This window comes from Lithobates pipiens, unplaced genomic scaffold (genome assembly GCF_037356315.1).
Source record: "Lithobates pipiens isolate NorthernLeopardFrog02 unplaced genomic scaffold, aLitPip1_a1.2 Scaffold_25, whole genome shotgun sequence".
NCBI classification, from domain to species: domain Eukaryota; kingdom Metazoa; phylum Chordata; class Amphibia; order Anura; family Ranidae; genus Lithobates; species Lithobates pipiens.
In genome coordinates, this window is record NW_027507787.1 from 201994671 (window position 1) to 202115236 (window position 120566).

At 43.9% G+C, this 120566-nt stretch overlaps 1 protein-coding gene across 1 annotated transcript; it reads left to right on the top strand.

Annotated features, from left to right (window-relative positions):
* The first annotated feature begins 44676 nt into the window (after nucleotides 1–44676).
* Nucleotides 44677–114759, top strand: LOC143930820 (pancreatic lipase-related protein 2-like). Its single transcript, XM_077455432.1, has 13 exons — nucleotides 44677–45375; nucleotides 57437–57540; nucleotides 67329–67483; nucleotides 78741–78866; nucleotides 81598–81738; nucleotides 88938–89046; nucleotides 90417–90527; nucleotides 90615–90722; nucleotides 92217–92335; nucleotides 98329–98458; nucleotides 103290–103401; nucleotides 108451–108624; nucleotides 114419–114759. Exons 2-13 carry the CDS (start codon nucleotides 57477–57479, stop codon nucleotides 114537–114539), a joined length of 1470 nt encoding a protein of 489 aa, XP_077311558.1. The 5' UTR covers nucleotides 44677–45375; nucleotides 57437–57476; the 3' UTR covers nucleotides 114540–114759.
* The last annotated feature ends 5807 nt before the right edge of the window (nucleotides 114760–120566 follow it).

Consider the following 120566-nt stretch of genomic DNA (forward strand, 5'->3'; position numbering starts at 1 on the left):
GGTCTCACTACACTACACTGAAACTATATTTGCTGTCCCTACTCTAGACTAATGTATGTATGAATGACATGGACTCACTACACTACAGTGAATCTATCTGAGCTGTCCCTACTCTAGCTGCATTATGCAAAGCTGAATGAATTGAAACATAATAGCACAGTATAGCACACTAACTAACTAAGAGCACTGTTCTATCTCTCTCCACGCTGAAATCACACTGAAAATGGCTGCCATTGAAAGAATACTTTTATACTGTGGGGCAGGAATGAGCCATGATTGGATAAAGTCATGATGACAGTGTCCAATCATGACTCTGACAGTGCTTCAGCCAATCAGGGCTTGCAATGCACTGTTCAGCGCCGCAATGAATTGTGGTCGGTTTGGGGGCTGAACAAACACACTTGCTCGGATGTTTGCAGAACAATCAAACAACAAAAGTTCAGCCCGAACTTATACTCAGGCTGAACAGTTCGCCCATTCCTACTAAGGAGAGCAAATACAGAACTTTTTTCAGTCAGCACTTATCATTGTGGGAACACAATTTATATTTGCATCTGCTTAGTGGCCAATTTAAATAGGGTCACTTTATTTTACATATCATTTTGGCAGCGCGCATCAGCATTTTTCTTTATTTTGGAAAAAAATGAAACATGAGCGCAGGGATTATTTGCAATTTGGAAGGAAGACAAAGCATTGCTTAAAAAAGCTTTTGGATTGGATCAGGATTAGGTGTTGTTGCATTTGGTTTGGATCTGTGTGTTGTAGTAATACTTTCAGCGCTGGTAAGGTGAAGTCACCTAAGGGTTAGCTTAAAGTGTTACTAAACCCAGGACACTCCATTCACTATATGTGGTCTCACACAGAACATTGACATGCAATAGTTTTAGTAAATATAAACTTCTAAATATATTTTCTCATCAGCAGTTATAGCAGTCTTGTGGCTTCTATCAGTGTCTGGTTAAAGCTTGTAGGAGGATTTTTCATTCTCCTCTGATTGTCCTATCAGGCTGTAGGACCTCTGACCCTTGGTCTGGACAGTGCTGATTGGCCCTGTGCTGATCCCATGCACCCTCCCAAGAAAAAAAACCTCTCTAGCAATATACACCAAACTGAGCATGTGCAGCTTGCCCCAAGGCTCTGTTCTATCGGGAGATCATTTGGTGACTGTGGAATAATTGGAGGATCAGTGAACACAGGATCAAACAGCCTTTTTACACAATGCAGAGGATTAACCCCTTAGGTTCCACAGTGAGTATAACAAGCATGCTTTAATGCATATACAGACTCATATTACTGTTGTGGGTTTAGTAACACTTTAAGGTTTAAGGGCCAGGTCATGTAGGGTCATGCTTTTTTACCCTTTTTTCCACTGGGTTCCACCAAAGACCAATGTACCCTTGTGTTTCAAGGGTAGAATGCAAGGTTTGAGTTAAAAATACAGGAACTTGTAAGCACCAAAAAGTTTCAGCTGCTCACACTGACCCTCAAACACTTTTGACCAATAAGATGACAAATTGGGCTATACCGGTACTAGATAATTAACAAAAAACAGACTGAATAAAAGTAATACAATTTAATAGAGACATAAAAATAACAATTACAAACAATAGTACATTAAAATACACTCATATGTACACCACAATTCATGAATTCCTAACGGGTTAACCCCGAGAAAATTTCAAAGAAAAGGGGGTGCACGGGGTTTCCTCGACTAGTTTTGCGGGGGAGCCCGCTTCATCAGGAGACTGATCTATGGAATAAATATTACATTTAGTAAATTAGACAAAAAATGGAGCACAAAATCATCAGAAAAATTCATTTACAATATACATAGATTTTTATGAAAATAAGGAGATTAGCTCACCCCCATGATAGAAACAGGATGCAGACAGGAGGACCCGTTACTTCCCCCTGTGGCGGACACGGGGTATTGGTTAGACATGCTCTAATTGGAAAGAATCGCTCTTTATTTAGAGTAGTAATATGAGCATACTGTATCGGTAGAAGTTTACACAAAGGTGTAACTTTGTGGTCTAAACACCAATCAGTGAACGTGATAGCGAGGAGGGGGGAGGGGCAAGAACTGGAAAGAAAGGGAAAACCAAAGGAGTAGAGAAGAGAGAGGGATGGAAGGGGAGGAGGAAGGGGGAAGGGGGGAAAAAGGAGAAGGGAAAAAGCGGGGGATGAGGAGGGAGAAGAAAAGTATAAGTAAACAAGGGATAAAGGAGGAAAAGGAGAGAGATGGAGGAGAGTGTGAAAGGAAGCGGGAAAGGGAAGGCGGAGGGAAGGAAAAGGAAGGGAAATGAAAAACAGAGACAGGGTGGTAGACGAGGAAAGGGTTGAAGGGGAAAGAGGGGGAAAAGGGGGGAAAGGGAGGAAGGGGGGGGAAAGGAAGGGGGAAAAAATAAAAATATTTCAAATTTTTGTGAACCTGAGGATATACGCACCTGTTGCCAGTGGAGACATGGATTTTATTGGTTTATCTGGGATTATACAAGCTGTTTTTATTTGAGACACATTTATCTGTAAGGCCCATCTTGATTATTAATTTATAAATGGCAATACAGACAGTAAGTAGAATGCTAGGTCAAGTTACAAACAAAAAGCAGGATTGAAGAAGGGGGGAGCCCATTTGCACTTAAGTGTTCCATTGAACTGTGTTAATACATTTGTGTTAACTCCCATTATGACTCATGTTAATGTAAATTGCATTAAGGCAGCCCATTTATTATGAGTGGATGCACAAACGTACCAATGGGTGAACATTTTTTTACTACAATGCATTGTATATGCATTGTGTTGGGCTGCGGTGCATGGAGGTCTACTTTACAATGCATTGGGGTCACATTGTGGTAATGCATGTTTTAGCAGTAAGTATGAATGGGCTCTGAAAACAAAGAAGGATCAGTCCCAGGTATGGAGCACCTGTGGCACCAAGACTAAAGCAAGCCTTGATTTGTGTTTTATAAAAAATGGAATGTAACAAGGTCTTTATTGGTAACTATAGGTTAGTGTTTAGGTAATAAAAAATGAGAGAAAATTGTGGAAAAGAGTAAAAAAAAATTACATAGAAGATAAATAGAAGAAAAGACAAATTCGCTTTGTACATCCATTAACTACAGTTGAATAAACATATTAAAGCTGAATTCTTTGCAATGGTCCAGCTTTGCGCAATGTAAATATGCATATAATTTATCTGATGGGCCAATGGGGAAGCTGAAAATCACCAACCATTATACTGCAATCCTCTATGGCCTGCTGTTTTGTGCAAGAGGCTGCCCCACTGCACTCACTAAGAACATGGGGGTTGCTTGCTCAAACTGCCATCTTTCATAGGGCACTATAAGCATGTGCACAGGGTATGCTGGATGTGCCTGGGCACACCCTAATCATCCCATGTGCATTAGCATTATTGCTCTGCGAGCCAGTAGGGAGATGGGAAAGATCTCCCTCTTACCGGCTCTGCCATAAGAGAAGTGTTTAAACTCTTCTCTTTCACTGTGCCAGTAGGGAGATCAATGTGCCAGGGTCATACGTATGTAGACACACTCACGTGTGTGTTTGAGATTTAGGCTGTGAACACCTATATAGAGCAGTATTTTTTTCTGTGAATACAAAGCATTCCCTGATTGAATTAAAATAAGAGGAGGGATGATCTCCAATTCATCCAATCAAATACCTTGTATTCAATGAAAAAAAAAAATAAAAAAAAAAAAATTCTTTGAATAGTGACAGTAACAAATGTGTGACCCCTTGTGGTTAGTGTACAGAAGGGAAGCCGCTTGGCACAAGACCTAAAAAAAATTGCTGCTCTCATTGAACTAGCAGTAACTACTACTGCAATTTTGAGCTTTTCCATCAGATATGAGATATGACAAGCTGGACCAATGTAAGTATGCATTACATATTTAAAAGTCTGTTGTACTGGCAATTTACCAAATTCCTTTCTTTGATTTCTATCTGCCAGTCAATCAGTAGTTTTTATACTGGTTTTTCTTTTCTTTTTTTACCATTTAACAATAAATAGGGCCTCCTTTCAAGACTCTGGTGTGATATTTACAGAGATCAGGCTCTTCTTCATCTCTGGTGGCCTAAAAATATTTTAGCAATGTGTATCTTCACATTGTGGCTGAAACTGTCATACAGTAAAGGAAACCTGTCATGAAAGCTGTCCCGGCTGACCTTCTTCTGAAAATACCGTCTGCCTGGCTGTCACATTGATCCTCTGCCCTCAGAACAGTGTGGTTGCGTTAGCATGTAGCATGTTCTCTTTTCAAAATAAAGTTTACTTTGCAAGGGAATTTTCACTTTAGTAAACATAGTGAAATTTGCTTTGCAAAGAATAGCCAATTACATGCAAGAAAAATTGAAAAAATATATTTTGTTTTGTTTTTTTTGCTTGCGCATAATTAGATGATAGCAGCAGTACAAGTCTAGCTCATTCACTGATCTAATGCCACGTACACATGATCGGAATTCTCTTCGGAAAAAGCTCTGATGGTTTTTCTGACAGAATTCCGACGGAATTCCGCTCAAGCTGTCTTGCCTACATACGGTCACACCAAATTCCGATCGTTTAGAATGTGGTGATGTACAACACGTATGACGTGACTAGAAAAAAGGAAGTTCAATAGCCAGTAGACAATAGCTTCCGTCTCGTAGTGTCGGAATTGCATACACACGATCGGAAGTTTTTCCGTTGGGAAAATTAAGAAGATGCTATAAATTTTTGGCTGGCGGGAATTCGGACAGCTAAATTCCGATGGAGCATACACACGGTCGCATTTTCCGATGAAAGGCTTTCATCTGTCTTTTTCTGGCCGGAATTCCGATCATGTGTATGCGGCATAAGAAGTGAAAATTCTCTTGCAAAGTGAAAATTCTGTTTACAAATTGAACATGCTGTACACTTTTACTAAATCAGTCATATTAACCAGTTCAATACCCGGCCATAGTCATATGACGGCCACAGATGGGATCTCCCATCCTGGGTGGACGTCATATGACGGCCTCGGTATTTCGCCACTCCTGCGGGCCCCCGGGGGCCCGCAGCACGGTGATCGTGGATGAGGTGTGTCCCTCGGACACAGCCCATCCCCAATCTGTGTGGTTGCCAGCCCCATCCACCCCCCGATACCTGTGACCGGCCGTGTCCAATCACAGCCAGTCACATGTACTGTGCCATTACAGCGCTCGTGCATGCGTCTAGGGCTATCGGGGATGTGGCTTGTCACCCTGACACAGCCCAACCCCGATCGCAGTAAAGAGCCAATGAAATTGGCTCTTTACCACATGACCAGCTGTGTCCAATCACAGCCAGTCACAGAATGTAAACAAACCGCGATAACGAGATGTTACCGGGTTCTCCTCCTCATACACTGATCGTGTGTGAGGAGGAGATTGCGGTAACATCTCATTACCACCTAGTGTACACCAACACACACTGATTACCCCCCCCCCCCCAATAAAGAGGACCTGTCACCACCCATCAAAGGACCTGTCACCACCCATCAAAGTGCCTGTCATCACCCATCACAGCCCATCTGAGTACCCGAGTACCTGTCAGCCCATCTGAGTTACCCCCTCCCCAATAAAGAGGACCTGTCACCACCCATCAAAGTACCTGTCACCACCCATCAAAGTACCTGTCATCACCCATCACAGCCCATCTGAGTACCTGAGTACCTGTCCCAGCCCATCTGAGTACACGAGTACCTGTCCCAGCCCATCTGAGTACCCGAGTACCTGTCCCAGCCCATCTGATTACCCGAGTACCTGAGTACCTGTCAGCCCATCTGAGTACTCGAGTACCTGTCCCAGCCTATCTGAGTACCTGAGTACCTGTCAGCCCATCTGAGTACTCGAGTACCTGAGTACCTGTCAGCCCATCTGATTACCCAAATACCTGAGTACCTGTCAGCCCATCTGAGTACCCAAGTACCTGTCACAGCCCATGTGAGTACCTGAGTACCTGTCACAGTCCATTTGAGTATCTGAGTACCTGAGCACCTGTCAGCCCATCTGAGTACCCGAGTACCTGAGCACCTGTCAGCCCATCTGAGTACCTGAGTACCTGTCCCAGCCCATCTGAATACCCGAGTACCTGAGTACCTGTCCCAGCCTATCTGAATACCTGAATACCTGTCCCAGCCCATCTGAGTACCCGAGTACTTGTCACAGCCCATCTGAGTACCCGAGTACCTGACACAGCCCATCTGAGTACCCGAGTACCTGAGCACCTGTCACAACCCATCTGACTACCCGTCACAGCCCATCTAAGTACCTGTGTACCTGTCACAGTCCATCTGAGTACCTGTCACAGTCCATCTGAGTACCCGAGTACCTGAGTACCTGTACCAGCCCATCTGAGTACCCGAGTACCTGTCACAGCCCATCTGAGTACCCGAGTACCTGTCACAGCCCATCTGAGTACCCGAGTACCTGTCACAGTCCATCTGAGTACCCGAGTACCTGAGTACCTGTCACAGCCCATCTGAGTACCTGAGTACCTGTCACAGTTCATCTGAGTACCTGAGTACTTGTCACAGTCTATCCGAAAACCTGTCACAGTTCATCTGAGTACCCGAATGCCTGTCACCAGCCCGTCGGAGTACTCGAGTACCTGTCACCAGCCCGTCGGAGTACCCGAGTACCTGTCACCAGCCTGTCGGAGTACCCGAGTACCTGTCACCAGCCCGTCGGAGTACCCGAGTAACTGTCACCAGCCCGTCGGAGTAACGGAGTACCTGTCACCAGCCCATCGGAGTAACAGAGTACCTGTCACCAGCCTGTCAGAGTACCCGAGTACCTATTTGCAGCCCATGCCTCATAGAATACACATTAGGGTGTTTGCTTTCCAAAATGGGGTCATTTTGTGGGTAATTCAATTGTCCTGGTGCTCCAGGACCTTCAAAAGTGTGATAGGTAGGAACGAAATGAGATGTGTCATTTATGCTCCTAGAACGCCTGAAGGTACCACTTCCATGTTGGACCTCTGTATATGGCCAGGGTGAGTAAAATTCTCACACATGTGGTATCACAATACCCAGGAGGAGTAGCAGAGTGTGTTTTGGGGTGTAATTTTTGCTATATACATGTTATGTGTTAGAAATATCTCATAAATGGACAACTTTGTGTAAAAAAAAAGAAGATTTAAATTTTCTTTCCACGTTTTCTGAAGACTGTAAAAAAATGAACCGTTCAAAAGACTCATTATGCTTCATAGAATATACATTGGGGTGCTTGTTTTCCAAAATGGGGTCATTTTGTGGGTAATTCCATTGTCCTGGTGCTCCAGGGCCTTCACAAATGTAATAGGTCGTTAGGAAATTAGAGGTGTCATTTATGCTCCTAGAACACCTGACGGCGCTCCCTGCATGTTGGGCCTCTGTATGTGGACATGCTGTGTAAAAGTCACACACATGTGGTATCGCCATACTCAAGATGAGTAGCAGAATGTATTTTGTGGTGTAATTTTTGCTATGTACATGCTTTGAGTTTGAAATATATAAACTGACCACTTTGTGTTAACAAAAAATATGTTTTCATTTTCTTTCCACGTTTTCCGAAGACTTGTGGAAAAATATTAACTGTTCAAAAGACTCATTATGCCTCTTAGAATATACGTTGGAGTGTTGGCTTTCCAAAATGGGGTCATTTTGTGGGTAATTCTACTGTCCTGGTGCTCCAGGGCCTTCACAAATGTAATAGGTCGTTAGGAAATTAGAGGTGTCATTTATGTTCCTAGAACCCCTTGCGGTGCTCCCTGCATGTTGGACCTCTCTGTGTGGCCAGCCTGTGTAAAAGTCCCACACATGTGGTATCGCCATACTCAGGAAGAGTTGCAGAATGTATTTTGGGGTGTAATTGGTATGAATATGCTATGTATGAGAAATAACTTGTTATTATGACAGTTTTGTAAAAAAAAAAAAAAAATCTTCTTTTTCCCAAGAATTGTGGGAAAAAAATACAACTTCAAAAAACTCATCATGCCTCTTATTAAATACCTTGGACTGTCTACTTTTCAAAAAGGGGTCATTTGGGGGGTATTTGTACTTTCCTGACATTTCAAAGCCTCAAGAAATGAGATAGGCCGTCAGTGCATTAGGTGTGATCAGATGTGATCAATTTTCAATGATTTGCACCATAGCTTGTAGACTCTATAACTTTCAAAGAGACTAAATAATATCCACTAATTTGGTTTATTTTTACCAAAGAGATGTAGCCATATAAATTTTGGCCCAAATTTATGAACAAAAATTATTTATTTGCAAAATTTTATCATAGAAACTAAAAAAAAGTGTTTTTTACTTTTCAAAATTTTCGCTCTTTTTTCCCTTATGCCGCAAAAATAAAAAACCCAGTGGTGATTAAATATGACCAAAAGAAAGCACTATTTGTATGAAAAAATTGATAAAAATTTTGTTTGGGTACAGTGTTGTATGACTGAGTAACTGGTATTCAAACTGTGAGAGCGCCGAAAGCTAAAAATTGGTCTGGTAAGGAAGGTGTATAAATGCCCTGTATTGAAGTGGTTAAGTTACAGACTTTCAGAAAATATGCAGATCATCCATTCCGACTTCTCTAATTGAATGGTTGCTTCAGATCAGCAACTCAAAGTATCAAAGTCAGAGACAGCCAGGCAGCAAGCCGTTTCAAAAGGAAAGTAGCAATTGCAGCCTTTCTTTCAGGGTAGATTTTCTACAATCCCCAAGAGATGAAATAAAGTAACTGGAGCATGGTATACTGGGAGACCTCCACACTAATGCAGTAGACACTCATCAGGTGGAGTGGGGAGGGTTTCTCAAATCAAATCCTAAAAAAGTGAATAAATATAAGAAAAAGGCACAATTTCAGAATTCCAGTAATTTCCTGCAGCAAAGCTAAAAAAATAAAACAGGTTGCTTGATTTGTTTGAGTATTTCTAAATCTACAGGAAATAATAAGCACAAGTGTCATTTCAATTTTCTCTATAACCTAAAAAAAGTGAGTAGTATTCATAGAAAGCTATAAATGAGTGCCACCTAGTGGTCACACTGTGTTAAGTGACTAGTGAAAGTCCACATAGTTTTATTTTAAATATATGTGAAAGTGAGTTGAGGAAATCAGATTAATATTTTTGTACATCATATATTTTTTTTTGCCTAACATAAATAATGTACTGTGTGCACTAAATTCTTATGTTTTTTAATTCCCAGATATTTATTCAATATTTAATCTCCCCGGTAACAGGAGCGCAAAGTTCCAAAGTCGGTCAACTGGAGCTCAAACGCTCCGGTAGCTTTCCAAGTCCAGTACCGGCCAGCCTTCTGTGCCCTGGGTCCCAGCTTTGGACCATAAGTAGCATAGATAGTCCTCTACCATGGACCAAATTTGGGACCCCTATCATAAATGGGCCCCAAGATATTCACTCCCAAAATGGTCCTCTCCTCCCAATAGACTCCCATGTTAAGACCAAATTGGTTCAGGTAGGGTCATGGTTAGGACCCGGTGACTTTGGGGACCCAGTACTGGTCCCCTGCACCCCAAACTTGGCACCTGAGTCCCTCGACACTAGCCCTACAACCTCCTGGTGTCAGTGTAATTTTAGAACCCATGGCATCGTAGAAATTGACAGTTTTACTGGGGTGTCAAAGATCACATTTTTACGGTCTGGAGGTACCCCAGATGTCCTCTACAGAAGTCTTGGGAGTATGCATGGAAAGTTTGAAGGGGACCTAAGGCGGAGGAGCAATCGCGTCCCCAACCTGGCAAGTTTTCCTATAGGCGGCAATGTTAAAATTTGGTGTCCTGGGTGTACCGTTTTTGGGGAGTCGGTACCGGTCAGCCTTAGGTGTCCGGGGCTCCAAATTTGCCCCATAGGTGCTGAAGAGTCTCCCCTACAAGTGTGTGAACTTTGGAGATCCTAGACCCAAAGGCCGGAGCAACATCCCGCTCCAAGCTGGCCAACTGCTGGCCAAGTTTTCCCATAGGCAAGTGACCGGAAACTGGTTACTTTGTGAATTTCTGCATGCGAGTTTGGGCACTTCACCTGGGTCTCTGGCCTCCAAACTTTGGATGCTGTATTCCTCCAACCCAGTAGTTTGGCGAGTTCTCACCAAGTGGTTCCCCGGAAACAGGAGCTCAAAGTCGGTCACTTTGTTCTCATTTTTGCACAAAGCTGGCCAGAGATCTGTCCGGTGTTGCCTTATGAGTTTATGTGAAATCTTCATTAATATCTGTAAAATATTGTAATTAGAAATAGATCTCATTTGGCTGGCATCTATGAAAGCCAGGTAAAATGCCTCCCCCCAGGGGCTTGTTAAGAGCAGACAATGCGGGGCCGAGACTTGTATAAACCATATGGAGAGCCACTCCCATTGTTCTACACCTACTCACTTCAAAGGACCCCATGCTGGGGTATGCAATGAAGGGAGGCAACCATAATCAATTGCTAAGTTCCTGGGGAAATCCAATTAAATCTTCTTCCTAGTCACAAAGATTTGCATGAAAGGGGGCCAACTTTTGTAGTAAGCCCTCCAATCATGCTCGAGTTAAGGCAGCCAATGGGGCATCAGTATGAAGGAAAGATACTCCGGGCAGAGGGAGAAAACGGTCTCTTTTTGGGAAACCAGTGCTCAAGAGTGGAACTCTGTAAGGATGGGTAATTATGGTTAAGGTGTTGCTTGTAACTAAATATGCTTGTATGCTTGTGACTAAATATACTGTCTTAGAGAATATGCTTTGTATTCCTGCATGTAAATATTATATTTCAACCTAGTATTTTCTTCCTTGATGTAAGACCATAGATAGAGATTTGTGTGTTAGCTAGACTTTCAACTACTTTTAATAAATGGTGTTATGTTAAACCTTTCTTTCCCTTGTCAATAGAATTCTCTTTTAAACCCATATCATATCTTCTGATTAATAAATCAGAAATATAGATTTTAAAGGTTAACACTGGCATGCCCCCTTGGGGGGTCCACCCGCAACTCGACGGTACACCAATTTGGTGGGTTCCCCAATAATAGGAGCGCAAAGTTCCAAAGATGGTCAACCGGAGCTCAAGCACTCCAGCCTTCGGTGCCCTGGGTCCCAGCTTTGGACGATAAGTAGCATAGATGGTCCTCTACCATGGGCCAAAAGTTGGGACCCCTAGCATAAATGGGCCCTGAGATATTCACTCCCAAAATGGTCCTCTCCCCCCATAGACTCCCATGTTAAGCCTGAATTGGTTCGGGCAGGTGGTGGCTGTATAATTTTAGGACCCATGGCACCAGAGAAATTGTTGACAGTTTTTAACGGGGTGTCAAAGATCACATTTTAACAGTCTGGAGGAACCCCCATATGTCCTCTACAGAACCCTGAAGTTTGGTAATTTTGCAGTATATGGCCCAGGAGCACCGGTACTGTGAGGGAGGTCACCCCAGTGCTCCCAGTAACTCCCTGGTGGAATGTCCCCGAAACTACAAATTTTATCAGGGGTACCTGTGCTATTCAGGAAGCAGGGGCCACAATTTTGGGTGGCTAGCACATTCAGTTGGAAATGTATTAACCAAAAACCACCGGGAATCTGATTTCTCCATTGACTTGCATGGGGGACCCTTTGGTGACATAGGCCCAAAAACACCAAAATTTGTACTATCCTATTTCCCGATCCTACGATCCTATTTCTCACTTTCATTGGCTCCATATACTCGAGGTTTTTGGGAGCATGCATGCAAAGTTTGAGGTCCAGAGAGTCTAAGTCAGGGGAGTAATCGCGTACCCAACCTGGTCAGTTTTCCCATAGGCGCCAATGTTAAAATTCAGTGTCCTAGAGGTACCGTCTTTGGGCAGTCGGTATCGGTCGGCCTTATGTGTTCCAAATTTGCACCATAGGTGCTGAAGAGTCTTCCCTACAAGTGTGTGAAGTTTGGAGGTCCTAGACCCAAAGGCCGGAGCAACACCCCACCCCAAGCTGGCCAACTGCTGGCCAAGTTTGCCCATAGGTTAGTGACCGGAAACCAGTTACTTTGTGAATTTCTGCAAGCAAATTCGGGCACGTCCCCTGGGTCCCCGTCCCCCAATCTTTGGGTGCTAGTAATCCTCGATGCTCCAGTCATTTGGTGGGTTTTCACCAAGTGGTTCCCCGGAAACAGGAGCTCAAATTCGGTCACTGATCCCATTTTCGCACCAAGCTGGCCAGAGATCTGCCACCCAGCACCCTCCCTCGGGACCCCTAGCATAAATGGGCCCCGAGATATTCACTCCCAAAGTGGTCCTCTCCCCCCATAGACTCCCATGTTAAGCCTGAATTGGTTTGGGTAGAGTTGTGGTTAGGACCCAGTGACACTGGGGACCCGGTACCAGCCGGCCATAGGTCCCCTGGACCCTGAAATTGGCACTTGAGTCCCTCAACACTAGCCCTACAACCTCCTGGTGTCTGTGTAATATTAGGACCCATGGCACAGGAGGAATTGTTGACAGTTTTTACCGGGGTGTCAAAGATCAAATTTTTACAGTCTGGAGGTACCCCCAGATGTCCTCTACAGAACCCTGAAGTTTGATAATTTTTCAGTACATGGCCCAGGAGCACCGGTACTGTGAGGGAGGGCACCCTGGTGCTCCCGGTGATTCCCCGGTGGAAGGTCCCCGAAACTCCAAATGTTATCAAGGGTGCCTGTGCTATTCAGGAAGCAGGGGCCACAATTTTGGGTGGCTAGCACATTCGGTTAGAACGTTATTAACCGAAAACCACCGGGAACCGGGTTTCACCATTGACTTGCATGGGGGACCCTTTTGTGAGATAGGCCCAAAAACACCCAAACTTTCATGATCCTATTTCCCGAACTCTGCCCACAGTAATAGGTCTGACCAGTTGTTATGATGGTCAGTAGGGATGAGATTCGTGTTCGAGTCAAACCCATGTTCCACTCGGACATTGGCTGTTTGTGCGTTCGGTGAATTCGAGTGGCGAGTCACGGCCCATAATTCACTGCGGCATCGCAGTGCATTGCTGGCTGATGATTGGCCAAGCATGCACTATGACCCGTATGCTTTGGCCAATCACAGCGCGGAAAAAAACGGAGAGCCGTAACTGGCCAAAGCCAGGGTGGCTTTGGCCAATTATGGCTCAGGGGGTTTAGTACATGCGCCACACTATATAAGGCCGCCTGCGCGGTGGCCTTGTGTAGTGTGTTGCGGCGGCGGAGAGAGATAGACAGAGAGACAGTTTGATTTAATTTCATTTGAAGCTGTTGCAAATACAGTCGGTGTATTGTGCCATCTGCACAGTGTACACCTAAAGCTACCCAATTTCTGGTGTTCTGCTGATCCTATCCACAGGCAGATGTAGCAATTACAGTCAGTGTCTTGTGCCATCTGCACAGTGTACACCTAACGCTACCCCAATTACTGGTGTTCTGCTGATCCTATCTGCAGGCCACTGTAGCAATTACAGTTGGTGTATTGTGCCATCTGCACAGTGTACACCTAAAGCCACCCCAATTGCTGGGGTTCTGCTGATCCTATCCACAGGCAGCTATAGCAATTACAGTTGGTCTATTGTGCCATCTGCACAGTGTACACCTAAAGCTACCCCAATTGCTGGTGTTCTGCTGATCCTATCCACAGGCAGCTGTAGCAATTACAGTCTGTGTATTGTTTCATCTGCACAGTGTACACTTAAAGCCACCTCAATTGCTGATGTTCTGCTGATCCTATCCGCAGGCAGCTGTAGCAATTACAGTCAGTGTATTTTGCCATCTGCACGGTGTACACCTAAAGTTACCCCAATTACTGGTGTTCTGCTGATCCTATACCGCAGGCAGCTGCAGTAATTACAGTCGGTGTACTGTGTCATCTGCACAGTGTGCACTTAAAGCTACCCCAATTGCTGGTGTTCTGATCTTATAACACAGGCAGGCAGCTGCAGTAATTACAGTTGGTGTATTGTGTCATCTGCACAGTGTGCACATAAAGCTACCCCAATTGCTGGTGTTCTTCTGATCCTATACCACAGGCAGGCAGCTGCAGTAATTACAGTTGGTGTATTGTGTCATCTGCACAGTGTGCGCCTAAAGCTACCCCAATTGCTGGTGCTCTGTTGATCCTATACCGCAGGCAGCTGCAGTAATTATAGTTGGTTTACTGTGTCATCTGCACAGTGTGCACATAAAGCTACCCCAATTGCTGGTGTTCTCATACTAATACTACTACAGGCAGGCAGTTGATTCTGCTAGCTGCAGTATGTCAGTATATACGTCCCAGCTTTGTGCAGCTACATCTCCCTGCAGGTTATTAGTATGTCTGGAAGGCCAACAAGGAAAGGCAGACAGTCATGAGCCAATAAAAGAGGGCAAGCAGGCTCTGTGTCTAGAGGCAACAGTGCTGGTCGTGGACACGGTGCATCCTCATCAGCCATGGGACACGCTTGTCCTTATTTTCTGTAGCTGGACGTGTTGAGCCACAACATGTCAAAGACTTGGTAGAGTGGATGACCAAGCTGTCCGCATCACCCAGGCTAAGGGTACTGGCAAAGCGGCTGCCAATGCGGCCTCTTTCCTCGGCTCAATGGCATCAGTCACTCCTTCCACCATGTCCTCCTGAGGAGTCCCCCAAACTGTTTGAGCACAGTGTTGGGTACATGCACCATGAGGATGCCCAGCATTTTGAAGGCTCTGATGATGATACCCAGCTAGAGGAAGACAGTAACGTGAGCCCAGAGAGAGGGGATGCCCAAGAAGGACAGCAATCCTACAGTCATGTTCCCCCAGCTGCAGCATACTGCCTGGTTTGCTCTAGTGATGAGGAGGGGATAATGAGGTCACTGACTCCACACGGGTGCCTGATAGGAGAGAGGAGGAGGCACATCTTCAATGATGCAGGATGCCCTCCGGGGGCCAGCCTAAGGGCAGCACACCGACTGCATCACACCGCAGAGCTTCGCATTTGCAGGGCGCTACCTCCTCGCGTTATTCCAAAAGTTCTTTGGTGTGGGCCTTTTTTAAGACGAGTGCATCAGATTGCACCGCTGCTATTTGCAACATATGTCTCAAGCGTATCTCCGGTGGCCAAAACATCAGCCGCTTGGGCACCACATGCTTGACCAGACATATGTCGACCTGCCATGCAGTTCGTTGGCAAGCGTACCTAAAAGACCCACACCAAAGAACAAAGCGGACCTCTCCTTGTTCCTCATCAGCTGGGATCTGCAACCCCACTATGCCTTCGGTCCTCTCTGAAAGCTGCACTGAGAGGAATGAAGGTGTAGAATTAGGTGTGTCACAGCCAAGTACTTGCCGTCAATCTGCTATCAGTACACTGACATCTGATTGTACCAGGCAAATTTCCCTGCCCCAGCTGCTGGACCGTCAAAAGAAGTTCACCCTCAGCCATCCACATGCCCAGCAGTTGAATGCTAGCTTTGGCTAAATTGCTAGCACTTCAACTGCTGCCTTTTCAGTTGGTAGACTCTGCCCCCTTCTGTGAGTTTGTGGAATGTGCAGTTCCTCAGTGGCAGGTTCCCAAACGACACTTTTTCGCACGGAAGGCGATCTACCGGCATGTGTACCGGCCTCGCTGGACATGGTGGTCAGCGGTAAGATGCATATTACCGCTGACTCATGGTCCAGCAGGCACGGACAGGGACATTACCTATCTTTCATGGCGCACTGGGTGACTCTGCTCGCAGCTGGGAAGGATGCAGGACAAGGTGCAGTAGTGCTGGAGGTTGTTCCACCACCACGCCTCCAAAATGCTACTACTGGGGATTCTGACACACCTCTCTCCTCCACCCCTCCTCTTCTTCTTCCTCCACGGCTTTTGCCTGTGCTTTGTCCTCGGAACCAGTGCTCCGTAGGCGTTCAAGGGGCTACACAAGTACGCAGGCAAAAAGATGCGATGCGGTGCTTGCGCTGGTGTGCTTGGGGGGCAGGAGCCACACTGGGGCAGTAATTCTGTCAGCTCTGCAGGGGCAGGCTGAGAGGTGGTTGATGCCATGCCAGCTTAAGCCAGGAATGGTGGTTGGTGACAATGGCACCAACCTCCTCTCCACCCTCTGACAGGGACAACTGACCCATGTGCCCTGTGTGGCTCACGTCCTTAACTTGGTGGTGCAGCGGTTCTTGGGCGGGTACCTGGGCTTACAGGATGTCCTGAGGCAGGCCAGGAAAGTTTGTGTGCATTTCTGCCGGTCATATAATGCCAGTGCTCAGCTGGCTGACCTCCAAAAGGAATTAAACCTGCCCAAGAACTGCCTAATCTGTGACATGCCCACCAGGTGGAACTCAACTTTGGCCATGCTGCAGCGGCTGCACCCGCAAAAGAGGGCCATCAATGAGTACCTGTGCACCTATGGCACCAGGACAGGGTCAGGGGAGCTTGTTTTTTTTCCCACGCCAGTGGGCCATGATCAGGGATGCATGCACTGTCCTGTCACCATTTGAGGAGGCCACGAGGATGGTGAGCAGTGACTTTGCATGCATCAGTGACACTGTCCCTCTTGTCCACCTGTTGGAGCACATGCTGTGTGGAATAATGGACAGGGCACTTGAGGCAGAACAGAGGCAGGAAGAGGAGGACTTCCTTACTGCTCATGGCCCCCTTTATCTAGACAGTGTTCCTGCTGGATCGACGATCACACAGGAAGAGGACACGGAGGAGGAGGAGGATTGTGTCAGCATGGAGGTGGAGCCTGGCACTCAGCATCAGCAGCAGTCTTTTACGGATCATTTACATTCCCAAGAAACCCGTGGACTTGTACGTGGCTGGGAGGAGGTGGCTGCAGATCATGTTGTCCTTAGTGACCCAGAGGACTCCGGACCGAATGCCTCAGCTAACCTACACTGCATGGCCTCCCTGATCCTGCAAAGCCTGCGGAAGGATCCTCGTATTCATCGGATCAAGGAGATTACTGGCTGGCAACCCTCCTTGATCCACGTTACAAGGGTAAGGTTGCTGACCTTATCTTGCCGTCGCATCCAGAGCAGAGGATGAAACATCTTCGGGGGGCCTTACAGAAAGGTCTGTGCAACACGTTCCCAGAGACTGGGAGGTTACAAATTCCTGGTCCTGGACAACGTGTTTCTGAAGCTTCGGTCAGTCACAGAAGGAGCGGTGGAGAAGGTGGCCGTCTGACCGATGCGTTCAGACAATTTTTTAGTCTGCAGCCCCAAGGTATGATAGCTTCCAGCAGCCAGCGCCAGCGTCTGATTTACATGGTGCAGAAATAACTAGGGTCAAGGTCAGACTTGGTCACCTTTCCCACCGAAAATCCTCTGGGTTACTGGGTCTTGAGGATGGATTACTGGCCAGAGCTTGCACAGTATGCAATTGAGCTACTGGCCTGTCCTGCATCCAGCGTTCTTCTGCTGGAGGCTTTGTAACCGATCACAGGGTGCACCTGTCCACCAACTCGACTGACCTTCATAAAAATGAACACTTACAGTATTATGGCACCAGCACCACCACCACCGCCACCAAAGGCCCAATTTTTCTACCACTTTTCATCAATGGCATTTAATTACAATTCCTGATATAATAGTTCACAGCAGGGTGTTCCAGCGCCCACCAAGAGTCACTTTGAGGGCTTACAGTGTTGTGGCAACACCAACACCTTAGGCCTAAATTTCTGCAAAGCATATAGGGCAGGCCCTTACTTTCAAACATCCAACTTACAAATGTCTCCTACTTGCAAACGGAAGGAGACAACAGGAAGTGAGATGAAATCTACCCCTAGGAAGGGAAATTCTCTCCTGTAAAAGTTGATATGGGAAAAACTTGTCTCCTCTCCACTGATGCTTTATCCCAGTAATTTTACTAAAAACCCCAAATTTTCAAAAAACATTTGTCGTTGGGACAGAAAGTGAGGTGAAATCTTCTGAAGAGGTGCACAGACAGAAAAAAATGTTACAGGGGTGATAACCCTTCCCTATGTTTTCCAAAAAGCTTAAAAATAGATTTTTTGACTGGAGCTACACTTTAAAAATGTACCAGTACAAAATTACAAACAGATTCTACTTAACAACAAACCTACACAGTCCCTGTCTTGTTTGCACCGCTTGAATACTGCTGTTCTGACTATATAGGGCCTGGGGGCCCCATGCCTTTCCTTTTTTAAATTTGGGTACGGGGTTCCCCTTAATATCCACACAAGACCCAAAGGGACTGGTAATGGGCAGGGGGGTTACCCATGCCAATTTTTCTCACTGATTTTTATCCATATTGCTGGGACCAGACATTACATTAAAACCGCAAGCAGTTTTAAATTACTTTTTTCAGTTAGAAATGTAATTTTGTGCAGGGACTGTTCTAAACATGGGAAACACATGCCACTTCACAGGCATACTATAGACACCCCCCAGGCACAATATTTAAAGGAATATTTCACTTTTTTTTCTCACTTTAAGCGTTATTAAAATCAGTGCTCCCTAAAAAACTGCCCTTTTTAAAACTTTTTTTTTGCATTGATACATGTCCCCTGGGGCAGGAGCCGGGTCCCCAAATCCTTTTTAGGACAATAACTTGCATATTAGCCTTTAAAATTAGCACTTTTGATTTTGAACGTTCGAGTCCCATAGACTTTAACGGGGTTCTAAATTTTCAGTCTGTTTGCAGGTTCGGGTGCGAACCGAACCGGGGGTGTTTCGGCTCATCCCTAATGGTCAGAAATATAGCAATGTAGGAATAGCTCCAAGGACTGATAGGCTCATTCTGCGGCCCCATTAGACTGCGGGTGATACTCAGAAGAAAAGTCAAGCTGAATTCCCAACTGTGCAAAAAAAGGCTTGCCATAAACGGGACACAAACTGACTACCCCTGTCCAAGACAATTACCGAGCAAAGATGGAAACCAGTTCCTTAGAAGTGGGCAGCTTTTTAAGTGGTATACAATGATATATCTTTGAGAACCGGTCAACTATAATAACTGTGTTGCCCTGGGAGTCGGGTAACTTCACAATGAAATCCATACACAGGTGGGTCCAGGGCCTCTCTCCATTGTGTATGGGTTGTAGAAGGCCCACTGGAAGATGTTGTGGAGCCTTACTCTGAGCACACAGGGAACAGGCGGCTACAAAGGTGGTTACATCAGCACGTAGACTAGGCCACCAGAATTGTTGGGAAATGGCCCAAAGAGTTGATTCTTCCAAGGGTGGCCAGCAGCCTTGGGAGAATGGTAAGTCTGGAGCATGGCAGTACAGAGACTCTCTAGGACAAAGCAGCAGTCACAAGGTTTCTCAGGAGGAGCATGGACCTGAGCAGCAAGAATTTTGCCATCCAAATGAGAGCTGAGACTGGTGCGAACCTTAGCCAAAATACGATCAAGAGGAATCACAGGAACTGGAACCATCTTGGAAGTGGAGGAAAATTGTTGTGACAAATTGTCAGCCCTTGCATTCTTAGTACCGGGTAAGAATAACACAATGTAATTGAAACTTGCCAAGAATAGAGCCCATAACTCCTTTCTGGGAGAGAGGTGTTTAGCCTCAGACAACCCTATTTTATCTATATGAAGAGAAAGAACGGGTGGGACTTTATATGAGACCAGGACTATCCAGCACCTAGGTCTCCATCCCTAATAACGTTGAAAATAAAAGGAAAACGGGGGAAGGGGAAAAGGTTGGGACTTTATATGATAACACAACCCTGTTAGGATTGTAGTTGCTGCTCCCTCTCTTTCTGTGTGAATCAATGAATATTAATTATTTACTTATTATTTATTTTAGACATCCCTATTTAAACTGCTCCTGATGAGTGGATACAAATCCACAAAACGCGTAGAGCTTATATATTTATATTAACTTTATTTATTTGTTTTTTCCATCCATATAAAATAAACAGAGAAAAGAATAAACCACAATTCATTCCTCTCTTTTACAAACAATTCATACTAATATCTTATTTAATCTTTGTTTTATACAAAACTTTTCTCATATCCTTAAATACCCTTCTAACTTACCACCCCTCCCCCCCCCCCCCCCCCCCACCCATTCCTGGTTGATTTCCCTCGGGGTTCCAATTTAATTATTGTTTATTTATTTCTTCCGTGTTTACTTTCCCTTATTACTGTTGTGTTAATTCCTCCACATATCGCCAAGATTTTTTAAATTTTTCCCAGGGTTCCCATTTCCCATCCCTATCCTCCTTTGCGGGTGGTTCCTCTTCCCCTTCCTCAAAACCTTCCAGATGTTGAATTTCGGTTACTCGAAGGATCCATTCCTGAATTTTAGGGCTCTCCTTCTCTCGCCATTTTCTCGGAATTAAGCTTTTTGCGGTGTCAAGTAATATGGGAACTAACAAGGATTTATATTGTTTTATTGACTCATCTGTCCCATGAAATAACACCATCCATGGGTCTTCTCTAATTTCTTTTCCTGTGACCACCTTTATTATATCAATAATCCTCTTCCAGTATTCTTTAATTGTGGGACAATCCCACCATATGTGACCCATACTCCCAATTATCTTACATCCCCGCCAACATTCCGGGGATTATTCATTTCTAAACCTACTTAATTTATCGGGGGTGGCATACCATCTTGCTATGCATTTGTAGTTCGTTTCTATCAGTTTGTTCCCTCCCCCCGCATAGTGAATTAAATTAAATATTTTCTTTCTAATTTGGGTGCTACATTGTACCCCCAGAGCTTATATATTTGATGTCATGTCACAGCAACCATGTCCATACCATGGGTTCTATTTGGATGAGTCATCAATTTATTTAATACTAGATGTTTATACTGTTCCGTTGACTATTCTGGACGTACTGCTTATATTGATTTCATTATATGATACCTTGTCTACTATGTTATTTTATATGATGTTTCAACAATGTTTTACTAATTTGTATCATATTTAGTGTATCAATTAAATGCATATTCATCATTGTGTTATGTCCATGATCGTCATCTTTGATTAATTTAGATATTATATTGTATGTCCCATCCTACCCTGAGGGTTGTGTTATCATATAAAGTCCCAACCTTTTCCCCTTCCCCCCATTTTCCTTTTATTTCCTATTTTATCTATACTGTGATTCTGTACTTGCCAAATATGCTACAGAAATCTCCCTCCACTGAGTCTGGCTGCAACCATTATAACAGTGGGCATCTGAAGCTGCTGCCTGTTCATTTCCTGGATTTACACAGACACACAGAGGCACACCTCCAGCTTTGCAGCCCTGCAGCTCTCATTGGCCCACTAATGACTGAACCCCCCCCCCCCCCTGCAAACTCTCACAAGAGAGAGAGAGAGAGCTGTGCATCATGTCATATGCCTAGGCTTTTTACCAGACAAGAAACAGGAAGTGGGCTGTATAAGGTATTTGCTGGCAGAAAAAAAAATGTTTAACTATCAAAAGTTAAAACAACAAGAGCAGAAGATTTAATAGATGGAAAGATGAAAAAATTACTGAAGTTCCACCTTAAAGCTGGACTCCAGATGCAAAAACTCCCATTTACATTTATTCCTCAATAGCTACATATATAAATCTACTTTTTGCACACCAAATGCCTTTGCAAACTCAGATAATACCTTATAAAAGTAGCAGTGACATTATCACTGTGCAGTACATAGTCTGTGCAGAGAGCGGGGCTGTGGGGGGGGGGCAGCAGGCCCCACCCACTTCAGACTGCCTGTAGAAAACTACAGGAGGGGGCGGGGACCAGACCAGTCACCCTGCACAAGGAGAGAGAAAGCAGTGCTGTGGGAAGGGCCCAGCAGGCTTCATCCACTACAGGCTTCCTGCAGAAAACTATAGGAGGGGGCGGAGACAAGCCCAGTCACCTTGCAGAAGGAGCAGCAGTAACTGGTCTTTATTACAGTAAAAAGTATCACACTGGATTATTGCACAGATCTGGAAGAAATACTCAAAGCACACAAAGAATATACATGACTCCTTTATTAAAATACTATTTACTTATCCTGGAATTCAGCTTTAGTCCCAGTTCACACTATTGCGGTGCAGGAAACTGCATGTGATTTGGACAGGGATCACACCACATTCCTGTTCAAATCACATGCAATTCCTTGTAGTGCAATTTGAGCCATTCATTTTGTATGTCTCAAATCGCACAATCCGTGCGGGTAAGGTGCAGGCACATGGTGTCAATATCCCCTCCCCCGGCCCTGAGCAGGCTAGAGCGTTGATGCGGCTCTACCCCCTTAACCCGCCACACTGGATGGAATGCGATCAGGGTAATGGATGGAGCCAGAATGGGTTTGAGGTGATTGGTGGCCCCGGAATGGAGATAGGGGAATGGGTGGAGCCGGGATGGGATTGGTGTGGTAGATGGAGCCGGGATGGGATTTGGGGGAATGGATGGATGGAGCCAGGATGGGATCCGGTGAACGGATCGAGCCAGGATGGGATTGGGGAATGGATCGAGCCGGGATGGAATCAGAGGAATGAATGGAGCCAGGATCTGATTAGGGCTGTGGATGGAACTGGGATGGGATCAGGGGATGGACAGAGTGAGGAATTGTGCTGTGGGGGTTCAAACGTCAAATCTGCTCCCCTCGGACTAGCACAAGTCCTCTCTAACCCAAAACCAAGCACCCTCCTAGCACTTATACTTTAAATCTCACCCCCCTTCCTAAAATCACTCCTGGCAGCATAATTGTTACTTGCCTAGGCCATGCTGGAAGGGAAGAAGGGACCCGCTGCGCTGGTTTCAGTCTGGGTCTGGTGTCACCCGGGTGTGGACCTTACCCCCATATTGATGCCACAGGTTTTTGGGGTGTGGTTAACATTAACACCCATTGTAGTTCGCATGAACGCAGCACAATTGTGATGCGGAGTAGGAAATGGGGACCTAATCACCAATCCTCTGGGGGAGATTTACTAAAACAGGTGCACATGCAAGCTGGTGCTGTGGAAAGAGGGCAGAGACTTTGTTCCAAATCAGGGACAGTCCCTCAAACTCAGGGACAGTTGGAAGCTATGTATCTATCCGCGGATGTTCGCGGTCAATGACGGCCGGCCGCTGCTCGGTCCCAGGTCGGCCCCGGGCTCCCGCTTGATGCCGGTTGACCCCGGCCAGCCTGGCACGGGATGCGGAGGGTTCCTCGAGCCCGGGGCGGCCGCGGATGCTTGCGGTCAATGACGGCCGGCCGCCGCTTGGTCCCCGGTCGGCCCCGGGCTCCCGCTTGATGCCGGTTGACCCCGGCCAGCGTGGCACGGGACGTGGAGGGTTCCTCGAGCCGCGGCTGCTCGCGGCAGGTGACGGCCAGCCGCCGCTCGGCCCCTGGATGGCCCCTAGCTCCCGCTTGATGCCGGTCAGCTCCGGTCAGCCTTGGAAGGTACTTCCATGGTCCCCCGAGCCCTGGGTGGCCGCGGATGCTCGTGGTCAATGACGGCCGGCCGCCGCTTGGTCCCAGGTCGGCCCCGAGCTCCCACTTGATGCCGGTCAGCTCCGGTCAGCCTCGGAAGGTACTTCCAGGGTCCCCCCTTGCCCCCTGAAGCCTGGGGACGCCTGGGACTTTGCCGGCCGGCCACCTCTCGGTCTGTGGCTGGCCCCGAGCGCCGCCTTGGTCCCGGTCAGCTCCGGTCAGCTTGGTAAGGTTCTTCCAGAGATCCACCACCCGGCCGGTCGGCCCGAGGTCCATCTCTTCTCCCCCCCCCACCCCTGGTCCAGGGATTGGGTGCCGGGGACGGCACCAGCGAGCCAGGCCGCCCCAGTCAAACTCCCCACCTGCCACTGTCCTCGGAGCGGGTCGCGCCCGACGCGCGCCGGGCGCTTGGAGCCAGAAGCGAGAGCCCCTCGGGGCTCGCCCCCCCGCCTCACCGGGTAAATGAAAAAAATGATAAGAATAGTGGTATTTAAGATTAGTGGGAGGACTGCTGTGTCTGTGCCTCTCCCCCATGACTGACAGTTATGACTTGTTATGGCTACACACAGCTTTTTCATTTATTAAAATGTGTTCATTAATGTATGATTTTTAGTGACATGTGATACCCCGATAAAAATAACAAAGATCCTGGCTTGAATACTGTTTTATTTTTCTTTATTTGTTACTAACACTTTAAAAATAAAATCTGATTAAAAAAATAACAGAGTTAAAATAAATAGATATGTCCTCTGATTGCCACTTCTCTGTCCTCACAGGTGTTAACATTTTCTATGGCAGAACGAGCTGCTTCAACTCTAAGCCCTTGTACACACGGTCGGACATTCCGACGGAAAATGTCCGATCGGACTGTGTTGTCGGATAATCCGACTGTGTGTGGGCTCCATCGGACTGTTTCCGTCAGGAATGTCCGATTGTGTGTAGAGAATTCCGATCAGACAAAGTGCCACGCATTCCCAGATCAAATTCCTAGACCAAAGCTATTGGCTACTAGCCTGAACGTAGTCCCGTCGTAACGAAATAACGTCATCACGTTACGTACGATCAGATTTTCCGACAACTTTGTCAGACCGTGTGTATGCAACACAAGTTTCGGCCAAAATCCGACGGATTTTGTTGTCGGAATGTCCGACCGTGTGTACAAGGGCTAAAAGGACTTTGTTGGGTAGTGCAGAGAGGAAGGTCACGTCTCTATTCTTGAGGCCCCAAAAGGTTATTACCCGATTCATCCTCCATGCCAGGACAGTCCCGAATTGTACAAGGTGAGTCATAGTCTAAATTCCCACTGCTTATCAATATAATGTCCTCATCACAGTCACACACTATTATTATTGTACACTGACATAGCTCTGACATATTCTGCAATGCTGTACAGAGAATGCTGAGCAAGTTACATCAATCTCTGCTCCAGAGGAGCTTACACTGTAATGTCCCCCCGCAGTCACTCATTAAAGTAGAACTATAGGCACAACTTTTTTAAATTTTGGATAGAGTAAGGGAGGTTATAATCCCTGACATATTTTTTTGTTCACCATCTGTGTCTCATTGTGTAGATTTCACTTCACTTCCGGTCCCATAACCAAACAAGAAGTGAGAGGAAATCCCTGCAAATTAAGGGAATTCCTTGGGGACCCCCAGAACTAACGTTTCAAATAGAAAATTCCCCCTCTATTACTTTTCTGGGGACAACCCAAAATTTGGGATTTTATTTTACTTTCACTTTCAATGATAATGGTAAAAAGGACAAATAAAGAGGGGGAATCTCCATAACTGGGGCACAGACCGCAATAAAAAAAAAAGGCCGGTGTTCTTTTTTCTCTCTACTCTTCCCAAAACTAAAAAATAAGTTTTGCCTTTAGTTATATTATACTAATATTATTATACATTTATATAGCTCTGACATATTCCCCAGTGCAGTGCAGAGATCATTGAGCCAGTCACATCAGTCTCTGTACCAGAGGAGCTCCTCCACCAGGTGGTGCTGTTTTGCAAGGTGCCGTTGGCTCACACTGCTTTGGAAACATCAAGCCTGGGCCTTTCCTGCAGGCTTCTCCCTAAACCACCATGCAGTGGGTGGGGGGGGTGAAGGCGGAGGCTCTCCAGAGGCACTGAAGCCTACTCCATGTGCTCAAGCTGTAATGGATCCCGGGCCTGTCTCTATGCAAGAGGAGTCTTTACCAGTCTTCCAGGATAAAGTGGTGAACAGACTTCACCTCATTGCTAAGGAGGAACAGAAACTTGCTGTCATGAAAGAAGATCTCAGGAAAAAGAAATCCCTGCATAGTAAGTCTGGAAACAGTAAGAGGTAAGTCTCCAAGCTGAAGTCTCTGGAGGAGGCATTGAAAAATAAGTTTTCACCTCTCTGAAGGAAAGCAGCGGTGTGTTCAGAGAAAAGTGTGAGAATGAGGAGAGATTCCAACAGATGAAGGAGAGTGCCTGTACGAGTACCAGCCAGGGGGCGGATACCAGAGACACGGCGACAGTATGGATGGGGGGTAAGGAATTGGCTTCACATGGTGGCCCCAGTACTACCCCTGTCTCAGGATCTGTCGTGACTGAGTCAGTATCTTCCCCCCTCCATCCCCAGCAGCCTGGGTCATCTCAGGAGGAGGTTGAGGAAAATAGGGGATTGCTGCAGACCATTACAGAAAGGGAATCTCCCTTGAGTGGCACCGACTCATCTGATGAGGATCATGGTAAAGGAGTGCTTGCTGAAAATCTCTTTCAGTGTGTGGAGGACTTTCCTGAGATTGCACCTGCCAACAGATCCTTGCAATCAGCAGGGAATGCATGAGGAGGCGTGTATCCAGACAGAGAACTTTCTGCTGGCTGCAAGGTGTCCCACATGGACACTAACAGTGCCAAGCAGGAATGTTGCATGAACATTAAAACTTCAGAGCAGGAATGTCGCATGAACATTGAAACTGCAGGGCAGGAATGTCGCATGAACATTGAAATTGCAGAGCAGTAGGGCCATATGAACACTGAAACACCTGGTGTTTTTTCTAAACGGAAGACTTTACTTGATGATGGGACTGCTGGTAACTGTGATACTTCTGGGACTATGGTGAATGAGACTGTTGTGCTGGAGGGGAGGAGGGAGGATCAAGTGGTGGGTAAATTACCAAACCAGACTTCAGAGGTTCCTATGCAAGCAGTTAATGTGTCATCTGTCCCAGTTAGGAATTATACTAAGGCTGTGTTGGGACAAAGTCATGCTGCTAGTGCTTCTTATATTAAATGCAAGAATGTGGTACAGCTCAGGTGGGAAGGAGGAGGTATTCCACCTATCAGGAGGGTGGTTGTGGATAAGATCCTAGCCATGGGATTTAAGACATTTATGCTTTTATCAGTCCAACTGGTTCCTATGATTTGTCATTTGTGCGTCCAGAATAACTGGATCTGTTTTGGGAACAGATTGAGCATGTATATAGGGGCCAGCCAGACTGGAAGGGGCTTGTCTCTAAGGTAATCTCACATAGTTACATAGTTACATAGTTAGTCAGGTTGAAAAAAGACCATCCAGTTCAACCTTAAAAACAAATAAATAAAATAAAAAATAATCGTACAATCCAAATACCTAATTTTATGCCCACAATTGATCCAGAGGAAGGCGAAAAAAAATCCCAGCAGAGCATGCTCTAATTTTCTACAGCAGGGGAAAAAAAATTCCTTCCTGATCCCCCAAGAGGTGATCGGATTTTCCCTGGATCAACTTTACCTATGTTAGTACCTAGTTATTTTATGTACAATCAGGAAAGTATCCAGGCCTTTCTTAAAGCAATCTACTGAGCTGGCCAGAACCACCTCTGGCGGGAGTCTATTCCACATTTTCACAGCTCTAACTGTGAAGAAACCTTTCCGTACTTGAAGATGAAATCTCTTTTCCTCTAGACGTAAAGAGTGCCCCTGTGTCCTCTGGGTTGACCGTACAGAAAACAACTCAACACCAAGTTCACTATATGGACCCCTAATATATTTGAACATGTTGATCATATCCCCCTTATTCTCCTCTTCTCAAGAGTGAATAAATTTAGTTCCTCTAATCTCTCCTCATAGCTGAGCTCCTCCATGCCTCTTATCAGTTTGGTTGCCCTTCTCCACACTTTCTCCAGTTCCCCGATATCCTTTTTGAGAACTGGTGCCCAAAACTGAACTGCATATTCCAAGTGAGGTCTTACTAATGATTTGAACAGGGGCAAAATTATATCTCTCTCTCATGAGTCCATACCTCTCTTAATACAAGAAAGGACTTTGCTCGCTTTGGAAACAGCAGCTTGGCATTGCATGTTGTTATTGAGCTTATGGTCTACCAAAACCCCCAGATCCTTCTCCACTATGGATTCCCCCAGTTGTCCTCCCCCTAGCATGTATGATGCATGCATATTCTTAGCCCCCAAGTGCATAACTTTACATTTATCAACATTAAACCTCATCTGCCATATAGTCGCCCAATTAGACAGTGTATTGAGGTCGGCTTGTAAATTGGAGACATCCTGTAATGATGTTATTCCACTGCATATCTTGGTCTCATCTGCAAAGACAGAAATGTTACTTTTGATCCCAGACCCAATATTATTTATAAAGATGTTAAAAAGTAAGGGTCCCAGCACTGAACCTTGGGGTACACCACTGATAACTTTAGACCATTCAGAGTAAGAATCATTAATCACTACTCTCTGAATTGTCTTTTAGCCAATTTTCTATTTATTTACAAACTGATATTTCCAAACCTGTAGACTTTACCTTGCACATGAGCCGTGTGTGGGGAACTGTATCGAGCGCTTTTGCAAAATCCAAGTATACCACGTCCACCGCCACCAAGGTTTTACTTATAAAAAGAAATCAGATTTGTCTGACAACTTCTGTCTTTCATGAATCCATGTTGTCTGTTGCTTAAAGTGTTTTTGTTCAGCAAGAACTCGTCAATGTGGTCTTTTATTAAACGCTCCAGTATCTTCCCAGCTATAGAAGTTAAGCTAACAGGTCTATAGTTACTTGGTAAAGACTTTGATCCCTTTTTAAATATAGGCACCACATTCGCCCTGCGCCAATCCAGTGGGACTATTCCCATCATTAATGAGTCCCTAAAAATTAGATACAATGGCTCTGAAATTACAGAGCTCAATTCTTTTAGGATCCGTGGGTGGATGCCATCAGGGCCAGGTGCTTTATCCACCTTTATTCTGTCTAAATATTTCTGGACCATATCACTTTTGAGCCATTGTGGATCATTTGGGGCTGTGTCACTATCACCCCCATTATGGACATGCGCTCCCCCATGCTCTTTTGTGTACACAGAGCTGAAGAAAGTGTTTAATAAATGAGCCTTCTCTTTGTCCCCAGTCACCAACTCTAGATTATTTTGTAAAGGGCCTACATGCTCAGACTTGACCTTTTTACTATTAATATATTTGAAGAATTTTTTGGGGTTTGTCCTACTATCTTTTGCAATCTGTCGCACGTTTTGAATTTTTGCATCCTTGATTTGCTTTTTACATATTCTGTTAAATTCTTTGTAACATTTAAATGACACTAGTGATCCTTCATTTTTATATTTTTTTAAAAGCTCTTCTCTTATAGTTTATAGCTTTTTTAACTTTGGTCGTGAGCCACATAGGTTTTGTTTTTAGCCTTTTAAACGTATTGCCCATGGGAATATACTTTGCAGTGAGGTCCCAAACAGTCTTTTTGAAGAATTCCCATTTCTGTTCTGTGCCCATTGAAGCGAATATTCTCTCCCAGTCTAAGTCCTGGAGAGTAGCCCTCATCCTTGGAAAATTTGCTCTTTTGAAGTTAAGTGTTTTTATCTTTCTCACGTCAGCTCTTGATTAAGAATGTGACTATCCTGACAAGGAATGAGTCTATACCCCCCGAGGATTTATGGGTCTTGTTGAGTAGGTTTGGTAAAACTTTGTGCTTGCTAAATAAGAATGTGGATGATAGAGGAATCTGGACGGGTGGGTGGTCGGTGTCAATGAGGTTGAGTGTGTGTGGGAATGTGGTCAAGCATTTGCCCTCCTCTGCCTTTATTGGTAGAGATAGGATTACCATCTTTTACCCTGGTCAACCTATGCTGTGCCATAAATTTGGAGTCAAGGGACATTTCTCCTCTAAATGTCCAGAACAAGTTTGTGTCAGGAACTGGGGTATTTGGCAAGGGACTGTAACATCATTAAATGTAACCTATGTGACAAGGTTGGTCACCCTTATAGCCAGTGCCCTGAGGCTTTGCACAATAAGCCAGAGCTAGTGGAGGAATTCTTCTATTTGGGTAGAGAAGAGTCTGGGTTGGCGGAGGATGTACCAGGGAATCCTAGTGTCTCTGTCCCCTCACAATCTGTGTCTGTGAGGCTCTCTGTGGTGTTAGTGTCTCCTCAGTGCGTGGTTCACCAGTCAGTGTCAGAAAGTGTGGTTTTCAAGTCTGTGTCTGCACCTATTGTTTCTCCTAATGTAGTAAAGCCAGTGGAGGGTGCTGGACCAGCGTGTATGATGGTGCCAACCCCTCGTCCTCAGCGTGGCAAAGTGTGGCTGGAGGTCAGCAGACACCAAGGGGTGGAGTGAGGGATAGATTGGATGATGGTGGGGGGAGGGGGAGAGGTGGCAAAGAAATGAGAGTGGCTGGTGCAGAATGCAAGGTGAGTGATGTGGAAGTTGGGGTGAATGATGTGGGGGGGAGGGGTTAATGGGGGGTTTTGGAATCGCATCCTGATGGCGAATAAATCTCAAATTTTTCTTAGCCTGGACTGTGTTTAAGTTGAGCTTTGGGTTTGTAGTCTCTTTTTGTTATCTTTAAAATATAACTTAACAACCGGGTAACTGGCGCTACCTATTTAACAAAAAAGAATACTAATTCTCAATACTTAAAAAGAAATGCATTTTAGAGGAAAAACTCAAAAAATGCCAGCAGGTCCAATAAAAACACCGACCTATTTCACAACTAGTAGTCTCATATATCCAATTACTACCACATGAAGATAATTACTCTTTATCAGATGGAAGCCACAATGCAATCCTTTAGAACCCACTAACTTCAGTTCAGTCCAAGAAAAAACAAGCAACCTCTGCCAAAATCGTGTACAGTCGCATGGGTTGACCTATTGCGATTCGAACACGATTATGGCAAGTGTAATTATTATCTAATATATTTATAACCGTATTCGAAAACTCTATATAATTTTCCAGAAAAAATTATACATAAATCCTCTGAAGAAAAACTGAATGGCAAAGAAAGTGATACTTAATGCGACTTTAACCTTAGAATCTCATGAGTATTAAGATGTGATTATATCCAACAACTTATCAGCTAAAATAGTAAATAAATCTAATATGAAAGTACAAAATCTCTTGAAAAAAATATATATAAAGTGCATTAAAAGTGCAAGTGAAAAATCAAGAAATTGAAATGCAAAATATATAACACAACCAATACCCAAAGTGAATCGCAAGACCTAAAAAATATATAATAAAATATATATATATAAATAAAAAATATATATATAAATAAAAAGTGAACCTCAAAATATAAAAATAATTATAAAAATAAAATTAATAGAAATAAAAGACAAAAAACAGTCCTGAGTAAAGTAAATCGCTCCAATGGAAATGATGTTGATGAGCGATTTACTTTACTCAGGACTGTTTTTTGTTTCCCTGGGACAGAGGGTCATTAGCGTGTTTTCTAAAGTTTGTTTTTATTATATTTTTTATCCTGTTTTTCCGGGTTGATATCTAAGAAGTGGATCAATAACCCACGGAGTCTATGTAAAGTAGATTTTTTGGTGGACTGTGTTTCCATATTTTTATTATATGAATTTTGTTTTTTATTTTTTGTGGAAATAAATGGTTTTTTATATATACGGATTACACTATGGAGATTATAATTTCTTTCTTATGAGGATATAAATGGAATTTCCTTCTGGATACGAATGATTATACAATATACGGGCCAAGGAGCTGGATTTCTTCAGATTTGGTTTAAAGGCGAATTACCCCTGCAGGGGTGTATTCTTCTGGTGAGTGGGGCACCTTGTGGGGGAGCACGGAAGTCACTTTGAAGATTGCACAACAAGCACTAAAGTCACTTTATGAACATTTATTGTTGGACTTATACTATTGAAGATTTTTTTTTGGACAATTGGACACTATATCATCACTTTTATTTCTATTAATTTTATTTTTATAATTATTTTTATATTTTGAGGTTCACTTTTTATTTATATATATATTTTTTATTTATATATATATTTTTTATTATATATTTTTTAGGTCTTGCGATTCACTTTGGGTATTGGTTGTGTTATATATTTTGCATTTCAATTTCTTGATTTTTCACTTGCACTTTTAATGCACTTTATATATATTTTTTTCAAGACATTTTGTACTTTCATATTAGATTTATTTACTATTTTAGCTGATAAGTTGTTGGATATAATCACATCTTAATACTCATGCGATTCTAAGGTTAAAGTCGCATTAAGTATCACTTTCTTTGCCATTCAGTTTTTCTTCACAGGATTTATGTATAATTTTTTCTGGTAAATTATATAGAGTTTTCGAATACGGTTATAAATATATTAGATAATAATTACACTTGCCATAATCGTGTTCGAATCGCAATAGGTCAACCCATGCGACTGTACACGATTTTGGCAGAGGTTGCTTGTTTTTTCTTGGACTGAACTGAAGTTAGTGGGTTCTAAAGGATTGCATTGTGGCTTCCATCTGATAAAGAGCAATTATCTTCATGTGGTAGTAATTGGATATATGAGACTACTAGTTGTGAAATAGGTCGGTGTTTTTATTGGACCTGCTGGCATTTTTTGAGTTTTTCCTCTAAAATACATTTCTTTTAAAGTATTGAGAATTAGTATTCTTGTTTGTTAAATAGGTAGCGCCAGTTACCCCGGTTGTTGTTGTATTTATTGTTGGAGAAACCCCAATTGGGGATTTTCTTTTTGTGGGGGGGCTGCAACCTATAAATATACATATATATACTTCTTTTGAGCCCACCGCCTGGTTTTGTCTATCCTACACCCAGGGTTGATTAGCGCGGTTTCCTCAACTTTTACAATATCTTTAAAATATGTTTCTTTCTATGTAATCTTGTCAGGAAACGGTTTTCTTTACTTACACACTTGTTTTTGTTTAGTTGTTGTTTATTTTTATGTAAATATGTTTTTATTAATAAGCTGTATATTTGTATGATATTTTAATAAACAAAAATGTACACTCTAATGCTCAACAGTCACACATTATTATTATTATTATTATTATTATTATTATTATACATTTATATAGCTGGCTTATCATATTCTGTAGTGCTGTACAGAAAACACTTAGCCAGTGATATCAATCTCTGTATCTGAGAAGCTTACACTCTGATATCCTACCACACTCATATACAAGTTATTATTATTATTATTATTATTATTATTATTATTATTATTATTGTTATTATTATTATAGCTCTGACTTCCATAGTGTGGAAACAGAAAAAACTTTGTTCACTCTATTATTGGTGCATTTATCAAGTTCATAAATTGGTATTTTAAATAATTTAAAAAAAAAATTATTACAAGAGGCTCCTGTGATTCCCAGTTTTCAAGACAGAAAAAATGAGCAGTGCACAAACAATAAATACATTTAATAAGATATCATAAAAAAATACAATTCCTTACTATGTGAGCTTGCATTATATTATCTATATGTTATAATTAAAATTGTCCACTAGATGTCACCAGCTGCTCATATTTCTTCAATCGCCTGTGATCATATTTTACTCATCACATAATGTATAATGTTTTTAGAGGTATTTTTTAGATATGTCAAATGTATTTCACTTGGCGCTATAATATTTACAATCAGGGCCGGACTGGGAATAAAAACCAGCCCTGGAAATAATTTCATACCAGCCCCATAGCATTATTATACCAGCCCAACAGCATAATGTCATTTTTTTCTTGTTCATAAAAGGGAAAAACATGCATTTTAAAGCACATTTGAAGAGCGTATTGTATATAGATTTATTTATTTTGCATCTTAGGCTTCCCATCAGGCTCACTGCTTTTACCCTTCACAAGGGTTGTCCACTCACACACCTGGCCTTATGAATTGTCAGTGTTGATTGATATCGCCCCTTTGGCGACCCGCAGTGCCCGGAGATGAGACCCTGCAATTTTTTGGCGACTTTCGATGCTGCACTGCTGCTGCGCAGATGCAGTTATAAGTTTAATATGCAACCTGGTAACAAACCTTCATATACAATTTTCCCTTGTTTTTTATGTTTTCTTACCCCTACCTCAATTAAAATGAATTATTCTTTTAGACCATTTAGAGCTAATTTTTTTTGTTTTTAGATATTTTCCATGGTTTATGCTTCTGATGAGCGGCTATAAGGCTGAAAAACGCATCAAGCCTTACACTTTACAACCATTCTACCGTGGACCAATTTATATTCTTTACGGTTTTATTCATGTTTATAATCATTCAGTATAGGGATTATGTTTATATATATTTTTTTCTTTCTCCCCTCTTCCTTTTATTTTTTGGATATATTTAGTATTGTGTTTAACTTGCCTATGCGTATAATACGTATCCATTGTCTGTTCTACAACTGTCTCAATGATTGCGGACTACTATGTAACTTATGTTATAAATGATCAAATGCTTTTGGAGGTTATATAACCATTAAGTTGTATGTTAGATTATACAACATGAATAAACAGTATTTCCCAGTCACTTGACTTCTTTTTGTGCTGCTGTGTGCTTCATACAAAGTCCCACCATTTACTCTCAATTTTAAGGGATCTGAGGAGTTCCTCCACAAAATCAGAGGGATTCCTCCCCTCAGCCCCCTCAAGCATACACATGATCTGCAGGTTGTTTCTCCAGTATCTATATTTGGCATCGTCCACCTTGTACTCCAGAGCCCGAACCTTGGTCTGCAGGGTGCGGATAGATGCAGTGTGTTCCACAGCAGTGTCCTCCTCCTGCCTGACACACTGTTCCACCACAGAGATGCGGGAGCGGAGCTTGTCCAGATCTTGCCGAATGAGTCCCACATCGAGCTGCACTGCCTCTATTTTGTTTGTCAGGGTAGCCTGTAGAAGGCAATCGCTGCCATTACCTCCTGAAAGCCGAACTGTGGTGCTTCAAGAGGGTCCTCAGCCTCCATCTGCAGTGCCATGTTGGGAACAGGCCATGGAGAAGCCACCATGTGGCTCTCTGGATTTGGAGCTGTAATCTCTGCTAACAGCGAAAAGGCAAGCTTTTCCCCCTCCGCTGTGAATTGTAGATCATCTGGAATTTATCAGAGTAGTACCGTAGCTTGGCTTCATTCCATGAGCGTGTGCAATTTTAAAGCGTAACATGTTCACTGGCCACTGGCACTGGTGTGGAGGCAATCAGGAACAGTGTTGCTGGCATACACTGATCTGGTGACATTGGGATTGGTGTGGCGGTGACCTGGAACACTGTTGTTGTTTTACAACTGGTCTGGTGACACTCAGACTGGCATGGTTAGTGATCAGTAACATGTTTGCTGATTTACAGTGGTCTGGTGACAGTGAGACTAGTATGACTAGTGATCAGGCTCACTGTTGCTAGCTTACACTGAACTGGAGACTCGGGGGTTGATTTACTAATACTGGCAAGTGCAAAACCTGGTGCAGCTCTGCAGAGATATCAATTGGCTTTCAGGGTTTTTTTTTGGTCAAAGCTTAATTGAACAAGCTGAAGTAAGAAGCTGATTGGATACCATGCACAGCTACAGCGGGTTTTCCAAGTTTTAGTAAATCAAGCCCTTTGACTGTTAGGGCAGCAATCAGAGACATTGTTTCTGGCTGCACTGGTCAGGTGACACTGGGACAAGAATCCACAGTAAGGCCCCTTTCACACTTGTGCGACTTTAAAGTCACGTGATTTTGCCGTGAATTTGCGGCTGTGATTTTGACAAAACAGTCATACGACTGTGGATCTGACTTTGCCCTGCGACTTAAAGTCTGACTTCAATGAACAGGGATCCGACTTTGATCCCCGACAATACCAGGAACTGTCTGTCTGGTATGAATCTTTAGGGGAAACTCCACACTCCACATGGCATGGGTTCCCCCTCCAAGAGCATACCAGGCCCTTCGGTCTGGTATGGATTTTAAGGGGAACCCCCACGCCAAAAAAACGGCGTGGGGGTCCTCCCAAAATACATACCAGAACCTTATCTGAGCACACAGCCCGGCAGGTCAGGAAAGGGGGTGGGGACGAGTGATCACCGCCCCCTTCTGAACCGTACCAGGCCCCATGCCCTAAACATGGGGGGTGGGTGCTATGGGGCAGGGGGGCCCTGCTCCCCCCCACCCCAAAGCACCTTGTCCCCATGTTGATGAGGACAAGGGCCTCTTCCCAACAACCCTGGCTGTTGGTTGTCTGGGTCTGCGAGCGGAGAGCTTATCAGTATCTGGAAGCCCCCCACCCTATGTGAATGAGTATGGGGTACATTGTACCCCTATCCATTCACCTAAAAAAAGTGTTAAAAATAAAACATAGTACACAGGTTTTTAAAGTAATTTATTAGGCAGCTCCGGGGTCTCTTTCGACTTCTTCTCCCCTCTCCGGCTCTTCTGCCTTCTCCGCTGGTGTCTTCTGCCGGTTCCTCTCCCTTCTCTGCTCTCCGCTGATGTCTTCTAGCCCTCTCCAGTTCTCTTCCCTCTGTCCACTGTCTTCTGCCTCTGCCTGGTCTTCTCTGCTATCTTCTCGCTCTTTTGCTGGGTCTTCTCTGCTGTCTTCTCCCTCTGTTCTTTTTCCAATGTTCACTCTATGCTCTCTCCCGCTCTAATGCTGGGTGCATGGTGTGCCACTATTTATATTACCATGGGGCGGGGTCCCCGGAGGACCCCCCCTTATGACGTCACTGCCCGGGGCATGATGTCACCACCCGAGGCATGATGGGCGGTGACATCATAAGGGTTGGCCTCCGATGATCCCGCCCCATGTCAATATAATAATAATAGTAATACAGTATATGTATGTGAGATTTAAGAGAAAAATCAGTGCTCCATCTATCAGTGCATGTAGTCAAGAGTGATGGGCAATATTGGAAATATGCAATCTAATGATAACCATACACTAGTAGGTTTTTGGATGAGAATATATTGTACGAGCATTTGTACAAAAAATCTTTGTAATTTCTACATGGATGAATGTCATTCGAAAATGTTACTTGCTTTTACGAACAACCATGTACTGTATACTGTCAGAAAATGAGTTTGTTTGAGAAAAAAATTTCATCCTGCTCCTTTGAATTTCCTTGTGACCATGGTTGAAAACGAGCATTGATTTGACCCCGCTAATGATTAGAAAATCAAATGAACTTTCTTAAAAGTAAACTTTTCAAACTAAAATCTATACGTGTATCGTCAGCATTAGTCTAACCAGTAATTAAAGTCAAATCCCACTGCAGTATATGGTTTTTATGTTCCCACTTACCACATACACCAGCCAGAGTAAGAATCTGTTTATATGTGATGAAGAAACATACAGTATCTCACAAAAGTGAGTACACCCCCCACATTTTTGTAAATATTTTATTATATCTTTTCATGTGACAACACTGAAGAAATGACACTTTGCTACAATGTAAAGTAGTGAGTGTACAGCTTGTATAACAGTGTAAATTTGCTGTCCCCTCAAAATAACTCAACACACAGCCATTAATGTCTAAACCGCTGGCAACAAAAAAAAGAGTACACCCCAAAGTAAAAATCTACAAATTAGGCCCAAAGTTTCAATATTTTATTTGGCCACCGTTATTTTCTAGCACTGCCTTAACCCTCCTAGGCATAGAGTTCACCAGAGCTCTTCAACTTCTTCATGATGACATCACAGAGCTGGTGGATGATAGAGACCTTGCGCTCCTCCACCTTCCATTTGAAAATGCCCCGCAGATGCTCAATAGGGTTTAGGTCTGGAGATATGCTTAGCCAGTCCATCACCTTTACCCTCAGCTTCTTTAGCAAAGCAGTGGTCGTCTTAGAGGTGTGTTTGGGGTCGTTATCATGTTGGAATACTGCCTTGTGGCCCAGTCTCCGAAGGGAGGGGTTCATGCTATGCTTCAGTATGTCACAGTACATGTTGGCATTCATGGTTCCCACAATGAACTTTAGCTCCCCAGTGCCGGCAGCACTCATGCAGCCCCAGACCATGACACTCCCACCACCATGCTTGACTGTAGGCAAGACACACTTGTCTTTGTACTCCTCATCTGGTTGCCGCCACACACGCTTGACACCATCTGAACCAAATAAGTTTATCTTGGTCTCATCAGGTTCCAGTAATCCATGTCCTTAGTCTGCTTGTCTTCAGCAAACTGCGGGCTTTCTTGTGCATCATCTTTAGAGGAGGCTTCCTACTGGGACGACAACCATGCAGATCAATTTGACGCAGTGTGCGGCGTATGGTCTGAGCACTGACAGGCTGACCCCCCACCCCTTCAACCTCTGCAGCAATGCTGGCAGCAGTCATACGTCTATTTCGCAAAGACAACCTCTGGATATGATGCTGAACGCGTGCACCCAACTTCTTTGGTCGACAATGGCTAGGCCTGTTCTGAGTGGAATCTATCCGGTTAAATCGTTGTATGGTCTTGGCCACCGTGCTGCAGCTCAGTTTCAGTGTCTTGGCAATCATCTTATAGCCTAGGCCAGTGATGGGGAACCTTGGCACCCTAGATGTTTTGGAACTACATTTCCCATGATGCTCAACAACACTGCAGGGTGCATGAGCATCATGGGTAATGTAGTTCAACAACATCTGGAGTGTCAAGGTTCGCCATCACTGGCCTAGGCCATCTTAATGTAGAGCAACAATTCTTTTTTTCAGATCCTCAGAGAGTTCTTTGCCATGAGGTGCCATGTTGAATATCCAGTGACCAGTATGAGAGAGTGAGAGCGATAACACCAAATATAAAACACATGCTCCCCATTTACACCTGAGACCTTGTAACACTAACGAGTCACATGACACCGGGAGGGAAAATGGCTAATTGTGACATTTTCACTTAGGGGTGTACTCACTTTTGTTGCCAGCGGTTTAGACATTAATGACTGTGTGTTGAGTTATTTTGAGGGGACAGCAAATTTACACTGTTATACAAGCTGTACACTCACTACTTTACATTGTAGGAAAGTGTCATTTCTTCAGTGTTGTCACATGAAAAGGCAGAATAAAATATTTACAAAAATGTGAGGGGTGTACTCACTTTTTGAGATACTGCATGTATAAAAGACATTAAATCAGCCAAAGGCGAATTCTGGTTCCATAAGGGGAAGGATTGTAGGTGTTTCTCACAGAACCATCATCATCTCTTAAAATATCCTGACTTCCAGAGCATGGCATTGAAAGAGAATCCCCCCCATAAAGAACTAAAACAAAAAAAATGTATTGTGGTTTGCTTACTCATTTCACTGCACACTATGAGCTTCTCACAATGAGCATGAGAAGTTGCAACAAGTCAGAAAGAGCCTGCCTCATCTCCTTGCTGGAAGACATCCAGCATGATCTAGCTCTTTCCTCCCCATCCTGAATGTCCCTTGCCTTCCCCTTTCTTTCATTGGGTTCCAATTCTTTCACTTATAGAGGCATAGAGGTGCAAAGAAACCCTGAATCTTAAAGCAGAACTTCCCTCGTAAAAAGTGATGTACTACTCATTCTCTCTCTCTCCCTGATTTAACTAGCATGTCGATGAGGATGAGGGGGCAACCAGAAAAATAAATAAATAAAAGCACATTAAACCTTAGCTTGAAGTAAGACTTGTGAGTGATTCACACTCTTTCTGCTCCTGTCTGTACAGATTCTGGCCAGTCGCCATGTCTGCGGGTAGCATGTGCCGCGTTTGCTCCTTCAACAAATATTAGCTAAAGAAAAGAAGAGGATAAAAACAACTAACATTACTAGTGCATCCACATCCTTTTTGACAACGGTATTACAAAAATAAAAAGGAAAATAACAAGATATTTGGATTTGGAAATCAACAAAATGAAGGTCCTCTGAACGGGGATGTAGGAGCCTGAATTGTATCCCCGGTAACCAATACTGTTACTTTACAGGAGAAATATAGCCAAAGCTTTTATAGGCTGTACTTATCCTATGGATCACAAGAGTGCAGTTTCTTTCGGCACTCCTGTGACCCGTTCTCAGCGGGCTAAAGCATCACAGGGCTGGTCCTGGCTCTGAAAAGTTCCTGACCATATGGTCAGGATCCACCCAGATATCTGGACTAGCAGCTAGCTAAGCCTCTGCTGCTCCCTCCCCTCCACAGCCACACACTCCAGTGAGTGCTTGCAGGGGGAGAGCAGAGAGCTGGTGACTCTGTCACTGTCTCTCAGCAGGCTGAAGACCGAGAGCTGAGATATCAGCAGTGTTTGGCCGCTCCGTTCTCCGTCTTAGAGGCAGCGAGGGACAGATGCAGCATTGGACCGATGCTGCATCCAAATCCTTTACTTTTCTTTTAACCCTTTCGCTAATTTTTTGCACAATTTATAAGAAACATTTTATGCTTGAAGATTACATAACATTTAAAGCCCCTGTCACCAAACAAAATGGTGAGCTTACAGTCCTGTTTATACCTTGCGTTTGCTTCGGCTTCGCTTCATAAACTATACCTCATGTCACTTTAGTGGATCTTAAGAGCCTCCATAGAAATCTATGACAAAGCTCGCTGAATGCAGTTTTTGAGAGGCTTTAATTCAGCTTTAGCTTTGCTTTTTTTTTGGAGAAATTGCAGGTATGAGATCCCCCCACACACACGTAGGACATCTGTCAAACTTCAACAAAGCTTCAAAAGAGCATCACGGAAGCATCACCAAAACTTAATCGAAGCATCAAAAACACATCATAAACATCATGTTGAAGTGTTAGGTGCTTTAATGTGAGCTGCAGCCCTGCGCCAGGACAGTCGCAATCATGGCCTCCCAGACAGACATGGAGAAGGGGGTGAGTGCTGCACAGCCAGGCATAGCTGATGTGATGGCTGCTATAGCTTCTTGTCAGGCTGCCCTGACCTCCAAGATAGAGGCAGGACAGCTTGATGTGGGACTATTAAGACAAGACATGGATAAGATCCGACTGTCTGGGACTGAACAGAGAATGGGACAGGCTGAGGACTCTGTTGCAGAGCACACCACAGCGCTCCGCTTACTCCAAACGAAAGTTTGTGCATTGGAGTACAAAGTGGAGGATGCAAAAAATAGACAGCAAGGGACAATCTTTGAATTGTGGGCCTAGCAGAGGGAGCCGAGGTAGACAACCCAGCGTTTTTTGTGGATGGCCTGCTCTGAGATCTGCTGCCTGCAGCCCAGTTTTCACCATATTATACGGTGGAGAGGGCACACCGCAAACCAACTAAACCTGGACTGTCTGGATCTCCACCTCGCATCTTTATCCTGCGATTCCTCCATTTTCAGGATCAAGATGAGGTTTTACATGCTGTCCTTCTGCAAGGGGAATTGCGCTACTAAAATGGTAAGCTGCTCATCTTCCTGGATTATTCCATCGAAATGTAGACCTTGTGGAAATCTTTTGACCAGCTGAAGGCGGCTTTGAGGACGAGACCGCTACAGACAGCAAGCAGCTTGCCATGGGGGCAACCAAAGCTCCCTGTGTCCATTCAGACAAGACCCCACCCCTTCGCTCTCCTTATTGGCTCACTGAATTTGACAACAGTGGGAGCCAGGGTCGCTTCACTGCTGTCTCAGCCAATGAAGAGGGAGAGTCCCAGACAGCCGAGTCTCTCATGCAAAATTGCTGGATCGAGATGGGGCTAAGGTAAGTATTAGGGGGGCTGTTGCACAAAGAAGACTTTTTATCTCAATGCATAGAATTAAGTTACTAGAAGCAGAGCTTCTTATGGACTGTGGGCGGGACTATGGGCGGATATGAGCAGGACAAAGGGAAGCACTGAGCTTAAAAAAATAACATAATGAATGTAATATATATATATTTTATATTTATATTTATATTCATTATGTCATTTTATAAGCTCAGTGCTTCCCTTTGTCCTGCTCATGTCTGCCCATAGTCCCATCCACAGACCATCAGAAGCTCTGCGTCTAGTAACCTTTAGTCACTGCTTGAAGAAGGAACCAATCAGCTTTTCCGAAATGCATCGCATGTTGATGATCACTTCCGGCTTGCTGTCCACGTTGGTTACTGGTCCCTTCCTGCTGACGTCACTTCCTGGATTCGGCTTCCATGCTGTCTCAGACAGCCTAGCTGTCTTCCCAGTATCCAGGAGAGTTGTGGCTTCCATCTGTCTGCCACTTCAGAATATGCTGCCATAGAATTACACCTGCGGATATCACAGAGACTCCTTGAGAACGCCAGACCACCTGCCATATTACTAATATGATGTGCTTCTACCCATCCACTCTTTTGTGTGTGTTTTTAACCCTTTTAGGAAATATAAAGTTTTACTTCTGCACTTAGAGGCGCTTTTTTTCTTTTTGCATTACAATATGTACAATTTTTTCCAGAATGAAAACCACATTCATAGTTAATCTGACCGTACACCAGTAGCATGTCAGTTAAAAAAAAAATGTTTGGGACATACAATCGATTTTGTAAATTGTTTTCAACGAGTGATAAAGAAATATAGAAAAAAGATGCTAATATTAAATTGACTTTATGAGTCACATGGGTACTCTATATATAAAAATATTTTTTTACAAATATATATCATTAAACACTCACATATATATGGTACAACAATTGCATAAAAGAGATGTTTTTATCACTGTAACCCAGACTGCCTAATCATTAGTATTTTCCAATAATAACTTATAATGCAATAATCAATGATACAAAGCCGGTACTAGGAAGTTATCCAAAATTCCAAAAGATTCAAATAAGGCATGTTGTCCAGGTTTTTAATTGAAGAAATAGCTTGACATGTTCCGCGCTCAATTAGCGCTTCTTCAGGAGCGGGGAACATGTCAAGCTATTTCTTCAATTAAAAACCTGGCACATTAATTTAGGTGTGTCCGCGGTGTCACCCTGCACTACACACGGTTTTTATACACCTTTTTTTTCCGAGTGATAAATAAAATCAAGGATGCATAATTTTTCCAGAACAAACATTTACACATATCATAATGCATCCAAAAATTAAAAGCCAAAGACAAAACACTGGCATGGCCATCAAATTGCATTTTCAGGGTGTTCATATGAAATTTATTGCATTCATGACAGTCTTATCAAATGCTTATCAAAGGATTTTTCTGAATTTCCATTCATATGTTCTAACTAAATTGTAAAGGTGTTTGGCCAGCTTTAGCATTTCATTTGTTGGAGAAAATGTTTCCATCCTTCTAATTTTTTTTTCATCATTACAGTCAAAAACAACCTTTTCTGGAGTTTTTCAGGCCAAGCGACACTCCAGAAAAGATATGGCTCATGCTTCCTGAATGCATCCATTGTGTCATACCTGAGGTTTTTGGGGGATATACATGCCTGGTTATCTGCTCCTAGCTATTAACTAGGGTGGTTTTAGGTAGCTGCAATGGGGACATACTGGTTTGTGTATATGGATATATGCACTGGCTGGCTTGTGACCCCGCCCCCTTCACCCTCTGCCCCCCCCTTTTCTTTTCCCCTTCCTATTTTTCCCTCCTTGATGAGCTATGATGAACTTTATTGAATAAATTACTTGTAAATTATACGAATGTTATCTTTATGATGTTTTTGCAATTTGAATGATGATTTAGAGGTATGTTGAGCTGCCCAGAAGAAGCAGATAAGGATTCTGCAAAATGCATCAGATTACTGTATACACAAGCATATTTCAAGCTTTTATATGGATTGAGTATCATTTTTGGTCAATGCGTTATATGGCCTAATGTTACTGATAAAATGTTATGCTCTGTATATTTTTTAATAAATTTAGATTTTATTGTTATACACTGTGTATATGCTTACCTCAGTGACAGTGGCATACCCGTGAAAGTCCCATCATCCTATGGGAGAGTGGTGCTCTCAAATTTTGTTCCAATCGATTTCTTAGGGATGTGGATATGACAGCCTGTCCCTAGAACTGGTCTAACAATCCTAAATTTATATAGTCAAAAACAACCATCAATTTGACCCCATTAACTATTAGAATATTAAATAAACATTCAACAAAATTCTACTGGTATATGGCCATCTTAAAGCAAGACTAAACCCTTCTATACTTTATAGAGAGGGAAGCTGTCAATTTGGCCCTTAATGGATCTGCAGTTGCCATGGAGCTGCACCAGCCATTTGATGGCTTGACGGTTCAGTTGAGAGCACAAGAAACATTAACAATATCATTCAGGACATGTTTCAGGACTAGTTTAAACTTGCTTCAAAACAATGCTTCAGACACGCTTTGTTAAAGCTCTCTGAATGCCAGTCAGCCCGTGACTAAATAAAATGGTTAGCTTACAGTCCTGTTTACACCTTGCTTTCGCTTGGTGCTTCGATGAGGTTTGGTGGAGCTTCGATGGGGCTTTGATGAGCCTTTGCTGGGGATTCGATGGGGCTTCAGTGGGACTTCAAGCGAGCTTTGCCATAGACTTTTATGGAGGCTTTGAAGATGCTTTGAAGCACCACGAAAAGCTACATGGGGTATCATTTTTGAAGCGCACTGCCCGAGGGCCCCGGGCCACTAGGGGGCCCCATCAGGGTTGCCAGCCTCAGTAAAACCAGGGACAGTATGTCAAAATCTGTGTGTTTTTTTTTTTTACACCTATCTCTAAAATGTCCCTTATTGACATCCCTTTGGTCTAAAAATCCTGAGATTATAGCTAGCTGCCCCACCTCTCCAGTACCTTCTCAGGCAATAGAAACATGTCTATGTATACTGTGTGTACATGTATGTGTATACTGTGTAATTGTATACTGTGTGTGTGTGTACTCTGTGGCCCCATAATCTCTGATTGCCTGGGGGCCCCATAATCTCCTATTGCCCGGGGGCCCCATGAGTTGTCAGTCCACCCCTGGCTTTGACTAGTGTTTAGAGAGCTATAACAAAGCCTGTAAAATAGCCGTTAATGTGTATTGAAGCCTAAGGAAGTGTAAATGGGCCCTAAGTTATATCTGTTTTGTGTATCAAATTGATGGATTTAGTTACAATTAAATCCAGCATTTAACTGGCCATTGGCAGTGCCACAGTGACAAGTATAGGCTCAGCCATATGACAGTCTTCAGGGAATTAGCTTGGATAAACCTGACTGTTCTTTAGAACGTAATAGCTGTTCTTTTCAGGGAAGGGTTAAATAATGTTGTTTACAGATCTATCTTCATTTAATGACTATGTAGAACTTGGCTGCCATCAGGGATTAGGCCACTGTGAAGCTCCTTTTGGCAGCTTGCTTTGAAGTCGTGCAAAATATAATTGTACGTCTGAATTCTGGTATGATTAGAACCGAGTCCAAACATACTCTAGTCGTGGACAGAGGTCACTGCCCCCTGCTGGACACAGATGGGATAATATTGTCATCTGAGGGGGATGTCTGTCCCCCATAATCCTATTCTCATTTTCCTTACTATTAACTGACACTGCAGAAAACCAGAAAGACAGCTTGGAATTCCGGATATAATGCTGACATTTCCTCTTCAGGTATATTTATATAATATTCCTGTTCTTTTTATTCGCCTTCTGCCAGATTGCGGAGAGATCAGGTCTACCCTCTAAAGCTGAATCCACCATATCTACCTCAAAGACTCTGCCAGATATACCTGAAAGATTTAACGGCTGGATCAACTCTTCCAGATACACATGCAAGACTCTGACTGGATCCACTCTGCCAGATCTACTTGGAAAATTTAGTGACTAAATCCACTCTGCCAGGGCCACCTCTAAGATTCTGTGACTGGATCCACTCCGCCAGATCAATCCTCAAAGATTCATTGACCAGGTTGAATTTTACCAGATCCATCCTCAACTGCTTGATCCACTCCATCATATCAACCCTCTAAGTCCCAGTGTTCACCTCTTCCTAATCAGTGACCACATCCAAGCTATCAGATTTGGTGACCAGATCTTCCCACCATACAGGTGAGCCATTTCAGTTTAGAATTATTTTTTTTATCGTTGTAGCACTAACCCCCGAAGGAGCTGCTGGTTTTATTCTGGCTTGCCGTTACCTAACCTGCTCACCTCTTCGTATTAGGGGGTCCCGTTGGAAAGTAGCCCAAATGATGCTAAATCCGACACTTGGGATAACACCAAAGAAAGACAAAAGACACAGGGGGGGGTGCCTTGGGGAAGGGGGGGGCGTGCAGCACGCGGAGGAAAGTCCGCTCATTTCGAGCGCGTCTCCAGGTAGGCGGGGCCCACGAAGGAGACGTCGCTGGCCCCGCCACCTGGTATGGACTTAAAGGGGAACCCCAACGCCGAAAAAAACAGCGTGGGGGTCCCCCCAGGTCCACATCAGACCCTTGTCCGAGCACGCTACGCGGCCGGCCAGGAAAGGGGGGACGAGCGAGCGCCCCCCCCCCCCTCCTGAGCTGTGCCAGGCCACGTGCCCTCAACATGGGGGGTGCCTTGGGGAAGGGGGAGCGTGCGGCCCCCCGACCCCAAAACACCTTGTCCCCATGTTGATGAGGACAAGGGCCTCTTCCCGACAACCCTGGCCGTTGGTTGTCGGGGTCTGCGGGCGAGGGGCTTATCGGAATCCGGGAGCCCCCTTTAATAAGGGGGCCCCCGGATACCAGCCCCCCACCCTATGTGAATGAGTATGGGGTACAATGTACCCCTACCCATTCACCTGTAAAATAAAGTACAAAAAAAACACAACACACAAGATAAAATAGTTTATTGCACAGCTCCGGGGGATCTTCCGTCTTCGGGGGTCTTCTCGCCGGACTCCTCCGCTATCTTCTTGTAGCTCTTTTACTAGCGGAGGAGCCCGGCTTTCTTCCTCGCAGTGGCCTCTTCTTCCGACTTTGGGGGTCTTGTCCCCCTCTTCGGTTCTTTTGTCGGGCCACCGCGCCTTCTTATAGCTCTTTTACAGGCGGTGGCCCGGTCTTCTGTCGCCGCCGCCTTCTGTTCTTCTCTTCTCTTCTTCTTCTTCTTCAGATGTTGCCTCGTCGAGTCCTCCGCTCACAATGACGGGGACCGGGCACCCAGCGAATTATATAGGGACATCAGCGGATGATGTCCCCGCCTATTATGATGTCACAGTCACAGCATCCTCTGGGACTGTGACACCATAATGGGCGGGGACATCATCCGGCGATGTCCCTATATAAGTCGCCGCGCGCCCGGTCAGAGCCATTGTGAGAGGAGGATCCGACGAGGCAACATCTGAAGAGAAGAAGAGAAGAACAGAAGGCGGCGACGGCGGCGGCGACAGAAGACCGGGCCACCGCCTGTAAAAGAGCTATAAGAAGGCGCGTGGCCCGGCAGAAGAACCGAAGAGGGGGACAAGACCCCCGAAGTCGGAAGAAGAGGCCGCGGCGAGGAAGAAAGCCGGGCTCCTCCGCTAGTAAAAGAGCTAGAAGAAGATAGCGGAGGAGTCTGGCGAGAAGACCCCCGAAGACGGAAGACCCCCGGAGCTATGCAATAAACTATTTTATCTTGTGTGTTATTTTTTTTTGTACTTTATTTTACAGGTGAATGGGTAGGGGTACATTGTACCTCATACTCATTCACATAGGGTGGGGGGCCGGTATCCGGGGGGGCCCCATTATTAAAGGGGGCTCCTGGATTCCGATAAGCCCCTCGCCCGCAGACCCCGACAACCAACGGCCAGGGTTGTCGGGAAGAGGCCCTTGTCCTCATCAACATGGGGACAAGGTGCTTTGGGGTGGGGGGGCCGCACGCCCCCCCTTCCCCAAGGCACCCCCATGTTGAGGGCACAGGAGGGGGGGCAAGGTACGGCTCAGGAGGGAGGCCCTCGCTCGTCCCCCCCTTTCCTGGCCGGCCGGGTAGCGTGCTCGGACAAGGGTCTGATGTGGACCTGGGGGGACCCCCACGCCATTTTTTTCCGGCGTTGGGGTTCCCCTTTAAGTCCATACCAGGTGGCGGGGCCAGTGGCGTCTCCTTCGCGGGCCCCGCCTACCTGGAGACCCGCTCGAAATGAGCGGACTTTTCTCCGGGCAGGAAAAGTCCACTCATTTCAAAAGTACGGTGGACTGGCACACACACGGCTGGATTGTCCGCCGAAATGCGAGTCCGGCGGGAAGATTGGAGTGCAAAACTACTTTCTAAGTCCGCCGTACTTTCGGGTCAAAAAAGTTTGCCGGACTTTTCCACCCGCTTGTTTGATCGTGTGTACGCGGCATTATGCCACGTACACATGACCAGACTTTCTGGCGGACTAGGTCCGACGGTCTTCCCGACGGACTTTCGACAGACTTTCCAAACAAACAGACTTAGCCACACACAATCACACCAAGAATTGACCGTGATGACGTATGTCCGGACTAGAATAAGGAATTTCATAGCCAATAGCTTCCCTAGCATCAGTTTTTGTCTGTCGGACTAGCATACAGACGAACTGATGTTCTAAATCTAAAGTCCGTCTGATTTTTCGACAGAAAAGATCCGATGAAGCCCACACACAGTTGAATTGTCCGACAGATTCGGACATTTGCCGTTGAAAAGTCCGGCCGTGTGTGCACGGCATTAGTGTGAGAAATTCATTCTGTTCCATGTGTTCCTTCTATGCAATCCTGACTAATTCATTGGCAATACCCCCACCCAAACTCAGTACAAATTTGGGCCTTACCTAAGGGGATGCACAGGCTGGGATTGCATTGGCAACTATCCTCTTGGATAAAGTATTCATATTGGATTAAGTATTACACTTCCACTCAATAGGGATGAGCCGAACACCCCCCGGTTCGGTTCGCACCAGAACTTGCGAACGACCCCCGCGTTCAAAACGAACGTTAGAACCCCATTGAAGTCTATGGGACTCGAACGTTCGAAATGGAAAGTGCTAATTTTAACGGCTAATATGCAAGATAGTGTCCTAAAAAGGGTTTGGGGACCTGCCTCCTGCCTCAGGGGACATGGGTCACTGCAAAAAAAAGTTTTAAAAACTGCCGTTTTGGCGGGAGCACTGATTTTAATGACGATTAAAGTGAAAAAAAAGGTGAAATATTCCTTTAAATATGGTGCCTGGGGGGTGTCTGTAGTATGCCTGTGAAGTGCCACGTGTTTCCCGTGTTTAGAACAGTCCCTGCACAAAATGACATTAAACGGAAATAACACCATTTAAAACTGCTTGCGGTTTTAATGTTATATCTGGTTCCTGCAATATGGTTGAAAATCATTCAGAAAAATGGCATGGGTAGCCCTCCCTGCCCATTACCAGCTTATTTGGGTCTTGTACGCATATTAAGGGGAACCCTGTACCCATATTTAAAAAAGGAAATGCGTGTGGCCCCCAGGCCCTATATACTCAGAACAGCAGTATACAGGCGGTGCAAACAAGACAGGGACTGTGTAGGTTTGTTGTGTTAAGTTGAATCTGTTTGTAATTTTCAACCGGTACATTTTTAAAGTGTAGCTCCAGTCAAACAAACTATTTTTAAGCTTTTTGGAAAACATAGGGAAGGGTTATCACCCCTGTATAATTTGTTTTGTCGTCCATCTTTTTTCATCTCACTTGCTGCTGTCTCCTTGCGTTTGCAAGTAGGAGATGTTTGTAAGTTGGATGTTTGAAAGTAGGGGCCTGCCCTATATTATAGCGGTATGTACTGGGTACAGAGCACGCAGACATCTCCTAACACTACTGACTGCAAGCTCTATTATTAACCACTTGACCACTGGGCACTTAAACACCCTTAATAACCAGACCAATTTTCAGCTTTCGGTGCCCTCACATTTTGAATGACAATTACTCAGTCATGCAACACTGGACCTATAGGAAATGTTTGTCCTTTTTTTCACACAAATAGAGCTTTCTTTTGGTGGTATTTAATCACCTCTCAGTTTTTTATTTTTTGTGCTATAAAAGAAAAAAGACCGAAAATTCTGCGAAAAAATGAATTTTTCTTCGTTTCTGTTATAACATTTAGCAGATTAGTAATTTTTTCTTCATAAATTTTGGCCAAAATTCATACTACTACATATCTTTGGTAAAAATAAGTACAAATTGGTGGATATTATTTGGTCTTTGTGAAAGTTATAGAGTCCACAAGCTATGGTGCCAATATCTGAAAATTGAACCCACCTGAAGTACTGACGGCCTATTTCCTTTTTTTTTTTTTTTTACACAAAATTGTCATATTATCAGGTTATTTCACACACACAGCATATGCATACCAAAAGACCCTGGAGAATGCAATGGTGGTCGTTGCAAATTTTTATCTCACACGGTATTTGTGCAGCAATTTTTCAAACGCGTTTTTTGGGGGGGAAAAACAGTTTTGTGCTTAAAAAACAAACAAAAAAAACAGTAAAGTTAGCCCAATGTTTGCATAAAGTGAAAGATGAAGTTATGCTGAGTAAATAGATATCAAACATGTCACTCTTCAAAATTGCACATGCCCGTGGAATGGCGCCAAACGTCGCTACTTAAAAAATCCCCATAGGCGACGCTTAAATTTTTTTTTTACAGGTTACATGTTTTGAGTTGCAGAGGAGGTCTAGGACTAGAATTATTGCTCTCGCTCTAACGTTCTCGGCGATACCTCACATGTGTGGTTTGAACACCGTTTTCATATGTGGGCGGGGCTTACGCATGCGTTCGCTTCTGCATGCGAGCACATGGGGACATGGGCGCTTTAAAAAATAAAAAAAAATTTTTATTGTTCATTTTACTTTATTTATTTTAGTTTGACATTTTTTTCTCCAAAAATATATTTTTGATCACTTTTATTCCTATTACAAGGAATGTAAACATCCCTTGTAATAGGAATATGGGGTGACAGGTCCTCTTTACAGTGAAATCTGGGGGTCAATATGACCCCACATCTCACCTCTAGGCTGGGAAGCCTGAAATAAAAAATAAAAAAAAGATTCTGGCTTTGATCGTACTGGCGAGTTGGTAGAAGCACCGGAGGGCGGTGAGGGGTGGGGGGCGTCTATGGCTGGGTATTTCAGGGTATCACCGAGTATGGCTGGGTATCTCCGAGTATGGCTGGGTATGGCAATTTATGGCAGGGTATTGCAGAGTATTGGCGGGGTATTGGCGGGGTACTACAGAGTAATAGCAGGGTACTGCAGAGTATTGGGGGGTACTCCAGAGTAATGGTAGGGTACTGCAGAGTAATAGCAGGGTACTGCAGAGTATTGGGGGGTACTCCAGAGTAATGGTAGGGTACTGCAGAGTAATGGGGGTTACTGCAGAGTAATGGGGGGTACTGCAGAGTAATGGCAGGGTACTCCAGAGTAATGGCAGGGTACTGCACTGCAGAGTAATGGCGGGGTACTGCAGAGTAATGGCGGGTACTGCAGAGTATTGGGGGGTTCTGCAGAGTATTGGGGGGTACTGCAGAGTAATGGGGGGTACTGCAGAGTAATGGCAGGGTACTGCACTGCAGAGTAATGGCGGGGTACTGCAGAGTAATGGCGGGGTACTGCAGAGTAATGGCAGGGTACTGCAGAGTATGCACTGGTATTGCAGAGTATTGGCAGGGAATTGAGGGGTTAAATTCGGTGAGCAGTGATGTGGGCACTGCAGATGCAGCCCACATCGCTGCTGACACCGATCTCTTTCCCCTCCGCTGTACCGATCGGTACAGAGAGGGGAGGGAGGAACCGGCGTCATAACATGACGCTGGTTTGTTTACAAGTGATCACTCCGTCATTTGACGGAGCGATCACGTGGTAAACGGCCGCGACGAGCGGCCGTTTACCGTGATCCGTGATGCGCCGGGTCCTGTGGACCCGGCGGTCACGGATGCTCTCGAGTGCGCGCCCCAGGGGGCGCGCGAAAGCAGAATTCTGGGAGGCCGTCAATTAACGGCCTCTCAGAGTTAAACAACCGCCCTGAAGCCGTTAATCGGCAATGGGCAGTTGTTAAGTGGTTAAAGCTAGATCACTAGCTATATAGGTGAGGTGAATATAGTGGTGTATACTGCGGTCAGGGCACAGACAACAACCACTACACAGCAGCAAGATAGGAAATCAGCCAAAAACGATTGGTGTGTACTGTGTTGAAGGTACACAGAACACCCACTGCTTCAGATGCTAACACACTACACGAGGCCGCCTCAAAGGCGGCCTTATATAGTGTGGGGCGTGCACTACACAGCCTGAGCTATGATTGGCCACAGGCAGGACGCCCGTGGCCAATCATGGCTCTCCTCGCTGCTGGCGCTGCGATTGGCCAAGCATGCGGGGTCACAGTGCATGCTTGGCCAATCATGAGCCAGCAATACACTGCGCCACCGCAGTGCATTGTGGTCTGCGCGCGCCACTCGAATTTTGACGCGAACGGCCCAAACGTTCGGAATTCGCCGAACGGCCGAACAGCCAATGTTCGAGTCGAACGTACGTTCGACTCGAACACGAAGCTCATCCCTACCACTCAACACACAGCGAATGCACAAAATGAAAATCCACAACAGACTTCTGCAGAACACTAAACAAACTACAGGTGATCTGATTCTCCAACAAACTTTTTCATCTCTCATTCAGGCTTCCTCTCAATTTCACCACTCTGTATCATGCACTCCATACTTTTCCTTCTCACAGTTGCATCCTCTCTCCTTAAATTCTCACTCCTTCACCCACCTTCTCCAGCCCACAGCTTATATATATCACCTTTACTCCTGTCTTCACCTTATTACTGCACGTATCAGCTCCTGCTTATTCTGAACCCATATACCAATAAAACCTGCAGGACACTGGGAGGTGTCCCCCCACATAAGTCACACTCCTATGTCACCTCTCTTACCTTTCTGCTACTCCTAACTTCTGGAGATATTTCCCCAAATCCTAGACCGCCATCATTTACCTTCATCTAACATACCCAGCACCCCCATCCTCTGATTGCAATCCACACAATCTCATTTCTATTCCTCTTCAGCCTAGAACCAGCCTCCCCTTCTCCTGTGCCCTTTGGAATGCCCGCTCTGTGTGTAACAAACTCACCACCGTCCATGACCTATTTATCACAAACTCCCTGAACCTACTTGCAAATACTGAGACCGGGATTCAAGAATCTGACCTTCCTTCTCCGGCTTCTCTCTCCTATGGTGGCCCCCCGTGGACTCACTCTCCCAGGCCTAGTGGATGGAAAGGAGGTGGTGTTGGAATTCTCCTATCCCCTCAAAGCACTTTTCAGGTTCTTCATCCACCCCCTCTCTGTTCCTCTCCTCATTTGAAGCTCATTATATTCGTCTATTTTCTCCAGTTTCATTGAGAATTACTGTGATCTATAAACCCCCTGGACCGGTATCAAACTTCCTTGATGACTTCTCATCCTGGCTACCCTACTTTCTCTCTTCTGAAATTCCAACAATCATTCTTGGTGACTTCAACATCCTTGTTAATCTTAACACTCCCGCTACTTCTAAGCTGCTGAGCCTAACCTCCTCTTTTGACCTAAAACAATGGACAAGCGCTTCTATTCACTCTGTTGGCAACTGCCTTGACCTCATATTCTCCTACCTATGCACTCCGCACAACCTCTCCAATATTCCCTTTCCTCTTTCTGATCACCATTGTCCTGCCCCAACTTGGCCACTTCTGTCTACAACAGTTCACTGTCATCCTCCCTGGATACCTTCGCCCCCCTCACTACGCACAGAATCAGGCCCCTGACTGTTACAACCCTGGCAGACAGACAATACCAGAAGCCTCAAAAAATGTAGCCGTGCTCTTGAGCACCTGTGGCGTAAAACTAAGTCACAGCACGACTTCAGCCAATATAAATCTTCCCTCCAAAAATACCATTCCTGCCTGCACACTGCCAAACAGACCTACTTTATTACTCTCATTAACACCCTCTCACGCAGTCCCCGTCAACTCTTTTCTATCTTTACCATTCTACTTCATCCTCCATTACCCCCACCCACTAACTTAGACCACTTTCACACTGAGGCGCTTTTCAGGCACTTTCACGCTAAAAACAGCACCTAAAAAGCTCATGAAAACGTATTTCCATTAAAATCAATGAACGCTTTCACACTGGGGCTGTGTGCTGACAGGGCTGTAAAAAAAATCCTCTCTCCATTGAAATTAATGGAAAGCTTTTCAAAAGCGACTGAAAAACGATTCAAAAGCGGCCAAGTGTTTTTACTGGCAGTTTAGAAGCGCCTCAGTGTGAAAGTGGCCTTACTCACTGCCCAGGAGATTGCTAATCACTTCAAAAATAAGATTGAAACAATTCGTCTTGAGATCTCCGCTTTCCCTCACTTTACATCCCTTGTCCTCCTGCACAATCAATACTTCCCTCTTTTAACCCAGCTACTATAGAGGAAGTCACTAAACTTTTTTCTAATGCCCACCTATCCTCCTGCCCCCTGGACCCTGTTCCTTCTCAAATACTACGGTCACAATTTGACTCAATCCTACAATCCTTAACTTCACTCCTTAACTTAACTCCTTAACTAAATATCTTCAACCTCTCACTCTCTAATGGCATCTTCCCCAACACTCTAAAACATGCGCTAGTCCCTCCCATACCAAAGAAGGCCTCAGAATCCACCAATCTTAACAACTTAAGACCCATCTTTTTACTCCTTTTAGCCTCCAAACTCCTTTAACGTTTGGTCACCAACCGAGCGACCACCTCATTGAGATTAACCTTCTTGATCCACTTCAGTCTGTATTTCGCCCACAGCACTCCAACAGAAACTGCCCTCCTAAATTTCACAAACTACTTACTAACAGCCAAAACCAATGGTCATTATTCCATACACTTATTCTTGGATCTTTCTGCTGCCTTTGATACAGTTGACCACCCCCTCCTCAAAAAACTCAATTTGCTTGGTCTTCATGGCTGTACTCTTATTTGGTTTGAATCTTACCTATCATTGCACCGTCAGTGTCATTTACAACTGCACTTCCTCTTCTCCAACTCCTCTTACTGTTGGGGTCCCCCAAGGTTCTGTCCTTGGACCTCTACTATTCTCGATCTACACATTCTCCCTGGGTCAGCTGATAGCCTCCCATGGCTTTCACTACCATTTATATGATGATGATGACACCCAAATCTATCTCTCTGCCCCTCAGCTCACCCCATTAATCTCACGTATCACTGATCCACTAACAGACATAGCCTGGATGTCAAACCCCTTCCTCAAACTGAATCTATCTAAAACTGAGCTCTTAATATTTCCTCCCCCACGTGCCCCTTCACCTGACTTCTCTGTCAAGATCAATAGCACATCTATCAGTCCGTCCCTACATGCCAGGCTGCTAGGGGTAACCTTAGACTCTGAACTGTCCTTTCAGGCCCACATACAATCCCTGTCCAAATCATGCCGTCTTAGCCTCTACAATATTTCCAGAATACACCAAGCTTCTAATTCACTCCTTGGTTATCCCTCGACTACTGCAACTCCCTCCTCATTCGATTACCTTTACATAGACTATCCCCCCTTCAGTCCATAATGAATGCCGCTGCAAGACTCATCCACCTTGCCAACCATTCAGTGTCCTCCACCCCTCTCTGCCAATCCCTCCACTGGCTTCCACTCACTCAACTAATAAAATTCAAAGTACTAACAATAATTTACAAAGCCACCCATAACTCTGCCCCAGCTACATCACTAACCTAGTCCCAAAATACCAACCAAGCCCGTCTCTTCGGTCATTCAAAGACCTCCTGCTCTCTAACTCCCTTGTCACCTCCTCCCATGCTCGCCTCCAGGATTTCTCCAGAGCTTCTCCCATCCTTTGAAACTCCCTACCCCAATCTGTCCGCCTGTCCCCTAATCTATCCATTTTTCTAGGCGATCCCTGAAAAACCTTCTCTTCAAAGAAGCCTATCCTGCATCTAACTAACACTGTTTTACTTCCTCCATCAGCTCATCCCCCCCACAGCTATTACCTTTTGTATCAATTGCCCCTTCCTTTTTAGATTGTAAGCTCTAACGAGCAGGGCCCTCTGATTCCTCTTGTACCAAATTGTAATGTAACTGTAATGTCTGCCCTCATGATGTAAAGCACTGCGCAAACTGTTGGTACTATATAAAACCTGTATCATAATAATAATAATTCACATCAAGTACGTCGAGCTGAGTTGATCAATGCATCAACATAAGGACTCCAACATAACTAATGCTGTTTATGTGTCCAGTTCACAGCAAAGGATCGCATTGGAATGCACCAGGGAAATAATCCCTGGTGATCCTGGAGGTACATTTGGGCACTTCCTGTTATAAGGTGACAACACTTTGTCCCTTTCTCCCTTATGTGCTCCTGCATGCTCACCCTAACACACCCTGTCTGATGTCACAAGTGTCTGTTTCAAAGCACATTAAGCAGACATGATTCATTGTTGTCACCATCAGGAACCCCACCTTGACAGATGTCATGCAGCCATCACTAGAGTGCATGTAAGAGAAGAAGTAACTGCAAAGAGACTTCAGGAGATCAGCAGTACTGAGACAGAACACAAGTGAAAACAGAGTTTAGGTACATACATTGCATATCACATTACTTTTGTTGCTGTAAAGTACTATACCCTGCCATCAGTGCAGAAAAACGAATATATCATCATTGAGATTAGTTTATATCCAGTGACAGCAAATATTTGTCTTGTTTGTTCACCACTTTGGTTTATGTAGGATAAGATGTCTCAGTGTGTATTTGCTGAGAATACATCACTGCTTTCATTGCTTCTTTTTTCGATAAATATCAACATGTAAAATTGCAGTATTGTACAATGTTAACAATCAGGAAAAGTAGGATATAAGAAAAATAGAGAAGTGCTCTTTTCCTTTCAGGCTGTGTGCACTCACCTTAGACAAATGCTATTTTCCTTTAAGGCTGTGCACAATCACCTTAGAGAGGTGCTCTTTTTTCTACCAGGCTATGCACACTCACCTTAGACAGGTACTCTTTTTTTTCCAGGCAGTGCGCACTCGCCTTCGACAGGTGCTCTTTTCCATCTAGTCTGTGCACACTTACCTTAGACAGGTGCTCTTTACCTTCCAGGCTGTGCACATTCACCTTAGACAGGTGCTCTTTTCCGCCCAGGCAGTGCAAACTCACCTTAGACAGGTGCTCTTTTCCATCTAATTTGTGCACACTCACTTTAGACAGGTGCTCTTTTCCATCAAATTTGTGCACACTTACTTTAGAGAGGTGTTCATTTCTGCCTAGGGAATGTACACTCAGCTTAGACAGGTGCTCTTTTCCTTCCAGGCTGTGCACATTCACCTTAGACAAGTGATCTTTTCCATCTAATTTGTGTACACACTTTAGACAGATACTGTTTTTCTTCCAGGCTGCGTACACTTACCTTAGACAGGTGCTCTTTTCCATCCATGCAGTGCACTCTCACTTTAGGCAGGTGCTCTTTTCCTTCCAGGCTGTTCACACTCACCTTAGACAGATGCTCTTCTCCACCCAGACAGTGCACACTCACTTTAGACTGGTGTTCTTTTTCTTTCAGGCAGTGCACACTCACCTAAAGCCCCATACACACTATCAGATTATCTGCTGAGTTTTTCCTTCAGATTTACCAAAACCATGTAGTAGAAGGGCCTGCCTGATTGCATACACATTGAAACTCCTAAGGTTTGTCCTCATATTATATGGTTTTGGTAAATCTGAAGGAAAAACTCAGCAGATAATCTGATAGTGTGTATGGGGCTTTAGACAGGTGCTCTTTTTCTTCCAGGCTGAGTACACTCATCCTAGACACCATAAACATGTTCTGCTCTAAAGAAAAGTGCTTTAAGTGCAGTGCGGTGCTCATAGACATAGTCAGGCTCTTTCACTGTCCAATCAGCTGGCTGGGGGTGGATCAGTGACCTGGCATAATTGCTAACTGCAGTGTAGAAAAGGGAGGTCGCCAACCTAATGCTGCTGTCTGGCATGGCTGCCTGGATGACAGGACTGGCCAAACAGACTTACTGTACATTCTTCAAGTTAAACAGCTCTCTTACAGTATATGTTCTGCTGCTCTGATGACTTTCTTTTATAATATATAAAAAAATAATTCTATCTGGATATATAAGCATATTCATTTTCTTCTTTTCAGAAATTCAGACGTGGGATAGAATTACAGATCCTTGTACAATATGTTCCTATCTAAAATTATTACAATATTGGTCATGTATTCGTTATCAAGTGAGACAGTAAAAGGTGAGGACTACTTTATTATTACTAGCAATAAACCAGCTCTATGTTCCTGGGTCTGTACACCTGCTGTGCCCATTATGAGGGTTTCCCACCATTCCTGTGCTGAGTTCCTGAGTCTGCACATCATCTGTTCCACTATGAGGTGTTCCCACAATTCTGGCGCTGAGTTCCCAGGTCTACACACCTGCTGTGGTCATTATAAGGGGTCCCCACTACCCCTGTGTGAGCTCTCAGCTCTGCACACCATCTGTTCCCAATATGAAGGTTTCCCATTATTCCCGCACTGGTCTGGAATCTGCTGTGCCTATTATGAGGGATTCTCACCATCTCTGCTGGATTATACCATTATAGCATATGTTACCATACATACTGTATGTGTTTAATGTTATCGAGAATTTAACATGAGGAGCTGGAACACATAGAGGTATGTGGGAAATCCCTGTAGGGTGACAGGGCAAGGGGACACCCATGATTCCTATGGAGATGGAAAAAGAGCTGAGAATTTTGGTTGGGGGGTATTTTGTTTCTTGAATCCCCAATATATATATATATATATATATATATAATTTTTTTTTTTTTAAATAGTTTTTTGTTTATAGCGCAAAAAAATAAAAAAACTGCAGAGGTGATCAAATACCACCAAAAGAAAGCTTTATTTGTGGGAAAAAGTGACATAAATTGTATTCGGGTACATCGTTGTACGACCGTGCAGTTGTCAGTTAAAGTAAAGCAGTGCCGTATTGCAAAAAATAGCCTGGTTATTAAGGTGGTAAAACCTTCTGGGGCTGAAGTGGTTAATCCCAAATCTATTGTATATAGACCAAATCAACTCTTTCCTTTTCCCTCTCCTCCTAAAATAACAAATTCCCCTTTTTTTTTTCCTATTCTTGTTATTATTATTGTTACATATATATATATCCATACAATGGGTCCATCTATGAGAGAAACATCAATTTGATGACACAGACCCTTTAGGTTAAACACCTGGCAGCTGATATTATCTGGACTGCTATGTATTCCCCCTCCAGCTATTTTTTATTATATAATTATTTGGTTTGTCTGCCCTACTGACCCCTGTCATATGCCCCGCTGACCCCTGTTCTATGCCCTGCTGACCCCATCCTATACCCTCCCCACCCTGTATTCTGAGCTGCTGACGCCATCCTCTTTCCTGCTGACTCCTCTCCTATGCCCTGCTGACCCTATCCTCTGCTCTGCTAACCCATGTCTATGCCCCGTTGACCCCTGTACACTGCCCTGCTAAACCCCTTTCCTCTGCTCTGCTGACCCCTGTCTTATGCCCTGCTGACCCCTGTCTTCCACCCTCATGACACCTGCACACTGCCATGCTGACCCCATCACCTGCCCTACTAACCCCTGTACACTGAACTGCTGACCCAGTGTACTCCGCCCTACTGACCCCTGTCCTCTGCAATGCTGACCCCAGTATACTTCCCTTCTGACCTCCCATCCTCTGCTTTGCTGGGCATTGTAACACTGCCTACATACTGCTGTCCCTGTCCTCTGCCCTGCTGATTGCCTATCCTCTGCCCCCTTTGACATTTATTGCACTCCCGCATCAGACAGGCTAGATCTGGCTCTGGTGTTAGGCTGAATGTCTTCTCTCACTTTGGAATGGTATTCACCAGCTTTTGGGAGCTACTGATTTAGAGGTTCAGGAACTGGGGTGATCTGAGGTGTGAAGGCGTAGGAATTGGGGTGATTTGAGGTATGAAGGTGCAGGAATTGGGACTGATCTGATGTGTGAAGGGGCAGGAATTAGGCTGATCTGAGGTGTGAAAGTGCAGAAATTGGGGTGATCTGAGGTGTGAAGTTTCAGGAAATGAGGCTGACCTAAGGTGTGAAGGTGCAGGAATTGGGGTAATCTCAGGTGTGAAGGTGCAGGAAATGAGGCTGTCCTGAGGTGCGATGGAGCAGGAATTGGGTGATCTGAGGTGTGAAGGTGCAGGAATTGGGGTAATCTCAGGTGTGAAGGTGCAGGAAATGAGGCTGACCTGAGGTGCGATGGAGCAGGAATTGGGTAATCTGAGGTGTGAAGGTGCAGGAAATGAGGCTGACCTAAGGTGTGAAGGTGGACGAATTGGGGTGATCTGAGGTGTGAAGGTGCAGGAATTTGGGTGATCTGAGGTGTGAAGGTGCAGGAAATGGAGCTGACCTGAGGTGCGATGGAGCAGGAATTGGGGTGATCTGAGGTGGGAAGGTGCAGGAATTGGTGTGATCTGAATTGTGAAGGTGCAGGAAATGGGGCTGACCTGAGGTGCGATGGAGCAGGAATTGGGGTGATCTGAGGTGTGAAGGTGCAGGAATTGGGGTAATCTGAGGTGTGAAGGTGCAGGAATTGGGGTGATCTGAGGTGTGAAGGTGCAGGAATTGGGGTGATCTGAGGTGTGAAGGTGCAGGAATTGGGGTGATCTGAGGTGTAAAGGTGCAGGAAATGGGGTGATATGAGGTGTGAAGGTGCAGGAATTGGGGTGATATGAGGTGTGAAGGTGCAGGAATTGGGGTGATATGAGGTGTGAAGGTGCAGGAATTGGGGCTGATCTATCTGACACTCAATTTCTTTGAAAACATTTTTGGGCACATTATGCTCAAAGGGTTGTCTATTCCCTGTATGTATCTCTCTATCAGAAGCAAGAGATTCCTATTTTTAATGTACACAGTTGTGTTATCTGCAGATCTGAGGAGCAGCTAACTAACTACATATTTTTTTCAGCATTTATAGATTTGGATATTCGTAGTTACTCTGAAGATTTATTTTTCAAGAATTCTAGGTCTCATTCACATGACATACCAATCCGCACACTCGTATGAAGGACCATCTTCACCTGTGTGGGAAGCAGAGGTGCATCCCACGTGAGCAAAGACGGCCTTTCCCAAGTGTGTACAGATCGGTACGCCTGTGTGAATGAGGTCTTACAAGCGTTGTGTTAGTATGTTTACATATTTATCAAACTTCAAGTATACCTGTTTTTTTTTTTTTTTGTATTGGACACAATGGAGATAGATTATAACATCTATTGATTTTTTACTGCTGTGTCCCCTTCACAGAGATTTACCCTCTCCATTTGTCCTCTATACCATCATCATTGAAAATTAAGTAAAAGAAAATCCCAAATTTTGGGTTCTCCACAGAAAACTAATAAAGGGGAAATGTTCCAATGGGGACACTAGTACTGGCGACCTGGGGATCCCCAGTGAATTCCCTTAATTTGAAGGGATTTCCTCTTACTTCCTGTTTGGCTATGGGACAGGAAGTAAAAGTAAATCTCCCCAATAGGGCAAAGATGGCAAATATATATATATATATATATATATATATATATATATATATATATATATATATATATATGGGTTATAACAATCCCTTTCTCTATCCAAAATTTAAAAAAATTGCTTATAGTTTTACTTTTCTAGGCTGAGCAAGGGGAGGAGAGCAGTTTTTCAGATGCAGGTGCACCCATTGAAGTATGTTGGAGCAAAAATGCCAATATATATAAAAAAAAAAATCCTGTACTTTTTTGAGCTTTGGGTGTAGAGTATATGGCAACTGAGCATACAGGTGTGAACAGGAACAATTAGAAAGAATGGAGTTATGCATGTAGTCAGGCAAACAAGCCAAAAACACTAAAGACCCTTTCACATGGGCTGTCCGATCAGGTCCACCCATCAGTTTTTCAGGCGGATCTGATTGGACCCTCCATTTACCCCTATGGAGCGATGGATGTCAGCGGTGACATGTCCGCTGACATCTGCCGCTGTCCATTTTGATTTTATCTGCAAAATCCAGACGGCTGGTTACCCTATTTTCCATCCGTGTGACGGATCAGATTGGATAGGATCAGATGAAAATGGACACGGAGTCCGTTTTCACCCAAGCTCCCCATAGAGGAGAACAGTACTCTGTCCATTTCCGCTCTGCACAGTGAGCGGAGACGGACCTGTCATCCACGTGCTGCAGCAGGGATCAGTGGAGCGATCCGCTGCTGAGCAAGTGGAGTCCATCCAACAGAGGTGCCCATGTGAAAGGGGCCTTAAGGTTTAATGGAGGCTTATACAAGAGTTGTTAAAGCAGAAAAAAAATTATCTGTTTAACCACTTGCTGACTGCCTACTGCACTTTTATTGCGGCAGGTTGGCATTATTACGCGAAACAACGTTCCTGTACGTCATTTCATGCATTAGAAACTAGGAGGCACGCAATCTCTGTCTTCACTCAGTCAGAGCACCACCCCCACACAGTTAGAAAGCACTCCCTAGGAGCACACCTAATCCTTTGATCGCCCCTGATGTTAGCCCCTTTCCTGACAGTGTCATTAGAACAGTAACAGTGCATATTTTTAGCACTGATCACTGTAATAATGTCACTGGTTCCCAAAAAAGTGTCAGTTAGGTTTGTCCGAACGCAATGTCGCAGTCCCGTTAAAAATTGCTGATCGCCGCCATTACTAGTAACAAAAAAAAATAAAATAAAGAAAAATGCCATAAAAATACCCCATAGATTGTAGACATAATAACTTTTGCGCAAACCAATCAATATACGCTTATTGGGAATTGTTTAGCAATAAAATGTAGCAGAATACATATTGGCCTAAATTGATGAAAAAATGTGACTGTTTTACATTTTTTTATTGGATGTTTTTTACAGCAAAAAGAAAAAAAAATATATATATATATTTATTTATATATATATATATATATATATATATATATATATATATATATATATATATATATATATATATATATATATATATATATAATTTTTTATTTTTATTTTCAAAATAGTTTTTTGTTTATAGTGCAAAAAAAATAAAAAAACTGCAGAGGTGATCAAATACCACCAAAAGAAAGGTTTATTTTTGGGAAAAAGGGACATAAATTGTATTCGGGTACATCGTTGCACGACCGTGCAGTTGTCAGTTAAAGTAAAGCAGTGCCGCATTGCAAAAAATAGCCTGGTTATTAAGGGGGTAAAACCTTCCGAGGCTGAAGTGGTTATTCCCAAATCTATCGTATATAGACCAAATCAACTCTTTCCTTTTCCCTCTCCTCCTAAAATAACAAATTCACTTTTTTTTTCTTCCTATTCTTGTTATTTTTTCTTTTTGGCTTGTCATGTTTTGTATGTCTGTTTGTATTAGAAATTAAATTTTGGTGTCATAAAAACCTGGTCAATTAATAGAATAAAATGATCACATTATATCTAAAGCAACACTTTAGCACTGACCAAACTGGAAAATAAATATTTAATGCCTTTAATATACTGTATATAGAAAGTAGGTAAAGAAAATAACACTAAAAAAAGTATTTTTTGTCATGGAAACCAATAAATATTTCACTTTTTCTATCATAGAGAATATTAAAATAAGATATGATCAAATCAGCAGATTGATAGCTGAAATGTGAAAAGGTCTCTGGATCCAAACTGGTTAAAACTGAATTTCAGGCAAAGAAACTTTCATTTAAATCTATTCCTCAATAGCCACAAAGGATATAAATCTACTTTGCATGCACCTTTGCATGTATTTGCAAACCTAGTTGTTATCTTGCAAAAGTAGTGGTTACATCATCACAGTGCTGTACATTGCCTGTGCAGAGCTGTGGGAGGGGCCCAGCAAACTCCACCCACTACAGCAGGGATATGCAATTAGCGGACCTCCAGCGGTTGCAGAACTACAATTCCCATGAGGCATAGCAAGACTCTTAGAGCCACAAGCATAACAGCCAGAGGCAGAGGCATGATGACACTTGTAGTTTAGCAACAGCTGGAGGTCCGCTAATTGCATATCCCTGCACTACAGGCTGCCTGCAGAAAACTACAGGAGGGGGCGGATACAAGACCAGCCACTCTGCACAAGGAGAGAGAGCAGTTGTGAGCGGTCTATATTACAGGAAAAGCCTCACACTGGATTACTGCACAGATCTGGAAGACATACGCAGATACCCCCAAGATTCAAATAATAATACACATGACTGATTTGATTTAGATAATATTTGCTTATCCTGAAGTTCAGTGTTAATCCACCTCTAAAAGATATCAGTATGATATGTGTCTTCTCTCCCTGTGAGTTTCTTCCTGTTTAACACAATGGCATCACTCTTCTTCTACACAGAGCATCCAGTCCAGCCAGTTTGTAGAATCCGGGAGGTTTGCTCTTTACTCCTCCTGCCAGGTGACGAGGGAGGAATCTGTTTGCACTTCTCAGGTGTCAGATGGGAGGTTGGGGCACCTTGTCTTTGCAGTTAGTAAAACTGAAGCCTGGCACAGTACTGCCTCCTGGCTATAATGACATCCCACTGCGATATTACTCTTGTTATAATTACAGATGAGTGTGTTTTATGTGGCACCATGAAGGACTGCCACCTTGGATCTGTGCCTGATCTCACGCATCTATCCTGACAGATTCCTTTAGGATAAGGTGTCCAGATTTTTAAAATGAAATCCGGGGACATACTTTTTTTTTTTTTACTAGTAATGGCAGCAATCAGCGGCTTATAGCGGGACTGCGATATTGCGGTGGACAAATCGGAACACTAATGTCGTGTACACACGACCAGTTTTCCCATCAGAATAAACTCCGAAGGTTTTTCCGATAGACTTCTGACGGCGTTCCGACGGAGTTCCACTGAAACTGTCTTGCCTACACATGATTACACCAAAATCCGACCGTCTAGAACGCGGTGACGTACACTTACGACGGGACTAGAAAAAGGAAGTTCAATAGCCAGTAGCCAATAGCTTCCGTCTCGTACTTGCTTCAGAGCATGCATTATTTTTGGTGCATTGGAACAGCATACAGTGAAATGGTTCAGTCGGAAATATTTAGAACATGTTCTATTTCTAGGTCCGTCAGAATTTTCAAAAAAAAAACTCAGATGAGGCATACACACGATCGGAATATACGATGAAAAGATTCTGTCTGACTTTTTCTGTCTGACATTCCGCTCGTGTGTACGCAGCATTAGTGATACAGTGATCAGTGTGAAAAATATGTACTGTCACTGTACTAATGACACTGGCTGGGAAGGGGATAACATCTAGGGCAATCAATGGGTTAAATGTGTGCCTAACAAGTGTTTTCTCACTGAGGGGGAGGTGATTTTACTAAGGGAAGTATATTATTATTATATAAGTGATCCTGCGCAGCACGACCCCTACCCCCCCCCCGTAGCAGTAAATCTGCTATCAGGCGATCGGCAACTGGTTAAGAGCATCAGCTTTATGATAACACACAAGCAGCAGGCACTCTATCATGGCTCTGGTTGGCTCTGTCACAGTGTGTCACATAACATGACTGCTGGGTGCTGATTTTGTTAACTTCTAACCAATAAGTACCTGCTGCCTGTGAGTTCTAATACCAACCATTATGCCAGAGAGACAGACACAGTGCAATGTAGTCTATTAACAGATACCCCCAAAGCACACCTGTGTTGAAGCCTTGAAGGCAATGGCAGCCCCACGATTGGATCTGCTTCCCCTCTATTCCTGCTGCTGGACATCACAGCCTCTCAGGTCTCACTCTCCGAGCCCGGATACCACTGGGTGGGGAGCGGAGGAAAATGACTCGGAAGGCAAGGAGATAAGCAGGCAGGTGGCTGGCCGGGATTTGAGCCAAGGCAGAAGAACATGTGAGCGGAGCTGAATGGGCATAGTTTCATAGTAAGGTTAAGGTTAAGGTCCCTACCCTCAAGGAGCCCACAATCCAAGGTCCCCATTCATATACTAGGGCCAATTTTTGGACAGAAGCCAATTAACCTACTTGCATGTCTTTGGAGTGCAGGAGGAAACCAGAGTACCCGGAGGAAACCCACACAGGCACAGGGAAAACATGCAAACTCCAGGCAGGTAGTGTCGTGGTTGGGATTCAAACCAGCGACCCTTTTTACTGCTAGGTGAGAGTGCTAACCACTACACCCTGTGTCAGAAACTGAAGAAATAGTCCATCCGCTCTGACCAGCACATCATCATCAGAAAGGGACACAGATAATGGAAAAATACACCCCCTACGCTAGTAGGAGCAGAGGGTGTAGTTCAGATTATTATTTTTTTATTCTGCACAGACTGTCTTTGAAAATTGCCCCAGCTCCTGTTGAAGTCAATTCCGGGGACAAAACCGGGGACAGAATTGGTCCGGGGACAGTGTCCTCAATCCGGGGACTGTCCCCTGAAACCGCGGACATCTGGTCACCCTACTTTAGGCTCCATTCAAACTTGTATGACCCACTGTTGCACCACAGATGCATGAAAAAATATTCAGGTACAACTTTCATGCAACGTTGGGAGTTAACATTGAAGTCTACGGTCCTCAATTTGCATAAAAGTCAGACCAAAATAGTGCATGAACTACTTTGAAGTTGCATCAACTGTAAAGTGGTTTAACCTTAAAGAAATAATTCACTGCCAGCCTTTCTTCTATGCAGTCATAACAGATGCCTCTAAATACCTTTTTTCACATATCTCCAGGTCAGTCACATGACTTCCGGCTGCTCTCCTCCTCTGATCCAGGGGCTACAGCAGAAGGGGCTGAGACCTACGTCTGATGTCAGCCAGGGAGGTCACATGACTGTCATGCTGGCCACTCAGCCCCTCCCGCTGTAGCCCTGGATCTAAGGAGGAGAGTGGCTGGGAGTCTGGCCTGAAGAAGATATGTGAAAAAAGGTATTTAGAGGCATATATTTTTTTTAACTCTTACACTGTGTTATGGCTGGATAAGGCCTCATGCACACTGGACATTATAAAAAAAGCCAGGAGTATTAGCTTTAGAAAGCTGTAGCTGTAGAATGAGCTTTTCAGATTTTTTTTGCATTTTTTAACAAAATTATACCACAAAAGCTTATGACTCAAAAACACTGATAAACACCGAATAACCAAGTTTTTGGGGGTTTTTAACCTTTTTTCCGAGTTAGAGTGTTTTTATAGCTGTAAAATTCCTCTAAAAACCCACTAGTTCTGCGTTTTTTCTTACCAGTTAGAAAACGCCCCTGCCAAAAACTGCTGAGAAAAGCCTAAGGAACACATAGGATAACATGCTGTTGAGTTTATTGGCTGCAGAAAAAAAACGTCTGAAGCCAAAAACAGCAGCTGTAAAAACATCCAGTGTGCATGAGGCCTAAAAGAGAGGGGCTGACAATATTTAAACATTTCTATGAATAGCGTCAGGAGCTGACAAGCGGGGGGGGGCAGAGCAGCCACAGACACGGGAGCTGACAAGCGGGGGGGGGGAGCAGAGCAGGGGATGGCAGATGCCTATAAACTGACCACAGTAATCAGGGCTCAGCAGCCCCGATTACCGTGGTCAGCACATAGAGGGGGACACAGCAACTGGCAGGATCAACTAGGTTTTTTTATACAGCTGAGAAAGGGGCAGATTAGACCTCACAAGCACTGTGCTGTTTAATCTGCTATAAGGGAATAGGATCTCTCTCTTTTTTTGAGTTACAACCACTTTAAGTCACACATATATGAATAGAATATATATCATTGGAAAACATGGGATATGACTTGTCATGCGACTTTGATGTCCAATGACAAGCTGTTCAAGTGATGTGGCATGGGACTTGTCTTAATTTAAGATTAGTGGGAGGAGTGCTGTGTCTGTGCCCCTCCCCCACGAATGACAGCTACGACATTATAGTGGCTACACCCAGCTCCTTTTTTTTATTCTCTTGTGTATAAGTGACATGTGTTAGTGACATGTAATAAGCCCTTAAAAATACATGAACCTGGGTAAGCCCTCTATATAGAGCTGATTGTCACCTGTGTCCTCCCAGGTACAGAAAACTGCTATGACAATCTTGGCTGTTTCTACGATGACATTCCATGGTCCGGTACTCCACAGAGGAAGGTCATCCCTCTACCATGGAGCCCCGAAAAGATTAATACCCGATTCTTCCTCCATACCAGGGACAATCCCCAACTGTACCAGGTGAGTCACAGTCTAAATTCCCACTGCTTATCAATATAATATCCTCATCACAGTCACACGCTATTATTATTATACATTTATATGGCTCAGCCATATTCCACAGAGCTCTACAGAGAAACCTGAAACAATGACATCAATCTCTCCAGAGGAGCTTACACTCTAATGTCTTCACAATAACTTATTATTATAATATATTTTTATAGCTCTGACATATTCCGCAGTGCTGTATAGATATTACTGATGTGAATGGCTCATTGTATATTTATATAGCTCTGGCTTATTCTTCAGTGTTCATTAAAAAAATATATATATATTTTGTTTGCTTTTTATAGTTGATTGTATTTTTTATATTTATAAATTGGTATTTTGTATCATTTTTAAACCCTGTTTATTACAGGATGCTCCTATGACTTCAAGAAAAAAAAAACTGAACGGGGCACAAGCAATAAAATACATAAACAGAATGCAATTGGGTTGATTTACTAAAAACAGAAGCAATGCAAAATCTGGTGCAATTCAGCATAGAAACCAATCAGCTTCCAGGTTTTTTGTCAAAGCTGAATTGAACAAGCTGAAATTAGAAACTGATTGGCTATCATGAACAGGTGCACCAGATTTTACATGCTCCAGTTTTAGTAAATCAACATCAATGCCTTATGTGAGCATACAGTATTTTATGTATATGTTGTAATTGAAATTGGCCACTAGATGTCACTAGCTGCTTGTATTTTTCAGAAATAACTATGATCATCTTTTACCCATCGCACAATGTATAATGATTTTAGAGGCATTTTTCAGACAAGTTAAATATATTTCAACCATCACTATAATATTTACAATCAGATATTCTGAAACACTCATACCTGTACGTATCATTTTATGTTTTTGGGGTACTTATATATGACAATTTACACAGCACTAATTATATATATATATATATATATATATATATATATATATATATATATATATAGATAGATAGATAGATAGATAGATAGATAGATAGATAGATAGATAAATATCTATATATACACATATAGATATAAATATCTATATATAGATATATATACAGCGGGTAAAATAAGTAATGAACACGTCAACATTTTTTTTTAAGTGAGTATATATCTAAAGGTACTATTAACATGAAATTTTCACCACATGTGGTTAAAAACCCATGCAATCCATACATACAAAGACACCAAAAGAAATGAAGTTATGTGTAATAAAATGGAATGTCACGGGGGAAAAATTATTGTACATGGAAACTGAAATGTATTTAATACTTCGTACAAAATCCTTTGTTGATAATGACAGCTTCAAGACGCCTCCTGTATGGAGAAACGAGTCGCTCAGGTGTGATTTTGGCCCATTTTCCCACACAGTCTTCAAATCTTGAAGGTTCCGTGGGCCTCTTCTATGAACTCTGATCTTTTGTTCTTTCCATAGATTTTCTATTGGATTCAAGTCAGGTGATTAGCTGGGCCTAGCTTTGTTTTCTTTCTTTGAAACAAATTGAGAGTTTCCTTGGCTTTGTGTTTGGTATCATTGTGTTGCTGAAATGTCCACCCTCGTTTCACCTTCATCATCCTGGTAGATGGCAGCAGATATTGATGGTTTTAATTATTGTAATCAGATGCTGCCCGCCCTGCTGCCGTTTGACCAATACGATAGCTGAGCGCGCTGTATAAAAGAGAATGGAGACACCTGACCCCTCACCCTTTGAGAAAGTCACGTGATCGTGATGCAACGCGTCAGGGAGGAGTTGAGATGTCACTTGCCACTTCCGATCGTGGCCGAGACCGGAAGCCCCGCTGTGTACAGTTCTGGAAAAGTTTTTCTTAAATGTAAGTGCTGATTTTATATTTTAAATAAATATTGTGCGTTACTACTCATTGGAGCCCCCCCTCATTCTTTCATATACTGCCTGAATCATCGCTATTGGAGGAACTGGTGGAGTTCTTGGAGGCTGTAGTTTTTGATGGTGGAAGAGTGGTTATTAACCATCCCCTAAGTGTGATCCGGTCCGTAGGGACCTTCATTGGAGGTGAGAGGCTGGGGGAAACAAGGGGTGCATGTAATAGCACTGAAAGGAAGCACTAAAATGAAGAGGGAACAACATATTGACTGCTCAAATTGCACGGATATTATTGCTAAACGAACTGCACATTGTTTGGAGTGGACTGTTTACACTATGTTTCACTGGGCACTGGAATTTAATGCTCACAGAATACAATTTTCATTGTTTATTTTGCTGGATTTTGCACTATTTTTTAACACTGGTGCATGCAATCTGCGGTTAACGTGGATTTTTCCACTTTTGTATATGAATATTTTTTATTATTTTCTTTGACATATTTCTGGATTTTTAAGCACTTGTTATTTATTTAGTCTAATAGAAGCATGGCAGCATTATGCTAGGTGTGTTCTCACTAGTTGCACTGTCGCATGAATTTTTATAATTAAAACTTATTGTTGATGCACTTTAATATTTAGAGGAATTGACATTTATGCACTTTATTGCTGCTTAGTAGCCTGATTATTATATTTTTCATTATTGGATTGATTCACATAATTTAATTTACAATCATATTTATTTAATTTTGGTAGTTTTTTATTCTATTAGTATTTACCTAGGTAGCGCCACATAAAAACACCCCTTAAGATTTTTATCAAGAATGTCTTGGTTCATTTTTCCAGTCATCCTTCTTTCAACGATATGAAGTTTTCCAGTACCGTATGCTGAAAAATAGCCCCACACCATTCTCCAAACTTCACTGTTGGTATAGGGGTGTTTTTGGGAGTGATGTGCAGTGCATTTTGACATCCAAACATGGTGTGTATTATGGCATCCAAAGAGTTCAATTTTGCTCTCATCTGACCAGACTATATTCTCCCAGTATTACACAGGTTTGTCTAAATGTTGTGCAGCAAACTTTAACCACTTACCGCCCACCCACGGAATTTGGATGCAGTAATAGTAAATGTGGATGCATGCAACACATGGTTTATTCATATGATTGAAGAGAAGAAATAGAAAGAATTCACACATAGACTTATTTTATTTTGTTTACTTTATTGTGATACATCTTGTTTAATTTGTCACCTTTCACATGTTAATATTTTGGGTTTGCAAAAGGAGCAAAGAGAGCTGAGAGATCCTGTGTAAATTCTGCACTTTAAATGATTGTAGGGGAAAGATGACTGTCCATATGGCTCACGCACAAAAGTTCTCAAAGAACTTAGCTATGCTGTTTCCAGACCATTATTCCTAATGTTAAAGGATAGCCTACTGACTGGAATGACACCAGCTGATTGACAAAAAGCTAATGTGGTACCAATATTCAAAGAAGGACTGAGATATATCCCAGAAATTACAGTCAGCCTAACATCAATAGTATGTGAATTATTAGAAGGAATAAGGGGCTGTACCTTTTCAGATAAGAATAGTAATATTAGTGGTAACCAACATGGATTTATAAAAAAAAACTGTTCTTGCCAGATCAACCTTTTAACATTCTATTAGGCAATTACTTGTTGTTAGGATAAGAAGACCCGTGGATGTAGTGTATCTAGACTTTGCTAAGGCATTTGATACAGTACTCCACACATGCTTAATTTACAAACTAATGTCTTTTGGCATTGATGACATGGTATGTACCTAGTTAGAAAACTAGCTGCAGGGGCGGGTCCAGAGAGTAGTGATTAATGGCATATTTTCTGAAATAGTCTAGAATTGTGAGCAAGGGACCCAGGGTTCTGTCCCGGGACCAATTCTATTTAACTTGTTCATAAATAATTTAGATGTAGGAATAAATAATTATATCTCAGTGTACGATGATGATACAAAGCTAAAGTGATAACTTCCAAACAGGGTACAGCAACTTTACAAGAAGGTGTATTTAACCTCTTGAGATCCACGCTATAGCCGAATGACGGCTACAGCGCGGACCTGCTTTGCGGGGACTACGTCTATTGACGTCGTCCCGTGCACGAGCAGCCTGCGCACCCTCTGAGGGGCGCGCGCGGCGCACTCTGTGATCGGCGAGTCTATGAGACTCGCCTGATCACGGATCCGAGCAAGGGGTCGATCCTGACCCCTTACCACATGATCAGCTGTCCGCCAATGACAGCTGATCATGTGATACAATGGAGCGGTAATTGGCTATTTTTCCTCCTCACGCTGACAGCACGAGGAGAAAAAAAAAAAGCCGATCACCGGCGGCCGTGATCGGGACAACAGTCCCGATCAAGGCCAGCGTATAAGTGCCCACCTGCCTCCTGCCAGTAACCCCCAGATGATTAATAAAGTGCCACACAGCAGTGCCACCCATCAGTGCCCATAGTGCCACCCAGCAGTGCTATACATCAGTGCCCACAGTGCCATACATCAGTACCCACAGTGCCATACATCAGTGCCCACAGTGCCACCTATCAGTGCCCACAATCTGCCTCAAAAACATTGCTGCACCTCAGTGCCACATATCCGTGCCCATCAGTGTCATCTACCAATGCCCATCAGTGCCGCCCATCAGTGCCCAGCAGTGCCACCTACCAGTGCCACCTATCAGTGCCCATCAGTCCCATCAGTGGTACCCATCAATGCCCCTTAGTGCCACCCATCCGTGCCACCCATCCGTGCCACCCATCAGTGCCACCCATCAGTGCCACCCATCAGTGCCCATCAGTGCCGCCTTATCTGTGCCCATCAGTACTGTCTTATCTGTGCCTATCAGTGCCACCTTATCTGTGCCTTTTAGTGTCCCCTTAACTGTGCCTATCAGTGCCCACCAGTGCCGCCTATCAGTGCCCACTAGTGCCGCCTATCAGTGCCCACCAGTGCCGCCTCATCAGCGCATTTCAATGAAGGAGAAAAATGACCTGTTTGCAAAATTTTATAACAAACTATTAAACATGATTTTTTTTTTTTTGCATCTTTTTTTTATTTGTTTAGCAAAAAATAAAACTCCCAGCTGTAATTATATACCACCAAAAGAAAGCTCTATTTGTGGGAAAAAAATGATAAAAATTTCATTTGGGTACAGTGTTGTATGCCCGCGCAATTGTCATTCAAAGTGCATCAGCGCTGAAAGCTGAAAATTGGTCTGGGCAGGAGGGGGGTTTAAGTGCCCAGTAAGCAAGTGGTTAAAAAAGAGGGGTGAACTGCAATATGTCAATATGAGTTTTAATTAAGGCTGCACGATTCTGGCTAAAATGAGAATCACAATTTTTTTGCTTAGAAGATAGATCACGATTCTCGCTGTGTATCATCTTTCACATTAAAATTAAAAAAAAAAATGTGCTAACTTTACTGTTTTGTTTTTTTGTTTTTTTTATTGAGGTGTATTTTTTCCCAAAAATTTGCATTTAAAAGACTGCTGGGCAAATACAGTGTGACATAAAATATTGCAGCAATTGCCATTTTATTCCCTAGGGTCTCTGATTTTATATATATATATATATATGTAAAATGTTTGGGTGTTCCAAGTAATTTTCTAGCAAAAAATATTGATTTTAACTTAAGAAAGAAGTGTCAGAAAAAGATTTAGACTTTAAGTGGTTAAACTTCCTGCATTTACATGTGGTTGAAAGCTTGCCAGACTGCCCAGATTATTTGTTTACAAAAGAAGTTCTTTCCCTTTGATCTAAGAAATAAATTTAGTTACAATGTTTCAAGTTCTACACTTGGCAGATTGCCCGGATGCTTTCTTTTGACAGCAGAGTGAGCAGATAATCTCTCCACTTGTTTATATGAAAGAATCACCTACTCTCAGTGGGAGAGATTGTCAGAGGGGTGAATCGAGATCGTGTTTTTTTAACGATTAATCGTGCAGCTCTTGTTTTAATATATAAAAATGTAAAGTAATGCATCCGGGATCTCAAAATATGAATGCAAGTTACTCACTAGAGGCAGAATCTCAGGAGGAATCAAGGATGGAAAAGAATCTGGGGGTCGTAGTAGATGACACTCAGCAATAGCATGCAATGCCAAGCTGCTGCAAGCAAGGCCAGCAGACTCTTAATATGCCTTAATCACTTCCTGCTCATGCTACTGCCGAACGACGGCTACAGCGCGGGCTTACTTTGCTGGGAGGGCGTACATGGATGTCCTCCCGTAATCGTGCTGCCCATATACCCCCTATCTGTGATAGCTTAGTACTTTGGACCCAGCTGATCATAGATCGGGTTAAAGGGCCAATCACAGTGCTCCTTTATCATGTGATCAGCTGTGTCCAATTATCAGTTTTCCTTTCCTTGAGCTGACAGTGTGAGGAGAGAAGGGAGTCGATGACCGGCTTGTGTTAAAGGGACATCTACAGTGATAATCAGAGCACTGATTATCAGTGTCCTGATTATCACTGCAGTCCCAACAGTGTCCACCAGTGCTGCCAATCATTGCCCACTAGTGCTGCCAATCAATGCTCACCAGTGCTGCCAATCAATGCCCAATCGGTGCTGCCAATCAGTGCCTCCTCATCAGTGTCACCTATCAGTGCTGCCATTCAGTGCCACCTATCAATGCAGCCTCATCAGTGCCACCTATCAGTGCCCATCAGTGCAGCCTCATCAGCGCACATCAGTGAAGGAGAAAAACTACCTGTTTTCAAAAGTTTATAATAAACTATGAAAAACTATTTAGCAAAAAATAAAAAACCCAGTGGTGAATAATTATCACCAAAAGAAAGCTCTATGTGTGTGAGAAAAATGTCACATGGGTACATTGTAGCATGACCGCGCAATTGCCATTCAAAGTGTGACAGTGCTAAAAGCTGCAAATTGGCCTGGGCAGGAAGGGGGTAAAAGTGCCCTGTAGGCAAAAGGTTAAAATGGTATTTCTTCAAGAGACAAAACCATAATTCTTCCACTTAATAAAAACCTTGTTAGCACACTAGCATGTTGTTAGCATTGTCACATTTATATGGACCATATTGGTGCATCCAGATTGGAGCCCTGTCACCCAGACAGGTCAGAAACATCCACACACAGGGGAATAGTTAAGTGTAGCAGAGCTAGTTTATTATATTTAAGAACTGTTGCATTATTTAACATTTTCCACATTCTGTCAACTTGTTGGCATTGTTTGATTATGTTCTTGCTGCATTGCTGTATATCTTCATATAAATATGCATTGTTGTTAAAATGCCGCATCGTTATATAATCCTAATATATATATATATATATATATATATATATATATATATATAATATATATATATATATATATATATATATATATATATATATATATATATTGTGATCAAATTCATATACTGTACCTTGTATCTTTGGGTCTATCATGGCACGAGGATGTACCAAGCTTAAAGCGGAACTAGAATGCATCTGAGCACCACCAAACCAAAAACACTATTTCATTCATTTTTAATATTCAACGCAAATGCTCTCATCCATTCATGTCTCCATGCTTTATTTTGCTGAGAAATTACTTTGAAAACACCCCCCTAGCATTTCTAGCTGTGACCATCTTGAGTAAGGGCAGATGATTACTGTAGCATTTACTTCCTGGAATCAATCTAACCTTAGCTCAGGCACGCAGGCAGGAGGTTGTACTTAGCCGAGAAAACTCCTCCCCTCCAGAAGACACATGGGATGCATGACATCATTTGCCTGGGTCTGGAAATCAGGAAGTAACTGAAGAAATGTAAAAAAAAAAATTATAAAACAAGCAAATATGATATACCTTCCTATCTATTTACTAGTGTTAGAGGCATAAAGAATAAAATGAGTCAATGTTGATTGAGAGAGTTAAGTTCTGCTTTAGGGGGGAAGGTGGAGTGTAGGCAAGTGCCTAAATGGCACGAGCGAGGAGTCTAGATAAATACAATGGATATAAAAAAAGTCTACACACCCCTGTTAAAATTTCAGGATTCTATGTAAAAATAAAAAAAATAAAAAATCAGACAAAGATAAATCATTTCAGAACTTTTTCCACCTTTAAGTGACCTATAAACTGTACAACTCAGTTGAAAAATAAACTGAAATCTTTTAGGGGGGGAAGTAAAAAAAACAAAACTAAAATAATGTGGTTGCATAAAGGCCCATACACATGATCGGACTTTTTGACAACAAACATGCAAATTACCTGTTTTTTGTAAAAATCTGACAGTGTGTACGCTCCATTGGACAAACTTTTTCTGTTTTCATCAGACAAATGTTCGATTTGCAAACAGACAAACTTTCCGGCAACAAAAGTCCTATGGTGCAAAATACTATCGTGTGCACACAAGTTCATCGGACTTTAGTCCAAAGTACAAACACGCATGCTCAGAACCAATGCAAAAGATCAGACAACAATACAGAAGTTGACCAAAGGGTGGCGGTAAAGAGCTGAAAAAACACGTGATTTGGTGAAAGTTGGCTGAAAAAGTCCTGTCCTGTGTAAGCATGCCAAGTTCACAGCCAATGCCCTTTGGACAGAAATCCATGGAAAAGTTTGTTTGAAGTCCCATCGTGTGTATGAGGCTAAAGTTTGCACACCTTCTTATAACTGGGGATGTAGCTGTGTTCAGAATTAAGCAATCACATTCAAACTCATGTTAAATAGGAGTCAGTACACCCCTGCCATCATTTAAAGTGCCTCTGATTAACCCCAATAAAAGTTCAGCTGTTCTAGTAGGTCTTTCCTGATATTTTCTTAGTCGCATCCTACAGCAAAAGCCATGGTCCGCAGAGAGCTTCCAAAGCATCAGAGGGATCTCATTGTTAAAAGGTATCAATCAGGAGAAGGGTACAAAATTATTTCAAGGCATTAGATATACCATGGAACACAGTGAAGACCATCATCATCAAGTGGAGAAAATACGGCACAGTGATATTACCAAGAACTGGACGTCCCTCCAAAATTTATGAAAAGAGGAGAAGAAAACTGGTCAGGGAGGCTGCCAAGAGACCTACAGCAACATTAAAGGAGCTTCAGGAATATCTGGCAAGTACAGGCTGTATGGTACATGTGACAACAATCTCCCTTATTCTTTATATGTCTGGGCTATGGGGTAGAGTGGTATCATGGAAGCCTTTTCTTACGAAGAAAAACATCCAAGCCCGGCCAAATTTTGCAAAAAACATCTGAAGTATCCCAAAAGCATGTAGGAAAATGTGTTATGGTCTGATGAAACCAAGGTTGAACTTTTTGGCCATAATTTCAAGATATGTTTGGCGCAAAAACAACACTGAACATCACCAGAAGAACACCATACCCACATGAAGCATGGTGGTGGCAACATCATGTTTTGGGGCTGTATTTCTTCAGCTGGAACAGGGGCCATAGTCAGGGTAGAGGGAATTATGAACAGTTCCAAATACCAGTCAATATTAGCACAAAACCTTCAGACTTCTACTAGAAAGCTGAACATGAAGAGGAACTTCATCTTTCACCATGACAACAACCCAAACCATACATCCAAAACAACAAAGGAATGGCTTCACCAGAAGAAGGCTAAGGATTTGGAATGGGCCAGCCAGAGTCCAGACCTGAATCACATTGAAAATCTGTGGGGTGATCTGAAGAGGGCTGTGCACAGGCGATGCCCTCACAATATAACAGATTTAGAGTGTTTTTGCAAAGAAAAGTGGGCAAATATTGCCAAGTCAAGATATGCCATGCTGATAGACTCATACCCAAAAAGACTGAGTGCTATAATAAAATCAAAAGGTGTTTCAACAAAGTATTAGTGTAAGGGTGTGCACACTTATGAAACTATATTATTTTATTTTTTTTGTTTTACTTCCCTCCACCTAAAAGATTTCAGTTTGTTGTTTGAGTTGTACAGTTTGTAGGTCACATTAAAGGTGAAAAAAGTTCTGAAATGATTTATCTTTGTCTCATTTTTTTACATCACAAAAACCTGACATTTTAATAGGGGTGTGTAGACTTTTTATATCCACTGCAAATAACATTTTAGATGCGTTCCTTAATGAATGCCAGGCACAGGGCAACATCCTCAATACAGAACATTAGATAATATTCGCAAGACTTGTGCTATGGTACTCCAACCTGACTGGCACAGTGATGTCCCAAAAAGGTAGTGCAGAGAATTTCCAGTCCTCTGACCCATGCCAGGTCCTGCTAAGAGGCACTCCACTGTTATATAGTAAATACATCTACACAAGTATGGTCCAGACTTCCCAACAGGACCACATGACAATTGTTTAAATACACTGAGGGGTTGATTTACTAAGACTGGAATGCAAAATCTGGTGCACCTGTGTATGATAGCCAATCAGCTTCTAACTTCAGCTTGTTCAGTTAAAGTGGTTCTAAAGCCTGAAGTTTTTTTGCCTTCATGCATTCCATTTATGAAGTTAAAAAACGTTCTGTGTGTAGCTGCCCCCCCAGCACCCCCTAATACATACCGGAGCTCTCTCTTGATCCAACAATGTGCACAAGATCATCAGCTCTCTGGTTACGCTTCCTCCTCATTGGTAGTGGGAGCCTTTGGCGCCCGCTGCTGTCAATCACAGCCAGTAAGCCAATGAGGAGAAAGAGAGAGGGCAGACCGAGCCACGGCGCAGTGTCTAAACAGACACGCAGAGCAGCTGCTTGAGAGCGAGCCTGCTTGGGTGCCCCCATTACATGCTGCTTGCTCTGGGGGCATTTGACAGGAGGGCCAGGACAGAAGTGCCGGTGGGGGACCAGAGAAGAGGCGGATTGATGCTGCTCTGTGCAAAATCACTGCAAAGAGCAGGTAAGTATGACATGTTTGTTATTTTTAATTAAAAAAATGTTTGAATTCAACTGTCAATCACCAACTCTCTGCTTTTCCCCCCTCCCCGGGGGGGCTGGGGGTGGGCTCTCAGCAGCTCACTAAGAGGCTGAGCCAGGTGCCGATCCTTTGTTTGGGGGATCCCAACCAAACTGTCGTAATCTTTCCGCAGCCTGGACCGGCTCTGTGACATCAGCTGACAGCAGGCTTCAGCCCGCTGTCTGCTGAAAATGGGTGATCCACAGGAAAAGTACAGCCAAACGAGCGTTGGCTGTACTTCTCATTTAAGCTTTGACAATAAAATTGGGAAGCGGATTGGTTTATATGCAGAGCTGCACCCGATGTTGCACTCTCCAGTTTTAGTAAATTAACCCCACAGTGCACAGAGCAAACTAAATATCATCCAGATATGTTTTACTATATTATATAATTTATCTTGAAATTATCATTTACATTTAAATGGTGATTTGATATATTTTTGAAGACATTTAGCACAGCAAGAGAAGATCCAATCTGAATGTTTTATTATTTTCCTCCAGGAAATCAGCTCTCGGGACATCATGAGCATTAAAAATTCTGTCTTCAGAGCAGGTCGGAAGACGATCTTCATAGTGCATGGTATGACCGACAAAGCGGAGGATAACTGGGTGTCTCAAATGATCCTGGTGAGTTTCTGGATAATTCCTGAATTTTCGATGTTGACAGGCAGAGAGATACAAGACGGCATTGCCCAACAGCTCCTGGCAGTGCCTCTCATCCCACCCAATCTCGCTGTCCCTCCTTCTGCCCCGATATCCCTCTTTTCAATGAAAATAGAATATTTCCTTAAAAGACAGGGACATTTGATACCAATTTTTTTGTATAAGGCTCCTAAATCAATTCACTAGTTGATTTTAATTGCTAAAAATATATATAAAAAAATTAATTGTGGTGATACAAAGTGTCAGCCTATTATGGAGGAAGGGGGGGGGGGGGGCAGCCGCAACAAACAAACAAGTGGCTTGGGGCCTTCGGGCAGTTCCCGAGTGGCCCAATGGTCAGTCCGCCCCTGTTGCTGTCATACATTATGTACATTGCACAGGTCCACTACTTCACAGGCAGGTTGAAAGAATTGTGTACTTGTTTATATTGCAGCCAAACCAAGAGTTTTTGCATAAAATATTCCATATTTTATTAATATAAAATATAAAAAAATACATATCTAAATATACATAAACAACACAAAACATGGCCTCCTCACTACCTGCTGAATGTTCTCTGAAAAGCAATCCCCTGTGGAATGCTTTTTAGAGGGGCAGCATTGATAGTCATCATTGTAAACAAGCCCGTAAAAAGGTTAACCTGTATGGGAGTGTATCTAATTGTGGTTTTAGGCTGCTGCCTCCTTGGTCAGAATGAATAAACCATTCAACAGGAAATCTGATCTTGGGTGTAGAGATATAATACCAATGCTGTTTGGTGATTCATATTCAAAATATTAATTGATTAAGACAGAGAAATTTAGTACTGTCCGTGATACTTTTTTATTTATTTGCACTGACAAGCTTTCCCCTTCTTCAAGGTCCAAGCATTGATTAAGAAAATCAAATACGGCTAACGCGTTTCAAAGAAAAGCATCCCTCTTCTTCGGGGCTAACATGTAGAAAACAAAAATCCTCAATTGCAGTGTGGCAAATGTGCACGGTGACTGGCTGGCAAGCTCTAGCGAGGTGGTTTTCATAAACCCTTGTACACACGGTCGGAGAATCCGTCAGAATGTGTCTTATCGGACCGTGTTGTCGGATAATCTGACTGTGTGTGGTATGCATCGGACTGATTCCGTCGGAATATCCGTCGGACCCAATTTTCCAACATGTTGGAAATATTTCCCGACCAACTGGTTCGATCGGACATACTCCAATCATGTGTAGAGAATTTTGATCGGACCAAGTGCCACGCATGCTCAGATCAAATTCCTACATCAAAGCTATTGGCTACTAGCCTGAACGTAGTCCCATCGTAACGAAATTACGTCATCACGTTCTGAATGATCGGATTTTTCGACAACTTAGTCCGACCGCGTGTATGCAACAGTTTCGGACACAATCCGTCGGACTAAATCCGACAGGCAAAATCCGACGGATTTGGTTGCCAAAATCTCCGACCGTGTGTACGTGGGCTAAGAGTCATTGGTAGATTACTGATAAAATGTATCATTTGCTATTTGAAATCCTTAAATCCTTACATTTCTAAAAGTGTCGGGAGTCAGAAAATTTTACACAGACCATATTATATTTACAGGAAATGTTACCGAGACCCAAGCTTCCCATTAAGGGAATAAAAAATGGTGTGTTTTGAGCAGTCAAAAAACAATAACTGTTAATCAATTACTTGTTATATATATATATATATATATATATATATATATATATATATATATATACACTTTTTTTTTTTTATGAAACAAACTAAAGTGCAATGGGTAAGAGCTGCCTTTACCATGTATTTCCAACCAAATTGGATGGACTAGTATGTGAAAGGGAAAGTAGTAGACTTGGAGCCAAGTCTACTACTTTCCCTTTCATATATATATATATAGCCCTAAAATGTATTCCCATGCGTCATCACATTTTGATGGTGGCATTGTTAGACTTTCACCAATTCTATAGAACAGGGGGTCTCCAAACTTTTTAAACAAAGGGCCAGTTTACTGTCCTTCAGGCTTTAGAGGGGCTGGGCTGTGGCCAGTGTGAGTAGAAAATGTCCCGGGATCAGTGGGATTAGACATTGCCCCATCATTGGTTTTAACAGGCGGAATAGTGCCCCATTGTTGTTGGTTTTAGCAGGAGGAATAGTGTCTCATGGTTTGTATCAATGGGAGGAATGGTGCGACTTTGAAGGTGTCTGTGGGAGGAATAGTGCCCCTTCATTTGTCTTAGCATTAGTAATAGTGCCCTATTGATGGTGTCAGTGGGAGGAATAGTGTCCCAAAGGCTGGATTGAGGCAAGCAAAGGGCCGCATCTGGCCCTTGAGCCATAGTTTGGAGACCACTGTTATAGAGCAATAGAATAGGTTTAACCGTGGCTGAGTGGTTAGCACTTCCACTCAGAAGCACTGAAGTTGTTGGTTTAAATCCCAACCACTACAATACCTGCCTGTAGTATGCATGGTCTCCCTGTGCGTGTGTTGGTTTGCTCCAACACTCCAAAGACATGCTGGTAGGTTAATTGGCTCCTGTCTAAACTGGCCTTAGTATGAATGCATGTAAGTTAGGGACCTTGGATTGTAAGCTTCTTTAGGGCAGGGACTGATTTGAATGTACAATCCATGTGTAAAGCGCTGTGCAAATTGACAGCGCTATATAAGTACCTGTAATAAATAAAATGTCACCTGCAGAATCCACAATTTTCCCACAGGAGATCCTCCAAGCAGAAGATGTGAATTGTGTCGGAGTGGATTGGCGTAATGGTTCAGCTAATTTGCAGATGTACGCTCAGGCGAGCAGCAACGTCCAAGTGGTGGGAGCTGAAATCTCCTATCTGGTGACGAGATTGCAGGTGTGTAACAAAAATGTTGAACATGTAAACTGTAAAAAAAAAAATAGTCAAAACCTGCCGCGATAAGCCATATCTAAAACTTTATATGGATCTTCCCCTGAGGTGGTGTGATTTTTATTTTAACATTGTAAGTTTTAACCACTTAAAGACCAGGCCTCTTTTTCAGACTTCCCAAGTTAAAAATACGTTTTTTTGCTAGAAAATTACTTAGAACCCCCCAAATATTATACTTTTTTTCCCCTAACACCCTAGAGAATAAAATGGCGGTCATTGCAATACTTTTTGTCACACCATATTTGCGCAGCGGTCTTACAAGCGTACTTTTTTTGGGAAAAAAGTCCAGTTTTTTAATAAAAAAATAAGACAACAGTAAAGTTAGCCCAATTTTTTTTATATTGTGAAAGACAATGTTATGCCGAGTAAATTGATACCCAACATGTCACGCTTCAAAATTGCGCCCGCTGGTGGAATGGCGTCAAACTTTTACCCTGAAAAATCTCCATAGGCGACGTTTAAAAAATTCTACAGGTTGCATATTTTGAGTTACAGAGGAGGTCCAGGGCTAGAATTATTGATCTCACTCTAACAATCTCGGTGATACCACACGTGTGGTTTGACCACCATTTTCATATGCGGGTGCTATTCACGTATGCGTTTGCTTCTGCGAGCGAGCTCATCGGAACGGGGTGCTTTAAAACATTTTTTTCTTATTGATTTTATTAGATTTTATTTATTTTTACACTGTTTTAAAAACAAAAAATTGGGTCACATGTATTCCTATTACAAGGAATGTAAACATCCCTTGTAATAGAAAAAAAGCATGACAGGTCCTCTTAAATATGAGATCTGGGGTCAACGTCCTCAGATCTCATATTTGGACTTAAATACAATAAAATAAAAAATATATATTTTTGTCATTTGAAAAAAATGACAACAAAAAAAACGGAAAATTGTATACTCACCTTCCGTAATTTTCCTTTCCTGACGCATCTTCATGGCAGCACACACACTGGGTTGTGACTCCACCCCCACAACCTGACAGGATTGGATTAGCTATAAATTTGAAGGGGAGACCCCCCGCTGCATTCTCTGTATATATCATCACAAAGAGACAGGGAGGGAACCGTGTGCTGCCATGAAGATGCGTCAGGAAAGGAAAATTACGGAAGGTGAGTATACAATTTTCCGTTTTCCTGACGCCTTCATGGCAGCACACACTGGGAAATAACTCGCCAGTCGGGTGGGTACAAGTAAAAAATAAACTTTAATTCCTTATAATGCGGAAGAATTTGCTCTAATGATAGATCTGCCAAAGTCAGTCATGGACAAGTGAGCTGAATCCACTTTGTAATGGGAAATGAAGGTATGCCTGGAGGACCAGGATGCTGCTCTGCATATCGTCTCTGGAGACACTCTGCAATATGCTGCCCAGGAGGTAGCCACTGCCCTTGTAGAATGAGCCCTGATGCCTTCAGGAATTGCCAGTTGCTGGGAGGAATATGCCTTCTTAATGATCCTAACCAGCCAGGATGCGATGGTGCGTGAAGAAGCTGCTTGACCTCGCTTGGATCCATGAGGGATGACCAAGAGAGAATCTGTCCTTCTGAATGAGGCAGTAGTAGATAGGTAATTGATGATGGTTGACCTCACATCCAGAGGGTGTGGATCCCCCTGATCGTTAGAGAAGGATGGAAGAATGATATCCTGGTTGTAGTGGAATGGAGTGGCCACTTTGGGTATAAACTGCTCCGAGGGCCTTAGAACCACTCTGTCAGGAAAAAGAACTAAATGTGGTTCCGAGATCATTAATGCTTGTATTTCCGATACCCTCTTTGCTGATGTGATTGCAATCAGGAAAGTCAGCTTTAAAGTCCCATAGAGAGATCTTTTCAGATGGAATAAACGGAGGTGAAGACAGGGCGTGAAGAACTACTGATAAATCCCATGATGGAAAAATCGGCCTCCTGGGGGGTTTGATTTTCAGATAAGCTCTCAAGAACTGGACAACTAGAGGATGAAAAGCCCATTTCGTATCCGTTTTGGTTGATAGGGCAGACACCTGAACCTTGAGGGTACTTAGACTCAGACCCTTGTTGACCCCTGATTGGAGAAATTCCAGGATGTGAGCGGGTTCTGGAGAAATGCTGTTCCATCCTTTTTGTTGAGCCATGGAGCAGAATCTTTCCCAAATTCTAGAATAAATGGAATTGGTCGTGATTTTCCTAGCCTGCATTAGAGTCGATATGACCTCTTGAGAGCATCCCTGGGCTCTCAGCCTAGCCCTCTCAATCTCCAGGCCATCAGGTGCAACCTCTCTGGAGCTGGATGCAGGAACTGACCTTGGGATAGAAGATCCGGAGATACCCGCAGGGGAATAGGAGGTTGAAGGCTGAGTTGCAGAAGAGTCGTGAACCATGGCCTCCGTGGCCATAGTGGGATGATTGCGATCACCGTCACTGAGGATCTCCGGAGTCTGGACAGAAATCTTGCGATTAATGGGACTGGAAGAAAAATGTATCCCAGCTTGAAGTTCCATGGGTGAGTCAGACAGTCCACCCCTTCCGCCGATGGGAATGACCCTCTCGATAGGAACCTGAGGCATTTGGTATTCGCTGGGGTAGCCGCTAGATCTATCTCTGGCATTCCCCAAAGATCCGTCAAAAGAGTGAAGGTTCGAGGATTCAGGGACCACTCGTTGTTGGAAAAAACCTCTCGACTTAGGTAGTCGGCTAGCATGTTTTGCGCTGCTGGAACATATACTGCTCTTAGGCTTGAAAGGTGAATCTGAGCCCACTCTAAAATGGGTCGAACTTCCTCCATCAAAGTGACACTCCTGGTACCTCCCTGCTTCTGAATGTAGGCCACTGCCACCTTGTTGTCCATGCGGATAACTACATTATTGCCTCTCAGGAGTGGCGCAAAGGCTCTCAAGGCTTGGAAAGCCGCTCTGAGCTCCAGAATGTTGGAGACTAGGCCTAATGCCTGAAAAAGCCACTGTCCCTGGGCTGCCTGGTCCTGAAAATGGGCTCCCCAACCCGTCTGGCAGGCGTCCGAAGTTACTACTTCTGGATCCAGAGGGACTATCGGTCTGTATCTCTCGAGATTGCTGCGGTGTGTCCACCACCATATCGACTGCTTTACTGAACTGGAGACAAAGATGATTTGACGCATCGATACTCCATCCCACTGCCTGAGAAATGAGTTCTGGAGAAGTCTCATGTGCCACTGTGACCACTGTATCATAGGTATAGTTGCTGACATGGACCCCAGTACACTTAGGCAGGCTCTGGCTGGCAACTGATTTGTCGACAATAGTCTCTGCATTTTCCACACTAGAGGTTTGACCTTCTCCTGCGGAAGCTGTATCCTGTTTAATCTGGTGTCCAGGTCTGCCCCCAGAAAGATCATTCTCTGTGTAGGTTGCAGACTGCTCTTCTTCCAGTTGATTATCCACCCAAATTTCTGAAGGGTCGCAAGGAGAATCTCCCGGTGAAGAATCAGAGATTCTTGATCTTCTGCCAACAGCAGAATATCGTCCAGATAGTGATGGACTCGCAATCCTTTTTCCCTGAGGAAAGCTACTAGTGGCAACAGAATTTTGGTAAATGTTCTGGGAGCCGAGGAAATGCCGAACGGAAGATATTGAAACTGGAAGTGGTGCTGTTTTATGGCAAAACGCAGAAACTTTTGAAAAAACGGGTGAACTGGCACATGAAGATAAGCGTCTGACAAATCTATAGAAAGCATCCAGTCGTTTAGGTTTATCGCTAGGAGAATAGACTGTAAACTTTCCATTTTGAAGGATTCCACTTGGATGCCTCTGTTGAGTCTCTTGAGGTCCAGCACGGGTCGCAAGTCGCCTGTCTTCTTTTTCACTAAAAAAAGAGGGGAATAGAATCCCTTCCCTTTTTGGTGTGATGGCACTTCTAGGATTGCACCCTTTTGTCTCAGCTCTGTTATATATTTTACTAACAGGCTCCTTTTGGACAATGAAGACGGAAGCATGGTTGAGCGGAAGTAGTTTGGTGGAAAACTGTTCTTGAACTTCCATTTGTGACCCAATTTTATTGTGGAAAGTGTCCATAAGTCTTTTATGTGTCTTGCCCAAATTTTGAAAAAGCTTTTCAGCCTGGCGCCCACCTGGGCCGGGTGGGCAGGCGGATCTTCAAAATGATTTCGGCTGATCCCCAGCCGGGGTAGCCTTGGATTTCTGCAATTTGAGAAAGGAGGGTTTTGTGCTCCTCCAGTCCCTTCTAAACTCCCTACCTGGACAGTAGGATCTGGATTCCCGGTATTTGTCTGGCAAATTACGTTTGAAGGCTGGACCTCTCTGAGCCCTAGGTCTTCTATCGGAAGGGATCAGACCTGATTTCCGTCCGGAAACTTTGGAGATGGCCGAATCTAGCTTGGCACCAAACAGGTTTGAACCATCGTATGGAATCCTGCACCAATTCGTTTTGGAGGCTGCGTCTGCTATCCATGGTTTCAGCCATAGAGCTCTTCTAGCTGTCACCGAAGCCAGCATTGACCTAGCAGAAGATCTAATAACATCTACCGAGGCCTCTGCCACGAAATCTCCTGCGAGTCTGATCTCCTGCAGGGAAGATATTATTTTCTCCATCTCGACGCCGTCTTTGAGGTCCTTTTCCACTCCGGTTGCCCATCCTGAGATGGCTCTGGCCACTGCCGCCGTAGTAATCGCTGGTCTACAGGCCCCTCCAGCCGTGGAATAAGCTTTTTTTAATTCTAGATCCATCTTTCGATCTAAAACATCCCGGAAAGATACCGCATCCTCGATCGGTAAGGTTACATGACGGGCAAGGCGCATTAATGAAGAGTCAACGATGGGGGCATTCATTAGGGGCCTCACTTTCGCTTCCTTTAAGGGATACATTTTTGCCAGTCTATTGGAGAGGCTAGCTCTCTTATCTGATCTCTCCCACTCGTCCCTGATGAGATCCTCAAGTTCCTCGATAAAAGGAAAGGTCTCTGGATCCCTTTTTAAGTTTGGAAAATATTTCCGTACTTTAGGGGGATTAGTCGCGTCCTCCTGCCAGCCAATTGCCTCCTTAACGGATTTTGCAAAAGGTTCCACAAGGGAAAAATCAAAGCCGGCTGACATATCTTGACTCTCATCCTCAGAGGAGGATTCTGATGCCGGGGTGAGACGAGGCTCTGCAGAGGATGTGCTAGGAACTGGTCTATCCACAGCTGGCGTAGCTGATCCCAGTAATGTCTCCCGAACAGACTCCCTAATGAGATCCGTGTCCATTCTAGCATCTGCCTCCTTTTCTCTAGTGGCCTCATTGAAGCAGGAGCGACAAGCGAGCTTGTCTGGCAAAGCCGGGGCACCGCATACCCAGCAAGCATTTGCTGCAGGAAGGGCATGGTGGCTCTGATGGTGCGAGGGAGGAGATTTTCTGCGTCCTGACTGGCTATGGTGTGAGTGGCTATGCCGTGAATGGCTATGCCTTCGGTGGCGTGAAGGGGATCTTGAGCGGCTTCTGCGAGATTTTCTGCTTGAGGTATGGCTGGATCTTCTCCCCTGTCTAGAACTTGTGGTTCTTGACTCAGTTGGACTGCCGAAAGAAAAGAAAGGCAGTACTAAGCATCTGGCACTCTTTTTAAACTCCCCTTCAATACGTACCTAACCGGTATAGCCTCTTACCTAACTTGCTGATGGTGGTCTGCTTGGGCAGTGGACTCCATAAGAAAAAGGGAACAGGACCGTCTAAAATGTAAGAAGGAACGCATAAGCAGGAAGGAATACTGAGATTCCCACCGAAACATTATTTTATATATATATATATATATATATATATATATATATATTTATATATATATATATATATATATATATTTTTTTTTTTTTTTTTTTTTTTTTAAACATTTAACTGCTTAAAATGCATAAAAAAATATAAACCAAATATTTATTTTATAATTATTTAAATAATATTTTAATAATATTTCAATTTATTTAAATTCATTTAAGCATAAACAAAAATTGAACAAGCAGAAAAAAGTATAAAGAAACCCCACAGGGGCTTACCTTTTAGTAGAATTCCGAATTCAGAGATGCAGAGCAGTCTTTTCCAGCAGCAGCCAGCAACACAGCATATACTGAATTTACACAGAGACACTGTGTTTTTAAAAAAATGGCGCCATACCGCCGCTGAATGACCCTCCGCGCATGCGCGGAAGTGACACGAGCACCCCCGCGCCATCTTGGAAAAGGGAAACTCAAGGAAAACATAGGAAAGAAAAAACCTAATACTGGACATGCGCAGAGCGGCGAAACGAACAGCGGTCATGAGGGATAACAGGTACCAGCAAGTCCTGTCCCTCTGCCTGGGAAAAAAACAAGGTACATGTTTATTTCCACTAAAAAAGTTAACCTAAGGATGCTAGGTGCATATATAAGGAAAGAGAAAAGAAAGGAAGGAAGGGAATCGACTGCAGAAAAAAAGCTTCTTTGAAGCTTGTCATATGCCAGTAAAATGCCCCTTGAGACCACCAGAGCGGGGAGGCTCCCTCCATAGAAGCTCCTTTAGAGACTGTACAGGAGGGACTTCCAAACAGGAGAGGCTTGAACCTGCTGGGGCGAATGCGGTAGAGGCTTATTCATCTGTAACAGGAAACTTCGTCCGTCCAACCTGTCAGGTGAGGATAAAAAAGAGAATGCAGCGGGGGGTCTCCCCTTCAAATTTATAGCTAATCCAATCCTGTCAGGTTGTGGGGGCGGAGTCACAACCCAGTGTGTGTGCTGCCATGAAGGCGTCAGGAAAGTTCCTTTAAGACGTATGGGCGGAAGTGACGTTTTGACATCGCTTCCGCCTTGCTATAGTACGGAGACGGGTGGGGGGCCATCTTAGCCCCACTCGTCTCCATACCCAGCCACGAATAGGTCCCGGTCGCCTCCGCCGCTGCTGAGTGGTCGAGGGCGCGGGAGAGCTGCAGGAAGGGGAGTGGCCCCTCTCCCACCGCCGATAACGGTGATCTCGCAGCGAATCTGCCGCAGAGTTGTGGCAGCAGCTGCTGCCGTTACAGAGATATCCATCTTTAAAGTGTCAACGTATATGTACAGGAGCCGGTCAGCAAGACTTGTTTTTCCAATCTTTATAAATAAGCCTCTATGTGCTGAATTCCATATCATTGACCGTATCACTTGTACATTTTTATATGTGATTTTCTGTCTCCAGGAGGAGCTGGAATACCCACCATCCAAAGTTCACCTCATTGGGCACAGCTTGGGTGCTCACGTAGCCGGAGAAGCCGGGAAGCGATGTCGTGGGATTGGTAGAATAACGGGTACCATATATACGTGTTCAGATAAGAGGGACTGTCATTGAACGGGGATGATTGAAGTGATTTCAGTTAAATAGATTTTGCTGCAAAATTACTAATTTCACTGAAGCAAAAATTCTTAATTGTGCACTGTTACTTTATGTATTTGTAAAAACGATTTGCATAGCAATTCCCCAGTGAAAGTGCATTTTTTTTTTGCATCGCATACTAGCACATTATGACAGACTCACCTACACCTGGACGCTGTACTGCACTGGTGACAGTATGTAAAAAAAAAAAAATTGTAAAGAACTTTTTTTGTTTAATTTGTTAATTTTCCAAAAAATTGTAACAAAAAATTACAACTTTAAGGAACTCGCCATGCCTCTTACTAAAAACCTTGGACCGTCTACATTCCAGAAAGGTGTCATCTGGGGATAATTGTACTGTCCTGGCAGTTCAGGGCCTCAAGAAATGAGATAGGCCGTCAGTACATCAGGATTTATACATTTTCAAATATATACCATCGTTTGTAGGCTCTCTTTCCTACAGTCTAAATAATATACACTGATTTAGCATTTTTTTTACCAAAGAAAAGTAGCGGAATAAATTTTGGCCTAAATTTATGAAGAAAGATTATTTGTTTGCAAAATGTTATAACAGAAACATAGAAAAAAACTGTCTTTTTTAGTTTATATAGCAAAAATTTAAAACCCAATAGTAATTAAATAACACCAAAAGAAAGCTATATTTCTTTAAAAGAAATTATATAAATGTAATTTGGGCACAGTGCTCAATAGCAATAAATGCCCTGATCATGAAGAGGGTAAAACCTTCCGGAGGTTAAGTGGTTAAGGTATAAAATTACAAGGTCAGATTAAACAAAATGGAACCAAAACTGTTATGGCTTGTACACACGGTCTGATTTTCCGACAACAAATGTTCGATGGCAGCTTGTTGTCAGAAATCCCGACCGCGTGTAGGCTCCATCGAACATTTTCCGTCAGAATTTCCAACAAACAAAATTTGAGATCTGGATCTCAAATTTTCCAACAACAAAATCCGTTCCGATCGCGTGTACACAATTCCGACGCACAAAATTCCACGCATGCTCGAAATCAAGCAGAAGAGCCGCACTGGCTATTGAACTTCATTTTTCTCGGCTCGTCATATGTGTTGTACGTCACCGCTTTCTTGACTTTCGTAATTTCCGACAAGATTTGTGTGACCGTGTGTATGCAAGACAAGTTTGAGCCAACATCCATTGGAAAAAAAACATGGATTTTGTTGTCGGAAAATCCTATCGTGTGTACAGGGCATTAGAGTTCCACTTTAAATGGCACAAGAAAAATCTCATTGCTGACTCCAACTGATGAAAGTTCTATCTGTTGCAGGCCTAGACCCAGCTCGGCCATTCTTTGAGGACACGGATAAAGTGGTTCACCTGGATGCCTCTGACGCAGAATTTGTTGACATCATTCACACAGACACGGAACCCTTCTTAGGTAAGATTCTTTCATGGCCTGAGGTTCTGAAATTTTTCACCTGTGGTACTCCTGCCTTCTATTCATTAGCGTTCTATGCACACACAGGTCTTGGCATGATGAAACCAACCGGACACTATGACTTTTATCCCAATGGCGGACAACACATGACTGGATGTCCAAGCAAACTGTCCTTCCTAACTGGCAATGCAGTCTGTGAGTTTCCTAAAACTGTATATTTGATGTAATCTGTGTATCTGCTGCACCCAGAGACCATGGTGACTCCAGCTTAGAGTAAAATTTTTTGGGGAGCCAAACTTCTTTTTATATAATTTTATTGTGGTAATTGGTATGATCAACATTAGTAAATTATCATTTAATCATTTTTAATATGTATACTGTAGGAGGTGTGACACTTCATTGCCTTCCCAAAGGAATTGCAGGATTTGTGTAATAGGGACTTGAGGTGGAAGTCCTGAGCTTCTGTGCCACCTTAGGTGGAAGACTCCCCATACTCTACCACCATCTCATAAAATCCAGCTGTTTTGTCTAATCATGAGCCATGCAGCCATCTCAAAACAAGTAAGATCTGGGATGGTACTGAACTGCCTAGCTCAAGAGTTTGTTTTAAATGTTGCAGGAGCTGCACAAACCAGCCCTCTTGATCAGGTAGAGCAGGGTGTCAAACTTAATTTTATTGCGGGCCACATCAGCAGTATGGTTGCCCTCATAGGGCCAGTTGTATCTGTGGTGTGCTACATACAGAATGCAGGGTTCCAGAGTGTGCCATGTACAGAGTTCAGGGTTTATGAGTGTGCAATGTGCAGCATCAACCCTGATATAACAGCCCCCCTCCTCAAAATTCTACCTAGCCCAGCTCTAGTACCGCCCTATGTAGGTGGCTCTGATATTTTCCTGAGCAGGCGGCTCTTTTACCCCTGTATTAGGCTATAGGACCTCCCTGTGTAGGCAGGGAGATCATTCTCTCTCACTCAGATTCTAAAGAGCTGTCCCTGTCGTTCTTCGCCATGGGCAAAAAATCACTTATTGTTAATTGATACAAAGGTATCAAATGGGCAATTGTTAGAAAACACGAGTGACAAATGGCCAATTGTTGAAATATATGGGCAACAAAGAAGCAATCATGACATGATGTGGGTTGCAACTGAGAAATTGTTACAATACCAATTAGGCAATCAATACAATATGTAGACAACACACAGGCAATCATTATGATATTTGGGCAACAGAACATGGGCAATTGTTACAATGAGTGGGCAACAAAGGGGCAATTATTGAGTGGAAAGCAAACAGCCAATGACCATGACAAAAACTGGACCCCAGATTGCCTCCCATTTTAACACCAGATCCACAATAGCAGATTTTATTTTTTGTTTTTCTTTCTGTTCACATACATCCTCAGTGGCCAGGAGGAGGAGGAGCTGGAGACAGAGATAGCAAAGCCTGTAACTCCTGCTGTTTCTAGTCTCTTCTCTGGGGTTGATTCATTGGGTGATAAGAAAAGCAATGGTAATGACACTACTCTTGTCAGCTAATCAAGTTAGAGGGAGTTTCCAGTGGCCCAACAACTAGATAACCAACTTGATTACCTGGAGTCTCCAGACCAAAGGTTCTAACTATGTCCATTAGGTAGATGTCCCATTCTGTTGAAAATCTGTTTCAAAGTCTTTCCTTGTTTTGCCTCATCAGCGTTGGTGAAGTCAATGGCCTGCAACCATCTTCGTGCTCCCCTCTTCTACATAGAGAGCATCCGAAATCCTGGGGGATTCCTGAGCTACCCATGTGAGAACTACATGGCATTTCAAGACGTAAGAAACCATTCTAATCTCTTTTTCCAGGAGGTATAAATAATTGTGAGCGATTGATGAAGTCCATAGATGAATAAGTATGACATTGTGATGTCATGTGATTATTCTAGTTGATAAACAGATATTGGCACCTGACAAGTAGTGATGGACGAACTTCCGACGGGACGTTTCGCGAACGCGAAACGCGAACGGACACAAACGTTCGCGAAAACGACCGTTCGCCGCGGGCTCCATTGACTTCAATGGGAGGCGAATTTCGCAAACCTTTAGGTCGAATTTGCGGCCACGGGGTAATTATTAGGGGGTAGCACGTAGTCCCACCACCTGGACAATAGCATAATACATGTATGAGGTGAATTTGGGATCGATAACTACAAGCATTTTTTTTTTATTTGGGAAATTGTTCTGACAATTCAGGACTATGGAGCTAATGAAGGCAATGGAGGAGAGGGAAGGTCAGGGACCAGGGTAGGCAAACAAGAGGGTGCAGGAGATACAGAGCACTGACAGCAGCACCGTAATACAGAGCACTGACATCAGCACCGTGACATACAGCGCTGACAGCAGCTCCGTGACATACAGCGCTGACAGCAGCTCCGTGACATACAGCGCTGACAGCAGCTCCGTGACATACAGCGCTGACAGCAGCTCCGTGACATACAGCGCTGACAGCAGCTCCGTGACATACAGCGCTGACAGCAGCACCGTGACATACAGCGCTGACAGCAGCTCCGTGACATACAGCGCTGACAGCAGCTCCGTGACATACAGCGCTGACAGCAGCTCCGTGACATACAGCACTGACAGCAGCTCCGTGACATACAGCGCTGACAGCAGCTCCGTGACATACAGCGCTGACAGCAGCACCGTGACATACAGCGCTGACAGCAGCTCCGTGACATACAGCGCTGACAGCAGCTCCGTGACATACAGCGCTGACAGCAGCTCCGTGACATACAGCACTGACAGCAGCTCCGTGACATACAGCGCTGACAGCAGCTCCGTGACATACAGCGCTGACAGCAGCACCGTGACATACAGCGCTGACAGCAGCTCCGTGACATACAGCGCTGACAGCAGCTCCGTGACATACAGCGCTGACAGCAGCTCCGTGACATACAGCGCTGACAGCAGCTCCGTGACATACAGCGCTGACAGCAGCTCCGTGACATACAGCGCTGACAGCAGCTCCGTGACATACAGCGCTGACAGCAGCTCCGTGACATACAGCGCTGACAGCAGCTCCGTGACATACAGCGCTGACAGCAGCACCGTAAGCAGCCCCAGGAGGAAGTCAGCACAGCACAGGGATGGTGTGATCCCCTCATAATAAGAACCCCCAGGAGGAAGTCAGCACAGCACAGGGATGGTGGGAGCCCCTCATAATAAGAACACCCAGGAGGAAGTCAGCACAGCACAGGGATGGTGGGAACCCCTCATAATAAGCAGCCCCAGTAGAAATATGACACCGCTCAACCTCTTCAAAGAGGAGGGTAGGGGCATATAGTACGGTGTGCTTTTTTGGGTCAGGGAAGTGAGCCAAATGAATTAAGAAGGTCTGTGTGCTTGATTCCAAAAATTGTTTATAGACATATACATGGTCTACTGATCACATGTGTTGAATTCCTCCGAGATCCATGCCTCATTCATTTTTAGAAATGTGAGGTAGTTAACACTGTCGTGAGCTAGGCGAGTACGCTTATCGGTCACAATCCCCCCTGCTGCGCTGAACGTCCTTTCGGACAGGACACTGGATGAGGGGCAAGCCAACAGTTCGATTGCAAATTGGGCAAGCTCTGGCCAGAGGTCAAGCCTGCCCACCCAGTAGTCTAGGGGTTCATCACTCCTCAGAGCGTCCACATCGGCCGTTAACCCAATGTAGTCGGACACCTGACGGTCTAGGCGTTCCCTGATGCTGGATCCGGATGACACCTGTCGATGGGTCGGCTGAAAGAATGACCTCATATCCGAAGTCACCAACACATCTTCAAACCGGCCTCTTCTTGCAGGCGCTGTTGGATTGGTACCCGCAAATCCTTCTCTGGGAGTGGGAATTGCTCCTCTGCCAGCGCACGCAAAAGCAGAATGCAGCATTTCTCGAAGCAAGGCCTGGAAGTGCTGCATTCTGACAGCCCTCTGCGACGGCGGTAACATTTCCGCCATTTTGTGTTTGTACCGGGGATCTAAGTACGTTGCCACCCAGTACTGGTCCTTGACCCTCATGCTTTTTATACGGGGGTCCCTATTAAAACACTGGAGCATGAAGGCCCCCATTTGCACTCAAGCGGAAGGTATGTGGTGGTGGTGGTGTTGTTGGTGGTAGTGTCTTTGGGGGTGCACATAGCAGAGAGTGAAGAAGAGGGTGCAGATCGAGAGGATGAGGAGGGTGCAGAAGAATAAGGCTGAGTGAGCCACTCAACCAAGTCTGGTGCGTCCTTTAAAGTAATTGAACGCACCTTCTGCAACTTCCCACTTTGGCTCAAGGCTGTTGCTCCTGCCCTACCCCTACCACCCCTGCGGAAGGGCCTGCCTCTTCCTCTGCCTGTCATTTTTTAAATCACCCTGTGACAAAACTCTTAGTCCCTATACCGCTGAAGGACTGCTGCAGTATAGGGCAGCGGTCAGCAGTAGTGCACGTCAACCCTATGTATTGTGGACCGATAGCGGTCCTTACAGAACAGCAGACTGTACTGCACTCAGGCCTATGTACCGTAGCACCCTATACCAAGTTACCAGTCCTTATAAAAACTTTTGTGGACCAAGCAGGTTGTGTGTTAGTGTTTAGCAGACTGTGCGTCAGTCCCTATACCGCTGAAGGACTGCTGCAGTATAGGGCAGCGGTCAGCAGTAGTGCACGGCAACCCTATGTATTGTGGACCGATAGCGGTCCTTACAGAACAGCAGACTGTAACGCACTCAGGCCTATGTACCGTAGCACCCTATACCAAGTTACCAGTCCTTATAAGAACTTTTGTGGACCAAGCAGGTTGTGTGTTAGTGATTAGCAGACTGTACGTCAGTCCCTATACCAATGAAGGACTGCTGCAGTATAGGGCAGCGGTCAGCAGTAGTGCACGGCAACCCTATGTATTGTGGACCGATAGCGGTCCTTACAGAACAGCAGACTGTACTGCACTCAGGCCTATGTACCGTAGCACCCTATACCAAGTTACCAGTCCTTATAAGAACTTTTGTGGACCAAGCAGGTTGTGTATTAGTGTTTAGCAGACTGTGCGTCAGTCCCTATACCGCTGAAGGACTGCTGCAGTATAGGGCAGCGGTCAGCAGTAGTGCACGGCAACCCTATGTATTGTGGACCGATAGCGGTCCTTACAGAACAGCAGACTGTAACGCACTCAGGCCTATGTACCGTAGCACCCTATACCAAGTTACCAGTCCTTATAAGAACTTTTGTGGACCAAGCAGGTTGTGTGTTAGTGATTAGCAGACTGTACGTCAGTCCCTATACCAATGAAGGACTGCTGCAGTATAGGGCAGCGGTCAGCAGTAGTGCACGGCAACCCTATGTATTGTGGACCGATAGCGGTCCTTACAGAACAGCAGACTGTACTGCACTCAGGCCTATGTACCGTAGCACCCTATACCAAGTTACCAGTCCTTATAAGAACTTTTGTGGACCAAGCAGGTTGTGTATTAGTGTTTAGCAGACTGTGCGTCAGTCCCTATACCGCTGAAGGACTGCTGCAGTATAGGGCAGCGGTCAGCAGTAGTGCACGGCAACCCTATGTATTGTGGACCGATAGCGGTCCTTACAGAACAGCAGACTGTAACGCACTCAGGCCTATGTACCGTAGCACCCTATACCAAGTTACCAGTCCTTATAAGAACTTTTGTGGACCAAGCAGGTTGTGTGTTAGTGATTAGCAGACTGTACGTCAGTCCCTATACCAATGAAGGACTGCTGCAGTATAGGGCAGCGGTCAGCAGTAGTGCACGGCAACCCTATGTATTGTGGACCGATAGCGGTCCTTACAGAACAGCAGACTGTACTGCACTCAGGCCTATGTACCGTAGCACCCTATACCAAGTTACCAGTCCTTATAAGAACTTTTGTGGACCAAGCAGGTTGTGTATTAGTGTTTAGCAGACTGTGCGTCAGTCCCTATACCGCTGAAGGACTGCTGCAGTATAGGGCAGCGGTCAGCAGTAGTGCACGGCAACCCTATGTATTGTGGACCGATAGCAGTCCTTACAGAACAGCAGACTGTACTGCACTCAGGCCTATGTACCGTAGCACCCTATACCAAGTTACCAGTCCTTATAAGAACTTTTGTGGACCAAGCAGGTTGTGTGTTAGTGTTTAGCAGACTGTGCGTCAGTCCCTATACCGCTGAAGGACTGCTGCAGTATAGGGCAGCGGTCAGCAGTAGTGCACGTCAACCCTATGTATTGTGGACCGATAGCGGTCCTTACAGAACAGCAGACTGTAACGCACTCAGGCCTATGTACCGTAGCACCCTATACCAAGTTACCAGTCCTTATAAGAACTTTTGTGGACCAAGCAGGTTGTGTATTAGTGTTTAGCAGACTGTGCGTCAGTCCCTATACCGCTGAAGGACTGCTGCAGTATAGGGCAGCGGTCAGCAGTAGTGCACGGCAACCCTATGTATTGTGGACCGATAGCGGTCCTTACAGAACAGCAGACTGTACCGCACCCAAGCCTATGTACCGTAGCACCCTAGACAGACCAAGTTACCAGTCCTGATAAAGAGCTTTGTGGAACAAGTGAGTTGTGAATGATTAGCAGACTGCAGCAGAAGGGCAGCAGTCAAGTATAATATTCTTTCTATATTTGGAAGAAAGAATATTATACGTGTACAAGCCTATTACCGTACCACTGATACCAGTCCTGAAAAGAACCTTTGTGGAACTAATAGTAACAGCAAGTCTTTAAAATTATCCTCACTGCCTGACACACTGCTTCCTGCCTGTCCCTATACAAATTGGCAAAAAAGAGTAGGCTGGAACGATTAGCTGGAACAGCTCTTTTGTGGACCTGATAGTAACAGCTAATGATGATGATGATGATGATGATGAAGAAAGACTAATCTGGCTGAGCTGTCCCTAAAATAGCAGCATACAGCGCTCTGTCCCTTTATCTAAACTGACAAAAGAAACTCAGGCTGCTGACCTAACACCTATACCAGTCCTGAAAAGAACTTTTGTGTACCAAATAGCTAGCGTTTTCTCTGTCCCTACTCCACACAGGATCCTTTCCCTACAGTGACAGAAGAAAGAATGTAAAATGGCCACCGGATCGGGTGTATTTATAGGTTAGGGGGAATGTCCAAGTGTCCATGAGCTGTCATGTCTCAATTGGTTGTCCTGTAACACATGATAAACGTGTCACGAAAGGTTAAAGTTCTTGTATACATTAAACACGTAAGTCCGCCGGGGCGAACGACGGAAAAAGGCGTTCGAACCCGCGGACGGCGAAAGTCGGAAATTCGCCGCGAAACGACCGCCGGGCGAAACGTTCGTCCATCACTACTGACAAGTACTTTTAATAAAGGGTGCAGAACCAAAATTGCTAACTTACCATTCTGGTCATTAAAGTGGAAGTAAACCCATTAAATTAACAGTTTCAAAAAACAGTGGCATGCCAGAAATTGGTTGTGCTCTCAACCAAACTGTTAAACCATCCAATGGCTGGTGTCATAACTGATCACATGTGCAATAACATGGCAGTTGAAGATTAAACAGAGGTCAAGGTGGCAGCTTCCTTGGCTGAAAAGCATAGGAGGGTTTACTTCCACTTTAACAAAACTCTCTGGGTTCCTAATAGACTGGTGAGTTACTGTGAGTTGTCAGTGAGGAAGACAAACATGTGACTGTTTTTCTACAATGAGTGGCAAGCTCTGCACTGTCCTCAAAGACAAAAGCAGAAGTCTCAAATAAACGTTATTGGTCCAATTTATATGACATAATATGATAACTTCTAGAAATCGGTGATTATCTATCTTCTGTCTCAGGGTTCCTGCTTTCCCTGCCCCTCCAGTGGTTGCCCGGCCATGGGGCATTACGCTGATCTATCACATAGAACAACCACCCAGCATCAGACCTTCTACCTTCACACCGGAGGAGATCCCCACCATTTCTTGAGTAAGTACCTGTGTAAGAAGAGGCAATAGTTGCACCTTATACCTGACCAGTTGTTTAACCATTTCGCCTACCAGGCCAATTCCGACACTTCTCTCATATATGTAAAAATCAGGATTTTTTGCTAGAAAATTTCTTAGAACCCCCAAACATTATATATATATTTTTGTATCAGAGATCCTAGAAAATGAAATGGCGATTTTTTTTTTTTTATGTCACAAGGTATTTGCGCGTGGTTTTTCAAACACAGTTTTTTAGAAAAAATACACTTTAATGAATTAAAAAAAAAACAATATATAGCCCATTTTTTTGTAAAATATGAAAGATGAAGTTACTTAAATCAATACCCAACACGTCATGTTGTAAAATTGCGCACGCTAGTAGAATGGTGGCAAAATACAATACTTAAAAAACTCCAAAGGCGACGTTAAAAAAATTCTACAGGTTACATGTTTAGAGTTGCAGAGGAAATCTAGTGCTTACATTTTTGCTCTCACTCTGATGTTTGGGGCGATACCTCACACGTGTGGTTTGAACACCGTTTATATATGTGGATGTGACCTACCTATGCGTTCACTACTGCGCACAAGCACGAGGGCACTATTAAAAAAAAAATTTTTTTTTACACTTTCCCTTTAAAAAAAAAGATTTTTTAATGACTTTCATTCCTATCACAATCTAGTGCTTTAAAAAAAATTGGCCTTGTTTATGTTAGGCCGGAAGTGACGTCATGTGATAAATGTAAACAATTACATGTTGACAATTGGTGCGCTATTATCAACCCTAATTAAATGCACAGTTCTCCTTTAAATAAATAAGTGCTGACTCCTATACCAATATAAATCCCAAAATTTTTATATAATGTTATATATAAGTGACGTCATGACATCCTAGACTATAGAGATGAGTAGAGGTCATCTTTCCTCCACTCATCTCTGTTACCACCTGCTGCAAATGCTTTCTCAGTTCTCAGTTCTCAGCCTTCCCGATCCGCCAGGTAAGCCCGAGAACAACTAGGAAGCTGCGGGAGGGGGCGACCCCTCCCGCCACTTCTAAAAGTGATCCAGTGTCTAATCCACCGCTTGGACCACTTTTATTGGTTAGGGAATTGCCAGCTGGAAAAAAATGATACTGGGGTTATAGCATATTGTTGTGCAGCCAGAACCCTGGTATTCCACTGCCAAGCAAAGATGTTGTTTGTCTATGGCCTGGTCGCAAGTGGTTAATGAATAATTCTGCTGGGCCCTCCTTTGCTAACATGTAAAGCCCAACTTAACTTTTAGTTTAAATAATCTAAATACAGTACATTCCGGGTGCATCAAAGTAAAAGAGGCATTAAAAGTCTTGAAAATTAAAAGAGTGTAGAAAAACCTGTCCCCCTGCCAGCATGCTGTAATGAAGACCCCTTACGCTCTGTTTTGAAGCAGTGGCCTCTGCAGAGGTCCAACAACCATACTGAGTCACAGCTATAGCTCTACAGTAAACCTCATGCTTCCTACTGATTGGAGGGTTCTAGCTCTGACTCAGCGGGGGGGGGGGGGGGGGTGTTAAACATCTGCAGAGAGACAACTGCTTTCACACAGAGAGCAAGAGTACTTCTCTATAGCATGCCACCAGGGGTTGTTTACTAAAAAAAAAAAAAAAGTTATACTTTTAGAAACTTTGGGGTGCCCTATCGAGCGGCGCGGATGTTCTCCCCCGCTGGCTCATTCTATTGTATTTGTCTGCCATTTCTTTTCAATAAATTCTGTTGAAAAATAAAAAGAGAAACTTTGGGTACAAAGCTGAAGATTGGGTTTGGCAATTTTTGCACAGTTATACGGACTCAATCACCGCGGCATACCCTCGTCTCACGGGGCGGCTGAATGGAGAGATGCCGTTGTAAACAGCATCTCACTATTCTGCCTAGCAACTAGTGACGCTGATCTCTGCTCAATGTGATTGGAACAGAGATCAGTGTTCACTAAATGAAAGCCCAGCCCCCAACAGTTAGGAACACACCCCTAGGAACATTTAACCCCTACACTGCCACCCCTGGTTAACCCCTTCACTGCCAGTGTCATTTACACAGGAATCACTGCATTTATATAGCAGTGATTGCTGTATAAATGACAATGGTCCCAAAAATGTGTCAAAAATGTCTGATGTGTCCGCCATAATGTCGCAGTCACAATAAAAATCGCTGATCGCCGCCATTACTAGTAAAAAAAAAAATATTAATAAATTATTAATAAAAATGCCATAAAACTATCCATGTAAACGCTATAACTTTTGCGCAAACCAATCAATAATCGCTTATTGCGATTTTTTTTACCAAGTAGAAGAATACGTATCGGCCTAAAGTGAGGGAGAAAAATATTTTTTTTCGATATTTTTGGGGTATATTTATTATAACAAAAAGTAAAAAATAATGTTTTTTTTTTTTAAATTGACGCTCTATTTTTGTTTATAGCACAAAAAATAAAAACCGCAGGGGTGATCAAATACCACCAAAAGAAAGCTCTATTTGTGGGAAAAAAAGGACGTCAATTTTGTTTGGGAGCCACGTCGCATGACCGCGCAATTGTCAGTTAAAGCGACACAGTGCCGAATCGCAAAAAGTGGTCTGGTCTTTGACCAGCAAAATGGTCCGGGGCTGAAGTGGTTAAAAAGCATCCAAGAACCACCTTAATTTTGCCTTCCCTATTGACTCTGATGCATTTAGTAGAAAGGTTGCTGAAGTGTCAAAACATTTCCTAAAAAGCTCCAACTGACCTATCAACAGCTGAATATCCCAAGTTTCTGCAGGAGAAACTGGGCTGTTGTTACGTACCTGGGATATGAGCCTGACGTGCAGAGGAAGGCCTCTCGTACAACTCCGGCTCGCGGACCACTGGTAGTGATACAGCAGCCACAGGAGCACGGTGGGGTATGAGTGTCTGTAAACAGTTCAATAGTCCCTGTAGTAGCGGTGATCAGCTGGCAGGTAGTGGATGAGATCACACGATGCTTGACTGGTGGCAGGCTGGGATGAACCACAGAGCACTACCAGATGCAGGCTTGCAGGGCTGGGAGCTGAAGCAGGCTGGGTGAGCGAGATGCAGGGTCAGACAGGCCGGGTCGGTAATAATCAGGCAGATCAGGCATAGACGGTAGGCAGAAGAGAGGTCAGGTCACAAGCCGAGTAGTACCGGAAGATCAGCTGACAGAATCAGCAGGCAGGATCAGATTCAAAGGGAAGCCGGGATCAGAACAGGCAGCAGGCAATCACAGGTAACGACAGGCTGAATCAGATTCAGAGGTCACACAGGATACAACACAGAAGCTGCAGACCAAACAGCAATGAACCTCTGTAGGAGCCCTGTTTAAAATACCCCGCCTGACTTCAGTATTAGTGACAGGTGTGTGTCTTAAAGTGCTAGTACCCATGCGTGCACACCGGGATCTTACATGGAAAGCCTGTCTTCCCTGACAGCTGTATTCAATTTGGACTTAAAGAAGTTGTAAGGCTAAAAAAAGATCCTGTTCCCTTATAACAGACTAAACAGCACAGTGCTTGGCTTGGGGTTGTCTAATCTATACCTTTCTATGCTGTAAAAAACCTGGTTGATCTTGCTTGTTTCTGTTCCCTTAGTGTGCTGACCACAGTAACAATGGCTGATTCACAAATACTGTGGTCAGGTTACGTGCCTCCCTCCCCCTCCCTCCCTGCCTGTCAGCTGTGTGTGTATGAGCCAACCCCCCCCCCCCCCCCCCCCCGCCGCTATTAGTAGCTGGGTAAAGTTAAATAAATATAACTGCTAGCCCCTTTATTCTACTAAGCCATAATACACTGTGCACATTTGTATAAAATTGTGCCTGTAAATACCAAATTTCAGTTACTTTCTGGCCGTTCACATGACTTCTGGCTACAGCGGCGAGGGGCTGAGCGGACAGCACAGCAGTCACGTGACCTCCCGGCTGATGTCAAAGGGGGATCTCAGACCCTCACGCTTAAGCCCTTAGATTGGTTGAGGAGAGCGGCCGTATCTCACTTGACTGGCCAGAAAGGAACTGAAATAAGGTATTTACGGGCACAATTTTATACAAACATGTATAAGTATGGCTTAGTAGAACAGAGGGGATGACAGTAATCTTTCTTTAAGTTTACAACCACTTTAAACACCTGAAAACATTTGATAATTCAGCCAAAAATGGTGTATGTTTCAATTTACAAGCATTTTTTTTTTGCATACTCATTTTGTGTTAAATAAGTATATCTGTGCTAAAAGTTTAGCAAACCAGGTTTAATTAAAAAAAAATATTGTAAAACCCAAAATAAGAGTTTGAAACCATTGCACCCTTCAGTCTAGCCAAATATCTTGCATGCTCATAATGGTGTCTGTCTGCAGGGGACTTCTACCGTCTCTAAACAGATATTTGGGGTTTATCAATTCCAAAATAGCAAACTTTCACCTATGTACCTAAAATTGTTCATCCCTGCTCCTCATCCAATGTAGGATCTGTAATGCTCTGTTTTTTGAGTTAGGCATAGATACCAACTGTCCCAAATTTGCCGGGACAGTCCCACATCTTGGACCTCACAAGAATACTATGTCATGGGCATGCCCCAGGATCACAATGGCACCCTTATTTGAGTTGCTACACACATGCAGTAAAATAATAAGGCATTTATTACAGTGATTGGGGGCCACATGTGGGCGTTTCCTACATATCTAGAGGCAGGGCTTAGGTGGGGCCAACTGGTTATAGGTAGGGTTAACTGTGTCCTGAGGATCAGGACTGAAATGTTGGTAAGCATGGATTACACTGTGTCAGGTGACCAAATACAATGCAACCTTCTTCCTTTCTGCAGGTTACAGGTACAAAATTTCAGTGTCTCTGGTCGGGAAGAAAAAGATTTCTGGAAAAATATACATATCGCTGTTCAGTGATCACATTTCCACCCCAGAATATGAAGTTGTACAGTAAGTATTACTTAAAAAAAATTAAATATTCTAATAATCTATGCCAGGATGTGGTCATCCAGTGTGGGCCAGAGGCAAAATGAAAGCCAGGATAGGCATGTGACGTGGAGGGTGTAGCTCTCCATGTGGGGCCCCCAATGCATTGGAAAAACCCATTGGAAAACTGTTTGCCGGTACTTCCTATGAACTTAAAGTGGTTGTTAACCACAATAGTTATTTCTGATAATTCAATTTAAGCTTACTTGAGAAATCTCCTTTCATGTTGGGAGTACTGCCCATTACTGGCCGTCTCTTTCCACAACTTCCTAGATTCCTTGTATTCTTTGCAGCTTTTCTAAGGATTACATATCCCATGGTACCTTGCTGTCTGCAAGTTGTTGTCCTCCTCTCAGCACCTCTGCAGTTCATATACGGGCTCTGTGAAATTTGTGACACAGCAGTGCCTACTCACAGGGCATAGTGACTACATACACTATATTACTAAAAGTATTGGGACCCCTCCATTTACATGCACATGAACTTTAATGACATCTTAGTCCATAGAATTCAATACTGAGTTGGCCCACCATTTGTAGCTATAACAGCTTCAACTCTTCTGGGAAGGCCGTCCACAAGATTTAGATGGGAATGTTTGCCCATTCTTCCAGAAGCACATTTGTGAGGTCAGACACTGATGTCGCAGTCTTTGCTCTAATTCATCCCAAAGGTGTTCTGTCAGGTTGAGGTCAGGACTCTGTGCAGGCCAGTCAAGTTCCTCCACCCCAAACTCGCTCATCCATGTCTTTATGGACCTTGCTATGTGCATTGGTGCACAGTCACTGGTGCATTGGTGGAACAGGAAGAGGCCATCCCAAACTGTTCCCATAAAGTTGGGAGCATGAAATGCTGCCTTGTACACACGGTCGGACTTTCCGACAGAAAAGGAGTTGTCAGAAAATCCGATTGTGTGTGGGCTCTATCAGACTTTTTCCATCGGAAATCCCAACGGAAAAAGTTTGAGAGCTGGATCTAAAATTTTCCGCCAACAAAATCCGATCAGACTTTTTCCTATTGTTTGTAGAGAATTCTGACTGACAAAGTGTCACGCATGCTCAGATTAAATTACGAGACTAAAGCTATTGGCTACTAGCCTCTATGTTAGGGGTCTCAAACTGGTGGCCCTCCAGCTGTTGCAAAACTACAAGTCCCATGAGGCATTACAAGGCTGACAGTTACAAGCATGACTCCCACGGGCAGAGGCATGATGGGACGTGTAGTTTCACAACAGCTGGAGGGCCGCCAGTTTGAGACCGCTGCTTTACGTAGTCCAGTCGTACGCAACGAATGTCACCTCATTCCGAACGATCAGATTTTCCAACAACTATGTCCGACCGTGTGTATGCAACACAAGTTACGGACAAAATCCGTCTGAAAAAATCCGACGGATTTTGTGGTCGGAATGTCCGACCATGTGTACAAGGCATTAGAGTTTCCTTCACTGGAACTAAAGGGCCAAGCCCAACCCCTGAAGGATAACCCCACACCATAATCCCCCTTCCCCAACCAAATTATTTGGATCAGTGCACAAAGCAAGATCCGGTCCATAAAGACATGGATGAGCGAGTTTGGGGTGGAGGAACCTGACTGGCCTGCACAGAGTCCTGGTCTCAACCCGACAGAACATCTTTGGGATGAATTCAAGCGGAGACTGAGAGCCAGGCCTTCACATCCACATCAGTGCCTGACCTCATCTGGAAGAATGGTCAAACATTCCCATAGACACACTCCTAAACCTTGTGGACAGCCTTTCTCAGAAGAGTTGAAGCTGTTATACCTGCAAAGGGTGGATCAAATCAATATTGAACCCTACGGACGAAGATTAGGATGCCAATTCTTTTGGCAATATAGTGTATCACAGAATTCCAGAAAGAAAATATGTGGGGATCTTCACAAAGTAAGTTTACAAACTTCAAGATGGTTCAGATGAATAAGAGAATAAGAGAATGCTAGAAATAAATGGAATACAATGTGGAAATTAATATATGATTTTCCATTTTGACCATAGATATAATATAGGGATAAGGCCAGCAATAATTCAGAGGTTTCTTTATCTCAACTCCACATGGCCTAGGTCGAGGGCATTACTTCAGCTTTTTCACAGCTTCCTCCCCACAGCTTATTGTTAGAAAAAGGGAGGGCAGCGTGCACACTGTTGTGTACATTATGTAAAGGCCACAGATCACTGCCACTGAATAGTAGTCCAAGTAGATCTAGCGATACACCACGCTGGCTATGCTTAAGTGGTGCAGACAGGGCCACCTATTGCTCCATGAACTGTCTATGATTTAAGCCATGGGTAGCCCTGTCGGCACCAATTTGCCCTACATCCTTCAATCTGAAAAGTCAGGTAGAAAATTGTTGGCGTATTCTAATTCTAATACAATACCAGCAGTGGGAGATTCATCTATCCCTGCTATTTTGGGTGGATGGGGTAATCAATAGAAATCAATGTGTATGGCTAGCCTAACTGGCAAGATTAACAGGTAGTATCTTTAAAAGGAATGTTTCATTATAAAACAAAGGGCACCAACGGAAATGATGGAGACTAAGATCCAAAAGGTCTGAAGAGGAGGTCCTTAGATCGACAGCGGTTAGTTTAGTAAAGTGAAGCCATTTATAAACAGTAAAGAGAGCGCTTATTTTTGGAGATTAAACAGCATATGCGTGGTGCTTTTTTTTTCACTTGACACTGTTTCTCATGAAAACTGAGCTGGGAAAGGCCATGATAGGGAGAAGAATGTTTCTGGAGGGGGACCACTGGCCTTCACATATCTACCAACGTGGTATGGTTCTGGATCTCAAGACACTGTTGTTAACACTGCCCATCGTCGCATTTTGTCCACCCACTTCCTGGGTGGGTGCACCCAAATCACACCCATTTCACAGGTTGGCCTCACCCAGACCTGGCTGCTAGATATATGGGGACCACGCTCTAGTGGACAGAGGGCCAAGATACAGGACTTTGCCAGCGTTTCCAGAACTCTCGGCATGTTTTCCTTTGATGCAGCTTGATAAACTGTTTGGAGCTGGGCTATTCTGGGTGTCCTGCATCACCTACCAAATGTAGCACAAAGATAATATAAAAAGTCAGATCTCTGATGACCGTTAAAAAAGTAACACACTTTTTAGAGAAAATATTACATTTTCAAAAAGTTTTACATTTTGCATACTAAAAAAAAAACTAAAATGTTACCCATCATCAGCTTTATTTATTCACAGCAGTGTTAGCAAATCATTTCCAACATCACAGCTAGCTGCTACTTCAATTACATTCCCCATGATTCTGTTCAGCATTGGTTAGCCTATGGATGGTGCATAAATGTGTCCAGAATTTTATTGACAACTAAGAGGTTGGTAATCAATGCTAGTTCTCCTTTTTAGCAACGCCCAACACTCTGGATAGGCTGTAGTTGCAGCTTGAACACCATGATATGTTAGTTGACAACACCTTGATTTGGATAAAGGGAGGAACCATTGTATCCCTTTTATAGAAAGGAAAGCATTAAAGTGGGGTGCCCCTTAAAAAAATTAAAATAAAAGTCAGCAGCTACAAATACTGCAGCTGCTGACTATAATCAGACACTTACCTGACGCAGGGTCCAGCGATGCGGGGGAACAAAGCCCTGCTCGTTCCCCGCTCCGCTCGGCAGCGCCGCCATTCTTACTGTGGGCACCCGGTTGTGGCTTCACAGCCGGGCACCCACTGCGCATGAACGAGCGGCGCCGCACAGTCATCTGGGACTTTTCACGTGTCCCAGATGACTGACTGTCGAGGGGAAGTGACGTCAGGTGCTTGGGCACTGAAGGAGGCAGACTACGAGGGACCCCCTAGCAACAGGCATTTAGAGGTGAGTTACATTTTTTTTTTCAAAAAAAAAATTTTCCAAAATTTTTTTTTCCACATTTTTTTTTCTTTTTTTAGGAATTGTAATAATTTTTTTTTTGGGGGGGGGGGGACACCACTTCAACTCTTCTCCTGATTTAGGCTACATTTTAAACCAGCCTTTCCCAGCCCTTTTACTCCACAGGAATCCTTAAAATATTTTTCTGGTTTAAGGAAATCCTTGCTAAAAACAATTCATTTTCAAACCCAGTTACATTGGTGGTTGGTGGGAAGAATGCCCCTTACATTAGTGGCCAGTTGTATAAATGTCTCCCTTAAATTGATTGTCAGTGGGAAGAATACAACTTACACTGGTGATCAGTGGGAAGAATGCTCCTTACTTTGGGGGGTCAGTGAGAAGAATGCCCCTTACATTGGAGGTCAGTGGGAAAGAATGCTCCTTACATTGGAGGTCAGTGGGAAAGAATGCTCCTTACATTGATGATCAGTGGGAAGAATGCCTCCCTTTCAGTGGTGGTCAGTAGTATGTCACCCTTCCAGACAGCCAAAAAGATCATTGGCATCATTTTCCAAGTAGTATTGGCCCTGGAGCTATGCAGGCACCATCCAAAGGTGGAACAATCAACCACAGCTCAAGGAACTTTTGGAGAAACTCTAGGCTTACGCAAAACCCTGGTGGAGATTGGAAAATGGCTGTTTTAGAAAAACTCATTATACGTTAGTGTGATGGTCAGTGGGAGTAATGGTCCTTACACTCGTGGTCATTGGGAATAATTTTCTCCTTAAAGATAGATAAAAAGATCAATGTTGTCAGTGGGAACTTATCTGAGAGGCAGAAATTGCCCAACGCTGAAGGAACCCCTAGCAACATCTGGAGTAACCCTAGGGTTCCACAGAACCCTGGTTGAGAATCACTGACCTAAAGTAATTTGTGCTGATAAACAGTGAAAATCTACAAGGAGCCTGGTCTAAACTCTGAACTTCCATAAATGCTTCATCTCATTTGTCGACAGTAAATATCTTGGCTTTCAACAGTGGAGACTGAGCTGTGTCAGTTTCCCATGTAAACGCCTAAACTGATGCATTAACCACACAATGCATATGTCACCATTTGAGGAATAGGGCTGAATATGATCCTCCTTTGTAATTGTATTTTTCATCTGTAGGGGAACACTTCTGCCCGGGAACAGGTATTCTGGGTTTATCAATGCTGATGTAAAGTTGGATGAAGTTAACTGCGTGGACTTTCGCTGGACTCCTCCCCTTCTGCAATCAAATATCTTTCAAATCCAGTTGGGTGCAGAGCAAGTGGACGTTCAATCGGGAGAAGATGGAGAAGTGTAAGTTCGTGTTCTGCTCTCTGGGTCACAATCATAACTCCCAACATTTTGAGATGGAAACGAGGGACACCTACTTGCAAATGTATGTAGGCATAGGGCACACCCCCCTGACACACACCCTTAAGGGAGCATTACCCCAAAAATGGGTTAATTGAAGGCACAAGGACTTTTTTTTGCCACTCTTATTCCTTTATATTGGCTTTTAATATTGGCTTTTGATGCAGCAATTTAGATGAAAAGTTTAGCACTGGGAAAAACCTTTTAAAAGATAAAAAGTGCATTTTTTTATACAACTATATAGATCAGATGAAAATGAGGGACAAACGAGGGGCAAAGAGGGACAGAGGGACATTGCTCCAAATCAGGGACAGTCCCTCAAAATCAGGTACAGTTGGGAGCTATGGTCACAATGCATGTGCTTCCACTGTGGAGGCTCTCAACATTTTGAGTTAGGACTACAGAAAATACCAGGGTTCCTTGACGGGGCTCTGTAGCTTACACATGTATTTGCAAATGTGTGCAAACTAAACCCCTGTTTTTAATACATACTGTTAGCCCTTGTACTCACGGTCGGAGATTCCGATGGAATGTGTCCTATCGGACCGTTTTGTCGGATATTCCGACTGTGTGTGGTCTGCATCGGACCATTGGAATATCCGACGGACCAAGTTTTCCAACTTGCCTTTAAAATTTTCCGACAAAATGCTCCGATCGGACATACTCCGATCATGTGTAGCCTACTCCGACGGACAAAGTGCCACGCATGCTCAGATCAAATTCCTGGACCAAAGCTATTGGCTACTAGCCTGAACGTAGTCCCGTCCTAACAAAATAACGTCATCACAATCGGATTTTCCGACAACTTTGTCCGACCATGTGTATGCAACATCACTTCCGGACCTCTTCCAGAATTAATCCGTCGGAATTACTCAGACGGATTTGGTTGTCGGAATCTCTGACCGTGTGTACAAGGGCTTAGACAGGATAATTTGGTTGTTTGCCGGATGGTTGGTAAGTTGAGCAGGGAATTTTATTTGGTTTTGTTTTGCACTTAAAAACAAAACCTCATGCATCTTTGCATCTACAGTCATAATGGAGAAATGAATCTCGAAAGGTACCAAATCACAGCTTTTTCTATTATTTTATATAGCAGCAGAAATTAAGCAAGCTGCCAGCCTTCCAATGTGAACACACAATAGATCAGGGGTAGGCAGACTTTTGACAGGTGGAGATCTGCCTGGACAACATGGAAGAGATTGAAGATCACCGGGATTATTTTTAAAGAAATTAACAAGCAAGCTCCCAATAAAAAGTCAAGATGGCATGAAGAAAACTTAGAAAAATCTAATGAAACTAATACTGTTAAAATGTAGAGTTAGTCTACCTTAAAGTCTTTTTAAAGGATTTTTTTTTAAATAACACACATTCTACTTACCTCCTCTGTGCAGTAGTTTTGCACACAGCAGCCCCGATCCTCCTCTTCTAGGGTCCTCCGCCACTGCTCTGGGCCCCTCCCCCTTGCTGATTGCCCTCATAGCCACTTTCTTCCTAGAATGCTCGAAGGTAAAAAAAAAAAACTTTAGCTTTTAGAATCACTTTAAAATTCAGCTCCAGTGAGAAACTCAGCATTCACTTTCATTCACAATTTTTTTTATGTTTGGGGAGTAATTGATTACCCCACAAGTCTGCTGCCGGAGTCCATCATGAAATCAGAACATCTAGTACTGCAAGCTGGTTTGCTCAACTAGTTTCAGGCCTGGCTGGCCTCAATGTGGGCCTGGCTGTCTCCTCTAAGTCCTAGCCAGTGTAACTAGTATGTAGGGCAGTGGCCAGTAGTCAGTAGTGCAAAAAGGTCAGTAGGATGTGGAGCAGTGTACAGAGGTCAACAGGATGAAGAGTAGTGTACAGAGGTCAGCAGTATGAACAGCAGTGTATGGGGATCAGTAGGGCAGAAGACAGGGTTGAGCAGGTCAGGGGTTAGCAGAGGAGAGGATAGGGGGTCAGTGGGGCAGAGGACAGGTGTAAACAGGTGTTAGCAGAAGAGGGGGTCATTGGAGCGGACAGGGGTGAGCAGGTCAGGAGCTAGCAGGGAAGAAGACAGGGCATCATCAGGGCAAATGTCAGGATGTCAGCAGGGTAGAGGACAAGTCTCAGCAGAGCAGAGGGCAGGGTGTTAGCATAGGGTTTGTGAGGGCATGGAGGCTACAGTGCAGGGGGGGCAGGAGGGCACAGTACAGGGGAGCAGGAGGGCATAGTATTGGGGTGGGGGGCAGAGGGCATAGTACTGGCAGTCAGGAGGGCACAGTACTGGGGACAGGAGGGCATGATATTGTGGTTTCAACAGGGGACAGACATTGTTTTCTGATGCAGAGTGGTGCAGTCAAGCTGCTGTGTCAGATCTACCTGTTCTGGCGCTGAACCCTGCCGGCCTTTCTTTCTTGTCCATCGCACATGGTATCACCCATGAGCACATTGGATGGATCAGACAGGAAGGTTGGTGGGTTGACTATATTACACTAAGAGGAAAAGCTCAGGCGTGTGCCGAGAAGTGCCTGTAACTTGCCTAAGCTGTTCTGGAGGCTTTCTCCGCCCCGCACCCGCACATATGCAAGGGGCGTGTTGTGAGACAGAGAATGCCTCTGCAACCTAGGATGGGCTGAGCCTGTGCCTGCATCGCTCTTCAGATCTGGGTGATAGCACTCAAGGATCAACAATGTAGGGATGTGCTCACAATCTACCTGTCACCTGCCTGCAGTCAACGAGTAGATCGCGATTGATGGGCTGCTGACCACCAGAATAGATGTTGCTATGCTGTTAGAAACTAAAACCAAATTTCAAAGTCTTTGGTGTGATCTTTGAGGATGAATTATTTCACAGTACTGACAGCTACAATGGTCAAGGATACAGTGTTTTAAAGCTCTGTAATGGATTGTTAACCACTTCAATACAGGGCACTTAAACACCTTCCTGCCCAGACCAATTTTGAGCTTTCAGCGCTGTCGCACTTTGAATGACAATTGCGCGGTCATGCTACACTGTACCCAAATGAAATTTTTATCATTTTTTTCCCACAAATATAGCTTTCTTTTGGTGGTATTTGATCACCTCTGTGGTTTTTATTTTTTGTGCTACAAATAAAAAAATACCGAAAATTTTGAAAAAAAAAAATGTTTTTTTTTGTTTCAGTTTCAAAACTTTGTAAATAAGTACGTTTTCTCCTTCACGGATGGGCACTGATGGGGCTACACTGATGGGCACTGATAAGGCGGCACTGATGGGCACCAATGAAGTGGCACTGATGAGGTGGCATTGATGGACACTGATAGGCGGCACTGATAGGCGGCACTGATAGGCGACACTGATAGGCGACACGGATAGGTGACACGGATGCGCGACACGGATGGACACTGATAGGTGGCACAAATTGGCACTGATAGCTGGCACGGATTGGCATGGATGGGCGGCACAGATGGGCATGGGTAGGCGGCACAGATGGGCATGGGTAGGCGGCACAGATGGGCATGGGTGGGCACTGATAGGCGGCACAGGTGGGCACTGATAGGTGGCACAGGTGGGCACTCATTAGCGGCACAGGTGGGCACTCATTAGCAGCACAGGTGGGCACTCATTAGCAACACAGGTGTTATACTGTACTAATGGATGCCAATCAGTGCCAAACAATAATGCATGCCAATCAGAGATGCCCATTGTGGGCACTGATTGCCATCCATTATGGGCACTGATTGCCATCCATTGTGCCTGACTGGCATCCCTGGTGGTCTAGGGAGGATTACCTCTGCTGGGCATCCCTGGTGGTCTGGTGGCGTCCCTGGTGGTCCAGTGTGGGCATCCTCGGGGGGGCTGTGCTGATAATCGATCAGCACAGACCCCCCCTGTCAGAGGAGCAGCCGATCGGCTCTCCTCTACTCGCGTCTGACAGACGCGAGTGAGGAAAAGCCGATCACCGGCTCTTCCCATTTACACTGTGATCAGCCGTGATTGGACACGGCTGATCACGTGGTAAAGAGTCTCCGTCAGAGACTCTTTACCGAGATCGTAGTTGCCGGGTGTCAGACTGACACCCCGCAACAACGATCGCCGCGATGCGCGCCCCCGGGGGCGCGCAGCGGCTCATAATCCTGATCACATCATATGACGTCCGGTTAGGATTATGAAACCACTTTGCCGCCGTCTATTTGTAATAGGGCGGGCGGCAAGTGGTTAAGAATATGCAAATAGTTTGTTCATGCTTAATCTGTATATAATTTGACTACCCTGGTTCCCCCTTTCACCTCTTGTCAATATGGTAATGCAATTTCAATGAAACCTTTCCATTTTCATTACATACCGTACTTTATTTTAGACCCATTGACATCATCACTGGGTCTCAATGCTTCTCTTTGCAATGCAGGCAGTCAGCAGTGTGCTGTATATAGCTGCCTGTAAACATTGCAGCACTGTACCTCAGCACTCCTCTCAAGAGTCCTCAGTCCTGATCTAAACTGTGGATTGGCTCTTGGGAGGAGTGGGTATTCCTAGGCAGGCAGGCTGCATTTGCATGGAACCGCCCTAGATATAGCCCACATATAATGACAGACCTCCATGATTGAAAGAGGTTAAATCTGTCTTGCTGTAGCTTCTAATGTACAGTGTGAGAAGCCAACAGTGTGCAGTGAAATCAGAGTAAATAATTTCAGCACAGTATAGGAGCCGGTACAACTCTGTAAGACTGAAGGCAAAGCCGGAGTGATGTCTGTAGTCTTTGCAAGGGTGCACTTTAACCACTTCCCGATCGGCGCACACACATATACGTCGGCAGAATGGCACAGACAGGCAAATGGGCGTACAGGTATGTCCCCGTTAAATTTGCCGCTGTGCCATCGCGTGCGCGCCGCCGGTCGGGACCTCCGTCAGTCCGTCCTCCGCGGGGATATCCGCGATCGTGTCACAGGGAGGAAGAACAGGGAGATGCTAAAGTAAACAAGCATCTCCCCGTTCTGCCTAGCAACAGTGACACTGATCTCTGCTCCCTGTGATTGGAGCAGAGAACAGTGATGTGCACAACACAGCCACGCCCCCCACAGTTAGTAACACGCCCCTAGGACACACTTAACCTCTACACTGCCACCTAGTGGTTAACCCCTTCACTGCCAGTGTCATTTACACAGGAATCAGTGCATTTGTATAGCACTGATTGCTATATAAATGACAGTGGTCCCAAAAATGTGTCAAAAATGTCCAATGTGTCTGCCATAATGTCGCAATCACAATAAAAATCGCTGATCGCTGCCATTACTCGTAAAAAAAAAAATTATTAATAAAAATGCCATAAAACTATCCCCTATTTTGTAAACGCTATAACTTTTGTGCAAACCAATCAATAATCGCTTATTGCGATTTTTTTTACCAAAAATATGTAAAAGAATACATATCGGCTGAAACTGAGGAAAAAAAATTTTTTTATACATTTTTGGGGGATATTTATTATAGCAAAATGTAAACAAAATTGACGCTTTTTTTGTTTATAGCGCAAAAAATAAAAACCGCAGGGGTGATCAAATACCACCAAAAGAAAGCTCTATTTGTGGGGAAAAAGGTACGTCAACTTTGTTTGGGAGCGACGTCACACGACAGCGCAATTTTCAGTTAAAATGACGCAGTGCCGAATCGCAAAAAGTGGTCTGGTCTGAAAGTGGTTAAGCACACTATTGTATTCAGGAGTCCTCATAGTGCAACATGTTTCGTAGAAAGTTGTATAGATGTTTTCACTAATAGATTCTTTTCCTTTTCACAGATCGTCATTTTGCTCTTTTGGGACAGTCAGAGACAATATGATACTTACACTTGGCCTGTGCACAGTTCGCACCCATAGCCACTATGATCCCAAATCCAGTTACAGAGAGGATCGGTCGTGATCAGATTATTGGGGCCTTTGTCATTTTTGTCATACAATGACAATAGGAGTTTAACCATTATGACAGTTACAAGAATTAAACCCCAAAATCATAACCTTGAGCTGAAACACAGGCATTAACATAAGTAGACAAAATTATTATTACAGCTGCCTGGATGCACATTTTTCCTTCTCACATATGTCATTGCTACAATTTAATAAAGGATCCAGTAAAAACAGAACGAGTACTGTATACGATACATACATTTTATGAGGCTAATGGGACCTGGGGTGCTAATATTGTTTACAAATAATAGCATAGACTTCCAAGATCTTCCAATTTTGGGGAGGAGTAAGTCAAAGGCAATGACACTTGGGGGTTCCAGAACAATAACACATGGGACTTGGAGGGTGTCCAAGAACAATGACACACTGACTCGTGAATTTCCCAGAACAACTTCACATTGACAATTGGAAGTTCTAGAACACTAATACTTGAAGATCCCAGACAAGGACACACTGAAACTTGGGAATCCCAGAACAATAACACTTGGGACTTGGGGGTCCCATATCAATAACACAGTGATAAATGGGGGTACAAGAACAATGCTATACTGATACTTGGGTATCACAGAATACAGACACATTGAAACTTTGGGGATCCAGAACAATCACACACTGACACTTGGGGATCCCCAGACAATAACATTTGGGACTTGGAGGTCCCAGAAAAAAAGGAACACTGACACTTGGGGGTCTGAGAACAATGATGCACTGACACTTGGGTATCCCAGAACAATAACCCTTGGCACTTGGGGTTTCCAAACATGTACACACTCACACTTGGGGGTCCCAGGACAACAACACACTGGGTCAAAAAACAATGACACACTGACGCTTGGTGATCCCAGAACAATAACACATGGAGATCCCAGAATAAGGACACGCTGACACTTGGAGGTCCTGGAGCAATAACTGTTTGGACTTGGGGGTCCCAGAACAATGAAACATCAATACTTGGGGGTCTGAGAATAAGGACACACTAACACTTGGAGATCACAGTACAATAACACTTGGGGTTTCCAGATAGGCACACTGACATTTGGGGGTCTCAGAACAGAAACTCTTGGGACTTGGGGTTACCCAAGGAAGGTTACACTGACACTTGGAGGTCCTAGAACAATGGCACACTAATACTTGGAGGGGTCCAAGAACAATGACACACTGGCCCCTTTCACACTGAGGTGCTTGTAAACTTACACATAAAACACTGAGCATTTTTGAAGAGCCTTTCAGGCACTTTTGAAGTGCTTACCATTCCTTTCAATGGAGAGGGGTGTTTTTTTCACCACCCTGCCAGTGTGAAAGCATTCATTGATTTTAATGAATATTGGTTTTCATGAGCTTTTCAGGTGCTTTTTTTTTAGCATGAAAGTGACTGAAAAGCGCCTCAGTGTGAAAGAGGTCACTGAGGTTAATTTACTAAAGCCAAACATACTGTGCAGTTTAAGTGCCCTTACTCTAGATCTGAAATGAGGAGAAGCTCTGCTGATTTCTATCATCAAAATAATGTACAAGCACAAATGCTGTTTTTTCTTTTCCTTGCGTGTGATTGGGTATTCTGTGCAAAGTAAAGCTTTAACTCATTTAATAAGCTCTGGAGCAACTGCACTTTTCAAAGTGCACAGTCTATTTGCCTTTAGTAAATCAATCCCTAAGTGTCACTATGCCATTCTTCTGGGATCTCCAAGTATCCATGGGTTCTTATTCTGGGACCCACAAATACAAAAATGTGTCATTGTTCTGGGGCCTCCGGGTCCCATGTGTTCTTATTTTGGGATTCCTGAATCTTATTGTTCTAGGATCCCCAAGTGTCAATGTGTCATTGTTCTCGAACCCCCAAGTAGCAGTGTGTCCCTATTCTGGGATCCCCAAGTGTTAGTGTGTCATTGTTATGGGAGACCCAAGTGTCAGTGTGTTCTTTCTTCTAGGAACCCCAAAGTCCCAAGTGTTATTGTTCTAGGATCCCCAAGTGTCAGTGTGTCATTTTTATGGGAGCCCCAAGTGTCAGTGTGTTCTTTCTTCTGGGAACCCCAAAGTCCCAAGTGTTATTTGGTTTAGGATCCCCAGGTTTCAGTGTATCAGAGTTCCCAGATCATCATGTGTCAGTGTGCCATTGTTCTGGGACCGCCTCGCGTCAGCATTTTTGCTTGCACATGATTGGATGATGGAAGTTGGCAGAGCTTCTGCTCATTTACTCAGCTTTGGGGCAACTGCACTTTGCAAAGTGCACAGTCTATTTGCCTTTAGTAAATCAACCCCTTAGAGATCCCAGAAAGAGGACGCAAACGATAAGTATTTAGCTCTCAGCTGATGAGTAAATTCCACTTGTTTTCACTCCTCACCAATGGCTTTACATCTAGTTGACACGTTTATGAAAGGAAGCGCATGGCCACGTGTGAAGAGGAGAGATGGCTCTGTCTTCTCAGAACAAGAGGCGGTATTGTGAGTGAATTGTCTGCGCAGATTAGAAAAGATTCCATTAGCGGAGGAGAATGGCTGAGATCAGTGGAGCAAGTTGTTGATTGCCTCTGTAATTGCTTAAAGTGATTTGCCGGTTGACAAAGGAAAAAGAGCACATATGTTTCCAGTATTTGTGTACATATTATATACATGTTCAACCATTGAGCTGACAAAGATCAAGCCTTTCCTTTTCATCTTCTACAACAATTACTTACTACAGGCAATTTAAAAGTGCTTAAATGCAACATAATAGTGCAATAACGAGTCTGTGGGGAGAGATATAGTTATAAAATATAATTACCTTTCCCTAACTTCCATATTGGAGAGGATAACGTCACTCTCCTGCTGACAAAATCCCTCACTAGCCCAAATATCACAAGAAGATTTCTACAGCAATGTTCAGGATTGTCTTTTTTATGGGTTATTGGGATAAAAAAATTCTCAGAGACCTGGCTGGGAAGAGGATGAGGTCACCTTTGCTCAGGTTCAATTTGAGGCAGCAGGGAATGGTAAGAATATTATCTAACCTTGTTGCAATTTATCTCAGCATTTTAAGGAAGAAGGCACCCTGAACAAGGAGATCTTGTCACTGAGGAGCATGGTCCAATTTAACTGGAGATTTGTGTAACGGCGGCTCCTGAAGAGCACGCGCTATGTGGTTTTTCTAAAGTTGCCTAAACTGCAGTTTGGTTTGGGTACAATTATCTAAATTGGGCCTCGGCATCAGTCTGACTGGACTGTGAGATGTTCAGCCTGGCCACAGGGGGCACTATTATACAAGAAAGGCCGCGCTTATGGAATAGGCCACAATCAGACAGTGATATATGTGAATGTTTATATACCCCCAAGCAGTGGCGGCCCGTCCATAGGGGGCGCATGGGGGCCGCCCCTCCCCCCCCCCCTCCAGCTAGTGACAAAAAAAAGGTAAAAAAAAAAAAAAAGGGGCCCTTTAAAAAAAAAAAAAAGTTCTTCAAGTTCACTGTGCATGGGCGCCGGCCATAGTTCACTATGGAAGCGTCATGACACTGCAATCTCGTGATTGCAGGCAAGATGCTACATTTGCGGGGTTTTGTGTTGCTTTGTGGCGCACAGCTAAGCGCCTCTACACTATGATTGGGTCAGCTTTCTGTCTCTCTGCCTAACTGACCATTAGCATTGCCATAGGACTTGGGCGGTGCTGTCCCCCGGAAGCGTGTTACTTTCGGTTTCTGTGCCAGTGCGATGAAGGCTCCATGAAGCAAGAACAAGGTAATGTGATCTGACACTCTGCTCTGCCAGTGTGTGTCCTCCACATACCTTGTATTGTATTCTTATGTTGTGACCTGTGATCGGACGGTGGAGGGAGGGGGAGGGGGAGGGGGTGCCCTGCTCTTTTAGTCAAAGTGTTGTTCCTCTACATACCTTGACTGTATTCTGCTCTGATCAGACGGTGGGGGGAGGGGGTGCCCTGCTTGTTTGTCTTTCCTCCACATACCTTCTACTGTATTACCCCGCAGTGATCTGTGAGTAGAGGGAGGGGGGAGGGGGTGCTCTGCTTCTTCTGTGCCATTCACCCAGCACTCTGCAGGAACATTTATGTGTACCATGAGGGGTCCCAGCTACAGCCATCGTATGCAGTATCCTCACCTTCACCAGGTCTCTATCTCTCTCCCTCTCTCTATCTATTATCCATCTATCTATCTATCTATCTATCTATCTATCTATCTATCTATCTATTTATTAATCTATCTATCTATCTATTTATTAATCTATCTATCTATCTATCTATCTATCTGTTTATTAATCTATCTATCTATTTATTTATTAATCTATCTATCTATCTATCTATCTATATATCTGTCTATCTGTTTATTAATCTATCTATCTGTCTATCTGTCTATCTACAGTGGTGTGAAAAAGTGTTTGCCCCCTTCCTCATTTCCTGTTCCTTTGCATGTTTGTCACACTTAAGTGTTTCGGAACATCAAACCAATTTAAACAATAGTCAAGGACAACACAAGTAAACACAAAATGCAATTTGTAAATGAAGGTGTTTATTATTAAAGGTGAAAAAAAATCCAAACCATCGTGGCCCTGTGTGAAAAAGTGATTGCCCCCCTTGTTAAAACATACTATAACTGTGGTTGTCCACACCTGAGTTCAATTTCTCTAGCCACACCCAGGCCTGATTATTGCCACACCTGTTCACAATCAAGGCATCACTTAAATAGGAGCTGCTTGACACAGTAAGGTCCACCAGAAGATCCTTAAAAGCTACACATCATGCCGAGACCCAAAGAAATTCAGGAACAATTGAGAAAGAAAGTAATTGAGATCTATCAGTCTGGAAAGGGTTATAAAGCCATTTCCAAAGCTTTGGGAATCCAGCGAACCACAGTGAGAGCCATTATCCACAAATGGCGAAGACATGGAACAGTGGTGAACCTTCCCAGGAGTGGCCGGCCGCCCAAAATTACCCCAAGAGCGCAGCGACGACTCATCCAAGAGGTCACAAAAGACCCCACAACAACGTCCAAGGAACTGCAGGCCTCACTTGCCTCAGTTAAGGTCAGCGTTCATGCCTCCACCATCAGGAAAAGACTGGGCAAAAATGGCCTGCATGGCAGAGTTCCAAGGAGAAAACCACTGCTGAGCAAAAAGAACATCAAAGCTTGTCTCAATTTCTCCACAACACATCTTGATGATCCCCAAGACTTTTGGGACAACATTCTGTGGACCGATGAGACAAAAGTGGAACTCTTTGGAAGGTGTGTGTCCAAGTATATCTGGCGTAGAAGGAACACTGCATTTCATAAAAAGAACATTATACCAACAGTAAAATATGGTGGTGGTAGTGTGATGGTCTGGGGCTGTTTTGCTGCTTCAGGACCTGGAAGACTTGCCGTGATAAAAGGAACTATGAATTCTGCTGTCTACCAAGAGATCCTGAAGGAGAATGTCCGACCATCTGTTCGTGTACTCAAGCTGAAACGAACTTGGGTTCTGCAGCAGGACAATGATCCTAAACACACCAGCAAGTCCACCACCGAATGGCTGAAGAAAAACAAAATGAAGACTTTGGAGTGGCCTAGCCAAAGTCCTGACCTGAATCCTATTGAGATGTTGTGGTATGACCTTAAAAAGGCCGTTCATGCTCGAAAACCCTCTAATGTAACTGAATTAGGACAATTCTGCAAAGATGAGTGGGCCAAAATTCCTCCAGGACGCTGTAAAAGCCTCATTGCACGTTATCGCAAACGCTTGGTTGCAGTTGTTGGGTGGCCCAACCAGTTATTAGGTTTAGGGGGCAATCACTTTTTCACACAGGGCCATGATGGTTTGGATTTTTTTTCACCTTTAATAATAAACACCTTCATTTACAAATTGCATTTTGTGTTTACTTGTGTTGTCCTTGACTATTGTTTAAATTGGTTTGATGTTCCGAAACACTTAAGTGTGACAAACATGCAAAGGAACAGGAAATGAGGAAGGGGGCAAACACTTTTTCACACCACTGTATCTATCTATCTATCTATCTATCTGTTTA

Coding starts and splice junctions, on each gene's coding strand:
- LOC143930820 (XM_077455432.1), top strand. CDS start 57,477: ATGTTCCTATCTAAAATTATTACAATATTGGTCATGTATTCGTTATCA. Junction 103,402..108,450: donor CCAGAATATGAAGTTGTACA/GTAAGTATTACT, acceptor TTTCATCTGTAG/GGGAACACTTCTGCCCGGGA. Junction 108,625..114,418: donor TCGGGAGAAGATGGAGAAGT/GTAAGTTCGTGT, acceptor TCCTTTTCACAG/ATCGTCATTTTGCTCTTTTG.